Here is a 112500-nt window from a genome sequence, read left to right as displayed (position 1 = left end):
TCATAAGATATACTATATATAAAATTTTGTTAATCCATAAAATCTTTTTTACAAGCGATAACATACTTTAAAACAAACTTTGCTTTTTGCATTAATAGTGGAAACAATTTGTCAAAACTTTAACTTTAAATTAAGACCAGAGACCAGTTTTCACGAGACCAGTTAACAAGTAATAGCCGTATCAGGGGCTACTAACTTGCTAACTAGTCTCGTGCAAAAGGTTTAAAGTTTTATAAGCTGTTTTTATTATTATAATAAAAAGCATTATTGGTTTTAAAGTATGTAATTGTTTGTAATAAAGATTTCATGAATTAACGAAATTTCTTATATCGAATATTTAATTTTTGAAATTCATATGGATGTTTTTTTTTAGGGTTTTTTGAATAGCTAAAGAGATTTTGAAAAGAAATAAATAAAACCGTATTGATCTGTCAAAATGTAAATTAATTAAAATTTAAATTTTTGTAATTTTTAACAATCTTTAAAGCGCTAGAATACTCCGTTTCTAGGATGGGTTATCTCCAGGGTTGCCACCGTTGGTGATTTATCACCAAATTTGGTGATTTTTTCTCGTTTGGTGTTTTTTTGGTGATTTAGTTATTTTGCCTAAAATTTGGTGATTTTATCATAAGACTTGGTGATTTTACCATGTTTGCGCTCCATCTTTTGAATAAAGTCAGGTAAATTCTGATGAAAATGCTTTTCAACAGACTTGATATTCAGTGGATAGAAAATTTAACGCATATCAAAATAGCCGATCACGGGCGATGAATTTAACCCATGCCACCTATAATAATACACAAGAAAAAATGAGGAATATACAAAATATAATAAAACATAAAATATTTCGCAATCCTCAGTGCCTTCAAAAGGCCTAGACTTCAGATTGAAAATGCGAATTCTTATTCCAAAGCCTAAATCTGAAATACTTGTTGAGCGTAGAGTGGATGGTAAGTAGACTGAAGCTGTGGAGATTATAAAAATACCCTGCTGCTGAACAAAGAATTAGTCAGATTAAGAGAAAGGTATTAAAAAAACTAGTAAGGCATGCTATCCCGGTCTCGTGTATTGTTTCTACTGAAAGCACAAATTTGCATGAACAGCTTGGTGCGAATTCTGCAAGTGAGGCTGTTGAAGAAGTGACAGGGGTAGCTTATTCTGTTCAAGAAAAATCTGTAAAATCGAGTGTTCAGACCTTTGTGACGCAGATTTTTTTTGTTGTAAAGAGTTCTATATCTCCATCATTTTTTCTTAAGAGGACAGTCAAGAAACCCAGATTGTGATGTAGTTAAATCAGATACTCAATAAAATTCTTGACAAGAACGTGATTTCAACATTAATAGTGTTAATGATGCTAACTCTCTAGAAGAATCAGATGGATCGTTTAAGACTCCTCCAGGGAAGAAACTGCCACTGACTTGCAAAGCAAAGACATATGGATGAGGACATCAGTTGCAGTGAAAATAAAGTAAATAACATAGAGTAAATAACATAGTCAGAAAAAAAGACAAACCTCCTGTTCAGCCTATCGCCTCAGCAAGGAAAAATACAACCACAGCAATAAAAAAAAAATGTAATTTGAAAAGCATGTGAATACGAGATAGTTGCTGTATTGAAAGTGACCAAGATTTCAATCTTCATTGATGAATCGACAGACAGAACAACAACGAAATTTCTTGTAATAATTGTTGCCTATTATTCTCTGGAAGAGCAGAAACCACTCGAGCAGTTTTTTCAATGTTAGTTGTTTCTGATGCAACTGCTAAAGGGTTGAAGAACCTAATTGCAGATGAATTCATTAAAATAAGAAAAAAATACCACTGACAGACATGGTTGCCTTTGCTTCGAAAAATGCTAGTATTATGATAGGATCCAAATATGGCTTGGCAAAGTCTCTGAAGGATGACCTTCCATGGCTTGCAGCTGTCAGTTATATCTGTCATTCGTTTACCACACACGCAGCTCATCACACGCAGCTCAGTTGCTGCGTGTGATGTCTTAGACCCGTATGTTTTGCAGTTCAGTCATGAAATTTCTTAAATGTCTAGACTAAAAAAAAAATATAAATGTTTTTACTTTTATGCCAAATATTAAGATTTTGATTACTAAATATCATTATATGTATATTAAACTGACAATGCACATTCATTTGTATTTTTTTTCAGTAAAGTGCAAATTATGTTCTGGCCATAGGAAGGCATAGGGGTTTTGAGCCCAACTTATGTTAATTTCTGCTCGTTTTGAGTTTGGCTCGGTTATTTATTGTAATTTCTTTTCGTTTTGGGTTTCATGTATTTATCGATGCTGATTTGTGGTAGTTTCACTTTTGGTAGATTATTTGATTTTATTTTTGCTAATTTTTTGTTTAATGGAGTTCTTTACTTTTCTTTTGAAAACTTATTTTATGGAAAAAGTTTTTTTAATTAATTTCTGTTCGTTTTATATTAACATAGTCTTTTCAGGGAAAAAGAAAATAATACTTTAAATCTTTTCGTTTTTTTAAGAATTTATAGTTTGGCCTGCTATTTGTATGCTGGAGAAAATTTTCAGCAATTTTTAACAACATACACCCTTTTAAAAATCTGCATACAAATAGTAGTGTTTAATTTAGTTTCATACGTCCTCTAGCTGACCTGAAATGGAAAACTTGATACCATTCGCAAAAGAATCTGTTTACTTTCTTTGATAGCTTGGATAAACTTACGCTATTTTGATTTGGTTAAATATTAAGAGCAGAAGCAGCCCCAAAAGTTTGAACATAATACCCTTAGTCGTTCTTGGGATACTGCTGAGATGCCTTATTGGGAATTAGCATTAACACAGTGCATTTTGGTTTAATACTATGGCAACATTTAGTTTTTAAACATAAAGTCAAATGGGAGGTTGGGCGTGCGAGGGGGATTGGTTTCGCTCTAATCACTTTTGACTATTAAAAAGGGCATCAACCCCTTCTATTTTCAATCGAATGAGCCCTTTTAGAAGTTCCTACGACAACTCCTTTGAGACAAAGTGCCCTGGTCTAAACAACAACAACAACATCTTTACTATAAAAATGTCAAGCCTTCCAATTACTTTTGACTATTAATAAGGGCACTAGGCATTTCGATTCCAATCGAATGAGCCCTTTTTGAGTTTCTACGACAACACTTCCCACTAACACCTTATATGCCCACAGGGCATAAATTACAACTCTTACCCTAAGGGCTGTGAGGGTGGTAGTCATCCTCTAAGACCTAATTTCCAGAACTTTCAACTACGTTACTCAAAATGGCTATCTCAAAATTTTGATTGGATGTGTCTGGGAAAATGGTGGGCGTGAGAGGGGCGTTAGTCTTTCTTCAATCACTTTCAGCTATTAAAAAAGGCACTAGCCCTTTCAATTTCCAATCAAATGAGCCCTTTTGAAGTTTCTGCGACAACGTTTTCAATAAAAACCTTATATGCCCCCAGGGAATAACTTACAACCCTCGCCCTGAGGGCTGGGGGGGGGGGTTATCATCCTCCCAGACCTAATTTCCAGAACTTTCTACTACGTTGAACGAAATGGCTATCTGAAAATTTTGATTTGTTCAACACCAAGTGGAAAATGCTTTCACATATTGATGATGAAATCAGAACAAAACATCAAGCTAGATCCTGCGCGGTTTTGGTTCTTTTTAGGGGTGTGTAAGGAGAGTGGTAAAAATTCTTTGTTTTTGACGTTCCCCAGGTTTATGGAGGTATTGATGTCAGTGTCTCACTCCAGTGCCTCAGCAGAGATAAATATTTCTCTGCTCGTGCTCATTATGAGTCTCCTGCGAATCAGGTTGAACCCCATTGTCATTTAGTCTCTCATTCATGTGTATAGATTTGTCCCGGATGCATCCTGGGACATACCTAATGCACCTGTGCCAAAGAAAAAACAAATGGAAGAAAATGGAAGTTGAAAATGATTTCTAATCAAACACATTGAACTCAAAAATTTGCTTTTATAAGTAAACGAAGTCATTTTGCTGTCAGTTGGAAAATTGTATTATGCTGTTTTTCCTTCAAGGTCAAATGTTAGTATAAGTTTTTTCTTTAAATTTAAGAAGAAGCTGAGAAATTTTGTTCTACTTTCAAGTTGTTAAATTCGTGAAGAAATGGGAAAGATATAAACATAAGTTACGCCCTATTTTGCGTCCACATCGATTCTTCCATGTGTTCTTCCGTGAAAAAAAAGAAATGACATATGGGTTATGATCAATGAATTCTTCCTTTAGTTCCTAATTCATTAATTTGGTCTTTTTAATACAAAAAGACAGTAAAGATTTAAAGAGATATTGTGTAGACATTCATAATTGTATAATATTTTGCTATTTTAATATTCCTCTGTTTCAAAGCCGAAACAAATTTTCTGGCCAAAAAGAGATGATAAAATGTAGGAATAATAACTCTCCAAAGGTTTCACCTGAATGTTCACCAAATATTTTTTGTTCTGAGATTTTTGTTCCATTTCACTTTTAAGCAGTATTACAGCTAGTTGATAATTATTGGTAATATAACAAAAGGCTTGTATTTGTTACCTAATACTGTGTAGTATGTAAAAAAAATGCTAAAAATTTGGACCGTAATTAATGCCAAAAGCAAAACGTTTGTGAATTCAATTCATTTTTGGTGCTTTGGTACAAAATAGTCTTAAATCCATTGTAGGCAAGTACATTAAAAAAAACAACTAATTTTCTCTTTGTCTTTAGAGTCTAGGAATCTATAATATCTGGAAATAAACACACAAAAACTTCTTTTTGTTCTGAAGACTAGTAGTACGTATAAATTTGTCTAAATATGTAAAAATATATGCAAGCATAAATTCACATAAAAATATATATAAATATGCATTGGTATAATACAAAAATCCATAAGTATGAAAATTACTTAAAAGATATGACACTATTTGGCAAACTAAAATGCTTCACAGCCAATTTGCCTTTTGGTGATTTTTTTGGTGATTTATTCTGAGAGAAAATGGTGATTTTTTGTTACGTTCAGTGGCAATCTTGTAAAGGGTTCTTCTTCAGATCTAGAGGATTCGTCATTGCGTAACGTAGGCAACCGCAACTTTTCTATATCATAGCACTAAAGTTAACATCATTTTTTAATAAAACATCGAAAATGAGAAATTAATTAGATGTCGATTTTTCATTAAAAGAGGGTTATAGATGAATATTTCCTAATAGCTTCTTGTATAGTAGGGTTTTACTAGGGATAATGTCAACTTTAATTAACTAATAAAAATGAATAGACCTCAAAACCACGAAGAAAATATTGGTCATTTAAAGAAAATCTTAAGCTACGGCAATTGAATTAATTTTATTTCAGAGATTCTGCTGCCATCTCGCATTACCATAAATAAAAGAAAGGTCGGGTGACTTTTATGCACGAGACTCCCCTTGAATGTTTTACCTCTAATTAGGTTTGTCACCCTGATATTTACTTAATTAATGGCGTCATTTTGGCGGTGAATAAGAAGAGCTTTACCACCTCTGAAGATTTTGCCCGCTTTTCCTGAAATATTTCTTCTGCGTTTTTTTTAATTTGAGATGCCGGCACTCTCATCCTTTTCATCCCTAAGAGAAGGCTCTTTCCTTGAGCATAGCTTTGTCCCATGCTGCAACCAATTATCTGAAGGTGCTTCTTGATTCTGACTCACTTTGTTCTGACCCCTGGGGTTAATTTTACTCTGGCTTAAAGGTAAACCTTCTGCTTGAGCCTCATTTCTATTGGAATTCTCGTACAAATTGTGGCCTTTGGTACACTTAAATTTTATATTCAAGTTTGAGTTTCCACCGTTATTTTTCTTAGATTCATCAGAATTATTTTTTCGTGGGGTTTCATTTTGTTCTTCCTTGCTCATTTCGTTCTTGAGACGTTCTACGTCCGAAATCATATTGTTCACTTTTGCTGCTTGCGAATTACAAAGCATTGATAATGTCCTCAGAATGGTATCAATCCTAATTTCGAAATTCAGGTGACTTCCAGCAGTCTGTTTCAGGGTATTATCAATCTTTTTAGAAATAATCACCGTTTGCTCGGATTGAAACACGTTTTTTGTTGCTACACATTCTATTTGTTGCATCTTTTCTACTTCTTTTTCCAAGTTGTTTACGGTTGAAATCAGTTTACCAACTTGAATGTAAAAGCTGGATAAGATCCATTTAAATCACGTTTTCCAATTTGGCTTTGGTATCTTTTCAATTTTTCAGCAAGTGAGTTTGTCTGTTGTATAGAATCCATGATTTCCTTCCGTAATCTGAATCTTTTCACCACTTCTGAGGATATATAAAACATGTATAGCCTTCTGGCAATTGTGGCAATCTCTTTGTCCAGTTTTCCAAACGGATCAGTCTGTTTACTACCAGCCATGATGGACTTTTTGTCCACCTGACCTGAATTGTCATTTTTCAAGTCCACTTTTTTGGCATCAGATCCCAGTTTATAAATTCTAGTAGATTTAAAGATATTCACCTTCTTTACTACTGATCTTTTCTGTCCTGTAGGACAGCATACATTTTTTACCTTCTCCAAATTTTCAGCTGAACTTTAGCTGACATAATAGATTGTTTGCTTTTCAGTAACTTGATATAGATTAACTAATAAGAAAATCACTGGAAACAGTCACTTATATGCAAGAACTGACGTCATTTATGACCCGTGGTATGCAGCTAGGCTGACGTCATTCAACATCATTTTTCGTTTCATCGATCAGTTTAGAAAATTGATTTGCGATGACATCATGAAAAATGAATTTCCAAACGCCCTCGCCCATTTTTTTTTAATATATATTACACCCTTTAAATATGTTGAGCTAATACGTATCAATGCAATATCGTAAAGAAAAAACAAGCTCAAAAGAACTCAATACTTCATGTCACATCATCTCAACATAATATAAGGTCTCAGTATTTCAAGCTGCGACTATGATGTCCCAGGTGGCTCTGACAAATCTGCATTGGTATAAAGGCATTGGTATAATAATATCATGTACTTAAAGGATTGCTCAACGAATGCACAATGGCAAGTAATTGCTTAAAACATTATAACTAAGGCAACTTAAGAATGTGCTTAAATGATGTGCAGATGTTTATAAGATTATAATTACGCCTATTTATAAAGAACTAATCTTTCATTTCTAAAGAAGATAGAAAAACTTTCCTTGTGAGATTTAATAACAAAACAAAGAAACATGTACAATTTCAATTGACGTTTACATTTCAAGCCTAAAAAATAGCAAGCATAAAGTAGAAATGATTTTTGGAGGCTTAGAGGGGACTCAGAATGTAAAAATGTATTTTCCTTATAAAAATTCCTCATGAGGTTAAATATAAGTCAGCGTCAAACCATCCCTAGATGGATGTAGTTTCCTGCAGAGTACCCCATTTTTACATCTCCTTTTTGCCTGCACATTTTGTTGGAAGTATATTCATCAGACGTAATTTGATGATTGTGAAAAATTGTTAAAAACATTTTTCGAATTATCATAAAAAACGTATAGGATAATCCGGTGGCTACAAGTACCTGAAAACATAGTTTATATTTTACGGAAAATAAATATTTGCCGTTATAAGGAGCTCTCATTAGAGATATAAATTTCCTAAGAAAAATGCTTCTCTCTCTTAAGGTTGGAACTGCGGGCTAACAAAATTATCATAAATAACAAATAGGGTAATGCGGTTGCTACCAGCACTTAAAAATACTTTTTTTTTAATTTTTTTTATTGTACCAAAACTTTAAAGGTTGTAAAAACTCAGGAAGTATGTGCCGTTATAAAAAGCTGTTATTTGTAATTTAAAAAATATATAATTAATTAATTAAAAAAAAACTTTTTTACCACAAAATAAGTTTTTCAAAGAAAAGTAAAGAGCTCCATTGAACCAAAAATGAACAAAAATCAGGTCAAATAATCTTCCAAGTGTAAAACTACCTTAAATCAACATTAATAAGTAAATGAAACCCCAAAACGAACAGAATTACAACAAATACTGATTCCAACTCAAAACGAGCAGAAATTAACAAAGGTAGGATTAACAGCCCCCCCCCGTACCCTCTGAAGATCATAACATAATTTACACTTTACTGAAAACAAAATAAACTTTAAATATTTTCATTTTTCTAACTTTAATAAATCAAAAATTATTAAGACTTTAAGGAGTAAATATAATAAATAAAATAAAATAAATAAATATATTGGAAAAACCCGTCACAATTGAACAAAAGACGGATAAAAAACAAAAGAGAAGAAAACGCACATACAAAACACAACGAAACTTCTTGAAATGAAAATAATCACGAAGGAACTATAATACAACTATGTAAGAATGGCGGTCCACTGGTGGTTACTCGCTTCTACTCTATCATGGTACTTTTCAAGACACGCTTCCACCGCAGTAAGTGGGTCAGGTACTGAATACCGCCTCGTTAGGTAAGAATTACTTGTTCTTAATGGCATCTCAAGTAGGACCTTGAGGTACCTGAAGAATATTCTTCTTATAGTTACTTTATTCGAATTTGTAAGTAACTTCCAGAACGGCGAAACGTAAAGAACATGGGGTAAGGCAACAGCAACAAATATTTGTGCACGCAGCGACCTATTTAGATTACGCTTGGAGGAAACCGAAGCTCCATACGCTGACCTGATCTTCTTCTCGATGTGCTTTACAAGCAGTGCTCGTGTATGCTGAAGAGTTTCACCGATCGGCAGACCCAGGTATACAATTGACTTAGAGGGCATGACCACCTGTGACCCTAGTTGGATTTCGGGTTGATAGGCATTCCAGTTAAATAACAGTACTTCACATTTTGTCACATTAAAATTCAACCCGATTTCATCATACTCCATCTCCAAAATTTTAAAGTTAGATTCCAAAGAAGACAAAATTCTTGAAAAGTTTAGAAGGTCATCTACAAACCCAACTAGGGACACGTCAATGCCTTTAAAAATACAGCAAGGGGCCACTTTTGACTGGGCCGTCGATATGCTGTTGTTGAACAGATCAGGTGATGATACGGCTCCCTGTTTTATACCTTTCTTCACCACAGCAAACCTACGACTTAATTTACCTGACAGTTTAATACAGACCTTGAGCCTACTATACATGTCGTTCAAGGGTTTGACAATAGCACGGTCAACTCCGGACTTTCTCAGCTCAACCATATTCTGAGAATGTATACCCGAATCAAAAGCCCGCCGTACATCATATTCACCTATAGCTAGGCTTTCTTTCGAAATGTGGGCATCCAGTAGAACATTTGCAACTACATGCAAGGCATGGGCACATCCTAAGCCAGCTTGGAATCCAAACTGGTGGGGAGGCACTTTACAACTAGCTTTAATGTCCGAAATTATGAGCTTTTCAAATAGCTTACAAAACACAGATGATACAGTAATGGGTCTGTATGACGATGGTTCATGAGCAGGTTTACCCTTTTTCAAAACTGGAGTGATCACACCTAAACAGAAAATATCCGGTACAATACCATGTGTTAGTATAATTTGGTAAGCTATTGCTAAATGCTCCGATAGAACTGGACCACCATTCAGTAGGTGTAGAGCACAAATTTGGTCGGCACCGGCGGATAATTTCTTCTTTAATTTTTGACAAAGGTGGGTTATTTTCGCACTAGAAATCACGAGGTAATTATGCTCTTTCGTCATAAGCTGATCGAGCTCTTCGCTAAACTTTTTATTTTTCACTTCATCTGGTGGGGAGAATTCAGCAGCAAAATAATCTACCCATATTTCCTCATCTATATCACTAGCATTTTGTCCCGTACTTTCTACAGACCAAATTAGGGTTTTCAATGATTTTTGAAACTGTTTCCCGTTTGAGGCTACTACGATGTTTTCGTAGCTCTTTCGCGAACCGCCGTTTTGTATAAACCCGCAATTCATTGACTACCCCGCTTCTTGGCCGGTCGCACTCGTGCCAAACCCCCAGCCAGAACTTGGCAGCTGCTCTTGCCTTCACAAGCTCACTGTTAGAGGCCCATCCTGTCACTCGTGACCCACGTCGGACGCTACATAATGGTAAAGCAACCCTTTCAGCTACTCTCAAGGAGTGGCAAATTTCGTAGAAATACATGTTCAGTTGCAGGCGTATCTCGATTTCCGTTAGGCCACAATCCCACTGTAGGAGGTGGAAAGGCACTTTAATTTTCATCAAAATTTGTTCACAATTGAGCTGGAATTGCTCACGGACTACTTTTTTCCAATCACGTGCTGGCTCAGGCTTGGTTTTTGGAGCACGCTGGGGACTGACGGCTGGTATTGCAAAAGAGAGAGGTAAATGATCCGAATAGGCACCGTCAGATCCAACCGAGACTGTCTCTAGGTCCAGTTTGTAAGTTACTACATGATCAAGATTTGAGACGGTTTTTGCGGTACTGATATAGGAATAGCACTTATCCTTCTTAGCCACTTTAAATCCGCTTGGTAAGGCGTTCAGCAATAGTACAGCCCGAGGGCAGGAATGATCGTCGAGATTGCAGTTAAAGTCACCAAGAATTATAACAGGGCATGATTTCTGGACTAAACTGAGGAGGCACTTTCCGAGCTTCTGGCATGCTTTTGCAAACTTCTTTTCTGAAGCGATGTCATTATAATTGGTTGGTAAATAAACATTTACGAAAAACACGCCATGCATTTTGGCAGCTTGGAACCATTCATTCTGCTCAACACACACGGGGGGCCCCGAGTTAGAGCGCGTGATTATGGCTAGGCCACCAGAGGGACGACCCCGAGTCCCAGATCTTCGCGCAGGTTGAACGAGGTAATGCATATCCGAGGAAAACTTTAGAAGGTTTACACTATCATCGGTCAGAAAGTGTTCCTGTATGCAAATACAGTTATATTCTTTAGAAAGGTCAGTTAGAAGGGGGATTCTGTCCAACACTTTACCGTTCATATTCCAGCAGAATATTCGATTTTCCATTTACGTGCTAGTGTTAGGCTGGGCTTTGTTAAAGGGACAAGCAGCATGGTAGCAAGAGTGTCTACTAGAGCCACAGTTTAGGCATTTTTGCGGATTACTACATGGGTTGTCCTTACTAGAGCTGTGACCATCGCCACCGCAGCGCGAACACCTTTCTGGTTGCGAACAGTCAGCTGCTAAATGACCAACATCATGGCACTTGAAACACCTCCTCGGTAGAAAGCGGAACTCTTCAATCCTGAACAGTTCTAAACAAATCTTCAGCGGGTTCGCGATAGCGTTTTCAAGTGTTTGTCGACTTGCATAGAATAACTTGAGCGCTCTCGTAGATCTGCATTGCGCCACTTTGTCGCAACCAGCAATTTGACAGAGTTCACTCTCGCTAACTGATGAGGGTACTCTTTTCATGATACCGACAAACTGGGGAACTTTGACTTTAGGGGTTATGTTCTTCCTTTTCATTGCTTCTGCAAGTTGGGTAGCGGCATCTCGAGACTGGACAAGAATCTTCCATTCATCGTTGCTACGTTTCAGAGTAAGAGAATCGTAGCTTACGTCGCTAGGGCAAACCTTTGCAATGAAGTCTTTCCGGGATTGTGGGGACGTTAACTCAGGCGGCATATCGTTTGCTTTCACAACCACCGAGTAAAGTGGCTTTGATGGCGGATTCGCTGCTGGACGGGGAGTGGGTGAGCCCTGGGAAATAGCGTCGCTTATGGTAGTACATTGCTGCGATACCCCGGCGAGCTGCTGAGCACATTGTTCAGATGCAAGTTTGATCTTATCCGCGATAGCCCCTAATCCGGCATCAAACTTTCGACACATCTCGTTTACTTTTATTCTCACGCAGGCACTGACCTCATCAGGGCAGGTGGGCACTTCCTGCGGATCAAAAATTACGAAAGTAGACAAGGGCTTTTTCTCTTTAGCGCAAAGGGCTAGGATTTTCGCCATTTCCATCACGTTATCAGAATCGTTTGCCGTTTTCCGATAGACGTAATCATAACCAATCTAATTGGCAAGCGTTATAAGTTTCTCCTTCGCACTAAGAATTTCTGCATGATCAAAGAATTACACAGCTCGCATAACAATGCTTTAAATTTTGTTCCCCGCTTGCATGGATCGCGTGAGAAAATTCAGTACAGCATTGCGTACGAGAGTCCCCATTGCTTACGTCACAGCATTCAACGCAATTTTCGGATAGCGTACACAAGTATAAGGGAAGCGTCGGGACCTGCTCACCTATTCCCCGCAATTTAAGGGTAACTAAATACCAGCAGGTACGTACGGCTCTTGCGGCAGGCACCCGCCCCTCTTCTGCTTACAACTTGTGTACGTTTACCTATCGGGAATATTATTTCGCGGCTCGCTTTGCATGGAAAATTCTTCAAAAGAATTTGATTTTAGATACCAGATAATTCTTCAGACAACCAATCCTCAACTCGACTGCCGATGCAATTCAGCAAAGTAACCTTGACTAGACTGAAGCCTATGCTGAAATCATTTACTATCTAAATCTCTTGACAGAGGTCTTGTAAGTTTAGCCTAATTAGACAAACACATTTAAATCACACAATCTTCAATTCTCTGGTCTGTTGGTGGCTTTTTGACGAAATTTCACTGGACTTTGGATATGATAACCAAACTTTCCAAACATTTTCGGCTGCCGACTTTTTGGCTGATTTTTCAAATTCGCCCAAAAGAAATTATATTGGCAACTTCGGAGCGGCAACAGCGACAAAGAAAAGTCGAAATCAGGACACGTTGAAATCTCTAGGGAATTACACTTACATATCACCAACTAGAAACAAACCAAACACAATAAAAATCCAAGGTAAGTAAGTATAGTATAACCCTTTAGTGTCTATTAATAAGGAAAATAACACACTATGTATGGAAAAATGTCTTTGACTCTCTATTTGAGGCAATAATCCACAATTAGAAATTCATAATAACACATGGGTTTGTTGACATTGTATGATTGAAGCGGGTTGCAGCGGTAGCTAGCAACCTAGTAAGAGACGATCACCTCCAATGTCAAGAAATATAAAACCCCCCAACTCCTAAAAACAGAGTCAGATCAAAACAAAAAGTACACCATTAGAACCGCCTTGTCCGAATCCTCTATAAAGGAAACTTACCGCCCTTTGGATTGAATAACAAAGAAAATATATTGGCTTGAAAATAAAGAAAATTGACTTTAACCACGTTATTCTCCACAAACGGGATATTTTTTCTTTCCGCTTTTTCTTTCTGCTCAGCTAGCTGGGCACTGGAAAATCATAGAGAGCTGTATAATAGCTCATTTTAAAGGAAATTGCAACATCTAGTCACTTTTGTATTTAAAAATAAAATACTTTTTAAAGTAGAATCAATTTTGTCAAAAAAATTGCATTTTTGATGTATTTTCATACTGCAGTCTTTTCAAAGATATTTGAATTTTGAAGCAATAAAACAGTCCATGTAATGAACTCTATAGTAATAATAGCTACTTGTCTCAATAGTAACCGAAACTCCTGGAACCAAAATTTTCTTTTTTGGCTTAATCGCTAAAATTATTATGTAAACTGCAAAAATATTTATGATGCCTAATCAGTAATAGTAATTTTTTAATTTAAACAACAAAAATACATGAAAATTCTAAAATTAGTTTTGCTTTTTGTCTCCTGGAAGAAATTTTTTTTCATCTCAGTTCAAATTTATTATTGTATCCTGGAACCAAACTTTTTTTGGTTTGTAACTCGTAAAGTACATTCCATATTATTGTCTCATAATTGCAATTATTTTAGTTTTCAGTCCAGAATCACTAAACTTATTATGTAAACTGCAAAAATATTTATGGTGTCTAACCAATAATACTAATTTTGTAATTCAAACAAGATAAATACCTGAAAATTTTAAAATTTTATAATAAAGATCGAACTCTTCCCTATACTAAATTATATAGGCCACTTAACTATAGTATAGGTTAGTAAATCACTGAAATAACAAACCATTCCATACATTGGACTTAGTTAGCTACTTGATTGTTTGAGTTTCGTCTCTTACTTCTTAAAAGAAGAAAAAGCCGTAGGCTTTTTCCTGTTTGTATTTATAGTTAAAAAACGAACTCAAATCCAAAGAAACTGAACCCTGTGGGTCATTCATATTATCTTCATTATTTTAGCTAGAATGTAAATAAACAAGTTTCTTTTTTAAATTTTAAATTGAAAATACAATAAAGAACGATAAAAGACGATCATTGGAATAACAAACAATTGCATACATTGGAATTAGCTAGCTACTTGATTGCTTGAGACTCGTCTCTTACTATTTTTATAATAAAGAACGACCTCTTGCCTATACTAAATTTTATACGCCACTTAATTATAGTATAGGTTAGTAATTCAACAGATATCCGGGTTGCAGCGGTAGCTAGCAACCTAGTAAGAGACGATCACCTCCAATGTCAAGAAATATAAAACCCCCCAACTCCTAAAAAAAGAGTCAGATCAAAACAAAAAGTACACCATTAGAACCGCCTTGTCCGAATCCTCTATAAAGGAAACTTACCGCCCTTTGGCTTGAATAACAAAGAAAATATATTGGCTTGAAAATCAAGAAAATTGACTTTTACCACGTTATTCTCCACAAACGGGATATTTTTTTCTTTCCGCTTTTTCTTTCTGCTCAGCTAGCTGGGCACTGGAAAATCATAGTTATAATAAAGAACGACACCTTGCCCATGTTAACTGAAACATAAATAGGGATTATGTAATTTCCATCAGTATCATGGCTGTAGAGATGGCTAAAACCTAGTTACGATAAAAGACGATCATTGGAATAACAAACAATTGCATACAATGGAATTAGCTAGCTACTTGATTTTTTGAGACTCGTCTTTCCGGGTTGCAGTGGTAGCTAGCAACCTAGTAAGAGACGATCACGTCCAATGTTAAGAAATGTAAAAACCCATAGTTCCTAAGAGAGGAGTCAGATCAAAACAAAAAGTACACCATTAGAACCGCCTTGTCCGAAACCCCTGTATAGGAAACTTTCTGTCCCTTGGCTGGAACAGCAAGGGAAATATATTGGCTTGAAAATCAAGAAAAGTGGCAGCTACTACAACATTCTGCCTAAACGGGATATTTTTTTTCTTTTTTTCTCTTTTCTTTCTTTTCCACAGATAGCTTGGCACTGGAACATCGTAGAGGGTTGTTCAATAGCTCATTTTAAAGGAAATTATTTGGGTTAAAAATCTATAGTAACTAAAATAAATTATTTATAAAATTACATTAAAGAGCGAACTATAGTCTATAGTAACTGGAATCTGGGTTGCAGCGGTAGCTAGCAACCTAGTAAGAGTTACATTAAAAGACGATTATCCGGGTTGCAGCGGTAGCTAGCATTACATAAAGGCTCGATCATCGAATTTAAGCTGAAACCAAGTAAAGGACAATTATGCCTCCATATATTCACAGTGATGTATAAGATTTCCCATTACCTCTGTAAACTGTTCCACTGTTGCCGGTCCATACCTTGGAAGCTTTTCACTAAACATGCAACATTTCTTTTGGATATTACTATGAAGTTTTGCGAAAGCATCTCTAGTCCGGGTTGCAGCGGTAGCTAGCAACCTAGTAAGAGACGATCACGTCCAATGTTAAGAAATATAAAAACCCATAGCTCCTAAAAAACGAGTCAGATCAAAACAAAAAGCACACCATTGAACCGCCTTGTCCGAAACCCCTTTATAGGAAACTTTCTGTCCCTTGGTTTGAAGAGCAAGGGAAATATATTGGCTTGAAAATCAAGAAAATTGACTTTAACCACGTTATTCTCCCCAAATGGGATATTTTTTCTCTTTTCTTTGTATCCAGAGATAGCTTGGCACTGGAACATCGTAGAGAGCTGTTCAATGGCTTATTTTAAAGAAAATTAATTGGGTTACAAATCTTTTGTAACTCAAACAAATTATTTTTAAAACAGGATTACATAAAGGCTCGATCATCGAATTTAAGCTGAAACTAAGTAAAGGACAATTATGCCTCCATATATTCACAGTGATCCGGGTTGCAGCAGTAGCTAGCAACCTAGTAATAGACGATCAGTCCAATGCTAAGAAATATAAAAACCCAAATTACATAAAGGATCGATACTGTAAATGGTTTTTTTGTAAGTATCATCCGTATCATGGTTTTAATAATAGCTGAATTACAATTTAAAGAAATTGACCCCGGGGGGCCTTGAACCACCAACCTTTCGGTTAACGGCCGATCGTGATAGCCCCTTACACCACAACGTCATTTGGTAAAGTTGTAAAATTAACAATTTGATACATAGAGGTTCGATACATCTCATTATAATGGGAACTATGTAAGTTTAATCGGATATAGTATAATAAAGAACGACCTCTTGCCTATAGTAAATTTTATACGCCACTTAATTATAGTATAGATTAGTAATTCCACAGATAGCTTGGCACTGGAACATCATAGACAGTTGTTCAATGGCTCATTTTAAAGGAAATCAATGGGGTTAAAAAGGTTTTTGTAATTAAAAAAAAAAAATTAAATAGACTCCATTTTCTACGTTTACATTAAAAGACGATCATTGGAATAACAAACAATTGCATACATTGGAATTAGTTAGCAACTTGATTGTTTGAGGTTCGTCTCTTACTATTTCAAAGAAGAAAAAGCCGTAGGCTTTTTCCTGTTTGTAATCAGTTTATTATCCGGGTTGCAGTGGTATTTAATACGCCACTGAATTATAGTATAGGTTAGTAATTCCACAGATAGCTTGGCACTGGAACATCGTAGAGAGTTGTTCAATAGCTCATTTTAAAGGAAATTAATAGGTTAAAAATATTATATTAAAAGACGATCATTAGAAGAACAAACCATTACATACATTGGACTTAGTTAGCTCCCTTATTCTTTGAGAGTCGTCTCTTACTACTCCAAAGAAGAAAAAGCCGTAGGATTTTTCCTGCTTGTAATCAGGGTTTACATAATCTGGGTTGTCAATCCGGGTTACATTATTATAATTATAATAAAGAACGAACTCTATTATTATAATATACGTGAAGGATCGATACTATAAATATGATTTATTGATAGTTTTATAATAAAGAATTACATAAAGAATCGATACTGTAAATGGAATTTATAGATAAGGAAGAGTACAAGTTATAAATTAGCCTGCCGACGACAACTCGTAGGGAAGGATATGAGAGAAAGCTCTCATTTACTCTAAAAGAATTCATTATTGAAAATTGCAAGAAATTTTATTTATTTAACTAAGAAGATTTGCGATACCTTGGTTGTTGGTAAAAGATCCTTGGTTGTGCGTAAAACATCTTCAGTCCTCCACATAAGTCAAGTATCTTCTCAAATATTCTAGTATATTTAACCCATTAATGATTTCACCTAATTTTGCATTATCTACATTTTTCCAAATTACATCCTGGTAAATTGATTTAAGTGAGCTGTCAGAGTCTTTAGAGGTAAGTTTGCACACTGTCGGATACCATTTATCGATTGGTGTCAATTTTTTATAATCGTGTTTTGAAACCACGACTAACTTGAATATTTCCCTATATTTATCTTTGATATCTTTTGGCAATTCGGAATTGTAATCTGTTTTATTTTCCAAAAAAACATTCAGCTATGACTGAATAGGATAGGGAGTTATATCTGGGTGAAAATGTCCAAATTGGCATTCCTAGCAGCAACATTTAAGACAATTTGGTGCCACCAATATGTATCAATTGTTACAGTAAGGAACAAGCTTTCAGCCCATAGTAACTAAAATATCATAGGCAGCGCAATAGCGCTGCCTAAGTAAAGAATGATGTTGGCACAATGTGTTATTTATAAACTTGTTTTGGCCAGGGCACTTCGTATCAAAGAAGTTGTCGTAGAAACTTCAAAAAGGTCTCATTCGATTGGAAATTGGAATTAGTGCCCTTTTTGATAGTCGAAAGTGATTGGAAGGCAATTAATAACCCTTCAACGCCTACCAATTCCCCAAAAACAACCAATCAAAGTTTTGAGATAACAATCAAAGATATCATTACACATGTATTAAACTGTCAATCTACTTTCATATGTTTTTTCTTTCAGTTAAGTGCAAATTATGTTCTGGTCTTCAGAAGCCATTCGAGGTTGAAAGAAAATGTGGCCACTAAATTTTTTTTTAAATTTAGATTTAGAGACCCTCATACTAATTGAGTTCTATTGATTGATTAAATGGGTTTTTTCCAACCATATTGGGCTGTCATGAAATTTGGAAGTTCCAGTTTTTTTGCAAAATTCAGTATATCCTCTTTTCTCGTTCCTATTTATAGTTGGAAATTGAATCTTTGATACCCAAACTGACGTTGACATGTTTCATTTGTTTTACTGAAAAAAAACAACAAACAAACAAATGTGGATTGACAGGATAATATGCCTATACTGATATTTATTCCTTAAAGTCTTAATAATTTTTTATTTATTAAAGTAAAAAATTAAAAACATTTAAAATGTTTTTTTTTCAGTGAAGTGCAAATTATGTTCTTATCTTCAGAAGCCATGGGAGGCGTCAGCTCTACTCATGTTAACTTCTGCTCGTTTTGAGCAAAATAATTAATTTTATATATATATATATATATATATATATATATATATATATATATATATATATATATATATATATATATATATATATATATATATATATATATATATATATATATATATATATATATATATATATATATATATATATATATATATATATATATATATATATATATATATATATATATATATATATATATATATATATATATATATATATATATATATATATATATATATATATTTTTTTATATATATATATATATATATAGTTTTTTTGGTGTTTTTAAATTGATTATATAGAGATTGTAATTTTCTAGATCTCTAATGGGAGCTCTTGATTACGGCGCATATTTCTTGAGTTTTTTGCAAACCTAAAAGTTTTGAAAATAACACTATGTTTTCAGGTACTGGTAGCCCCCGCATTATCTTCTATGTTGTTTATGATAATTTAAAGATTTGTCTTAACAATTTTTCTCAACCATCAAATTGCGCTTGATGAATATACTTCCACCTAAAAGGTGTGGGAAAGGGGGGTGGGTAAAAATGCGATAGACTACAGAAAACATATTCATCCAGTATTGTGGTGAAGCCTTCTAATTAAGTCAATTTGGTGTTTAGTAAAAATATTAAGACGCATATACAAAAGTTTAGAAATACCAATTTTTATTAAGATAAGGAACATATCCTGGCAAGTTTCTGCTTAACAGGAAATTGAGAAATTACCACTTCCTAGCTAATTGCCTCGGTGGGGTCCAGGAAGGTGTGGTTGATAAAAATGTATAAAAGATGCATTTTCTGGGAAGGGGTAGACGGATACTAACTTTATGCCGGACTGACCTCTGGTCCGTTGATTTAGAAATACCTTGGAATATGGTCGGATTATTGTAAGTGTCTAAGTATTTTATTGTATTATACCTTATTGTAAATTTCTGATACTTGTTGTCTCCCTGGAACCACTAGTCCCAGAGGAATAATATATATATTATACTGATATATGTTAAATGAATAAAAGTATTGTATTATAGCCAACCTCTCTACAATCTACATTTAGTCTCTCGGATATACCCAGCTGGTACGCCTCATTAGTCAGCTCCTAGCCTAAGGCACGCTACCAAAGTTTAATTACCTTAGGGCCATAGTTTATCTCCCCTATATAGGGAGAATAAAGGCATCTACAACAACATCACTTAAATACCATAAAGATCACATTAGCACAACTGGTGGCCGTTGGAAAAACTGGGCCGAGAGAAAAAAAATAGTAGATTGAAATAAATGGCTTTACCAGATGGAATCTCAGATGTAGATAAGTTTATCGAAAAATTTAAAATTTTCGATGAACTAACTGTATCGTTTGACGATAAGGTCAAAGAGCAATGCGTTGCATCCAGATTAAAGGGAAGCGCCCTTAAACATTTTGAGGCAATTAAAGAAAAAGAGCCCAAGAAAATCAGTACTCTAATTGAATCTTTTAAAACAAGGTTCATACAGACAAGCAGCTTCGAGAGGCTAAGAACAGAGGTAGTGACATTCAATACCTTAACTAGTATCAGGGAATATGTCGACAAAATTTGTAGATCTGTATGCTTACAGTTAGGGAAAGGCGGAAATGACGAGACAGTACAGAAAGTACAATTACATACTTTTACGAAAGGGTTACCAAAAAAGCTATTAAGACTAATATTAAGACGGAAACCTGAAACAGGCTATAATCCTAGTAGAAAAAGAGGTAAAAATTGACGAGGCTATGAAAAAGTTTGATCAGATGTCAATAAATAACACAGGAGCCAAAGAAATTATAAAATATGAAAGGGGACAGAAGCGGGTGAACTTTGAAGAGCCAAATCGTGAACCAAAAAGGCGCGACGGAGGCCGAGGGTCACCGTTTAGGGAAGTAGCTGACAGATTCCAAGACCTTGAGAGATTAGCAGCTAATAACTATAGAAAATATGGGCACCCACCCCCACCAAAGTCAGATAGTTGGGGAACCAACAATGACAGATCAAGAATATTTAGAAATAACCAGGAAACCAATTAACAATTTAAGAGAAAGTTTAATTGCTATTATTGTAGCAAACCAAACCACTATGCGGCAGATTGCTGGCATAGAATACGCAAAGAAGGCCAGACGTAGAAAACTGGACACCAGTTCAGAACACAGGAGGGTAGAAATTTAGGAAGCCAGGGAACAAATAATACTTGGCAAATGCCTAATAATATTCCTGAATTTAGGCCTAGAAGGCAAATGGTTAACAATAACCAGGGTCAAAGTAGCAGCGCTGATGAAAACTGGATGACCCCAGAAAGTATCAGTCACATAGTGGGTATTCAAACAGAGAAACCAGGCTGTAAGTGGAGAGAGCTGAGTCATTACCTAAACCCCTTTATAGTTTAGAGTATTGTGATACAAATGCAAATAATAATAATCTACCGATTTTGCGTCATTTTAAAATTAAGTTTTTTGAAAATTTACCATCTTTACTTGATATAAGTGCATCTAAATAATTAATTCGAGAGGGAGTTTTTAAGAGGTTTCCTCCTAGTGTCAAAAATCGCTTAAGCAGATGCCAGAATTCCCTGACATCAGTAACAGGTCACAAGCTGACAATTTTGGAGGAATATCCATTCAAATTTAGCACAGGATGTAAAGAATTAACAGTAACGGTGATAATATGTAATCAGCTACCATTTCCTTGTGTTCTAGGAGTAGATGGTATAAGGAAATATGGGATCTTATGGGAACCCATAACTGATACAATAAACATAAGCCAGCCAAATTAAACTAATAGGCAAATTTGCGTAACAACAGATAAAGAAAGTGACGATTTGGATTATAACCTAAAAATAAACGGAAAAATCACAATAGAAGGGGGAAAAACAGCTCAAGTGCTAGCGACATTAAATACAGAAGAAGGAAAGGTTAAAACAATGGATGCCATGATAGGGGGATACACCCTCGAAGAATACCCAACTATTTTAGTAGAAAATCTAGTTATTAAAATTGAAAATGGTATCACATACTTAAAACTATCAAATCTAAGTAAAAACAAAGTAAAGCTGAACTAAATAGGGCTTGGGTCAGTGGAAAATATTTCAAATTTAGAAATAAAATCTCTAAACGGTCCAGAATTAAACGTAAATTTTGCTAGCCACGAACAAATGCCATCAAAACCGAAACCACAAGAAAAGTACGGAATGACAAAAACTGATTTTTGCAACAATTTGATTTAAAACATTAACGGAAAAACCCGGGTGGAAGATATTCTTTGGGATTTTCGATGGACATTTGCAAGACACAAAGCGGATTACGGAATAACTCACTTAATCACGCACAAAATATCAACACAGGGTCCTCCAATTAAAAAGTCACCGTATAAAGCACCTTATCATTTAAAACCATGGCTGGACGGCCAAATAAACGAAACGGAAGAACAGGGTATAATTAAAGAAAGGGTTAGGGGGGGGGTGTCATCCTCAAAGACCTAATTTCCAGAACTTTCTACTACATTGAACAAAATGGCTATTTAAAAATTTTGATTGGATGTGTTTGGGGGAATGGTGGACGTGAGAGGGGGGTTGGCTACCTTCCAATCACTTTCAACCATTAAAAAGCGCACTAGCCCTCTCAGTTTCCAATTGAATAACCCCTTTTGAAGTTTCTACTACAACACTATCTATAAAAACCTTATATGCCCCCAGGGCATAACTTACAACCTTTGCCATGGGGGCTGTGGGGGGTTCGTCATCCTCAAATACATAATTTCCAACACTTTCAACTACGTTGAAAAAAATGGCTATCTCTAAACTTTTATTAAATGTGTTTGGGGAAGTAGTGGGCGTGAGAGGGGGTTAATTACTCTTCAATCACTTTCGACTATTAACATAGCAACTAGCTCTTTCAGTTTCCAGTCAAATGAGCACTTTTCGAAAGGTCTACAACAATTTTCTATATAAAACTAGTATGACCCCACGGTATAATTTAAAATCCTTGCCCTGCGGGCTCTGAAGGGGTTATAATTCTAAAAGACCTAATTTCAATAACTTTCAACTACCTTGAACAAAACAAATATCTCAGAATTTTGATTGGATATTTTTGGGAAAATGTTGAGCGTGAGAGGGGTTAGTTGTCCTTCAATCACTTTCAACTATTAAAAAGGTTACTATCCTTTTCAATTTCCAGTCGAATGAACCCTTTGTGAAGCTTCTACAACATTACTTTCTATAAAAACCTTATATGCCCCAGGGTATAACTTACAACCCTTGCCCTGAGGGGTGTGGGGGGGGGGGGTCGGGAGGGGTTGTCATCCTTAAATACCTAATTTCCAAAACTTTCAACTACGTTAAAATGGCTATCTAAAAATTTTGATGGGATGTATTTGAGAAAAAGGTGGGTGTGAGAGGGGGGTTAGTTGCTCTCGAATCACTTCCGACTATTGAAAAAGGGCACAAGCCCTTTCAATTTCCAATCGAATGAGCCCTTTTTCAAGTTTGTACGACAAAAATTTCAATAAGAACCTTATAAGACCCCAGGGCATAACTTATATCCCTTGCCCTGAAGACTGGGGAGAGTGTCCTGCTCAAAGGTATAATTTCCTGAACTTTAAACTGCGTGGAACAAAATAGCTATCTCAGAATTTTGATTGGATGTGTTTGGGGAAATGGTGGACGTGAGAGGGGGGTTAGTTGATCTCCAATCACTTTCGACTATTAGAAAGGGCACTAGTCCTTTGAATTTCCAATCGAATGAGCCTTTTTTGTAGTTTCTACGACAACGCTTTCTATAAAAACCTTATATACCCCCAGGGCACATCTTACAACCCTTGCCTTGAGGCCTATGGGGAAGTGTCCTCCTCAAAAACATTGTTTCTATCTGGAAACTACTACGCTGAACAAAATGGCTATCTCCAAATTTTGATAGGATGTGTTTGGGGAAATGTGGGCTTGGAAGGGGTGTTAGCTGCCTTCCAATCTCTTTTAACTATTAAAAAGGGAACTAACAATTTCAAATTCCAATTGAAAGAGTCCTTTTTAAAGTTTCTACGACAACGCTTTCTATAAAACCCTTATATGCCCCAGGGCATAACTTACAACCCTAGCCCTGAGGGCTGTGGGGGGCTGTCATCCTCAAAGACCTAGTTTCCCGAACTTTCAACTACGTTGAACAAAATGGCTATCTCAAAATTTTGATTGGATATGTTTGGGGAAAAGGTAGGCGTGAGAGTGGTTTAGTTGCCCTCCAATCACTTTCGACTATTAAAAATGGCAATAGCCCTTTAAATTTCCAACCGAATGAGCCATTTTTGAAGTTTCTACGACAATGCTTTGTATAAAAACCTTATATGCCCCCAGGGCATAACTTACAACCCTTGCCCTGAGGGATGTGGGGGAGTGTCCTCCTCAAAAACATAATTTCTATCGGGAAATCATCTACACTGAACAAAATGGCTATCTCAAAATTTTGATTGAATGTGTTTGGGGAATTGGTGGTTGTGGATGAGCCCTTTTTTAAGTTTCTACGACAACACTTTCTATAAAAACCTTATATGCCCCCATAGCACAACTTACAACACTTGCCCTGAGGGCTGTGGAGGGTTGTCATCCTCAAAGATCTAATTTCCAGACCTTTAAATTACGTTGAAAAAAATGGCTCGCTCAAATTTTTGATTTGATGTGTTTTGGGAAAAGGTGGGCGTGAGAGGGGGTTAGTTGCCCTCAAATCACTGTTGACTATTAAAAAGGGCACTAGCCCTTTGAACTTCCAATTGAATGAGCCTTTTTTGAAGTTTCTACGACAACGCTTTCTATAAAAACCTTATATGCACCCAGGGTATATAAATTCCCCCAAGGTTGTAACTTACAACCCTTGCCCTGAGGGCTGTGGGGGAGTGTCCTCCTCAAAAATATAATTTCTTTCTGGAAATCAACTATGCTGAACAAAGTGGCTATCTCAAAAGTTTGATTGGATGTGTTTGGGGAAATAATGGGCGTGGAATGGGTGTTAGTTGCCTTCCAGTCAATTTCAACTATTAAAAAGGGCACTAGCCGTTTCAATTTCCAATCCAATGAGCCCTTTTTGAAGGTTCTATGACAACGCTTTCTATAAAACCTTATATACCCCCGGGCATAACTTACAACCCTTGCCCCGAGGGCTCTGGGGGGGAGGGGTTGTCATCCTAAAAGACCTAATTTACAGAACTTAGAACAACTTTGAACAAATGGTTATCTCAAAAACGGTTCTAGCCATTTCAATTTCCAATCGAATGATTCCTTTTTGAAGTTTCTACGATACGAAGTGCCCAGGTCTAAAGGAAAAAAAAAATAATACATTGTGCCAACATCGTTCTTATATGCCCCAGAGCATAACTTAAAACTCTTGCCCTGAGGGTTACAGGGGAGTGTCCTCCTCAAAAATGTATTTTCTATTTGGAAATCAACTATGCTGAACAGAATGGATATCTCAAAATTTGGATTGGATGTGTTTCGGGAAATGGTGGGCGTGGAGGGGGTGTTAATTGCCTTCCAATTACTTTCGACAATTCAAAAGAGCACAAGCCACTCCAATTTCCAGTTTAATGAGCCCTTTTCGAAGTTTCTACGACAACTTCTTTGATACGAAGTGCCCTGGTCTAAAGGAAAAAAATAATGAATAATACATTGTGCCAACATCGTTCTTTACTTAGGCAGCGCTATTGCGCTGCCTATGACTGTGCCAAAAATATTTTGCAGTGCAATGAAGATTTTGGTGAAAACAAAAGTTTATCTATCTATTTATACGCCCCCAAGGCATAACTTAAAACCCTTGTCCTGAGGGCTGTGGGGGGGTGGGTCTCATTCTCAAAGAAATAGTTTCCGGACCACTTAACTACGTTGAACAAAACAAGCATCTCAAAATTTGCATTATATGTGTTTGGGGAAACGGTGGACGTGGGAGGTGGGTTAGTTACCACCCGATTACTTTTGGCTATTAAAAAGGACACTATCCCTTTCAAAGTCCAATCGAATGAGCTCTTTTCGAAGTTTATAAGACAACAAATAAATTTATTAGGCCATCTCAAAATTTCTATCAGACACATTTTGGGAAAATATGAGATGTGTTTTTTTCTTTGGGGGGGGGGGGGGGGTAGGGGGGTATCCACCCTCTAATCATTCTGAATCTCAAAAAGGGCACTAAAACTTCTGATTAGCAATCCAACGAGCCCCCTCTGAAGTCTATACTATCATCCTTTCTATATATACCTTATATGCCCCCAAGGCACAACTTGCAACCCTTGCCCTGAGGTTGTTTTTTTTTTTTTGGGGGGGGGGGGGGGTGATCATATTCAAAGACATATTTTCTGGACCTTTCAATTACGTTGAAGAAAATGGCTATCTCAAAATTCGGATTGGATGTATTTGGAGAAATGGCGGGCTTGGGAGGGGGGCTAGTTGCCCTCGAAGCAATTTTGACTATTAAAAGGGCACTAGCCCTTTCAATTTCCAACCGAATGAGCTCTTTTCGAAGTTTCTAAGACAACAAATGGCCACTTCAAAATGTATATCAGATTTATTTGGGAAAATACTAGGTATGGGGGGGGGGTATTCACCCTCTGATTACTCTGAATCTTAAACAGGCTAACCCGGAACTCTAATTACCATTTCAATAAGCCCCCTCCGAAGTTTATACGAGCACCCTTTCTATATATATCTTATACGCCCCGAGGGAAAAACTTACAATCCTTGTCCTGAGGGCCGTGTGGGTTTGTCGTCCTCAAATACATAATTACCGAACCTTTCAACTACGTTAAACAAAATGGCTATCTCAAAATTTTGATTGGATGTGTTTCTGGAAGTTGTGGGCGTGGGAGGGGGGTTAGTTACCCTCCGATCACTTTCGACTATTAAAAAGGGCACTAGCGCCTTCAATATCCAATCGAATGAGTCATTTTCGAAGTTTCTATAACAACTCCTTCGATACCAAGTGTCCTGGTCTAAACAACTCACACCTTGTGCCCCCATCGCTTTTTACTTAGGCAGCGCTATTGCGCTGCCTACGATACTGGAATTATACCTATAAACCCAATTTATAATAACTTAATATCAAAATTTTCAAATAACATTTTTCCTCAGTTTAAATTACAACCATTTGACAATACTTTTAATGAAAATCGAGCCAGTAGGCAAGCTGAGCCAATCACTAAGCAGAGAAGTCTTGCCCAATCTAAGTGGCAATGGTATTCCATTTATTTTGGCTTGTTTTTATTGTTTTGTTTAATTCTGTGTTTCTTCTGCTCTGTTTGAATATACTTGAAGAGGTTAGATTTCCTTCTTTCTTTTTTTTCAACACTGACGACGCCTTGGCTGAGGTCCTTGCCGAAATATCTTCTTATTTTCGCTTCTTTTCATTCCACTGGCTGACCTTACCCTCGTTTTTCTTGGATATTTAATTTTATTATTCATTTGCTATTTTTCTTCTTTGTCATATAATGCATAGTCAGTGTTATCTTAGAGCGTATTTACGGTAACCTGGTATCTACAAGCTTAAGAACAGGTTTTGCCAGTTTTCCTTAAGCAGCGCTCACAAGCGTGTCTAGCTAGAATCCCATGTCTAGACACGTGTCTAGCCAGAACTCAATATCTAGGCAACGACCGTTCACAAGTAAAATTCGGTGCTTAGCTAAAACAACAAATTTAGTTTCAAATAGATTACTGCTGTCATTTCAAGCCAATCAAGAGAGCTTATGCGGGCAAAACTTTCAAAATTGTAATCCCTATTTTTTACTGTCACAAGATAATGGATGAGATAAGTGAAACAATTACCTTAATTTGCTTCACTATTATGCCTGGTGTTGCATATTTGCCTAAAATGAAATGAAAAATTAATGAGAAAACAAACATTAAATTTCAGTTTAAAATTGTAAGCATAAATGATGAAAAAGTGGAACCTGACACATTCTGATTGGCTGTAATCGAAAATCCTAGACATTGAGTTCCAGAGTCTAGAACTCAATGTCCAGCTAAGCGCCTTGTCTAGCGTGTCTAACTAAGCGCTGAATTGTAATTATGAACGGTCGTTGCCTTGACATTCAATTCTGGCTAGACACGTGTCTAGACATGGGATTCTAGCTAGACACGCTTGTGAACGCCACTTTAAGAATTTATAAGCTAGATAGTAATTCACACATGTATCATGTATTGGCTTTCCACAGCCAAAACCAGTGTTGCCACAGTCACAGGTTTCCTGTGACACTTCACAGTTTTTTTTTATGGTCACAGGTTCACAGGTTTTTGCCGCTGAATGGTAGAAAGTCACAGGTTTTTGTGCTAAAAGCTCCTAATATGACCTAATATTCTGCTAAAAGTTGAATTTTGTAGAGCTCACATTTTTAAATTATTTTTAGTGATTTTGAAACAACATCTATGCATCATAACTCTAAAGCTTAATAAAATTAATCACAAGTAACAGCCATGGCTATTTTGACACAACCATTTTGAATTGAATTGAAAAAGACAATATGTCGGAGTGAAAGTGCTTTTATATTGTTGAATTTTTTCCCTCTATAAACCAATTTCCAAAAATTATCTGTCTGTTATTAGATTGTAAAAAGTGTCTTTTAAGCTTCTTTTATAAGTCTTTTAAGCTGCTGCTTCAGCAGCATCTAAAACCTTTCCAGACTGGTTAGAGTCTTTTGTGCATGATACAAGACACTACATTGCCCACAGTCCAAAGAGGATTGGAGAATTTCATACCACCAGAAGTTCACTAAAATTGAAGTGAAACAGTTGCTATCGGTAGTTTCTACGAGATGGCTCAGCTTTGAAGCACCCATCAGATGGCTTTTAGAAACCTGGAATGCCTTGTTATTGTTTTACGGTGATCACGCGTTAGGTGAGGGCACTGCAGACGAGGGGAGCAAGGAGAAGGCACTCAAAATATACACTCTTTAAAGAATCCTGTCACGAAGACCTCTCTCTATTTTCTTGCCCCCGTTCTTGGGATTACCAACTCCCTAAACACTGACTTTCAGAGCAGTGACACAAGAATCCTTAGGCTGGTGAGCAGATTCATTACGACGTACGCAATATTACTCCAAATGTTCATAGGAAAATGCCTGATACTGGTAGCGAAATCACCTTTCGCCATAGATCTGGTTCCCGCGAACTATCTTGAACTGGATGACATGAAATTAGGCACCAATACCGAATGTTATCTGGAGGAACACGGATCAAGGATTGCTGAGGACTCACTAAAAGCCTTTAAGGTCAACTGTCTGAGGTTCCGCAAGCAGATGAGACAAAGAATAATCTGGGAAGATCGAATTTTGCCCGATCTTAACATTTTGGATCCTTGCGTTGCACTCGGATCTGAGGAGGTGTTCATTATTCGCATTCTCGTGCACTTTTCTACACTTCTGGGAAGCAATGCAGCGATTGTAGAACGCAAGAGAGAAAGCATTGACCGTCAGCTGCAAGAGCTCAGGTTGAGCCGAGCTGATCTTGGTCAAGATCTGGTCGACCAACCATCTGGTTTCTCGAAGAGTGTTTTGCGTCTAAAGAACGGTAATGGCGAAAAAAAGTTTGCTGGTCTGTCGACCTTTATGTTGCACCTCTGTTGCCATCCCCCGTACAAGCACTACTGCAAAGCGACAGTTCTCTTTCCTGTCGCATATGAAAACGCGACTGCGTAACAAGCTGAACACCCGGACAGTTAGTGCATTGATGATGACCAAACAGTTGGCTGGTAAAGCCGCTTCCTGGACTGTTCCAAGTGATCTACTGGATAAGGCTATCAAATGGAGAGAGGCAGTTTGTAATAAAGAAGATCCTCGTTGTGCTGAACCTGACAGCTCACACTCCGACACTGAATGGACTACTGACTTTGATGGGGTGAGTATTTCGTTGCTTCTATGTATTCCAGTTCCAATGCAAAGATTCAGCTCGTAAATTGTCCTCATAACAACGGTACTTCATCCTTTTTTCCTTTCGAAGAGAACAATTATCTGTTATCATTAAGTCGTAAAGACATGACAGATAATTGTTATTGATGGATGAAAACAAATCACTGCCTTATGTTACGGTAGACACTAGGCCTAAATTTTGGAACGAGCTTCAAGAATAGATTAAATAAAGATAATTTTGATCACAAGTGGGGTATGACAGATTCACTTTAAGGAGTTAAAGGATTCAAATAAGCTTATCCTTTAAAGCTCGAGAGGATTTCGAGTTGTTTTTTTTTCGACTCGATCTTATAAGGTGATAGAATTTTCAATATTACGAAAGAAAAAACTTAATTTTTCTTCAAGAAGAATCAGATTGTAAAGAGATTATTAAAAAATTATTAGATTATTAAGATTTCAGAAATTTTCCAGTTTATTTTCTAAAATTGGTATTTTTTTTACTGTTGAGAATTGTGAGTTTCTAGTTTTTAATGGTTCAACTTCCTCTAATGTTCCCTTAGTTCGTCGTGGTTTTTCTATACCCTCTGTTTCTGTTTTTCGATGGTTGGGTATCAACGTTACTAAATCAATTTCCAGCCTTCGCCAGTACACTGTTCGTGATGTTAAAAAGGAAATTCAAATTGGTTTTTCTAAGATTGCTGCCAATCGAGGGAAGTATAACAGACGAGAACTGGGTAGGCTATATTTTACTTTTTGTGATCATTCTATCCTTTTACTTTTTGGTCTTTCCCCTTTTAAAGAAGAAATACGTTAAACATATCCGGTCTTTTTATTTCAGATATTGTAAATTCTACTTTATCCCTCCCCCCCTTGGCATAGTAGTGGTAAAATAATTCGTAAGTTTGAAGTTCTCGATGTAACAGCAAAGTTGGCTGTGGTGCAAGGAAGGCTTTCGGATTCATCTTTTTGTCGTTTTTCGCCTCATCATCCTTTGGTCAGTCTGTCCGGTAAATTTCATTGTAGTATATTTTACTTCATTTTTTCTCTTTTTTTTCCTTGTCTTGCTCACAACTTTGTGTATGACATGGGTTATAAGTACATTATTATTATCAGGGAAATAACTGAGAAAAGCCAGGAAACTAGAACAGACCTAAAAAATGCAGCGTAAGTAGATTTAATTGTTTTGGTCCAGAATCATCATTGCCTAAGGACAAGATTTAGTTTTTCAAAATTCTCGCTTTAGAATTCGCAATAGGAATTAGAGAAAAATATCTCTTTACATTCGTACAGATTTCCCTTCAGCTTCTAAAGATTTCCTTTCAACCTTCAGGGAAAATTTTATACATCTGAACCTAGAATTAGGTAAATGTTGATAGTATCTGTCTCTGTTGCAGGGTTTAAGCTACAGGTGGAACTTATAATACCATGACTCAGATCAGTTGTGAGTTATCAACCAATATCATTATATCAACCATTCAAATCAACCAATTATGACTTGGATCAGTTGTGATTTATCAATCAATATTATTATATCAACCAACCAAATTTTTGTGTTTTTATGCCAATCTTGCTTGCCAAGACCTGAAGAACCGTAGTAGCGATAATTGTTTTTTTCTTCATTCGAAAAAGTCGCAGCATTTACTTGAGAATCATATGCAAGCGACCTAGTTTAAACCTTGTGTGCAAGACGGACATGGCTGGCTAATTTTCAGTACCTATTACCTTAAATTAGAAGCTGCCAGAAATTCAACTCGGATCATCAGAATTTTGCGTGGTTTCTAAGAAAACAGGTGAAGTGCTTTGAAAATATGATTTGTGAGAAAGTGAAGTTCATTCCCCTGTTTCCCTTTTGAAAACTGAAATATCCTCTATACCTAACCTCTACACCTCTATACCTAAGTTGTATAGAGGTGTATGTGGGTGAGCAAGTTTGATGTCTAGTGATTGCTTAGACCTCGGCAAAATTAAGGTGCGAATGCCCCTTTTCTTTTTTTATGATCTACCAACTTATTTTGCTTCTGCAAGAAGTATTGCTTTGTGTTAGATAAATACAATTCTTTAAAACAGATTTCTGGTCCGTCAGGTTTGGAAATGCTCAAAATTTAGGAACACTGCATGATTTTAACTTAAATTAAACAAAATGCAGGGAAGCTTTTTTCGCTAGATAATTCAGCCCTATAATTGCCTTAAGTAGCTCAGGGTATTTCTAAATGTTCAGAAAACGGCAAGATATAGTAGTTGTTAAACAATTTTAACAACTTGACCAACCAGTTGGCTGAGTGGTTAATGTGATCGACGTCTTTTGTTCTAGATTCTGGAATCTGGTGGAGGAATCTGTTAATGAAGTCTGAACTTTACATATTTGTTTTGCAACAAACTACATATTTTTATTTTACCTTCCATTATTTTGCGAACTTCTATCTAAGTAACGCACTTTGATATTTTATATACTTACATCATAAGTGGCGCTATGGGGCAAAACTTACATAATTTGAAATAAAATGCAGAAACCAAAAAATGGATAGTTCCTGCCTGGTCTTGGGAACAAATCTTAAGCCTTGGAGTGAGGATGTCTATCAGGTTTGACCATGGTCTGTAAAGAAAATTCTTTGTATCCGAACTTAAGGTGCCAATTCATGATGCGGAAAACCTTGCAGAAGGGATGAATCGTTCGTCCATATAGATTGAACAATTTTGTTTTCAAGTTTAAGACCATGTAGGTCATCTTAGGTCAAAATAGACATTGCGTTACAGCAACCGTTCGGACCTTGTCACACCCATAGATCTTTAATAGCTACCAAAGATCAGCGACTCGCATCTTTTTCGCATAACTAATGCAATTATCGAAGTGAAAATGAGTCTCGATGATTCGTCCTTTACTTTCCGACTAAAATAGGTGGCGGAAAAATTTCACTCTGTTGACATTCTCATGACGATATCTTTCTGTCATCTATTGAAATTGAAAAGCACTACATGTAATTTATATATAGCGTTCATGTCATAGCTGGGAATATCTGCAGAACTCATGTAGGGAACAGACCGCTAGGTAGCATGCCTCTCGATTTTCCATGACGTGTTTTGGGGGCAGAGGCAGATTTTCCCAGGGTTAAGTATCTTTGCTAGTAGCATTCTAGTGCTGCCACTTCAGAGTAACAAATGTAAACTGTAGTAAGAATGTAAGAATGCCTGAACATGCTGTAAAAGTGGTCACAGGTTTTTTGACGAATTTCACAGGTTTTTTGGCATTTTGTTCACAGGTTTTGAAAATTCGTCCGTCAAAACCGAGCACTTCTGGTATCCAAAACTTGTTTACAAAATTCTGTTCTTTGTATTTCTAACGTTCCAAATATTTAAAAGTAACTCACTATTTGGCAAATTCTTAGAAATTTTAAAAATGCAGATGCCAGAGAAAAGTAGGGATAATCATTTTTTAAAGTGCTAATTTGCAAACTTGCTGCATTATATCAATAAAACTAGCATTTAAAAAAGCCTATGAATTTTTGTTCCTTCAAAAGATTTTGATGACTTTATCTTGCGCTCTCTATCATTTATACTTTCCTTGGAAATAAATATAGGGTACTCTTTCTAATCCAGATAGAAAATATAGATGTGAATACAGTGAATAGCTTTTATTTTGCATTCTAGGCTAGGTCCTAATCAAAGTGAAAAATTGTATTTAGAGAGCCTATGGTGGTGAGTTTCTTTTTATATTTTTAGTTTATTGAATTTTAAAAGTGATTGGTGGTAATGCTTCTTAGAAATTATGTAATATGTTGGAAATAGCCTAAGCTGTTTGCTATTCTAGGCTATAAATCTTAAAGAATAAATTTAAATCCATAGGCTAATAAAAAATTTGGGTAAAATTCTGCTTCAGCTACTTTTGGCTATCTTGGAATAGGGTTAGGTTAGGAAAATGAAACTTTCAGGGATGGGTCTACAGGCTAAAGTATGTCCCGGGAAGGTATTTTGAAGTACCTACCTCTAATCCTTCTCCCTCTAAAGGGTCCTGAAATTTGCCTACATGACAGGTCTATACCCATTGAAATTTTGACAAAACAACATTTTACATCAATTTTCAGTTATCAGTTTCTTTTTCTCTGGCTTTAGCTCTGAAAATGCAATTTCAGTTATTTGAGCAGAATTTTAAGCCATATAAATAGTTTATTTCCAAAATTTAGGAAATGTATTTGCCTATCTTTAAAACTTTATAAATTGGGATTGAGCAAAGTTGTGAAGTTGAAAACAATTTTGTTGTACTTCATTTAAGCAGAAATCTACTCTGCAAGGTTTCACTTTTAAAACGCACATATTTTTAAAGGTCATCAAAGGTCAGGACCCTCTAGAGGGAGAAGGAGTGGAGGTACTTCAAAATATCTTCCTGGGACATACTTTAGCCTGTAGACCCATCCCTGAAAGTTTCATTTTCTTAACCTAACCCCTCTCCAAGATAGTCAAAAGTAGCTAAAGTAGAATTTTACCAAAATTTGGGATTTATTACATAGGGTAAAAGACCTCTTTTTGGGCCACCCCTTTTTACTACAACATGAAGCAACTAAAAGGATATATACATCAAAATAGGATAATTGGTAGGCTATTTCCAAAAAGAGGTCCCTTCAGGTAAGTCAATAAACTAATAGTTTCAAGTAGTTGATCTTAAATAATCTGAATAATAACCATATTGATGCATAGCTTAGACTTTTATCTATTCATTAATATACCCAATCCTTCTCAATTCCTCTTTCGTAACAAGATGTGAGGGTTTGTGTTTTACATAACTTTGCTCAATTAGATACTGGTTTTTTACCCTAGTCACAAGATTCCATAACTGACTATAATATACAATTGGATGTGAAAATTAAATTACCCTCAACTAGATCAAGTGTAATTAGTTAGGACCTTAATTTTGCACTTTGGAGCAAAATCAAGGTTCATACTGGGTCTTTAATGCTCCATGTTATAGAAGGTGAAATTCTGTCAATATGTTCAGGCCCAGTGACATAGGCTACTGTAAGAGAGGTTTGCAAAAAATGTAATTTAAACCACCATGGTATTTCAACCCACTTGGTAATGGTAACCACTAGATAGATATGACCTATGTTGACCATTCTCCAGTGGTTTAAAGCAGAGTCTGAGTTAGGTTTTTCTCAGGGGGGCAAATGTAAACTTTGCTGCCCTCTGCTGCACCACCATCACTGTAAATATCACAAAAAAACCTTGAAAACATTCTTTTAGCAGTATCTTTAGAAATGGATGCCAAAGTAGATAAAATTCCTGACACTATCCCACTCTCCTCAGTACAGATATTGGGGTGCCAAAGCTTGTTCACCCAGAAATACCTTTAGCAATGTCATTAGCTTCTTCTTAGAAAACTATAAGACAGAATGTGGAGTGTCATGTTGAGATATATACAGGGCTATAGAGGTGGTTATAAGGGGGTTACAAATTCCAACACCAACTTTGACTCCAAACATTTTCAATATATCAACTCTTAACTCCAACTCTATTCAGCAAAAATTTACTAAAACTCCAACTCGACAGCCCAGTTTTGAAGCTTCATTTATGTAGGCTTAGATTTTATAAGTTATAACCAACTTTGACCCCAGATAATTTCAGTATACCAGCTCCAATTCTATTCAGCAAAAATGTGCTAAAGCTCTAACTTCACAACTCTGGCTCCACAGCACTGAACATATATATATATATATATATATATATATATATATATATATATATATATATATATATATATATATATATATATATATATATATATATATATATATATATATATATATATATATATATATATATTCATCCTATTGCTAGCAAGTGCAATTTAAGGTAATATATATATATATATATATATATATATATATATATATATATATATATATATATATATATATATATATATATATATATATATATATATATATATATATATATATATATATATATGCAGGGGCATCCTGAGGCTCATTTTAATGGGAGGGGGGTGATCTTCGTAAATTTAACCAAATCGCTAGCTGATTTATGCTGAATTTTCTTCAGAAATCAAGAATTTTACTAAATTTCTGCCAAAATTTTCACCTTTGCTGAAAATTTTACCAAATGCCAATAAAGCTGGGGGTTCACATGCAGGGGTGTCCCGAGGGGGCAGGGAGGGGCCTGCTGCCCCTTCAATATTTTTGGCATTCAGTAAAGTTTTCCCTAAAGGCAAAAATTTTACCAATTGGTAAATTTTGGAAGAAAATTTGGCAAAATTGCCCAAAATTTAGCAAAATTTTTGACTTCTCCAGAAAATTTGGCATAAATTAGGTAGTGATTAAGTAAAATTTACAAAGATCATGCCCTCCCTCCCCCAATGAAATAAGTCTTGGGATGCCCCTGGTCACATGTATAAGGGTATTATTGATACAACAACAAAGCATGTTGATGTTTCTTTGCATGGTTATGTTCACCTCCAATATCTTTTCTAGTCTTAGCAGTCTTTTGCAGTATCTACCTCCATACCTTTCCCATTAGAGAGCTGTGACCTTCAATAAAGTGGGACATAGTTTGTGGTATAAATGTGAAATTTTCAGAAATAAATCTATAGCACAAATGAGGTCCAAGGGGAAGTGTTTTGGGTGCCATACCTTTGTTAAATCATAGTTTATGAAGTTTAATGAATTCAGAAAATCATTGGAATTGTGCTTTAGAAACCTAATGTCAAAGGAAAGTAGACCCAACCAAAAACAAGGAAAAATATATTTTTTTCCTGAAACTTAGTATGGCTAAGAGACCTATCTTCTTTCTTGTTTTATAAATCTCAAAAAAAAGAAAAGAGAAAGGTGCATCATTAAGGAGAAGGATTATTAAGAAAGGAGAAGGAGCACAAGATAGAAAATATCTTCCTGGGGTATATCTTAGGCTCTATGTTCATTCATGAAAGTTCATTTTTCTAATGTAATTATGTTCCATGGTAGCTAAAACCCCTAATGAGGCCCAAAGAATGTGTCTTGGGCTGTATACATTTGCTAAATTCTGGTTTATGATGTTTTGAAGAATCAGTAAAAAGATGTGTTAAGTTTGAAAAAAAAATTGTTATATGGCTTAAAATCCTGCTTAAATCATCAGGATTGCATTTTCAAAATCTAGAGTCAAAGAGCAGAAAATTCAAACCAAAAGATGGAATCAATTTTTTTTGCCCAATTTTATGCATGTCTTATGTTTAATCTTAAATTAAATAATGAATGCCTGCAGACAGAATATAGGGAATGAGTACAGAGATAGAGAACGAAATAGGTAATAGGAAGCAATTAGGAAAGGGTTCAGACAAGAGCTTGGAAATACCTTTACTTAAGATCTGGACCAATTTTGAAAGGTTCATTTACCCTGCTTAAGTACTATCAGAGATAGCAGAAGCACATCAGCTAAAATTTAACTTTAAAATTTTAATTTAAATTTTAACTAACCCATCTCCACATCTAACTCACTCCAGGGTTTTGATTTTTCACAAACTGGATGAATTGCTCATGCTAGGTTAATAAAATTTGCAAATGGATCTACAGCCCAAATAAGGATGTGGAAAGATATTCTAACACCTCACACCCATGCTGCTTTCCTACTCATAATGTATGAAAGACTTTATAAGTAGTCAAGTATGGTCAGTTACAGAAAGTTAGACCCCTGAAGTCATGATTTTTTTAAAGGAATGCTGAAACTGTTATTCCCCTAGAAAGAGAGAGGGGATCCTTTTTTACAATCTAGGGGTATTCCTTGTAGCTATTTACTTGTGTGTGGAAATTAGTCTTAAGGGTTTGACAGTATGGTAAAATTTACCATACCTTATGTATGGTAAAATTTGTTGACTTCTTGTTGACTGCTTAAGTAAAGAAGGATTATCAGTTTCAAAAGTTACTTCTTATCTCATCACCTTTCCTTAGGTTTCAATTTCAAGATGGTTGGCTCAGAATATGAAACTATGAGGTCACTAATGAGTCTCCTTGAGCAAACACCCACAGAAGATTTAAAGGCTTTGGTAAATAATGAGCAACAACTGGCAGATATGGTCACAGATTTCAAAAAGGGAAATGGTGGACCTTATGGGGTAGGATCCTCTTTTTGTTTCTTTTTCAAACATGTTTTACTCATTAATCTATTCTCAATCATTACTTTCACCAAATGTCTTAAATTTGTTGAACAGTACGGTACACATATATTAAAATGACTGAATTTATTTATTACTTCTTATTTTAATTTGCAGCTTAGAGCTATTCATGATTTTTCATCCTTGTGAAGACTTTCAATCCTGTGAAGATGATCTTTGATAAGTTTACAGTTTGCTATTTTTCATTCAAGATTCAATTGCCTCCAATTTGTTAAGGAATTCCCAATGCAATTATGCTTTGTCAACTTTATGCTTGAAGCTGCATGTTGATAAAGCCAGAGTTCTATCCTCTGAGAGTGATTCCATAGATATAGTGATTCCATATGCTATTTTCTGGTTCTCTTGTGGCATAGTGCTGCTTCTTTGAATATCCTCTAGTAATGCAGTGTGTAAAGGGGGGGGGGGAGACCAGGCAGGGTGTTTGTTTGCTTAACCTTGTAGGTTAAAACTATATCTCTGCATTTTCTTTTGTAGGTAAGTATAATGAGCTAAGATGGCAAAGATAATCTTTATAAGGCATTTCTTATAATAAAGTGGCCATCTTTGCTGTTCTGCATTGTACCTTTCTTGGGAGTTTTACAATATCCTTTCTGGAAATGTATATACAAAGAACACTCTAACTGCATATTGGGGATACACCAGACTTTTGGCCATCCATCTGGGCCCAAACAAAATAGGTTGTCCCTGAATAGGGCGGGAAGATACCATAAGGAAGAATTTGAAGGGAATTATAACTTTATGAGAGGGGGGAAATGTGGAGCTTTTAACAGATTGGGATGGAGGAGAAGCACATGCAGCTGTGTTGGCCTCAGGCGGCTTGGTGGTGCAGTGAGTTGCTAGTAGTATAGTTGTACTGTATTAGTAGTTAGTAGAGCTTTGTGAATACTCTAGGACATAATTTTGAAATCATTTTCTGGATGATGCTAAGGTTTAAATGCAGAGGATAGTATAGTTTTGGTCCTCAACTCCAAGATGTCTTTCTTGCATAATTGTTGAAAGAAGCTTACCTTGCAGCTAATATTTCTAGTGTTGAGAGCATTTTTCAAAGTGGATGACATGGTATTTTCCTTGATTGACAGCAAAGAGCTATGGATCAGCCCAACTTCCAAAACTGTCTTGGTCATTCTATATGAATTGCAGATCAAGGGTTGTTTCAGGCTTACCCACTAGTTTTGTATTATCTGCATAAAGATTGATAAACTTTAGTTAAATGTTTGTTTCATCATTAATAAATGGGTTTGAGGGGACTTGACCTATAGATTGACAACATCCCTATATTTCCATGAGGGACAAGATGACCATGCATAAAGTGAAGTTGGAAATACTGTCCTTGTAAAAATTGCCACAAACTGTTTGAAAACAACAGCTGACAAGTTGGTCCCTGTCTCATAGGCAATCATAGGCGATCAAGAACTCATTGTGAATCCTGTGAAAGGCTTTTGAGAGGTATAAAAGAATAGAGCCATTCTTTTACTCATCTTTGTGCTAAGGTCTTATATCTAATGACAAAGAATGCTTAAAAGTGAAATCTTAGCACTAAGATCTTACATCTTATATCATTCTTTTGCAAACGTCTTTCATCATTCTGCTCTGATCAGCAGTCTAAGAAAAATGATGAGTATATCATCAATGTTCTCTCATCATTGTTCTATATGACAGAAAGATGGCGTCTTTCACACTTTTTGCTAACATCAGTGAGCGGTAAGATCTTAGAACAAAGATGAGTTAAAAGAATGGAAATCTTTGAAGAAAGATGTGAGATCTTAGATACCTGGATGTGTGAGAGAAAGAATAAATCATCCTCGAGAGGTTGATTTGAGGCCCAATAAAGCTTTTAAAAGCAAGTATGAAGTAGTTGGTTGAAATCAGCCCCCTAGAGCCCAGGATGTCTATGCTTATGTATTATGTATGTAGGAATCTGAATTTTCAAAGAACAACCAGCCAAATATAACCAGCCAAGTTGGTTTTGTTTATCATATGACAAAAGAAAGTGTTTGATCATAAGAGGAATGTTTCATACTTTTATGCATGAAAACCTTACTTTTGTTGGCAGTTTTTCATTTCGTGGAGCAATATAATAAATAAAAATGTAGAAAAATAAATATGAAAAAAAAACTATAAAAAATAAACAAAAACATAAAAATGAAAAATAGAAATAAAAAAAAATCGATATATATGTGTAGGCTATATATGAAAATATGTATATATAATAAATAAAAATATAGGAGTTATGCATGTGACATTTGATGAAAATTGGATAGACAAACAAGTTTTCCTAAAATACAGTAAGTAGTAGCGTGACAGCTTAAAGCAAAGGGAGCTTACCCTGCACATGAGGTTGGAGGGGGGGGGGGGCTGCTCCTGAACCTTCTGCATTCAGGCAAATATTTTTCTAGTGCTTTCCTGGAAAAGTGTTGTGATGCAACCAAAAATAAATCCAGTTGTTAGCTACAAGCTTTCTATTTAGCTATTGTCTGTCAAAACATGTGAACCGAAAATTTTATGACTGAAAGCAAACAGAATAGCATTAGCCTTTCATTATAGAGGTATGGTAAAATTAAAAAATTTGTATCCTAGCAACCTTGAACCGTGATTTTGTCAGTTGATAAACTTGTTGATACAATTAACAAAAGACAAAACAACAAGGAGTTACTTAAAGACAATGTTTATTTTCTTTATGTTTATTGTCAATATTTATTTTTGTTTATTGTATATTTCGGCTATGTATCTAAGACCCGTCAGCAGCAAAGCAAATAGATAAATGTGAAATTAGGCCTACAATAATACATGACAGTTAAAACCATAAGTGAAATCAAAATAGTCCTAACATCATTACTTCAATGAATTTCAGCAAGGACTTTCATACCAAGAGTTACTACGAAATTAAAAACAAAGTTTGTTCACAAAATAACATGTATGTAGTTTTTACAAGTAATTTAAAAATCGTGATTTAAAAAGACCTTAGTTACTCGCGAAAGAGGGATGTATCAAATACCATGTGACTGCGGCAATTATTTTGTTCATAGAACCCACCAAAATTTGCAAAAAACGCCTACAGCAGCATAAGGATAGAATAATACAGGCTCCAAGTCCTAATATTGTTTATTGTTCTTTTGATTTGGCTCTGAGCAGCCATATTTTCGAAAACCCTAGCTTTTCAATACTTTTTGAAGATACCACTCTCCTTAGTAATGATTTGGGTATTAAAAAAAATGTTCAAGTGGCAGTAGCGATTTAAATTAATTTATAATTGTTCTTTGAACAATGAAAGATACTTTATTAAAAAACCAACTTTATATATATATATATATATATATATATATATATATATATATATATATATATATATATATATATATATATATATATATATATATATATATATATATATATATATATATATATATATATATATATATATATATATATATATATATATATATATATATATATATATATATATATATATATATATATATGTATATATATATATATATTGTCGGTGCATCATATTTTTGTCAGGTACATCAACATAAAACATTATAAAAAAATTGTTGCTCTTTGTCAGGTACATCATAAAAACAAACAAAGATGGTCCCGACTGGCCTGTCATTTAAAAACGCTAATAAACAAACTGACACATTATAGGACAAGAGTGCATTTTTCATTTATTTAGGATTTCAACAAACGCCGGCAAAAAGCTCTTTCTGTTACACTCAATTCTTGCATTGATAGGATTTATAGGACCGGAATTTCTTTTTGTGCTTTTAATCAAGGTAAACAGGGCTTTGGTGGGTAATAAGGGAATGAGAGTAGATATTAACAACTTGGGTTAGTGCGTAGATTTTTCCCGAAATTAGTGCAAAGAGTAACACGTCGGACTGTCAAGGTTGGGGGGGGGGGGTGGAATTCCTTGTGGAGGAAAATGTAAGGCACTTTGCCCTGACCGTAAATAATTCTCAGGGCTCTCTTCTGGATAATTTCCAAAATGCCATATCGGGCAAGCATACTCGAGCAGTGGATGGACAAAAGATATGTAAAGGCGGAGAATATGCGCTTTTAGGTATGAAAATTTAGCAAATAGTTTAAGGAGACACGGAGATGCACTAGCGTATTTAATCATAGAACAAACGTGGGCCTTCCATTTCAAATCGCTCGGCAGTGTAAACCCCTAAGAGTTTAGTTTTGTTGTAATTATTTTATTAGGTATTTGAGTTGTAAACGATGGCTTTGATCTAAGAAAACTGAGGGTCATAACATTATATTTTTGAGAATTCACTTTCATTTTTGACTGGGCTGCTTTACTTACAACGTCTTCGAGGATTTCCATTGCTCTGCTCTGAACATTTTTTCTGCAGCTTTTGAGCAATGACATGTCATCCACAAACTTCCCTCGATTGGCTGATTCATTAGCAAGATTGTTGATCATGACCAAAATAGTAAAGGACCTAAAACTCTGCCCTGTGGAACTCTGCTAAAAACAGAGAGTGAATCAGAATACACATTTTAATACTTAACAACTTGACTTCTATTTGACAGAAAATATACTAGAAACTGAATATACTAGTCAATATCAGAGGCAACGCTGTTACGTTGCCTATAGTAAAGGCCATACGGTTCCGATGTTTTATTATTTATTTATTTATTATTATTATTTTCCCAGAGGCACTTCATATGGAAGGAGTCGTCGTAGAAACGTCGAAGTCGTCAAAGGGGGCTCATTCGATGGGAAATCGAGAGTTCTAGTGCCCTTCTTAATAGTCAAAAATAATTGGAGGGCAACTAGCTCCCTCCACGTCCATCATTCCCCTAAACACATCCAATAAAAATTTTGAGATAGCTATTTTGTTCAGCGTAGTTGATTTCCAGGTAGAAAATATATTTTTGAGGAGGACACTCCCCCACAACCCTCGGTTCAAGCGTTGTATTTAATACCCTAGGAGCGTTTAAAATTATTTATGAGGTTGTTGCCGTAGAAACTGCAGAGCAGGCTTAATCGATTGAATATTCAAAGGGCTAGGACTCTTTTAGAAGGTTGTAATTGATTGGTGGGCACTTAGCCCCGCCCCATCTCCCCTCATTCAGCCAAACACATCCAATCGAAATTTTAAGATAGCCATTTTGTTCAGCATATTTGATTTCCAAATAGAAAATATTTTTTGAGGAGGACCCTCCCCCAAAACCCTTAGGGCAAGGGTTTTAAGTTATGCCCTGGGGGCATATAAGGTTTTAATAGAAGGCGTTGTCGTAGAAACTTCAAAAAAGGCTCATTCGATTGGAAATTCAAAGGGCTAGTGCCCTTCTAATAGTCGAAAGTGATTGGAGGGCAAATTGCCCCCTCCCTTCCCCCTCGCCCATCCTTCCCCCAAACACATCCAATCAAAATTTTGAGATAGCCATTTTGTTCAGCGTAGTTGATTTTCAGATAGAAAATACGTTTTTGAGGAGGACACTCCCCCACAACCCTCAAGGCAAGGGTTTTAAGTTATACCCTGGGGACATATAAGGTTTTTGTAAAAGGTGGTGTGGTAGAAACTTCAAAAAAGCCTCATTAGATTGGAAATTCAAAGGGCTAGTCCTCTTTTTAATAGTAGAAAGTGATTTGAGGGCAACTAACCCCCCTCTCACGCCCACCTTTCCCCCAAACACATTCAATAAAAATTTTGAGATAGCCCTTTTATTAAACGTAGTTTTAAGTTCTGGAAATTAGGTCTTTGAGGATGACAACTCCCCCACAGTCCACAGGGCAAGGGTTGTAATTTAAGGATTCTCTGAATCTTTCATATTATTTCTTATGGAAGGGAAGTTCGTATAAACTTTAGAGAGGGCTCATTTGATTGGAAATTGAAAGTTCTTGTTCAATTTTTAAGAGTCAAAATAGATTGGAGGGCGACTAGCCCCCCCCCCACTTCCACGCCTTAAATGCATAAGGTACAAATTTTGTGATATACATTTTGTTAAAAAATGTCAAAGTTCTGATAACAAAAAACTCCAGTGTCGACAAATCTCCCTAGGGCCCGGGGGTAGGCGTTGTAATTTATGCCCTGGGGGCATATAAACAATCAAACAATCATTAAATAAACAATCAATGCAAACAAACATACAGTAGATATTAATGTAAATTAATAAATAAATTTAGTGCTGATATTAATGTAAATTAATATATAAATTTCTGCTGGGTGGAAATTAACGCGGGGGAATTATCACCAGGAAAAGAAAATGTTCTTTGAGGGGGGGGGGGGGAATTTCCCAGGGATGGGTTTTCCAAATGTGAATGATACAGGGAACGGACGACTAAACCCATTCGATTATATTATAAATTTTACATCTGAAAGTAACGGAAATAAAGTATCAACGGAAAGGTCAGAGATAGCACTTCCGGTTCCTTTAGACGAATTTATTCATGTCTTTTGAAAAAAGGCATTTTCAAAAGACAGATTATTTTCATTTGTATTACTTTCTCTCTGGCTGCTCAATTACGCATGTGAAGGGGGAGACTACCCCCACCACTGTCTACGCTAAGGTTTCAGTTTTTATCTCAAGGCTTAAAAATGAACGCAATGCGATAAAAGTATAACTCAAAATGACGTATATAGAATAATATATGTACATAACACGGAACAATTAATCAGAACTGTATATTATGAGTGAGGCTCACCCAAATGATGGCCCAGGGGGCTCATCATTCCACAATCTATGAAATCAATCCTGCAATAACTGAAAATGTAAAGTATTTTTGAGTATTTTAACGTCTTCCACAACTCAAACGGTCCAACATTCTACAGCCCAATGAGTCTGTCTAATCTCCTAAATCGGGAACGGAGGAGATAAGTGAAGTTCCGCCCCGTATTGGATGAGTCTCCAACCTCACCCTCCCCCTCTCCTATTGTCTACGTTAAAGTTTTCTTCTTTGTGCCATGTACGCCACCCCCACCCCAAAGACTTTAATAAGGTAAAGTTTTTTATTGGAAGAACACATAGTAAATCTATTATAATTATCCAATTATAAGGTTAAAATACATACTCTGTGATAGATGCAAAATTGCTTTGGCACACAAAATGCTATTAAGGTCAATTCCAAGCAGTCGTGATCCCTTTGTGTCAGCAAGTGAAATGGTCAAAACACCCTTATTGGAGCTATTTTTTCAATCCATTCATTGTTGTCAATCGCTGTCCACAAGTTATGCAAGCTGTCTATTGTTCATATATAAGGTTTTTATCAAAGAGGTAATCGTATAGACTTTTAAAAAAGCCTCATTCGATTTAAATTGAAAGTTCTAGATCCGTTTTTTAAAGTCAAGAATAATCGGACAGTAAGCAACCCCCCCCCCCCATGCCATAAAAACTTGAAACTTTTTGCAATCAAAAACGAACAAAAATTAATTAAAAAAAGCTTTCCGAAAAATAAGTTTTTCAAAGAAAAGTAAAGGTCATTTTAAACTTAAGCTCAGGAGATACAAATACCTGTTAAAATTCAAACTCAAAACGACCAGAAATTACTATTAAAGAATAAATGAAACCCAAAAGGAACAGAAATTAAATAAACAATCATTGCAAAAAGCATACAACAAGTAATAATATAAAAGAATAAATAGATCTTAAAGCGAGTAATGCTTATATTGAATATGAAAACCAAGCTTAAAACGAAAAAAAAATATTTTGCTATTAAAATATAAATGAAACTTAAAACGAACAGAAATTAAATAAACTATCAATGCGAACACACAAACAATATATATTAATGTAAATGAATTAATAAATCTTAAAACGAGTGAAACTTAAATTGAATATGCAAATCAAGTTTGAATCGAATAAAAATAACTACAAACAAGAGTTTGGGTATCGCCTCACTGCAGAAGCCTAAAACCTGCTGCGTCATTGGCGCTTTATTGAAAACGAATTATATTACAAACGTTTTCTTTTGTACTTAATATTGAAAATAAATATTAAAATTACAGTAAAATTTTGAACTGACGAGCTTTCAGCAATTAATCTCATTATACATCAAATATTCAGTTTAATTTATTAGTTCTTTCCAAGATTGGTCAAGACAAATATAGCTTCACTACAAACAAAATTTGGATACTGCCCCCTTCTTTAACTTTAAAAAGCTAAGCCTTTTGCGTCATTGGCGCTTCACTGAAAAAAAATTACTCATATATTACAAATTTATTCTTTTCCAGTTCTTACAGCATGGAAAATGAAAATAAAAATTACAGTGAAAAAAAATCTTGAACTGATGGGTCTTTCAACAATTAATATCATTATATATCTAATATTCAATTTGATTTTGTTTATACTTTCCAAGACTGTTCAAGACTCATATAGTTTTCAGTAAGGCGCCAATGACGCAGTTATTTTTATTCGATTCAAACTTGATTTGCATATTCAATTTAAGTTTCACTCGTTTTAAGATTTATTTATTCATTTACATTAATATATATTGTATGTTTGTTCACAATGATTGTTTATTCAATTTATGTTCGTTTGAAGTTTCATTTATACTTCAATAGCAAAATATTTTTTTTCGTTTTAAGCTTGATTTCCATATTCAATCCAAGCATTACTTGCTTTAAGATCTATTTATTCATTTATATTATTACTTGTTGTATGTTTTTTGCTATGATTGTTTATTTAATTTCTGTTCGTTTTGGGTTTAATTTATTCTTTAATAGTAATTTCTGGTCGTTTTGAGTTTGAATTTTAACAGGTATTTGTATCTCCTGAGCTTAAGTTTAAAATGGCCTTTACTTTTCTTTGGAAAACTTATTTTTCGGAAAGTTTTTTTTTAATTAATACAATAATACTGACTATAAAATGAGGTACTTAAAAATTCGTTCAGCAATTTTTCAACTAAAACATTGTGACGAACAAGATCAAAAGCCTTTTGGAGGTCAATTAAAAGGAGATTGAGCCAGATACCTGGCTCGTCAAGTAGTTTATATATAGTATCTACGAGACTTACCCGGTAATGTGTCGTTGATAAACCTTTCATGTCTCTGAATTGCTGTCCATCAATATATCCTGGTCTGGTGCTAGGGAGCAGGAAATATTACTTGAGAGAGCAGGTAGGGCTTGTACAATAGCGGCAAGATGAATATTTAGTGAATTAGCTGTAGTTTCAGGGGACGTCAAGATTAAAATCAGTATTTTAATTGTTTTACCACTGATTTTTATGATTGTATTATATCACTGCTTCGGTTGTGCTTTAAAGAGTTCACTTACTCTTTTTGCCTTCCCAATGCCAGAACATAATTTGCACTTTAGTGAAAAAATACAAATGAATGTGCTGTAGATATACTGATATTTAGTAATCAAAATGTTAATATTATTTGATTTATTAAAGTTATAAAAGTAAAAACATTTATAATTTTTCAGTAAAGTGCAAATTATATTTTGGCTTTGGGAAGACACAGTGGTTTTGAGCCCTACTCATGGTAATTTCTGCTCCTTTTGAGTTTAACTCGGTTAGTTATTGTAATTTCTGTTCGTTTTTGGTTTCATTTATTTATCGATGCTGATTTGTGGTAGTTTCACGCTTGGTAGATTATTTGATTTTATTTTTGCTCATTTTTGGTTTAGTAAAAACATTTATAATTTTTCAGTAAAGTGCAAATTATGTTCTGGCCTTGGGAAGGCATAGGGGTTTTGAGCCCAACTTATGTTGATTTCTGCTCGTTTTGAGTTTGACTCGGTTAGTAATTGTAATTTCCCTTCGCTTTTGGTTTCATTTATTTATCGATGCTGTTTTCTGGTAGTTTCCCGCATGGTAAATTATTTGATTTTGATTTGGCTCATGTTTGGTTTAGTGGAGTTCTTTACTTTTCTTTGAAAGGCTTATTTTGTGGAAAAAGTTTTTTAAATTAATTTCTGTTCGTTTTATATTGACAGCCTTTTCAGGGAAAAAGAAAATAGTTCTTTAAATCTTTTCGTTTTTTTTAAGACTTTATAGTTTGGCCTGCTATTTGTATGCTGGAGAAAAATTCTCAGCAACTTTTAACAACATACACCCTTTTAAGAACCTGGACACAAATAGTAGTGTTTAATTTAGGTTCTATACCTTCTCTAGTTGACCTAGTTGATCTAGTTGAAATAGGAAACTTGATACCATTCGCAAAAGGAATTTGTTTACTTTCTTTGATGACTGGGATACACTTACGCTATTTGGATTTGGTTAAATTATAAGAGCAGAAGTAGCCCCGGAAGTTAGAACATAATACCCTCAGTCGTTCTTAGGATACTGCTGAGATGCCTTATTGGGAATTAGCCTTAACACAGTACATTTTGGTTTAATCTTAAGGCAACATTTAGTTTTTAAACATAATGGGCAAATGAGAGGGTGGACGTGGGAGGGGACTAGTTTCCCTCCAATCAATTTCGACTATTAAAAAGGGCATGAGCCCTTTCTATTTTAAATCGAATGAGCCCTTTTCGAAGTTCCTACGACAGCTCCTTCGATACGAAGTGCCCTCGTCTAAAAAATAAAATAATAATACATTGTGCTCACATCGATCTGTACTATAAAAATGTCAAGCCTTCCAGTCATTTTTGACCATTAAAAAGGGCACTAGCCCTTTCAATATTCAATCGAATGAACCCTTTTTGAGTATCTAAGACAACTCTTTCTATAAAAACCTTATATGCCTCAAGGGTATAAATTACAACCCTTGCACTGAGGGCTGTGAGGGGGTTGTCATCCTCAAAGACCTAATTTCCAGAACTCGACTACGTTAAACAAAACGACTATCTTAAAATTTTGATTGGATGTGTTTGGGGAAATGGTGGGCGTGAGAGGAGTGTTAGTTGCTCTTCAATCGCTTTCAACTCTTAAAAAAACGCACTAGCCCTTTCAATTTCCAATCGAATGAGCTCTTTTGAAGTTTCTACGACAACGCTTTCAATAAAAACCTTATATGCCCCCAGGGCACAACTTACAACCTTTGCTCTGAGGGCTGGGGGGGGGGGGCGTCATCGTCAAAGACCTAATTTTCCAGAACTATCAACTACGTTGAAGAAAATTGCTAGCTTAAAATTTTGATTGGATTTGTTTGGGGAAAAGGTGGGCGTGAGAGGGGGGCTAGTTGCCCTCCAATCACATTTAAAAAGGGCACAAGCCACTCCAATTTCCAATCGAATGAGCCCCTTTCGAAGTTCTACGAAAACTCCTCCGAAAAGAAATGCCTGGGTCTAAAAAAAAACAAAAAAAAAACTAATAATAGTACATTGTACCCACATCGATCTTTACTATAAAAATGTCAAGCCTTTCAATCACTTTTGACTATTAAAAAGGGCATTAGCCATTTCGATTTTCAATCGAATGAACCCTTTTCGAAGAGCCCTTTTGAGTTTCTACGACAAAGCTTTTTATAAACACCTTATATGCCCCCAGGGCATATAACCCTTATCCTGAGGGCTTTGGGGGGTTTGTCACCCTCAAAGACCTGATTTCCAGAACTTTCAAATACATTAAACGAAATGGCTATCTCAAAATTTTGATTGGGTGTGTTTGGGGAAATGGTGGGCGTGAGAGGGGAGTTAGTTGCTCTCCAATCGCTTTCAACTATTAAAAAAGGCACTAGCCCTTTCAATTTCCAATCGAATGAGCCCTTTTGAAGTTTCTACAACAACACTTTCAGTAAAAACCTTATATGCCCCCAGGGCATAACTTACAACCCTTGCCCTGAGGGCTTGGGGGGTAGGGTTGTGTTCCTCAAAGACCTAATTATCAGAACTTTCAACTACGTTGAAGAAAATTGCTATCTCAAAATTTTGATTGGCTGTGTTTGGGGAAATGGTGGGCATGAGAGGGGGGTTAGTTGCCCTCCGATCACTTCCAAATATTAAAAGGGCACTAGCCCTTTCTATTTCCAATCGAATGAGCCCTTTGTAAATGTTTCTGCGACAACGCTTTCTGTAAAAACCTTATATGCCCCCAGGGCATAACTTAGAACCCTTGCCCTGAGGGCTTGGGGTGGGGCTTGTCATCCTCAAAGACCTAATTTCCAGAACTTTCAAATACGTTGAAGAAAATTGCTATCTCGAGATTTTGATTGAATGTGCTTGGGGAAAGGGTGGGCGTGAGAGGGGGTTAGTTGCCGTCCAATCACTTCCGACTATTAAAAAGGGCACAAGCCACTCCTATTTCTAATTGAATGAGCCCTTTTCAAAGTTTCTACGACAACTCATTCGATACGAAGTGCCCTGGTCTAAAAAAAAAATACATTGTGCCAACATCGTTCTTTACTTACGCAGCGCGATTGTGCTGCCTATGACACTGGGCTGAAGCTTTCTGAATCTGCCTTTTGTTAGAGATCTTCTTGGTAGGTTAGTTTCTTCAGTTTTTCCTTGGCGAAACAGTATTGATTCTTGTCGGATTAAACTTTTTAATGTGTCATTTATATACGGCCTATTATTAGAACATCTTTTCTTTTTTTTCTGTGGAAAATGGAGTAAATAATTGTTGATAAGCTTTTCATTGATAAAGTTTGGCTTTCTTTTTTGATTTGTCGGCGGGGAGTACATCTTTCCATTGCTCTTCTGAAAGCTATGTTCCAAAGTTGAGCAGGTCACTATCAGTAATTGGTCGATATTTAAACTCATCCAATTTATACTTGCGGATATGATCTTGTGTCGGATTTAGCCAAATCGTAAAATGGTAATTGCCACCAAGTGGGGGAGGGATTTGGGTCTTTGACATAATTCATACATGTTTGTGCAAATAACGTCAAGACAAGTAGCCTACCACCTTTGTTGTTGGAATATTAATAATTTGTTTTAAATTAGCTTCCCGTCAAAGATGACTCGTGTTTAGTTCATTTCTGTCACCAGTTCGTAGGATCCCAGCATTACTACTGCTTCGACTATTAACAACTCACCGCAGCACCAAGCCGACCGAGGCCAACACAGCTATGCACGCTCCTCCTCCATCCCAATCTATTCAAAGCCTCCCTTTTTACACCCCCCCACGAAGTTCCCATTTCCTTCAAATCTTTCTTTATGACGTCCTCCAACCCCAGACGAGGACGACCTGCTTTCCGTTTAGCCCTAGACGGTTGGCCGAAAAGAACAATGTTCGGCAATATGTCATCCTTCATCCGCACAACTTGCCCTAGCCACCTCAACCTTTCTTTCATTATAGCCCTAGAGAGCGGTATTGACCCACATTTTTCATAAAGCATATTGTTTGAAATGCGGTCAGTCAGCCGGGTACCCAGAACAATCCTTAAGCAATTCCTCTGGAAAACATCTAGCAAATCTTCATCTGCTTTTCGGAGCGTCCATGCTTCATAGCCATTTTTGACCGCTGTCATTACGGTAGCTTCCAAAAATCTGATCTTGGTTAGCAGACATATCTTCCTATTTTTCCAAACTTTTTTTTAACTGTGAAAAAACACCATGAGCCTTGGCTATTCAACTTTTTATATCTTCACTACTCCCACCGTCTCTACTAATAACACTATCAAGGTAAGTGAAGCTGCCCACCTAATCAATATTTTCGTTACCCATCGTCACCTTTTCATCTTCATTTATTCCTAGCCTTAGTGACTTAGTTTTATTAACATTAATTTTTAAACCAATTCTAGCACCCTGAACTCGCAAAACCTCTAAAACTTAATTCTTTTTGCTCACACTTTCATCTAGGATGCTTAAATCATCAGCATAATCTAAGTCCAGGAGAAATTTTCCTCCCCATTTGATTCCGTGATCTCCCTTTGCCTTTCCTGTGCTCCTTAAAACAAAATCCATCAAAATAATCCATATAAAGGGGGATAGAACACAACCCTGCTTAACTCCTGATTTTTTACAAAACCAGCTGCTAACCTCATTTCCTACCTTAACCGCAGCAGTGTTATTCTCGTACACAGCACTAATCACTTTAATGTATTTGTCTGGTATACCATGCAAAAATAAAACCTTTACTAAAGCCATTCTATCAACAGAATCGAACGCTTGCTCATAATCTATAAAACTGGGGACCAAAGGTGTTTGAAAACTCAGGCACTTCTCGATTATTAGCCTAAGAGTGAAAAATTGGTTGACACATCCTCTACCTTTTCTAAAACCACCCTGTTCTTCTCTTAAAACTTTGTCTACGGCATCTCTCAGTCTAAAAAGTATTATATTACTAAGTAATTTACTACCTACAGAGACCAGACTAATGCCTCGATAATTACCACACTCATTCTTTCCACCTTTCTTATAAAGTGGCTTAATTAAGGTTTTTCTAAAATCATTAGGCACTTTCCCTTTTTCAAAGATCTTATTCATAATCTTCAGTAGCTTATTTCTAACCTCAGAGCCACCATATTTAAGAAACTAATGTACCACCCTATCAGCACCTGGAGCCTTATTATCAGCACTTGGAGGAGCCCAGTATTAGGATGTTTAGATATAATAAAGATATCCAAGAATGATATTAGTCAATGGGCATGGTAGAACTTTCTGTATAACTTTAATCCAAATTATTTCGTCATACTCATTTATTCCTAGAACTTTTATTCCCTTGGCGACAAAGTATCACAACAAAAAATCATTACCCCTCCAACCTTTTTACCTAGGTAACGATCATGTGGGTGAAGTTTAACAAACTGATTAAAATAAGCCATCTTCAGAGTGTCCAGGTTTTGGTATTGAACCTTGGTTAAACAAATTAAATCTGATGCTATGTTATTCACAGTAATTTCAAGCTCAACAAGTTGTCCAAAATTAAGGCTTTCTGCTTTACGTAATAACAAATGAGTACTAAAGAGTCTTTAAATAGAGATTTAGGAGAATACTCGCTTACCGCGTTATGCACAAGTTTAGTTAAAAATGATTAAACACATTACATCGCAAAACCAATAGTTAACTCCAATGAATTTGTATCAAAAATAGCTTTTGGGCTAGCTGCCAAAAAAGCTAGAATTTCATTAAAAATATGTTCTTGATTTTTTTTTCTCTATAAATGAATTGCCTTGTTTCTTGTTTGAGTTCTTTTTCAGTCCTGGCTGAACTTCCTTCAAGTAATGATGTTAGGAATGTTTTAATTTTCATATTATTTGTTATAAGTCTAATTTTGTATTTATTTTTCTGCTTTGCTGATGAAGGCTGTTAGATGTAGAGTAGAAGTGTTCATTTAGTAAAAAAAAACCTGCCTTAAAGTAATTCCTTGTTATTTTACATTTTGTTATTTCTATTACGGAAAGGCTTCATTGTTAGTGTGGCTTCATTGAAGTATGTATTGTAGTATGTTTTGTATGTATTGTAGTATGTTCATTGTAGTCTTCATCGTTATTTCAACTTGTTGATCTCTAGTTATGCTGCTATTATGACTTATTATTGACAATTACTGTTATATCTGTCTCCTTTCCAGATTCTCGAATCTGAAAGACAGTTGCTAGTTGCTAGTAATATGTCATTAGGGGAGGAAAATTTGAAGAAGCAGCCGCGACTAACCGATGCTAGGAGGAGATTGGAGGACTCGTACCAGACCGCTAACCAGCTTTTCAAAAGGGTCAAGGAACTTGAAGCCATGTTAGGTAAGCCTTCCAAATATTCTGTGAACAAAATGTGTGTCCTTTCCGGTTTTTTATGATTTCGTATTCAAAATATTATCTAATCAAAAATGTATCAACCAAATTTGTTGTAATTAGTGAGATATCTTTATGTGGCAACATGGGTAAAATAGAACATAAAATCGCTATCAGATTGCTAGTGTTCGTGTCTTTTTTTTTATTTTTTTTTTTACTATGAGACTTCAATGGTTTAACATCTTATTATAAAGCATCATGTAAATGATGAAAATAAAGTTGAAATTGAACGGGGAATAGAAGAAGCCAAATAATTAGAGGATACATTGCCTCTCACAGGAAACGGTTTTAATGCTGAAGGAAGAGATCAGAGTAGATATCTAAAGTTTTCCAGACACTAGAGATGGTCCCAAAGAGGTAACAGAAGCTGATTAGAAAAATAAAAACTGAAGGTTATTTTGACACAATGTTCCTCGGCTCAAATGAATATAAAAATCTCTTGGGCGAATCAAAAGTTCACAACAAATAATTACCTTGTACAAATAAAATCGTGTGAATTTTTGGTCCCTAATTTTTGATGTGATTTTATGAAAATAGTGTAAAAATACCGATAACAAGAATAATTAGGGTGAAATTTTATAACTTTGACAATATGTTTGTTGGTATTGTTAGTATTGGCTGTAATTTAAAGTATTATTTCTCAAGTCAAAAGAAGTAAATGAATATAAATATTTTTGAATACATTTTTTCCAACTTTAATAATAGTGAAAATATTCTGTATAACCTACATACCGACTACATTTTTAAGATTTATTATAGCATTGCTTTTCTATAATTTTTTTTAAAACCTAATATCAGCAATTACTAATAGTGAGGTCCAAATTTTACAATATAACTGATAAGGCACGTTTTTGAACGTTGAATCGTTGACTAATTTAAAATTTGTCTAAAATTCTGGAATTAGTTGCTTTAATCCACTATCTAGGTCTTGCCGTTCAAAGATAAACGTTCCATTTACATTCTGTGGAATTTTATCATAGACTAAATTCATTTGACAGAAGGCCTTATGTTTCAGTTTTATTCCGGTATAACCTTTTAGTTTATTTGTTTTGATAGCTAGACATTTAATTGAATTTACGTTGACTATGTGGAATTGAGGAAAGTTTGAACTTTGTCCTGTTTAATTTCCAAAGCTGGGTCACCTTTCCTATTTATTATACCGTATTATTTTTAGTATAGTGTATTAATCCATTTTCCGTTAATTCATCGCATGAATTTTGTTCTGGAATAGCAATAGTTTTTTACTTTAGATTAATGATCATGGTTGTAACGTCAGATGCAACATAGTAAAGAGCAAAGTTTAGCTAATAGTAGACAAAAAACGCTCTAAAAAAATCATTTTAGGAAGAAACGCTTTTTACATCTTATTCAGGAATGGTAACTGTTATTTCGGCTAATCGTATTGTCAAACTCTACTGCAAAAAACAAACTATAGGAATTTTGAAAAATAGCCTTAAACCCCTCACAGAAAAGAATATTGCCCCTTTAGAATCACCATAAGTGAAAACTCCACATAAGAGAATTACAGTCCCCCATCGCCAGCAACAAGGAATATCTCTTTTTTCCATGGGAAGAAGTAATTTCTCGTTTTTCTTCGCCGCTAGTGGGTACCAATCATTCCTAGAATAACCAAAATCATTATAATTGTCATTGTCAATAAATTTGTTCATTGATTTTGGCAAACTCGTTATTTGCGCTCACTTGAGATTTTAAAATTAATATTTTCTATTTAAACACTGTTGCTTGGTGATATTTAATTTCCCTAAAGTAAAATCAGTCTTTCAAATAGCGCTCACCAAGAAACGAGCAAAAAAAAAAAAATATCAAAAACTGCTACAAGTTTATATCAATTCTGAACAATATACTGATAGTTTCCAAAATAAATTTAGTTATCGCCATCTAACATTTAAGATTTTTACAGCAGATGCCGTTTGGAAACTTTGCCCTTTGTTCCCGAGAAGAAATCGACTAATTTTTGGAAGTAATCTTGCGTTTGTTAGAGATTATACAAAATTATTTTCGATGTTTTGTCAGTAGAAAAGGTTTCGGATTAGCCGAAAGTGATCGCATGATATCACTTTCAACCAATCAGAAACTTTTTCCGCTGTCCAATCTACGAAACTGATTTCAATAAGCCTTACATTTAGCTGTTAAAGAAAAACTTAAAAAAAAAAACAAATAAAGAAACTGTCCAAAAAAAGCGCATAGCTTGCCCATAGTAGGTTGAGAATGAACAGTGAAATGAAAGTCTTTTGATCTAATTGTAGGGATAGGGAGCCTTCTGTAGGGTCATCATGTTTATGGACAGTGTGGTGTCGTCAGCCAAAGAGGGGATGAGTGGACCAATTGTGAACAATGATGTAAAGTAAGATGATTTGGTGGAATAAAATGGAACTTACTAAATATATTCTATATGATATTGAACATGAAATAACACTAGTTTAATAAACCACATATCCTTTGCAAAGAAATCTGCTTTATTTATAATTTTTTACTGATGTTGACGTAAACGAGTTTCTTTTCCAGATTGACCAATTTTTCCAAAAAATGACAAAAAGTTTCCAATTTTTTTTTTTAATGTAGCATTTGAAACTGGCTATACTAAAAAAAAAATTTAGAGAATGAAAAAGGATGCACTTCAATAGAGAATCCCTTTAGATCAACTTAGCTAATAGTTTCTCTAATAGGCTGATAACAAGTCTAGCTAATAGTAATCGAAAATAAGGGTTCTAAAAAATCAAATGAGGAAGAAATGCTATTTGAATCTTATCCAGGAATAGTTACTGTTGTTTCGGCAAATCTTATTGCCGAATTCTACTGGAAAATATAAATCTGTAGGAATTTTGAAAAATAGCCTTAAAGCCCTCGTAGGTGGTGTTGGAGTAAAAGGAACATAGTATCTTTAGAATCGCCATAGGTGAAAACTCCACATAAGAGATTTACAATCCCCATCGTGAGCAACAAGGAAAATCTCTTTTTCACATGGGGAGCAGTAATTTTTCGTTTTTCTTTTATTTCTTTGCCGCTAGTGGGTATCAATCATTCATAGAATAATCAAAATCATCATAATTGTCTTTGTCAATAAATTTGTGAATTGATTTTGGCAAACTCGTTATTTGCGCTCACTTGGGATTTTGAAATTCCCTAAAGTGAAGTCAGTGTTTCAAATAACACTCATAAAGAAAAAAAGCTAAAAAAAAATATCAAAAACTGCTACAAGTTTATCAATTCTGAACAATATATTGTTAGTTTCCAAAATAAATTTAGTTCTCGCCACCTAACGTTTAAAGGTTTTGTCCACAGCAGATGCCGTTTTGAAATTTCGCCCTTTGTTCGCGGGAAGAAATAGACTAATTTCTGGAAGTAATCTCACGTTCGACAGAGCTGTAGCACATTATTTTCGATGTTTTATCAGATCAAAAGGTCTCGGATTAGCCAAAAGTGAAACCTTGCGCCGTTAACCTACCATGGAATTTTGAAAAATAGCCTTAAAGCCCTCGTAGGTGGTGTTGGAGTAAAAGGAACATCGCACCTTTAGAATCGCCATAGGTGAAAACTCCACATAAGAGATTTACAATCCCCATCGTGAGCAACAAGGAAAATCTCTTTTTTACATGGAAAGCAGTAATTTCTCGGTTTTCAATAATCAAAATCATCATAATTGTCATTGTCAATAAATTTGTTAATTGATTTTGGCAAACTCGTTATTTGCACTCACTTGGGATTTTGAAATAAGTTGCTTCTATTTAAACACTGTTGCTTGGTGATATTTCAATTCCCTAAAGTCAAATCAGTGTTTCAAATAGCGCTCATAAAGAAAAAAGCTAAAAAATTGCTACAAGTTTATATCAATTCTGAACAGTATATTGATAATTTCCATAATAAATTTAGTTATCGCCACCTAACGTTTAAAGGTTTTTTTCCACAGCCGATGCCGTTTGGAAATTTCGCCCTTTGTTCCCGAGAAGAAATAGACTAATTTCTGGAAGTAATCTTGCGTTTTATAGAGCTGTAGCACATTATTTTCGATGTTTTGTCAGTTGCAAAGGTCTCGGATTAGCTGAAAGTGAAACCTTTTGCCGTTAACTTCCTTTAGCCGTTAAAGAAAAACTTAAATAAAAGAATTAAATAAAGAAACCAGCTAAAAAAAGAGTGCATAGTTTGCCTTAGTAGGTTGAGAATGAACAGTGAAATGAAAGTAATTTCGTTTGAATATAGGGATAGGAACCTTCTGCAGGGTCATTGTGTTTATTAACAATGTGGTGTCGTCAGTTTGGTGTCGGTCAGCGTGATGTAAAGTAAGATGATTTGGTGGCACAAAATGGATTTTACTAAATATATTTTAAATGAAGTTGTGACATGAGACAACAATTGTTTAATAAAACATTAAAGATGTAGCATTTGAAACTGACCATAGTGAAATCTTTTTGTAGAGAATGAAAAAGGAGGCACGTCAATAGAGAATGCTTTGGATCAACTTCGGATTGCTGCTCAAATGGCTGAGGAGGAGTCAGAGGTCTGTACGCTTTCTTGGCGAACTTTTTTTTTTCTTTTCATGCCGTTCAGCAGATTCGTATAAATAGGTGAAAACTCAACTCAAGTAAAGCGTACTCACACCAAGAAAGTGGAGTGTAATATGCTAAGTCATTATGATAAAAATAGGACCTATAAACATCTTCAGTGCGAGAAGAAGTCTGAAGTCTACTGAAAAAAAAGGAATAAAATTCGAAGGTAAACAAAAAAAAAAAAATTAATATGAAATAAAATAAAATGAGAAAAAATGAAAAAAAGGAGAACACACTTAGGAGAATATTTTCAAATTCCAATTGCGTAGGAAGTCTTTAAAATGTATTTGAAGCTTCTAATCTTGTATTTATCCTTGATTTACTTGATCGATTTTAAACTCCTTTTTTTTGTTACAATAAAATATGCTTAGACTGGGCCATCTTGTTTTTTTGTTTTTTTTTTAATCTACAGCTATTTTAATCCCTTTTTATTCTGGTTTTTTTTATTTCTGTTTGCTGTTCTTACACACCTTTTCTGTTTTTTCCTGTTTCTGACAAGTTTTTATCATTTTATGTTTGCTGTATATTTTTTTTTCAAATCTTGGACTGAAGATGGCTTAATGGGAGTTTTTGCCAGGCTATATCCATTTTTTCTAGTTTGCCTGCTGTCAGAAAACAAAAGACTGTCTTCTTCCTTTTTTGTTTGATTATTTACCCTTACTTCATTTCGTGTGTATCTTCTGTTCTACTTCAACTCGTCTTTCATTCTAGTTTAATATGTTTTTGATAGAATGTTTTAAACATATTTTAGAGATATAAAAATACTTTTCTAAATATTTTAAATAAAATATCATTTCTAGTTTTCCTTTCTTTACCTTAGTTTTTCATTGCTGTACTGCTTTTCACTGCCTTATTACTATACTTTGCTTTTACTTTTGCTTTACACTGGTCTTAAGATATAGAATTACTTCTGGCACAAGAAATTTTAGTATTATTTTGTATATTTGTGTCCATTTTTCTTTACTTAATGTGTTTTCAACGTACAAACCTAACCCAAACTAAATTATAATCAACGAAAAATTGATTTAAACCAGACCTTCCTAAACTATGGTTCCCCAAATGGGGTCGCGTAGCAAAATCATAGGGCCGCAAGAGATTTTGAAGTCAAATATTTAAATATTAAAATTAAATATTTATAACATACTACAGGAAAGGCCATATATTGTAAAGTTGATGAATTTTTAAAGACTGAAGGTCTAGAATGGAAAAATTGCTGTGGAATATGCACAGATGGTGCAATCACAGATGGTGCAAGAGCCATGACGGGCAAAAACATTGGTTTTAAATCATTTTTTCAAGCTACTCATTATGGCCATATAGCTTTTACTCACTGCCTTATTCACCAGGACGCCCTTGCAGCAAAAAAATCAGCACCATAATTGAACGATGTGCTTCAGAATGCTGTTAAGATTATAGATTTTATTAAGAGCCATGTCCTCAACAGTCACTTATTTTCAAATCTTTGTTATGATATAGATTCTATCTTTACAGCTTTATTCTTAAATGAAAAAGTAAGGTGGTAGTCAATAGTCAATAGTTAAAAAAGATTATTATTATTAAAAGACATAACTGAAATATTCTTAACCGAACGAAAATGTGAAGCTGCTGCTTTTCTTCAAAACGACTTATGGCTATCCAAGCTGTTATTTGTTGGATATCTTTGCGAAATTAAACGATCTCAACTTGTCTCTTCAGGAAAAAAATTACGATATATTTACTTCTAATGATAAAATTTAAAGTTTTATTAAAAAGATTAAAATTTGGAAAGATAGGATAGAAAAAAATCCGTCGAAATATTTTCCAGTGTCGACAATTTTATAATCGAGAGAAAGCATTGTAAAATTTTTGATGCAAAAATTATTGTAAGTCACTTAAAAGCGCTAGAAACCTAGTTCCGTAAATATTTCATATTAAATATTGATTTCAAAAAGGTAGCTTGGATTCAAAATCCGTTTTGTATTGATTTAACTGAGGTTGATCACATCCCACTTAAAGCTCAAGAGGAATTTGCTGAGCTTTCAAATGATTGAAACTTAAAACTACAGTTTCCAAAAAAGCCCTTGTCTGAATTCTGGATCAGAGCTACAACTGAATTCCCCACAATCGCAGATATGACATTATATGTTCTTCTGCCATTCAACAGCACATATTTATATGAATTTTATTTCTGAGCTTTAATACATATCAAACCCCAATATCTTTCATCAGTAGGAAATCTTGAAGAGGTCTTACGTCCAACAGTGTCAAACATTCACCAAGATTGAATTTGTTATGCAGTAAAAAACAGGCACATCCATCTCACTAAATTTTTTCCTTTCATTTTAATTTAATATTTACCACCCAACGACTGCGTTCGAATATATTCGATTGAACTAAGATGGTCAGAATTTTTTTTTATTTATGTTATTGTAAAAAATGTAATTTTTAAGAAAAATAGGGCATATAATTTTTGTAAATATATAAAAAAGACAACTTTTCAACTTTTGTGGAATTTTTTTATTTTAGATTTTTGTATGTTTTAAACGAATTCTAAAACTATATATTTTCATGTGTACATGTATATTGTTATCTAATAAATGAATCATCAAATAATATTTATTTTGTCTTTCAATTATATTTATATGGGGTCTCCAGGAAACTTGCAATCATAAATGGGGTCGTGAATTTAAAAAGTTTAAGAAGCCCTGATTTAAACCAAAAGAATCTCTACTTTCCCTAAAATTCCGGACTGGATTCAGACAAACATAGTTTTAATACAAAACGAAACTTAGATAAGCTAAAATTAACTCATTTAGCCTTTATTTAGTCCTGTTGATAGGGGATTGACGTGTTTTCCCAGGAAATTTCACTCTGTGGGAATCCCCCCCCCCCGAGAAATTTACCCCTTAAAAATTGTCCCAAAAGTAATATTGAGCAGTCAAAGGGAAATTGACACGAATAACGCAGATGAAGAAAATAGTAAAATTGTACACCAGCTATTGTGAAGAAGGGGCGGTATGTCATCGGTTTGGTAGAGGGGGCTCCAGATGGCTAAAAGCCCATTTCAAAATTGTTTAAATATCCGCTAACCTTCGGATAAATATAGGAAGGCGTATGGGGAGAAGGGGGGATGGTGTAGAGAATAATTTCTCATCTCCCTTCATTTCGACTAAGTCTGAATAAGGGTGCTGCGAGGGGATACCTCTATTCTTATTGCAGAAAGATGTTTCTTACATCTATTTTAAAGCTTCATTTTTCTAAGTTAATTCACTTCATATTCCAAAAAATTAAATACAATTATGTGTAAGTGCGTATAAGCTATTATGAAGGAGGGGCGGTGGGTCATTTTGTAGGCAGGGGGAGGCGATAGATGCTTCAGAGATTGCATTTTCGTGCCAAAACATCCTAACTCCTATTGAGCTTTTAGATAAATATAGAATAAGTTTTAGGTGAGCCATAGAAATTGATATCTAACCGGTCTTAGTTTCCGGAATCATTATTTTCTACACTTTTGTTATCCCCGCCCCAGAAACTTTGGCCTGTGACTCCTATGGTCGGTACTAGACCCAGTGGACAAGAAGTAATCACTCGCACTTCTTAGTCCCAGTTTGTTATCTCTGTGTACTTTCATCATGGGGCAGCCCTTCTGCAGTAGCGTCTAATTTCATATATTCAAATTATTTTCTTTGCTTTTTGTCTTACCCTCTTATGATGACTCAACCTGTCATAACACGAAAGAAGATTAAGATTAAAATGCAATATAAGTACTATAGGATATTATACACCATATATTCTGCCTATATTTTAGAATATAGGGGCAATATTCCAAAGTTTCCTCTTTTCTTCGTTATTTTTATTTGTCATACTTTTTCTATGGCTGCTCAATTTTATATGCAGAGGTAATTTTCGAGGGGGAGTAGACCTAGTACCATAATCCACTCTTTTATTATGTCGACGCCATTCGATTTTTCCCCTTTAAAGGGGAAAAAATTCCTGACTCAAATAAAGTGCCAATATTCCTCTCTTATCTATTTCTCAGTGTCCTGCTCTGAATCTGTTCTGCCTTACTCTTTAACGTATATATCATTGTACCCCTCAATGGATTTCATTCCTTCATTTGTTCCATTTGAAATCCTTAAAGTATCAAGGACATATAAATCAATACAAATATCAAGACAACACAAAGCAAGCGTTTTACAAAATACAATGAAAATAAAGACTTCAAATAAATTTATAAACAAATTAAATAAATAAATTTACAAATAAATTAACTAAATACAAAATAAATACACTTATGACCGCTATTAATAAATAGTGGAATGGGAACATTTTTTAAAGTACCTAGGGCATTAAAGTAAACTGTGTCACCTTGGACCTATCTCAGGTCTATTCATGCCTGAAAACCGCCATTTTATTCTGGTGTTTCAAACACAGAGCTTTGAGCTTTCAGGGAAGTATCATATTTTCGTCAGTGTTGCAACTTTGTGCCTTGAAAATAAATAAGCCAGACGAATCGGTTGAATTTGACAGCACGTTGAAATAGATTAAATATCTGCTGATTCCCAACTACAGTTATACCTTCATATGAAAGCTATACCTTATTAAGCTGTTTGGTACCATTCCATCATTTTTTGCTTCTTTTTAGTCATGTTTTTTAGATGAGTGCCTGCTACTGCCAAAAACTGCATTACTACGTATGGGGTTCTCTTTCATTGAAATTTGAACGATTGATTTTTCCATTTTTTTTAAAAAGATATATATGGTTGTATAAGTTTCCTCATAAACAGTTTGAATAATAATATTCTACTTTCTTTGTCCTCAGCTCTTTAAGCTGAAGATTTTCAGTTTAAATATTTTTTGTATTTTTTTTTATTTTTGTTATTTTTTTTAAGTAGCCTTAAGTAATCATTCTAAAAAAAATATACGTTAAATATCTAGGACTTATTTAGTTCAAGAGGAATATTATTATTCTTCTTGAAATAGGATATTTTTTATAGATGTTTTTTTTTAATTCCTGTCGGGTGACATGCATAAACAAGAAAAGTCCTGTTACCCTCCCTCCCACCTACAATAAAAACTTCTCCTAAAAGTTTCAACTCGATCTCTCCGCTGGGGGATAAAACAGCAGAGACTTACTAAAACTACGTTTAAAATTCGTCTTCATTTTGATAAAAATTCTTATTCGGTAATGTAAAAGGCAACTTAGATCTAGGTAACCTTTGTATGGTCTCACACGATTGCTTTCAGAGCTGAAGATTAGTAATTGGCTGCAAGATACCGAGCTAACCAATCAAACAGGCGGAATTGTTAACTTCTTATCTTAAAAATAATAAATTTTATTTTAAAACAATGTTAAGTTTTTAAGTAAAAGTTAGCATTTACAAATGTGCCTTCCAGACACAGTACAAAACTGGTTTAAGTCTGGTTTGAGCCGCTTGAGCTCATTCCTTTAATTCCCCAAAAATGGGGATGAAAAACAATCTTGCTAGTTTTGGCTGTAACGTAACCATCATCTGGTCGGAAGAAAAATTCGATCAAATAAAAAATTATAGGGCAATTGGCTAAAAATCCGTTCATTGGCCAGATTGGCCAAAGCAAGTTTCGCTTTATTGTCATTTCTATGAGTGAGAAAATGTTTATCCTTAAGCTATAATAGCATCTATCCCATATTGTACCAATCCCGGAGTTAAAGTCCTCTCAATAAGAAAATTCTATAACAACGTGGGATCCTGTCTATTTGTTCCTGTAAATGATCGCAAAATTCACATGCGTCACTATTCTATCCGCCAATCAGCACTACAGAGGCACATACCACTATAACCCAGTAAATAAGTTTGTTCACCAATAAATACAAATTTTAAATACAATACTCTTATTACCCCTCGAAAGGCCCTCGATACTCTTATTACCCCTCGAAACCAAAACATTACATCTTTTTTGTCATGAAGCACACAACGTAAATTTTATTATGAATTCCTTCCTAACGTAACACAAGACTTAAAGGCTCCCTTCATCATCAGTCCTTTTCCGTGCATGCATATCCCAATCTTCCTACCTGAATAGATATATATATATATATATATAATATCGCATGATTTCATGATTCTTTAACCTGTGAAATGGGTTTCCAACGTTAATGCGTTAGCTGGCTTTCTATGTCAACGTTCCTTGCTACAATTTTTACATTAGTAAAAGGATCAAAATTACTAGGGCCCTCAATTGAGGCAATGGGCTACACCAGCGTTGGGCAGGGACCAATATCTCCTTCAAGCCAACACTGAATGTATAAGCAGGCTTGCACTTTATTGCACAACAAATATATTTATTTTTGTTTGTAATTGTGGTATTCAAAGAAGTATTTTTTGTTTCTTAAAAAATCTCTGAAAGAAAACGAAAACTACGTATGAAAATTCAAAAGACTCTAACCAATTCAACTGTGGAAGCAATGGTGTGATGTTCCACAGCGATTGCCTGAAGCCAAGTGAGCATCTGGTTACTTTGAGAATCGTTGGTGCCTTTTAACGAAAATTTAGGAGAAGAGGAGATTTTTTTTTTTTTTAAATATAAGGAGAATGGGCAATTTTTTAATTTTATGTGAAAATAATAATAACAGTCATTTTTTAATTAAAATGCAAAATAAAAAAATATATTTACTTTTTTGGAATATCGGGGGACGAGAAAAGAAATTTAGGGGCACATGCTCCCCCCCCAAATTGACTTCCCTGCGGAGAAAATACTAATCAAAGACATTATACTAATCAAAACATACTAATTAAACTAATCAAATAAATTCAAAGGTTAATGCTTAAATGAGCAAAAAAAAGCTTTTCTTTTCTAAGTTTCTGTGTTATGATAAGTATAGTTTCATTAATTTATTAATAATTCAAAAGCTAATTAATGTAGGGAGTCGCCGACAAATTTGTCAGTGGTCACTTGGGCAGTGAGGAGTTTTTAGCAACTTTTGAAGGAATGAGAAAGTTAGCCGCTTTACGACGGACGAAAGCGGAAAAAATGGAAGAAATAATACAGGTTCGTGCAACATTTTTATTTTTTTGACAGAGTTTTCCGACATCAACATAGCTTACAATAACCTCCATATCTCGCAGAATTGTGATGAGGCTGATGAAGAATAATGGGAAATTGTTAACTTATTGAAGTCGGGATATTGCGTGGTACGCTTTTTTTTAATGTTATCATTTTAGTGACGTTTATTTTTTTCGTTCACTATTCTGATGTCGCAAACTCTATTCATATTGTAAATTTTGCTTTTTAGAAATGATTATGAGGTTTATTTAAACACTATACAAAATCATCGCTGCAGCATCAGATGTAAGCTAGTAAAGAATGAACTCTAGCCCAGAGGAATTCCATATTTCAAAATACGTTAGAAAAAAAGGTCAAACGAGGTAGAGTGAATCCGCTGAAGCTGATTCAGGAATGATAATTGTTATTTGGGTAGTATTATAATAATTAAAGCCGAGAAGAAGGGTTTTTTAGTAACTCAAAAGGGCTAGACGTGTTGTGTAAATGGAATTATCAGTAATGGATCCAAATTATATCACGATAAGGTTTTCAAAATCCCCGCCTCGACCCTCCAACCTTCCAGGCCACTTTGTTTTCATGACATTCCCTTGTATAAGGGGATGAGATCTTCAGAAATATCCCTACAGCCCAAATTAAGGACAGAGTTTTAGGATTCAACTACCAATTCAAATTAATTTTTGAAAGCCTGAAATGACCTGACCTTATCAGGGTTGCATCGGTAGCGGCAACCTAGTAAGAGACTATGAAATAGGTTGAAACCTTGGAAAATAGGTTGTTTCTTTGAAATAAGTTCCAATTTGCTTAAATTCAAACCATAGTATGCCGTATTAAAGAAGCTGAATATATATATATATATATATATATATATATATATATATATATATATATATATATATATATATATATATATATATATATATATATATATATATATATATATATATATATATATATATATATATATATATATATATATATATATATATATATATATATATATATATGCATAGAGAGAGAGAGGCAGGACATTTATCTGATGCTTAGAGCCAGGGTCCCAGCATTAATTTTGTTTTTTTATTTATTTTTTGTATCTAATCTTGGCCAAGTGGATTTTTTTGCGACTGATATAACATCATATAACTCATTAAACTTTATATATTTAACATTTAACATTCTACACTGCACTTAAGTCTACCCCTTGTGTCGATTCTCTGTGGTTAGGACTGTGAAGTAATATGCCCATATTTTAATGTAACGCCAAAAGCGCCCATATTTAAATGCCTAGTTGCCTCCCTTTCCCCTGAAAGAAATTTCGCTATATTCGTTGGAAAAATAATAGTTTTCTGAATAGTTTTTTTTTTAAACTCTACTGTTGAAAATCATGTGTACTTTTTTTTTCTCTTTCTCTTTAAATCTCCCTATTGCCTTTTATAATTACACTAGTTTATTTACTACTTCAACATCAAAATATGAATTACCTTGGACAACCATAGGTAATTCAAAGTCTTTCATTTAGTTGAAAGACTTTGGTTTTTCATGTATTATATATATATATATATATATATATATATATATATATATATATATATATATATATATATATATATATATATATATATATATATTTTTTGTCAAAAAAAAAAAAAAAAAAAATGCAACAACCATTGTCTTGAAACGAGTAAATAGGTGTCTTTGTGTTCACAAAATTTTATTCACAAAAAGGTCAAGAGAGAAAAAAAGCAAATTAGTTTTATTTTTGTAATGTATACCACCTATAACTCTAAAAAAGCGATGGCATGATTTAAGACTATGGTAAAGGCTATGGGATATCCATGCTTTTCAGATTGTGAAAGGTATATTGTCAAATTTCTGAAATGCTGAGGAGTTTTCCAAGGATGTTAGTATTACAAAGTAAATTACTTGTATGTATATATTAAAAAATTAATTATTTCTAATGTTTGTCGCTATTTTTAGCAAAGACGACGAGAATCGCATTTTCTACCGTCAAGACCAGCTCCTCTTCCCCCAGCGAACCGACAAACACCTTATCCGCTAGTAAGCCCCTCGTATCCAATGGCGGGGGCTCCGTACCCTACTGGTGGCTACTATCCATACCCGGGTATACAGTACCCATAATCAGTATACGAGGTATTAACTGTTACGCGAATTTTTTTAAACTTTTTTAATCAAAAGAGTAGTTTTTAGTATCGTATGCTTCCACCAAAATTTTGATGTAGAATATTTTTTGTCTATTATTGAATAAACTTGTAACCATTATATATATAAATGCATATTTACTGTGTTGTGGGCATTGTTGTCTTTGCCTCGATAGAAAAGTCAGTACAAAAGTCATCCATACATTTCTGGACTATATAATCACAAGCCTTCACTTGCACGTTTTTAATACGAACCAAATAAACACAAATGATCAAACGAAATGATTACAACAACAATCACAAACCAGAATAAATGTAAACTGTATCAAACTAGAAAGACAGACTAAAGTGACGTTCTCATGTTGTTAGTCTTACGCCTAAAGGTCGTAGTATCCTGTCGTATTCCTGATATTAATGTTTCTTAGTAACGACAACCCTGTAAAGGAGCGATTTTTTCACAAAAAAAATGATTTTCCATCATGGGTGAGGCAGCCAGTGCTTGTGGATATATGTGATATTTAGATGCAGTAGCAAGAGAACCTCTCGGAATTAATTTTCTAAATGCTTTTTTGTAACCTGCTGAAATGTCTTTCTCTGTTAGTAAATCCAGCGATCTCACATATTCAATTTCTGAATGCTATACTATATCGTCGCTTGTAATAGAGCCGTAAGGCTTCAATGTTTTCTTATTTTTTTCCCAGAGCCACTTCTTTTGGAAGTAGTGGTCGTACAAACTTCATTCTATTGCAAATTGTAAATGTTATGTTGGAGATTTGGGTAATATTTTATTTTTAACTTGATTTTATTGCTCAGTTTTGTTTGGTTTTAAGAAAATGTTTAGGTCTTGTGGCAAATATAGTCTAGGCTACACACAAGAAAATGTCAAAGAAAGTGCCTTAAGAATGCAGTTAATGTTGTCCCCCTGCCCTGAGGTAGGCCATTTTGGGCAGCATGTCACCACTTTAACATACAAGTTATAATGTCCTTTTTAAAATTCAAAAGTAATCGAAGGGTAACAACTCTGGTCCCACGCCCATTCTAGCTGCCCCCCTCAAAAATACAATTAAAATTTTGAGATAGGCATTTTGCTCTAAACAGTCTAGAGGTCAAATAACTGTACTTTCAGGGATGGCATGGTCCCCAATAAGAAATAAATTACAACTTAAGAAATAAAAATAAAATTGGATTTAACTCCGTGATTCCCAACGTGGGGCACGCGCCCTACCGGTGGAGCATGGGAATATTTTGGTGGGTAATGGGCAGGACCTGCATTCTTTGGCTAACTATACCAAAGCAAAGACTGAATCTTTGCGCAGTTTCATATTCAGACAATTTCAGGCAAATTGCTTATTGGTAATAGCAATCTATGTTTCCCCATGACAAACGAGCCGTTTCCGGTTTTACTGGCATTCATCTAAGCAGCAGGCATGTAATATTCTTAGACATTCGTAATATCTTCAGTTACGAGCAAACACGTTTTGCACCAAGATATTGAGATACTAATATTTTTATTTGTCGAATCCTCACTTGATGATGCTGGGAAAGCAAACAGACCCTTTTGCAGTATTATTCGATTTTTCTTTTAGTCATACATTATAGAAGGACAAAGAAAGAAGTCAAGTTAAGAAGCGATATAATTGTATAGAAATATAAAACATAAGCATTATTATGCAAAATATAGGTAAACATTATAAAAATTTTTTTCAAACAAGGCATTATAAAATACGCAATGCATTATTATTTGGGTGACAGTAAGCTTGTGTCCTTGCGGTACCAAACACTATACCAACAAAATTATTACTGCATAAAACGCAGGAAATGTTTTTCTTCACATTTGCCTTATAATAGATTTTTGAATCTCTTCCAGTTTAACCAATTAGTACCCCACCCCCCGCTAATAATTGCATATAATCCAAGGTCATAAGCAAAAATATGCTGTTTGTGTATGTTTGAATAGTACTTAGTTCAAAATTATAGTTGAATAGTATTTAACTCATAAAATGAATAGTACAAGTACAAAATTTCGTCAATATTCGGAGAAATATGTAAAATTTGGATTCATATTCGCTACGCATGAGGAACAGTCAACTTTCTGCCTCTTATGGCAACAATGCCTTTCCAACGATTTAATGAAACTAGGTCGTCTTGAGTTGTATTTGAAACATACTGCGTATGTAAATTAAGATTTAAAGTTTTTAAATAATAAATTTACAAAAAGATCAGCAATACAGTTTCTGTTTAATACACAAACGGTTAGCCTCAATCGTATCTTGTTGCTAGTTATGAAATATCTCTAATCATTAACAACTGTGGAAAAGATCATACTGTAGGAGAAATTTAATAAAACTATAAATATCAGCATTTCTTAAAACATTCCTGGAAAACGATGACAACGCTGTTAAAGTCTTGCCATCCACTAACACTACTTTTAGTAGAAGAACAGATGAAATAAATAGTATTGGGTTTGGGTTTGAGTATATTCAAACCCAATTTGTTGAAAAGTTGAAATCCAGAAATTTCTCACTACAAACGGATGAATCAACTCTCAGAGACAGTTAGGTTGTACTGCTACTATATGAATGATATACTGATAAAGGCGAGTTTGCTGAAGAAATGGTATGCTGCAAATCATTAAAAGCCACCACTTCCATCGCTGATTCATACGGTAAGCTAAATAATTACTTATAAAATAATTACTATACCACTTCCGTGGCGTCAATAATATAATAATAGAAAACATAACATCTTGTGCTGCAGATGGCGCTCCTGTTTTGATGGGCAAAAAGGCTGCTTAAAATTGACGACAGACGAGAATCCAGAAATGATACTAGAGGACTGTGTTATTCATAGAGAGAACTTGGAGGACAAAAACATTACTCTTTTACTTGATGAGGTACTATTTGAGGTACTTTTACTTAATGAGGTACTCCGTTATAAAATCTGTCAGTTATATCAAAGCTAATTCAAAATGTGAACATCTCTTCAGTCTTCAATTTTTTAAATTTGAAAATGTCAATTTTTTTAAATTTGAAAAATTCTCTACGTGAGAATTTTTCTTCACACTGAGGTAAGGCGACTTTCAAAGGGGAATTGCTTAAAAAGATTCATGGATTTGTTTAATGTTCTTAGTGACTTTTTAAGTGACAAGCCTTAAATGAAGCCTCTGAAAACTTGATGATAAACCATTTTTGAGCTATTTAACAGAAATTTTTGGAAAATTAAATCCGTTGAATAAACAACTTGAAGGATTAAAAAAAACTCTCGTGGATATAAAGACGAGGATCTTTGTCTTCGTTAAATTTATTGAGGCATGTCAATATTTCTCACAAAATTTTTGATCAGCTTAATTGGCAAAGAAATGCAAGGCGACTGCTGTTATTTAACTTGTCATTATGGATCATTAAAAATAATGGCTTCTGATTTTAAGGAGCGATTTTTTGACAAAAGAAGATTTTCCATCATGGGTGAGGCAGCCAGTGCTTGTGGATATATGTGATATTTAGAGCAAGAGGAACTCTCGCAAATGCAAATTGGAGAGTCCATTAATATTCCATTCAGTATCAAAGGAATGATGGCATGGCTTTGTAACGAGACAGAAACTAAATTCCCACATTCAACTAAGTCTGCAAGATGATTGTTGTTACCTATCCCATTTTTATATTTAGCTGAATGTGGCTTTATTGATGTCAATGATTTGTTATCGAAGAAGCGAAATCGACTTGTTATCACTAGACGAAAAGAGTTGAGACTTAAGCTGACTAAAGTGAGTCTGATATAAAATCTCTGTCGCAGACATGACGCGTCAGGATCATTTCTGTATTTCAGTTCTCTATTATATATTTGGAAACATAATTATTTAGTTATTATCCATTTTTCATGTTCCTCTTTCATGGATGACTTATTCTTTGGAAGCTTATTTAGATGACAAGTTAATGGCCTTTTAAGTTTTCTTCTGATGAATACAAGTAAAATCATGAATAGAAAATAAAAAATCACCAGAGGGGCAGCAGGATTTTACAAATGTTGGATTAGGATCCGAAATTGGAGGGAACCACTGTCCTAACTATTTAGCTAAACACCGGAAAGGTCAGTAAATAAGTAAGTATGACGGGACTAGACCCTTAAGGTACAAACCGGCGGTGCTGATTTCCGTTTCATGGCCCTTCAGCCAGGAAGTGTAATGCGGGCCAGCGATCATGTGCTGTCGCAGACCCTTCCTGCTTACCTTCCTCAGATTTCTTCTGGTACCTATTTGGAGCTGGGTCGACTCTGGCTGATCTTACAGAGTCATACCACTGACCTCCGTCTCAAACCAAGTAACTGGCCACATCAGAGATCGAACCCATGCCCCCTGGATAAAGTCTCATCCAAGCGCGGCAAGCACTTCGCTAACCGGAAACGTACTCACTATATAAACCAATAATAAACTTTCTACAATCAAGAACAAGCCAAATTTGGTTGAATGTTTTTCTTCGAAAAAGGAATTTTTCAAAGAAAAGTAGAGGCATATTGAAACTTAAGACGACCATAAATTAAGTTCTATTGTAATTAAAACTTAAAACAGTCACAAATTATTCCCGTAGCGACATGGAACACAACTTTTCTTATCGTCAAATTCATCGAAAGCCAATAACATGCATACCCAATACCAGAAGACGCCAACTCCTCATCAACGACTATGCTGTAGCGTTGGCTATAGAAAAGGACATAAGGCTTGTATGTTTTATCATTTATTTATTGTTGTTGTTTCCCCAGAGGTACTTTAGGAAGTTGTCGTATAAACTTTGGAGGGGGCTCATTTGATTGGAGATCGGAATTTCTAGTGTACTTTTTAAGAGTCAAAGGTGATCGGGAGGCAACTAGCCCCCCACTCCCAACGCCCTCTTTTCCCCAAATGCACCTGATCAAAACTTTAGATAGTCATTTTGCCTCAAAATAGTCTAAAGATCAGATAACAAAAACTCCTGGATCGACATTACCCCCAGAGCCTGGGGGCAAGGGTTATAAGTTATACTCCGGGGCCTTATAAGGTAAAATTTTGAGATAGGGATTTTTTCAAAACAATCTAAGTATCATATAACAATGCCTCTGGGGTTGACAAAGCCACCCAGAGCCAGGGCAGCAAGGGTTATAAGTTATGCCCCAAGGGCATATATGGTTTTTTATGGAAGACTTGGTGATAAAAACTGAAGTTGACTCACTTGATTGGAAAATGAGAATTACTACCTCTTTTTAAGAGTCAAAAGTGGTCGGAATGAGACTATCCCCCATGCCCTATTCTCCAAATACCTCCGATCGAAATTTTGTGATAGCCATTTTTTTCAAAATAGTTCAAGCTTCATACAACAAGGCCTCCGGGGTTGACACAGCCGTCCAGAGCCTGGGAGTAAGGATTGTAAGCTATGCGGGAGTATATCCCCTAATGCATCCAATCAAAATTTTGAGATAGCCATTTTGTTAAAAAGAGTCCAAAGAACATGTAACAATGCTTCCATGGTTGACTCAACCCCAAGAGCCCTTGAGTAAGGGTTTTAAGTGATGTCCCGGGGACATGTAAGGTTCTTATGAAAGGGATGGTCGTATGAACTTTGAAGGAGGCTCACTTGACTGGAAATGGAAAATTCTAATTTTATTTTTAAGAGTCAAAAGTGGTTGGAGGGCAACTACCCAATCCACGCCCTTTTCCTAAAATGTATACGATCGAAATTTTGAGATAGCCGTATCGTTGTAAACACCCTAGAGATTAAATGCAACACGGCCTCCAGGTTTCACACAACTGCCCAGATCGCAGGTGTAAGGATTGTAAGTTATGCCTCGGGGACATATAAGGTTTTTATGGAAGGGATGGTCGTATGAACTTTGAAGGAGGCTCACTTGAGAGGAAATGGAAAATTCTAATTCCATTTTTAAGAGTCAAAAGTGGTCGGACAGCAACTATCCCCCCAAACCCTCGTCCTAAAATGCATACGATCGAAATTTTTAAATAGCCATTTTGTTCAAAATAGTCCAAAGATTATATAACGTTACCTCCGTGGTTCACACAGCCCCCCCCCAGACCCCGGGGGTAAGGATTCTAAGTCATGCCCCGGGGACATAAGGTTTTTATGGAAGTGGTGGACGTATAAACTTCAGAGGAGGCTCATTTGATTTGAAATTGAAAGTTCTAATTCACTTTTTAAGAGTCAAAACTGATCAGAGGGCCACAATCCCTCCCCGCCCTGTTTTCCCTCAATGCATCTGATTGATTTTGAGATAGTAATTTTATTTAAAACAGTCCAAGTATAAAATAGCAATACCTCCGAGGTTGAAACAGCCCCCCCCAGAGCCCGGGGCAAGGGTTGTTATTTATGTCCCGGGGGTTTATGAGGTTTTGATAGAAGGGGTGATCGTATAAACTGCGCAGGAAGCTCATTCGATTGGAAATTGAACTGGAAAGTTCTTGTTCCCTGTTTAAGAGTCGAAAGTAATTGGAGGGCAAGTAAGCTATTTATTTCAAAATAGTCCTAAGATCAAATAAATATGCCTCCGGGGTTGGAAAAAAAACAGCCCCCAGGGCAAGGGCTGTAATTTATGCAAGCTTTCTATTGTTAAAATATAAGGTTATTACGGAAGGAGCAGTCGTATAGACTTTGGGGAAGGTTCATTCGATTTTAAACCGAAAGTTCTAAATCCGTTTTTAAGAGTCAAAAGTGATCATGGGGCAACCACCCCTCATACTCTTTTTTTCCCAAAATAGTTTCGATCGAAATTGTGAGATTGCCATTTTGTTTAGAATAGTCCAAATGTCAAATAACTTTGGTTCCGGGTTTGATACCCTCCTCAGCCCTCGGGGCGAGGGCTGAAACTTATGCAAGTTGCCTATTGTAAACATATAAGATTTTTGTGGAAAGGGGGGTTGTATCAACTTTGGAGTGGGCTCACTCGATTTAAAATCGGAAGTCCTAGTTTCTTTTTTAAGAGTCTAAAGTGATCCCTGGGCCAACAGCACCCCCCCCCCCACCCTCGTTCCTCAAGCATATCCGGTCAAAATTTTTAGAAAGCCATTTTCTTCTAAATAGTCCAAAAGCCAAATAACTATGCTTACGGGGTTGAGCCCCCGGGAAAAGGGTTATTATTTATGCAAGTTGCTTATTCTTACTTTAATACTTTTGTTTACAGATTTACTGGGTGAGGGCTGTTAGTGATGCAACTTGTTTATTGTTACTTTAATGCGTAGTTTACTTTGTTTGCGTTGATAGTCACTCCAGTTACAGTCCAGTCACTTGTATCTCTTAAAAAGGCACTAGAACTTTAAATTTCTAATCACTTGAGCTCCTCGTAAAGGTTTTACGACAACTCCCTCTATGCTAAATATCTTTCATTTGCCCAAGGAATCATAGCTGTAAGTATACTATTAATCAGCGAAATAAAAATATTTTATCATTATTTGGGCTCTCTAATAGCCACCTCCAAAATAAGAAGGATTCTTTTCAAAACAAAGTTTTCAGACAAGTAGTAGTTTTCCAGAATTCTAGAGATATAGGGAATATGTGGGGATAATGGTGATGCATAGAAAATGACGAGAGGAATGATCTATTGACCAAAGGCGATATGTGCATGTTCCTTTTACTTAGTAATATTATTACTACTACTACTTCTATTGTGACCACTGCTAAAGCTGGAGATTTTAATGTAAAATTCCAGGAAGTGTCGTGGCAGAAGCTGAACTAAATCACACATACTATATGCAGACAGATTGTCAAAAGGGCGCCAAAATTCATCTCAGTCCCTACTATCTCATTTAGTCGGTTCTTTAGGAGGATATACTACTATGACTGATACCCTGCAGTTTTTAGTTGTAGAATAAGGAACTATCATTAAATTATTAATACCTTCCCAATTTAAATGAGACTTAGCTGATTTCTCATTTTTAATGAGCCCTTTTCCGTGCTTATTTACCGTATCCTTTCTGCCTGAGTAAGCATGTTCTACATAAACTAATTTTATATTTTCTATCCCTGGAATGTGAGTGCCCAAAAGCTCAAGAAACTTAGTTTTCAGTAAAGCGCCAGTTTTTTAGGATTCTAGAGATATAGGGAATATCATGAGGACTCAATTTAAAATTTGAAAACCTTACTTAGTTTTAAAAGAGTTATAGAGCTTCTTCTAGGGCACTAATGCAACAATGAAACATATTATTTATTAATCTCAAAGTTGCTTATCAGAAGATATTATAAAATAAAACTTTTAAATTCTTTTCTACAAATGTCACCCCCCCCCCCAAAAAAAAAGTGCGTGATTTTATAATAATCCTGTACTAAAATTCTAAACATTAGACAGCCTTTAAGCCATTATTTAAGAAGCTATTTTTTATTTTTACGGAGGTTTATCCGAGATTTTATCTTCACGCAGAGGCTGTCAAAATGAACTTGCAGTGACAGATAATTAGAACAGAATTCATTCGAGGAATAATTTAAACAACCACTTCCTTTTTTTAGCAACAGAAGAGATTACACACGAGAAAACACCAAAATCTGCTGAATTGATGTTTTTCACCATTATTAATATCGATAAATACCCATTTAACTTCGTAAAACAGAACCAAGATTTGTTTTTCCAAATTCCAACTTTTTTGTTTTTGTTTGTTAGAAAAAACGATAAAACTAATATAATTTAAAAAATAAAAAAACGAAGGTGATTTACTTCTAGTTGTATGAAGCAAAAGCAAAAAGACAAAGCAGATATTGCAGATTTGGGGGGGGGGATAAATGATTTTATATTAATGACCTTTTCGAAGAATTGGGATTAAAGAAAGTTTGTTATTTGATATTTTAAAGTGGCCACCGTAAGCGGCGACTTTTTTTTAGCGGGAGGACGTCCTCTGCGGGAGAGCATTTTTAAATGTGGTTTAGAGGTAGTACTTCAATAATGTGAAGACCACTCTTTGGCTGCTATTTTTAAAGTAAATTAAAGTGTAGGTGACATTTAGTTTTTAGTAAATGTTTAAATATTTTTATTAGTATTATTGGTGCCACTAAGAGGAGAGGAGGTGGGATTAAATTAAAAATTAAAAAAAGGTATTCGAAAGAAAGATGTTCCATTGAATTATACATCCACAAGCTTATTGACAAGTCTTATAGCGTAGTGAACCAAAATAGATAATTTTGTTGTGCTAGTGAAACTTGTGAACCGAATATCACCCCCTGTATTTGATTATTCAAATCGGTGTGTTCGGTTTTTTTTTCACATCCAATCCTTAATAATTTAATTTTCTATTTAGAATTAAATTTTATTCTATTTAATATTCAGTATCGCCTGATTTGGAAGTGTCCAAAGGAAAATGTGACCCAAACTTGATATCTAATCTTTTTGCTTTAGGAACAATAAAATCTGGAAATTGGTGGTTACGAGATATTTCCCGCCCGTCATAAATTAGCTTCTTAAAGGTGCCAAATTTAAAGCTAACAAAATCTTTGTTAGAATGACAAAAGTGATACTCAAACAAAGAGCATTATCTATCAAGTTTACAGGTTAGAAAAGTTAGGAGCACAACTTGCATCTGTTTCCAAGTATCGATTTAAAGTATAAAAACAAATTAAAGAAGAGAACATAAGATTTTTATTCAAATACAATTGTATAAAATACAAATACAATTTTATAGTTAAACTCACTCCGCGCGGCTATAAAAAGTCAACGGAAAAACCGATGAAAACAAAAAAAAAACATGTAGCTCATATTTAATAAAAACGTTGTTTTTTTGCGCATTATCACTTTTTTGAAATGTGCTACCAGGACGTTTTCCACTTAGCTGAAATTCAACTGGCATCAAGTTCAGAGACATCAAGGCAGGAGGACCAGAGACTGCAGACCCTGAAACTACAAGGAGAATTATTAATTGAAATTGAAGATTTCGTATTTGCCATTCGAAACCCCATTAGGCGAGAACTAAGTTCTGATTTCAAAGGCTAGTATATGATATGTTTTTTTCTGTCTGAGTCCTACACTAAAATCTAAAAAATAAATTTCTACATAGTTTTATTCACAAATTTCTCTTTTTCAATTTGTTTCCAGGGTTTCTTCCAATTTAACTGCATACCAGTTCTCCAAGCCAAATGAAAACTTTGCTGATGGATAGAGTTGGCATTAGTTTTTAGCATTATTTCTATTCATCGGTATTTATAACGATCAAAAGAAAGACAAGAAATAAGTAAATCAACAACCTTGTTAAAACAGCTCGGGGGTTATAACTGCCCTCATGAAAGGGTAGGAGTTAGGGAGAAGTGGAATGTTTATGGGGTTCCAACACAGCTCAACCTTAGGAGCCCCTGGGAATCAATCAATATATATTCTCTGAATGTAATGAAGGTAGAACTTATTTTTATTTCAATGTATAGCTCAGAAGAAGGAATTGACTAAATAGGGTTAAGCCATTGTACAGGGTGAAAATCAGATGGCAATAAAAACCACACTATTCGAGACCCCCATTCAATGCTCTTTCTAAATGCGATATTCACTGTCATTATAATTCTATTCCAGCGCCCTCCCACTAATGGAACCAGACATACTCTAAACTATATAGAAAAGATAGCGGATTTTGTTGTTTTTGGTATCTTGAATTTAAAACCAACTTAATTAAAGAAGAATTTTCTGAATTTAATAGAAGAAGAATTTTGCTATTTAGCTCAGAAGATATTTGCCCCCATTCAATGCTCTCTCCAAATGCAATAATCCCTGCCATTGTAATGCTACACCAGCCCCCCGCCCCCCCAATGGGCCAGAATAAACCCTAAGTTATATAGAAAATATTTTTTTTTCTTCATCTGGGATTTTAAAAGTGAAATAAAAGTCGATAAAAGTAAAAACAGTATGTTTATTAATCTGAAAAAGCCGAATTTCATGGTACTGATGGTTTGGATTTGAGACTTTGGGTCAAATCTGTAATGTTGGTTGTTCCGGCATTATCTGCTTGGTATTAATGGTCCAAAACAGCGAAACTAACGTGGTCTGTTTTTTTTTAATGATCGTGGTAACGGCGGACCTTCTGGAATCACTAGTGTGAACCAACCTGTTATTACTCTGACGGGATTTAAAATAAATCTTAAAAACCTAAAAAATAAAATCTTAAATCATAAAAAACAAATGAGTTGATACTTTATAAAATTCGAATAAGAAAGCATGTGTCGAATGATACCCAAAAAATTATCTAAATTAAAATAGGCCCTCTCCTGTCCTTGCTGCCTAAAGAGGGCCTATTTCAGCTTAGTGTTTTGATTTTGAGGTTCTTTTTGTTTTTATTTCGTCCTTAGGAATTTTATCTGTATTTTATTCCTCTTTATTTACTTTTTGCACTGAGGACAGTTGAGGAAGGTCTCGACCAAAATATTTGCATTCTTTGTGGGCTTATTGCTCTTTAAAATTAAAATTGAAACAATTAAATTGGTATTGAAATATTTTCATTAAATTTGAAATAAAATTAAATTGAAATTGATTGTTCAATTTAATTGAAATTTCGATTTCAATGAAATTTCAATTGAGATTGAAATCTAATTGAACTTGAAATAATTCTAATTGAAATAATTATTAATTTGAAATTGAAATAATTGTATACGCCACTGAGCTGTAAGTCAACCCACAAAATATATTCTAGTTGTAATTTCCAAGGAGTGTTCGAAACTCAAATATTTGTCAGAAAACAGCTTTATACTACTTTATACTATTGTAAAAGTTTAAACAATAAAGATCTTGGATTCAATGTCACTAGAGAGTTCTTTTTGACTGCTTAAAATAATTCAATAAAACTTGTCGAAATCAGACTTCATTAAACCTGACTTTCAAAATCTGATTTCGTCAGGAAAATGCTAAAACTTCTAACCCCGGAAGGCAAGCTTTTCAAATCTTTCCGTTATTTTGCCCAAAATAATCAGAGAATAACTTTAATCTATATCTGATTATAAATCAAAATGCAACAAAGTAGTTTCTTAGCATAATTGAATTTTAAAAATGTCTTCGCAAAAAGTAGTTTTCTTATGAAAAGTGAAGAGTAATCTTAAAGCCTAAAACGCGCCGCAATTAAGTCCTACAATAACTTAAGCAGGAAACAGACAGAAATTAGTTTCAATGAATAGCCAAAACTAAGAAACCAAAAGAAATTAAAATGAATAATCACTCGAAATATTAAGATAGAACATTACTCCTATTGATAAATAGACGATTTCTAACAGAAATAAAAATTCTAATAAACAATACAGCCATATTCATCTTAAAAAGCATAAAAAATATTTTCAACGAAATAGATGGTGGAAACTGGAGTCCAAATCAGATTTAACGATGATTCATTATTTTGCACGAAAGACAGAATTGAGAAAAGTAGAGATGAAAAGAAAAGGGTAGAAAAGAGGCAACATTTGGACATTCAGCCTGCAGTGGCGAAAAATAAAATGTTGGATGGGCTGTGCCTTGAAAACATAAATAATAAGGGGGAAAAAGAGGTCAAAGACCCATGGGGAATAAAACAAGATGGTTACAAAATAGAGATGAATGACCTACAACAGGTTGGGGGAAAGTTGGGAGATATGGAATGTCGAGTCGGATTGGAAAGATTTGGGAAGGAATCTGATATTGGTCTGATCAACTCAAAAGAGGGTTTGTTCCTTTATGAGGGGGAGGAATCCCTTGGGGAAGATCCCCTTCGGGAAGTCGCGAGAGATAGCCCTTTCCCTCAACGCACAACTGGCGGGCAAGTTGTGATCCCTTTACCGGGATTTTGCCTTTCTGATCTGGAGTCCTTGGGGGATACTCTCTCCCAGTCACTTCATACTTCACCCAAACCTTTGTCCAGTAACCCTATTCATAGTTATTATTCTTCATGGGAACCGACAATTGTTTCCGGCAAATTGTATTCAGTGGGAGATGTACCCAAATTTCATTTTCAATTAGCATCAATGTATATTCTTCAGATAATTATCCCAGGGGAGGGAACCCAGAAAAAAGGCGATTCATGGTTCGCCAAAAATTTTACTTCATTTCCAGTACCCCTATCGTTGTCACAGGCCTTTGTATTTTCGGCCTTAGATTATTTGAAATTATGCCAAGGGGCAGTTTACTTTTTGATTGAGATGTGGGGTTGTTTCCACAGATGGAAATTAAGAGGCTAGTGCAGCCAATTTTTCACGATGGCTGGCATCATCACAAGTGCCAGAAACTGATTCTCTGCTCCTCTCAAATGTAAATTCGTGAGAGCAATAAAATTTTTGTTTTTGATTGTGCTGTGCACAATGAATTTCTACGAATCTTGGGGACGTCAACTTTGAAAACCAAATGCGGATGTTAGACGATCTAGACCATGGTGGTCCTACAGTAGAAGACTTGTCGAGGACGACCGATCCAGAGCCAAGCGGAGGAAGCACAGGCATTGGTAGAAGAGAAGATAAACAAGTGTAGTGATTTTAAGTTTGGTGATATTTATGTTACCTGGTGGTCTCACCTCTAGGGTGAGAGTCAAAAATCTCTTCAAAACTTGAATTATACCCTTTAATCTGCTATGCATAGCCTCTATGTAATTTACATGGGATAAATAATTTATACTTTTCATTATATTCATCTACAATTGAACAATTCTTACATTGAGTCCAACTGCCAAGAGTGTGCTTGCATAGTGGACATGTATAGAACCTTTTTTTTGGTTTCCAATGTCACTTGACTCTATCACAGCTAACACAAAACTGATCGTCCCTGCCAATGGATAAATTCAGGGAGGAGGACTGGGAGAGGAGTTACTCTTTAACGTAACCTCTTTTGAATGGTGGGGGGAGCCATCTACATTGAATCCATTGGCAATGTTTTCAAAAGTGTATCCACGATATTATTCTGCTTTGTTCCAATGAATATATCAATAAATTGAGTATAAGCATTTGAGTCACATCTTAAAAGTTTCATACAATAGTACAATGGGGGAGAATTAGTTTTCATTATATTGTCAAGCGTTCCCTGCGAGAATATTTTGCGTTGAAGAGATAACTCGAGAAAGTCATCATCCAAACTTAAATGTTTTTCCACAAACACTAGATTAGATCTAATCCTCTCTTTCTCAAATTTATTCATTTTTCAATCCTTTCACTCTAACAGCTGACTCTATACTGACCTTGATTCGTTAGCCTTAGCATTCTAACCTAACCCGAAAAGAAAGGGAACACTTTCGATTTCGAAACAATTTTATTGAATAATTACAACAACAATAATACTATGTATGTACAATTAGCGATACAGTTTATTGTCTTCGATATGTTTCACTAATGCACTTAAAGCACATTGAAGTCTATTCACATGCGCTATATTAACTTTTGCAGTAAAGTATATTTGATCCTTCCTTGTAAACTTCCTGAAGGACATTATATGAATTGCATATACTTCATCTCATTACAGACAAAGTCGGGATTCTCTCGTGATTTCCACTGCAATGTTTGGTGCTCTTGTGCCATCGTCATCAACCCCCCTATCAACTTCTCAGAGGGTAAACAGTCCACTCGTCATCATCATCAACACAAATATATATCCAAATGAGTAAAGTCAAACTGTTCTTCTTCTCACTCCTTTGAATTCAATTCACAGACTAATAGAAAAAACTATAGCAAAAATCCTTTCCTTATATTCTCTGCAATCCTCCGCCGCTAATATGTAACCAGCCTTCTGATTGGCTTAGAAGGAGACACGTGATTTGTTTCCCGTTATCGGATCAATAAAATTCGCAATCGATTACGCAATCAATTTCTCAGAAATTCACTTCCCCTTCGATTACGCAATCAATTTATCAGAAATTCACTTCCACTTCGATTACGCAATCAATTTCTCAGAAAACCATTTCCCCTAGGGAGTTTATGCCCATATCTGGTGTCCCGTCACGAGCTCATGAGGTTAGGATAGGTTACGCAATCAATTTCTCGGAAACGTGTTCTCCCTGGGGATTCCATGCCCATATATGGACCCCCGTCGGACTGACAGCACAGGTGTTCTCCCTAGGGACTCTATGCCCATATATGGTGTACTCGTGGGACCTTCTGATAGGTATCTACTAATATCCCGACTTCAATAAGTTAACAATTCCCCATTATTCTTCATCAGCATCATCAAAATTCTTTGAGATACGGAGGTTATTGTAAGCTATGTTGATGTCAGAAAACTCTAATGTCAAAAAAATTAAAATGTTACACGAACCTGTATTATTCCTTCCATTTTTTCCGCTTTCGTCCGTCAGAAAACGGCTAACTTTCTCATTCCTTCAAAAGTTGCTAAAAACTCCTCAATGCCCAAGTGACCACTGACAAATTTGTCGGCAACTCCCTAAATTAATTAGCTTTTGAATTATTAATAAATTAATGAAACTAGACTTATCATAACACAGAAACTTAGAAAAGAAAAGCTTTTTTTTTGCTCATTTAAGCATTAACCTTTGAATGTCTTTGATTAGTTTAATTAGTATGTTTTGATTAGTATAATGTCTTTGATTAGTATTTTCTCCGCAGGGAAGTCAATTTGGGGGGGGGGGCAGCATGTGCCCCGCAATTTCTTTGCTCTTCCCCCTAGATTCCAAAAAAATAAATATATGTTTTTCGTCGGCATTTTCATTAAAAAATGCCTTTGATTAGTATTTTCACTGAAAATGACAAAATTGCCCATTCTCCTTAGATTAAAAAAAAAAAAAAATATCCTCTTCTCCTAAATTTTCGTGAAAAGGCACCAATGATTCTCAAAGTAACCAGATGCTCACTTGGCTTCAGGCAATCGCTGTGCAGCGTCACACCATTGCTTCCACAGTTGAATTAGTTAGAGTCTTTTGAATTTTCATACGTAGTTTTGGTTTTCTTTCAGAGATTTTTAAAGAAACAAATACTTCTTTGAATACCATATATATATATATATATATATATATATATATATATATATATATATATATATATATATATATATATATATATATATATATATATATATATATATATATATATATATATATATATATATATATATATATATATATATATATATATATATATATATATATATATATATATATATATATATATATATATATATATATATATATATATATATATATATATATATATATATATATATATATATATATATATATATATATATATATATATATATATATATATATATATATATATATATATGTATAGAGAGAGAGAGAGAGAGAGGCAGGACATTTATCTGATGCTTAGAGCCAGGGTCCCAGCATTAATTTTGTTTGATTATTTATTTTTTGTATCTAATCTTGGCCAAGTGGATTTTTTTGCGACTGATATAACATCATATAACTCATTAAACTTTATATATTTAACATTTAACATTCTACACTGCACTTAAGTCTACCCCTTGTGTCGATTCTCTGTGGTTAGGACTGGCGCCAAAAGCGCCCATATTTGAATGCCTAGTTGCCTCCCTTTCCCCTGAAAGAAATTTCGCTATATTCGTTTGAAAAATAATAGTTTTCTGAATAGTTTTTTTTTTAAATTCTACTGTTGAAAATTGTGTGTACTTTTTTTTTCTCTTTCTCTTTAAATCTACCTATTGCCTTTTATAATTACACTAGCTTATTTACTACTTCAACATCAAAATATGAATTACCTAGGACAACCATAGGTAATTCAAAGTCTTCATGTATTATATATATATATATATATATATAATATATATATATATATATATATATATATATATATATATATATATATATATATATATATATATATATATATATATATATATATATATATATATATATATATATATATATATATATATATATATATATATATATATATATATATATATATATATATATATATATATATATATATATATATATATATATATATTTGTCAAAAAAAAAAAAAAAAAAAAACACAACAACCAATGTCTTGAAACAAGTAAATAGGTGTCTTTGTGTTCACAAAATTTTATTCAAAAAAAATTAATTATTTGAAAAATTAATTAAAAAAATTAATTATTTTTAATGTTTGTCGCTATTTTTAGCAAAGACGAGAATCGCATTTTCTACCGTCAAGACCAGCTCCTCTTCCCCCAGCGAACTGACAAACATCTTATCGGCTAGTAAGCCCCTCGTATCCAATGGCGGGGGCTCCGTACCCTACTGGTGGCTACTATCCATACCCGGGTATGCAGTACCCGCAATCAGTATACGAGGTATTAACTGTTACGCGAATTTTTTTAAACTTTTTTAATCAAAAGAGTAGTTTTCGTATCGTATGCTTCTACCAAAATTTTGACATAGAACAATTTTTTTGTTTATTATTGAATAAACTTGTAACCATTATATATATAAATGGATATTTCAATACGAACATGTTTTTAACACGAACCAAACAAACAAAAATGATCAAACGAAATGATTACAACAACAATCACAAACCAGAATAAATGTAAACTGTATCAAACTAGAAAGACAGACTAAAGTGACGTTCTCATGTTGTTAGTCTTACGCCTAAAGGTCGTAGTATCCTGTCGTATTCCTGATATTAATGTTTCTTAGTAACGACAACCCTGTAAAGGAGCGATTTTTTGGAAAATTAATCTTTGGAAAATAAATCCGTTGAATAAGCAATTTGAAGGATTAAATAAAACTAGTTGATATAAAGACGAGGATCTTTGGCTTCGTTAAATTTATTGAGGCATGTCAAAAATTATTTCTCACAAAATTTTTGACCAGCTCAATAGGCTAAGAAATGCAAGGCGACTGCTGTTATTTAACTTGTCATTATGGATCATTAAAAATAATGGCTTCTGATTTTAAGGAGCGTAATTTTTGACAAAAAAAAAATATTTTCCATCATGGGTGAGGCAGCCAGTGCTTGTGGATATATGTGATATTCAGAGCAAGAGGAACTCTCGCAAATGCAAATTGGAGAGTCCATTAATATTTCATTCAGTATAAAAGGAATGGTGGCGTGGCTTTTTGACGAGACAGAAACTAAATACCCACATTCAACTAAGTGTGCAAGATAATTGTTGTTACCAATCCCATCTTTATATTTAGCTGAATGTGGCTTTAGTGATGTCAATGATTTGTTATCGAAGAAGCGAAATCGACTTGTTATCACTAAACGAAAAGAGTTGAGACAAATTGGAGTCTTTTGCTGACTAAAGTGAGTCTGATATAAAATCTCTGTCGCAGACATGACGCGTCAGGATCATTTCTGTATTTCAGTTCTCTATTATATATTTGGAAACATAATTATTTAGTTATTATCCATTTTTCATGTTCCTCTTTCATGGATGACTTATTCTTTGGAAGCTTATTTAGATGACAAGTTAATGGCCTTTTAAGTTTTCTTCTGGTGAATACAAGTAAAATCGTGAATAGAAAATAAAAAATCACCAGAGGAGCAGCAGGATTTTACAAATGTTGGATTAGGATCCGAAATTGGAGGGAACCACTGTCCGAACTGTTTAGCTAAACACCTGAAACACCGGAAAGGTCAGTAAATAAGTAAGTATGACGGGACTAGACCCTTAAGGTACAAACCGGCGGTGCTGATTTCCGTTTCGTGGCCCTTCAGCCAGGAAGTGTATTGGGGGCCAGCGATCATTGCTGTCGCGCACCCTTCCCGCTTACCTTCCTCACATTTCTCCATGTACCCATCTAGAGCTGGGTCGACTCTGACTGAGCTTACAGAGTCACGCCACTGACCCCTGTCCCAAACCAAATAACTGGACACACCAGGGGTCAAGTCCATGCCCCTTGGACAAAGAATTTTCAACCCAGCGCGCCAACCACTTCGCTAACAAGAAAAGTACCCATTATATATACCAATAATAAAATTTCTACAATCAAGAACAAGCCAAAATTGGTTGAACGTTTTTTTTCGAAAAATTAATTTTTCAAAGAAAAGTAAAGAGACATATTGAAACTTAAGACGACCATAAATTAAGTTCTACTGTAATTAAAACTTAAAACAACCACAAATTATTCCTTACGCCTCATCCTTGAAGATGACCATCCTCTAACAATCTATTTTGACTTGCACGTCTCTCTCCGTAGCGACATGGAACTCAAACTGTTCTTATCTTCAAATTCATCGAAAGCCAATAACGGGCATATCCAATACCAGAAGATGCCAACTCCTCATCAGCGACTACGCTGTTGCGTTGCCTATGGAAAAGGACATAAGGCTTCAATGTTTTATCATTTATTTATTATTATTTTTGCCCCAGAGGCCAGGGGCGCCGTTAGGGGGGTGGCAAAGGGGGACAGTTGCCCCCCCCCCCCGATAATGTAAAGACAAAAATTGTTTTACATCCAATGCCCTTTGACTATCTGGATATGGACCCCTCTTGCCCCCCCCCATAAAAATGCTGGAGATTCACCCCTGCCAGAGGCACTTTATATGAAAGGGGTTGTCGTATAAACTTCGGACGGGGCTTATTTGATTGGATATCAGAATTTCTAGTATACTTTTTAAGAGTCAAAAGTGATCGGGGGCAATTAGCCCTCCCCCTCCCAACGCCCTCTTTTCCCCAAGTGCATCTGATCAAAATTTGAGATGCTATTTTGTTCAAAATAGTCTTAAGATCAGATAACAAAAACCCCAGGCTCGACATTCCCCCAGAGCCTGGATGTTATAAGTTATACTCTGTAGCCTTATAAGGTAAAATTTTGAGATAGGCATTTTTTTAAAACAATCTATGTATGACATAACAATGCCCGTGAGTAAGGTGAGTAAGGGTTTTAAGTTATGTCCCAGGGACATATAAGGTTTTTATAGAAGGGATGGTCGTTTGAACTTTGAAGGCGGCTTACTTGACTGGAAATGGAAAATTCTAATTTTATTTTTAAGAGTCAAAAGTGGTTGGAGGGCAACTACCCAACGCCTTTTTCCTAAAATGTATACGATCGAAATTTTGAGATAGCCATTTTGTTCAAAAGACTCCAAAGATCATATAACAATTCCTCCTGGGTTGACACAGCCCCCCAGATCGCAGGGGTAAGGATTGTAAGTTATGCCTCGGGGACATATAAGGTTCTTATGGAACGGATGGTCGTATGAACTTTGAAGGAGACTCACTTGATTAGAAATGGAAAATTCTAATTCCATTTTTAAGACTCAATAGTGGTCGGAGGGCCACTATCCCCCCGCGCCCTCTTCCTAAAATGCATACGATCGAAATTTTGAGATAGCCGATTTGTTCAAAATGGTTCAAAGATCATATAACACTGTCTCCGGGGTTGACACAGCCCCCCAGATCCTGGGGGTGAGGATTTTAAGTTATGCCCCGGGGACATATAAGGTTTTTATGGAAGGAGTGGTCAAGTAAACTTCAGAGAAGGCTCGTTTGATTTGAAATTGAAAGTTCTAAGTCACTTTTTAACAGTCAAAACTGATCGAAGGGCAACAATCCCCCCACGCCCTGTTTTCCCTCAATGCATCCGATTGATTTTGAGACAGCCATTTTATGTAAAATAGTCCAATTATCAGATAACAATACCTCCGAGGTTGAAACATCTCCCCAGAGCCCGGGGCAAGGGCTGTTATTTATGTCCCGGGGGTTTATGAGGTTTTGATAGAAGGGGTGATCGTATAAACTGCGCAGGAAGCTCATTCGATTGGAAATTGAACTGGAAAGTTCTTGTTCCCTGTTTAAGAGTCGAAAGTAATTGGAGGGCAAGTAAACTATTTATTTCAAAATAGTCCTAAGGTCAAATATATATGCCTCCGGGGTTGACAAAAAATCCAGCCCCCAGGGCAAGGGCTGTAATTTATACAAGCTGTCTATTGTTAACATGTAAGGTTATTATGGAAGGAGTAGTCGTATAGACTTTAGGGAAGGTTCATTCGATATGTCAAATAACTTTGGTTCTGAGTTTGATACCCTCCCCAGCCCTCGGGACGAGGGCTGTAACTTATGCAAGTTGCCTTTTGTAATCATATAAGGTTAATGTGGAAAGAGTGGTAGCATCAACTTTAGAGTAGGCTCACTCGATTGAAAATTGGAAGTCCTAGTTTCTTTTTTAAGAGTAAAAAGTGATGAAAGGGCAAACAGCCCCCCCTCCCCTCTTTCCTCAAACGTATCCGGTCAAAATTTTTAGAAAGCCATTTCTTCTTCTAAATAGTCCAAAAGCCAAATAACTATGCTTACGGGGTTGAGCCCCCAGCCCCCGGGAAAATGGCTATTAGTTATGCAACTTGTTTATTGTTACTTTAATACTTAGTTTGCTCTGATACTTTGTTTGCTTTGATAGTCACTCTAGTTACACTCCAGTCACTTGTATCTCTTAAAAAGGCACTAGAACTTTAAATTTTTAGTCACATGAGCTCCTCGTAAAGTTTTTACGACAACTCCCTTCATACTAAATATCTTTCATTTGCCCAAGGAATCATAGCTGCAAGTATACAATTAATCAGCGAAATAAAATATTTTAGCATTGTTTTGGGTCTCTAATAGCCTTCTCCTTCCAAAATAAGACGGATTCTGTTCAAAACAAGTTTTCAGACAAGTGGTAATTTTCCAGAATTCTAGAGATATGGGGAATATGAGGGGATAATAGTAATGCATAGAAAATGACGAGAGGAATGACCTATTGACCAAAGGCGATATGTGCATGTTCTTTTTACTTAGTAATAGTATTACTACTACTACTTCTATTGTGACCACTGCTAAAGCTGAAGATTTTGATGTAAAATTCCAGGAAGTGTCGTGGCAGAAGCCGAATTTGAAGTGTCTTGATTTGGAAGTGTCCAAATGAAAATGTGACTCAAACTTGATATCTAATCTTTTTGTTTTAGGAACAATATAAGCTGGAAATTGGCGGTTACAAGATATTTCCCACCCATCATAAATTAGCTTCTTAAAGATGCCAAATTTAAAGCTAACAAAATCTTTGTTAGAATGACAAAAGTGCTACTCAAACAAAGAGCATTATCTATCAAGTTTATAGGTTAGAAAGTTTGGATCACGACTTGCATCTGTTTCCAAGTATCGATTTAAAGTTGCATCTGTTTCCAAGTATCGAAAAACAAATTAAAGAAGAGAACATAAGATTTTTATTCAAATTCAAAAACTCACTCCGCGCGGCTATAAAGTCTAACGCAAAAACCGGTAAAAACAGAAAAAAAAGAATATAGCTCATATTGAATTAAATCGTTGTCTTTTTGGCGTATGATCACTTTCTGAAAATGTACTACCAGGACGTTTTCCACTTTGCTGAAATTCGACTGGCATCAAGTTCAGAGACATCAAGGCAGGAGGACCAGAGACTGCAGACCCTGAAACTACAAGGAGAATTATTAATTGAAATTGAAGACTTCGTATTTGCCATTCGAAACCCCATTAGAAAAGAACTAAGTTCTGATTTCAACGGCTTTTTTTGCTTTGTTTGGAATTTTAAAAGTAAAATAAAAGTCGGTAAAAGTAAAAAGAGTATGTTTTTTAATCTCCAAACGCCGAATTTCATGGTACTGGTGGTTTGGATTTGAGACTTTGGGTCAAATCTGTAATTTTGGTTATGCCGGCATTATTTGCTTGGTACCAATGGTCCAAAACAGCGAAACTAACGTGGTCTGTTTTTGCGGTTGTCAACATAGCATAGACGCAATGTCTAGGAACAGAAGAAGGTATCAAGTTTTATTTTTCACGGAAGGTTGGAGGGGTATAAAACTAAACCAAAACGTACTATATGACTGTAAAAAAACAACAACATAATTTCAATATCCCAGTAACAGCTAAGAACGTTACGATGGAATTTTCAAAGTGTGTTATTGGAAATGTTGAACTAGATCAAAAGACTTGTTGTCCATCAAAGTTTGTTATGTGGGCACAATTACTATATCGTTAGAACGAATAAAGGTATTTGAAGCTCTTAGGGCATGTTTAGGAGAACGTTTAATTACATATGAATATTAAAAGGGCGTATCTGCAATACCTCTGGAGTGACTAAAGGCATTAAGGTGAAAGTTTTAAAGGATGTTAGGGTGTATGTTGAACAAGATCGAAGCACACTATAATATTTACGGATACAATTTTGTATGGCTCCCCTGGAAATACTGGGGGGGGTAAAAAGGGAAAATCATATTTTATAGTAGGGCGAGCAAAGGAATTTTAAAACATTAAATGAGTGGAAGGGTGTGTCAAAGTAATTTTGAAGCTTAAGGAGGGAGATAGATGTATTACAGCTGTGATAATTAAAAGTACGGCGTATGTCATTTTGGTCTAAAATGAGTTATGTATGTGTCATGGCTAAACTAAACATGAGGAATCGAATGGTGCAGCCAGAACTGTCATATATTGTACCATTACGAAGAAAAAAAAAAAAGACACAAGCCTATAAATGGTGTACGTCTCAATTTTTATCAGGTCTTGTTGCCATTTAAAATGACAGAAGAGGATTATCTTATGGACTTAAAACATGAGGATCTGGCATTTGTCTCCTTTTTTGTCAAGGAAAAGGAGACATACGCCATAAAATCTAATAATTTTGAATTTACTTGGTTACCTGAATTTAATTTATACCACTGACAAGAGTATAAAAAGTTGGTTTAGAATATGTTCTCTTTATCCCCATTTGCCTCATACTTCAGAGCGACTACAGCCGACAAACTTTTCTATATTTTTGCTCTCCTGAAAAGTTACAAAAATGGCATATGTCGTACTTTAAATCATCACAGCCGATTAGCTTTATGTATGACATCTTTAACATGAACACCTTACTTTTATTTAGAATAAATTGACGCCAAGTGATTTAAGGGAGGAGGCGGAAATTTCAGGAGGGATAGATATAATTTACTCGAAGCATACTTTAGCCTCCATCAACAAAGTGGAACTTAGAAAATATTAGGAGTTCTGCGATCCAAAAATGTTTGAAGTCAATACTGCCATACATAAGATCCAAAACGATGGATGTCAAGTTTCGTTATACTTGAACATAATTTTATCATTTTTTTTTTTAGCAATGAAGCACTGGCAATTACGGACACTGCTATACAAAAAAAAAATAGTTTAAATAGTGACACAAAAGAACACCTTGAGATCTCTCCCCAACATTATAGTCAATTATTTCCGGATATGCGTGGATTTTTTTTTGTGATTTACTCAAAACAGAAAAAACAAAAATACTAACGTAAGCCTCCAACCACAAATCAAATTTTTGTAAATATTAGCAATTTAATGATCCAAAAATGCGTTGGAAGTCAATGTCGCCAGAAATAAGATCCAAAACGGTGGATGTCGAGTTTCCGTTTACTTGAACATAATTTTATCCATTTTTTGGCAATGAGCGCTGGCAATTACGGAGACTGCTATACAAAATACTTGCAAATTAAGTAACGAAACAAAAGAACGCATTGAGATCTCAGCCACGGTCAATTCTTTCCCTATAGGCATGGATTTTGTTTTGTGATTTACTTTAAACAGAAAAAATAAAAATGCCGACTTAAGCCTACAACAACAAATTAAATTTTTGTAAATATTAGTAATTTTGTAATCCAAAAATATGTTGGACGTCAATGGAGCCACACATAAGATCCAAGACGTTGAATGTCGGGTTTCGGTATGCTTGATCATTAGTGTATCAATTTTGTTTAGCAATGAGACATTGGCAATTATGGACGCTTTTATAAAAAATATTCAAGTTTGCCACTCCTACCTTTTTCAAAGCCTCTTGGTTCCTCGCGAGGTCTTGGTTCCCAGCCTGGTCTTTCCCTGTCTCCAACTTCTCACGCTTCTCTCTTGTTCTCCTCAGAACGTGAACTGCCGTAACCCGACTGACGCCCTGAGCCTTCATCACCACGACCCCTGAAAACAAGAGGATAAGGAAGGATGGTAAATTAGATATTAGCAATAATCAAGTTCAAGTTCCCTTTATTTACACAAAAGAGCAATAACAAAGAAAATATCTCAAAGGGCTCAATGGCCCATTATTTGGGTAATCAGCACCGAAATATGAAAACAGTCCTGTCACTAGAGGAAGTTTAGAAGGTAATGTAAGGGCGCTTCCATAAATAAAAAACTTCCAGAGCATTTCCTGGCTTAATGGCCAAATTAACCCCCCTTTTTTAAAAATAGAATAATAATAGATTTCAGAACAGTACATTTTAATTATATTTAAACTAATGAATTTAATTTAATATAACATTTATAACTAATACCAAAATTATATGAAGCAATAATCATGATCATACATCCATGGTGAAAAATACCCGAATCACAAAATGATAATTGCCAAGCCAGGACTGGTAGTCAAACGTGGTAAAAACCTAATTGAAAACCATCGTAAGTTTTCTATTTTCCCCTGCCAAAATTTTCCAATTCAGACCCTGACCACCTACGACAAAATATCTGGAGATCCCTAAAGAGATCTTGCAGACCTACGAGAGTTCCCTAAATGGAACTACCGGACTTACACAGACAGAAAGATAGAGCACAAGTTTCGTACCATCCTTTCCAAAAATTCTGAATGAAATTAGTTATCTAGCTTACGAGCAAATTTGCAAACGCTTTTCTTTTTCTTGGTTAGCATATATATTATTATTCAATTTTTTTTCGATTTTTTGAAAGGTTTTAATATTAATTATTCCCCATATCTGTCATTGATCAACTGACTTCCTTCATCAATTTTTACTAGAATACCAAGGACAGTGAAACCAGTTTGAATTGAATAAGCTAAAGAAACATATATATAAAATTAAATAAAAATAAGTTAAAATAAAAATAGTTACTAGATAAAAAAATAAAAAAAGTTACCAAATAAAAATGTGTATATGTTTCTTTAGTTAAATAAAAAAAGAGAGTTAACTAAATAAAAGTTTACTAAATAAAAATATGTATACGTTTCTTTAGTTTAATTATAGTTTTATATTATTGACCTTTTTTTTACCAAGGTCTCTTTTGAAATTTTTATTTATAGCCATAAAAGAACACTTCTTGCAACATTACTTCTAAAAAAAAAAAAAAAAAAATTCACAAAAAGAAAATTCTGGAAAAAACTTAAATAATAAAAAAAAGGTCACCCTTTTTTTCTTAGTTATTAAATTTTTAAAAAAATTTACAATAATTAGAGTTTATTACGGTCTTTATCCAATTTTAGACTTCTTATAAAAATTAATAAGTGTTTGACAGTGAAAAGGTTAGCTTTTTTTTCTTATATCAATCGCAATTTTTAGTGAATATTCTTTAGACCTCAAAAAATTAAGATCCAATTAAATAATATATCAGAAAACTATCTCAGACACTAACATCTCAGAAAACGTAAAAAATCAAAGTAAATTGAGATTTTACTGAGTTTTCTTCAGCTTTCACCATTGGTGTTTGAAAATGATAAAAAATTACCAACTTAAAAAAAATGTCCATACTTAAAACTTCTCTCTTAGAAAAAAACTGGAAATAAATGAACTTACATGTCACGGTCTCTATCACCTCCGATTGTTCGGTCTGGCTCATACTTCTCACGATCCCTTCTTTCTGATTCACGCCTTCCACGATCCCTTCTTTCTGGTTCACGCATACCACGGTCTCTGGAATCTAGATTTCTTCTGTCCGGTTCGGGCCGATCAAATTCACGGTCTCTTGAATCTAGGTATCTTCTTTCCAGTTCACGCCGATCAAATTCACGGTTTTTGCGTCCAAAGTCTCTAGACTCATAACCACGACCTTCTTGAAGACGATCTCCAAAACGGCCACCGCGATCTCGCGGTGGCCGTTTTGGAGATCGCGATCACGCGGTGGCCGTGATCATAAGATCACGTTCTGTAAAGGTATCCGGTCGACGTTCGCGATTTCCGTAATGGTTGACAGGACGCTCGCGGTCTTCTCTACGTCTATCCGAGCGCCAAAACGAGAAGACCGAGCGCTCCGATAGAGGTAGCGAAGACCGCAATACTTCCCAGTAACAAATTAGCCAATTGCAGAAGAAACCAGAAACAGTTGCAATACAATTATCGCTGTTGCTCTCTATCATTAAGATGCTTAAACAGATTAAAATAATCCATGATAAAAACTTTACAACCAAATCTCTTGGCCTACCTCAAGTAGGCGCAAAAAGAACAGTGACGCGCTTTTATGAATGGAATTACAGATGACCAAATTTCAGATGTAAAATGAACATCGGAACTATACTCATTAAACAATAATATATGCTCTTCAAATAATAACGCAAAATGTATAGATATAGTATGCAACCCATGCATAGCTTGCCAGTCAAGGTTATTGAATAAACGTATTGAAATAAAAAATATAAAACTTTCTAAGCATTATGTCTATTCACTTGTATACTATACCGAAAAGATTAAAAACATAAGTTAGGAATAATATTTTATCCATTTTATTTTTTATATTGTTTAATTTTGATTGTCTTTATGCTCTTTTCTTTTGTTTCTCGTTTTAGTTTTAAGTTGCAATGTAATTTTTATTTTCCAGAATGTGTGATGCGGCTCGAGCTCTTGAAGTAGGTGGCGGTGAGCAATTTGAAATAGTTCATGCATATCCTGAGCCCAGTGAACTGGGTGCTGTTGCAGTAGATATGATAAACGAAGAAAATGTACCGCTGGAGGATTCAGAAGGTAAATTTAAGCTACAATTCTTCCTCTTTTTGTCTTGAGTAAATCTTACTTTTGTGTGTTCACCATGTTTCTTCGTCATAAAAAGGAGACATCAGATATCTTAAAAAGTAATAAGTAGAAAAATTGAATCACTAATGCCCATTGAGGTCAATCTTCCAACTTCTCCATGGCCATTTTTTAAGACACCTGGCGAATTGCAATACTGCCAATGTTTGGAGAAGTGTTTTCCAAAGTGTCAGATCCAAGATTATGATGAGAGTAGAAAGATTAGATGAGGTATATATATATATATATATATATATATATTATATATATTATATATAATATATATATATATATATATTATATATATATATATATATATATATATAAAATATATTTATTTTTAAGTCCTTTTCAATGGGTAACAGGTTTTGCGTTAGTTTCTTCAATAATTACAAAACCTTAAGAAAAATAAAAATTAAATTTTCTTACAAGCTTTATTCATGGTTAACAGCTCAACCATGGTTGAGCTGTTAAATTATTGTAGTCTACAATAAAAACTATATAACTATAATAACAACTTTAAATTATTGTAGTCTTTATTTTAAGTCTTTAAAAATAAAGCAAAATTTATTAGCCTAATTTCACGTATAAATCAAAGTGACACGCATAGATTCAATCAATCTTCAAAATGCTTTTGTTTTCAATTAGATCCATAACCATAACCCTGTCTATATACCCACTAAGATGCAAACTTATCCTTAGATCTACCTGCAACCTAGTAAAAATCGAATTACGGAAGAACGGAAGGACGCCCCATAATAACCAAAATTTAGAAAAGTGTTTTAAAGATCTGGCTGGTGAGAAAAATTGCCAGTCGTAGGTTTTTCAAGAATGGTAACTATTATCACGTATTTCTTGTAACTCTGAACTTTTATTAACTTGACGTCCATTGATTTGGGTAATCACATCTTCTTTTTGTAGTAATTTTGCACAAGGACCATTGCTTTGAACATTATCAATATAGACACCACTAATTATTTCTAGGCCCAAGTTTTTGGCCAATCCAGCATTGACATTGTAACAATGTAACTTTTAAGAAGTTTGTAAAAAAAAATATATTTATTTTTAAGTCATTTTCAATGGGTAACAGGTTTTGCGTTAGTTTCTTCAATAATTACAAAACCTTAAGAAAAATAAAAATTAAATTTTCTTACAAGCTTTATTTGCTGATATTTCTGGGAGCACTCTCCTCGTTTGGACCTGACTTGCTGCTACCTCTGGGACAAGTTAGATGCGGCGCCAATGAGTGTCTTCTGCAAATCCATTCTCTCGTTTCTTTCTTGAAACTTTTTTTCAGTCCATTCTATCGTTTTTCAAGGCAAGAAGACAAATACGTAGGCACACAGCGTGTTCTGATCGTCTGAATAGGCAAAAAGCCCAAGAAAGAATATTTGAAAAACAACTATATTAGATGCCTCAAGCTTACCTGAACTGGTTCTCCCGAAGCAGATGCGGAATCAATGCCTCCTGCTGATCCAGTTAATTGAAGCCGCAATCATTTTGTCCTTACTTACTTACTTAATCCACCTGCCGGGGTGGTCTTGAGGGCGTCGTCAGGATTTGTTAGATATCAACCAAACTCAGTCAGTGGTTACTTTCGATGTATTATTTCTATCTTCTATTTGACTTCCACAAGGGAGGAGGAAGGACGACCTCCGAAGGCTAAATCTAACTCCTTGCTTCACTTTAGAACCAACTAATTATTCTGTGAGCGATTCTCAAGATAGGTTGCAATCCACATAAAATCAAGATGTCTTACACATCTTGTGTTCACACATCTCGGTTAATGCTAATGAAATAAAACAAAATATGATGAAAATATAATAGCTTAGAAATAAATTTGGGCTATATATTTGTAGATTAGTGGGATGGGGGTAAAGCATAGCATATATTAAATACGTAACCTAACTTAACCTAGGTACCTTTTTTACCCCTAAACCCCAAAAAACTAAAGTATAAATAATGTTTTCGCAGGGAGAAACCCCTGTTTCTCTTTAAAGAAGCGGCTTTACTAGTTTTTCGCGTCACAATTGCGATCCAATTCTCGCGTGTTGTCTAGCTAATAGAACAGTACCTTCGCTCCAAACAGGTCAAGTTCTGTCTAAAGTTATACAAAATGGATCTTTAGTTATGTATTGCAGTTAATATTGTTCAAATGATTCATTTGACCAATTCGTTTGAGATCAATTATCATTCGTTTGAGAAGTCAACGGTGCATAGCTGCTTACTCCAGTTAATTTTATTACTGGAAATACATTTGAGCAGGAAATACATTACTGGAAATACATTACTGGAAATACATAATTGAAATATGAATTTTTTATCAGTGTACCTTCATGAGAAAATGCAAAAGTGTCCAACTTCTGGCTGTAGCGGGAAAGGTCATGTCGATAGGCGACGTTCATCCCACCGTTCCTTGGCTGGCTGTCCGATTGCATTTCAACAGCTAGAGGAGACAGGTAAACTTTGTTTTTTCCCAATATGGAAAACATTTATACTAGAACTAAGGTTTTTACTTACTCAGTAACTTTTAGGATTGTTCTCGGTTCCAAAAGGATGACATATTTTGATGGAAATGGGGTGTAAGAAGGCCTGAAAATGGTCCAAAGATTTTATGTCCTTGGTTGGTATTAAACTTTTAGCAGAAGGTTCAAGGGTCGAGAGGAATTTAATAAGAAATTTAGGTCTTAATATAAATTTCTATTTTTTGAAAAAAACTTTTTATAATGTTCTTTTCAATTATTTTAATTATTCGATATATTTACGTTACTTATTAATTTTATTAATATTTTTTAATATTATCTTTGTATGATTAAATAATAAAAATTTTAATTTTAACTTTTTTTAAAAATTTTTATTTAAAGTATATATATAATAATTAATTTTAAATTATAATTGAAAAAAAAAGAATACAGAAAAAAAATTAAAAAAAGAAAAAAATATAAATAAAAATAAAAAAAAATGTATCTTAATCTTTGAAAACAAATAAAATCAAACTATTTCAACATACATGGTTTTTAGTAAAGTGTAAAAGACACATAAACTATTTTGAAAGTTTGAGGTGGATGTTGGGTCTACTTGGGACCAAAGGAAAGAGACCAGACTTGCATATGGTAGCTCTTATTTGCAAATCTTGATTAGCCTTGTGATATTATTTTGCTGCAGCGTAGCTTTTGGTGTTGTGTCATATAAGAACACACTACTTAGAACTGAAGGCGTTTTCAGTAAAGCACACATCATGCTCATGCCTGTACAGAGTTTAAGGGAAATCCTACTAGCATGTGTCCTTTTTCTTTTCGTCCTAAGTTTGGCTGTAATGTTTATTAGAATTTTTACTTGTGTTAGAAATCGTCTATTTATCAATAGGAGTAATGTTCTATCTTAATATTTCGAGTGATTATTCATTTTAATTTCTTTTCGTTTTTTAGTTTTGGCTATTCATTGAAACTAATTTCTGTCTGTTTCGTGCTTAAGTTATTGTAGGACTTAATTGCGGCGCGTTTTAGGCTTTAAGATTACTCTTTAAGATAGGCTTTAAGATTGGCAAAAAATTTTCACAATAAATTTGTATACTGTTAAATTTTGAAATGCATCGAATTTTGTCTATTTAACACGGATGCTGATCTGAGCTATACTATTCGTCAAAATTAGTTAAATTTCTGCCTAGAAATACGAAATGGACCATTTAGTTATCAAATAAAATTCCCTACACAAACTTGCAGCTACGACCACTTGCAATAGCAACTCCACCTAATTGTGACTACGACTGTGACAACTTGGTACTGTGAATGTGACTACAGGCAGAATTGACTACAATAACTACTTGCATCTGCATCAACTTATCAATGCGACTGCTCCTACTTGCGACATAAGCCAAAAGACTTCCATAAGTCAATAGACTTCTTTTGACTCATGAAGAAATTTGAGTAAGTTAGCTGAGTTCCCTATCATAAAGAATACGTATAACGATTCAGAATGTATAACAAATGACATCGGTTAAAAGTGAAACTGGTATGTAAGTACTGATGTCCTGTAGTGTCTATGTTTCTTTGCTTTCTTTTTTTCAGAATAGACTAGATTTGCTATTATTGAATGTGTGTTTTTATTTAAATTAGTTTAAAAAAAACTCCACAAAAGAAGTCTTAAAGAAAAGTAAAGAGGTATATTAAACCAAAGTTAAGCAGAAATAAAGTTAACTAATTTTCCAATCGTGAAACTCCAGTAAGCCTTCCTCCAGTTCCATGCAATGTTCCCTGGTAAGATTCCCGATAGAATGTCCCTATGTGCGAAGAAACTCACGTATCTGATCACCGATGCGCTGCATCCGTACTGTATGCAAATGATTGGCAAGGACATTCAGTCATATTTTGTACTAGAATATGACGAGACAACCAACAACGCTGGTATGGAAGAGTTATAGATACGTGTTCGATATTGATCCTCATACGGAAACGAAATCCAGAGCAGACATTTATGCACAAGTTTTATAGGCCACGCGACAAGTGATGACCTGTATAGGAAGATTATGTCTGCCATTCAGCAGAATCAGCTGCCACTTGAAAAACTGATCACGCTTAGAGGTGATGGACCAAACGGCAACAAAAGCGTTTGGAAGAGGTTCAATGCCGACCAAAAGAAAGTGACGGAAAGAAGTGACATCCATATAATCCACAACGCTTTCTTGAACGGTCTTCAGGTGTTCGGAGAAGAAAGTTCCAACTTTATTATTCTTGTGCATTCATTTTTTGACGGGTGTCCTGCACGTTGTGAAGACTTTCGAAAGTGCCAAAAGAAAATGGGGTTGCCAGAGAATGCTTTCATGAAGCATGTCCCAAGCCGCTGGCTGACGATTCGATGTGCCTAGCTAGAACTATGCAGCAGTGGCCGGCAATCTTAGAGTACTTCCTGAACTTCATGCCGAGAGAGAAAAAACTGAAGAATCTTCTGTCCACTCCCAAATTTCTGAAGATTGTGGCTTATATCAAAAGTACGACGATGAAGGCCCAACTCGAGTTTGTTCTAGCCTCAGCAGAACTGGTCATGGGTTTCACCCAACTGTTCCAGAAAGAAGAACCTCTCATTCATGTTCTGCACTCAAAGATCAAAAGACTAGTTGTGACACTTTGCGGACGGGTCTTTACTCCAGATTTCGTGACCGAGACTGAAAATTTCTCACCAGAAATGTTGAACCTGGCTGAAAATTTTTCAGAAAAGCCCATAGTTTCAGAAAATGTGGAACGAGCTTTTGGTGAGAAAGCAACAGTGAAAGACAAGTCCATTTTCTATGTCAATGTGCGGGTTTTCACCATATTTTGAACAAATTTCCTCTGGATAAGGATGGTCTTTAGAGGCTTTACGCTATTTGAGTCCGATCAACATGAAGGATTCAAGAAGCATTGCAGACACAGCGGTTGTGGTACGCGAGATTGCGATTGGAAAAAGCTCAGACGTCGCCCAGGCTGAGTGGCTGCTTTTGCAAACGGAAACTGGACCCCTTGAGGACATCACTCGAATCGATCATTTCTGGAGACATTCTTTTGATCTGGTGAATGATAGCGTGACAACAAGTACCTGGAACTTACCAAGCGTGTGGAAAACCAGAATTGTTTGTTATTACAAAAGAGCTGTTGAATCTTGCACGGTCTTGGTATCAACAATATCTGGATGAAAAGAAAAAAGAAGAGCCATCCAAGAAGGAGAAAGCAGCTTTCGAAGAGGACAACAAGAGGAAATTGCTGGAGGCTCATGACAAAAAGACAGAAATAGAAGACCTGAAAAGCAAAAGGAAAAAACTTAGAGCATCAGATCAAGAAAAGAGAACAGTAGCAGATACTCTACTACAGGAAGTGACCGAGAGAATGAAGAATCCTGCTGAGTCCAAGAGTTCCATAGACATTGCCCTAGCTTTTTCTTTGCTCGAAGGAGCTGTGAAGTCCAGAACAAGTGAAAGAGAGCAGATGGTGGAATCTGCGAGAATCTAGCAGTCTCTTGCAAAGAGAAAAATTTACCTCATATCGAAATTGATACCCAAGAAGCAGGAAGAGTTATTCCAAATATTTTACCAGTCAATCATTGGCATAGTATGAGTATATTATTTTTTACTGTTTTTTACTATTTGTACAGTTTTTATTTGAAAAAAAAAATTAAAAAAAATGTAGAAACTCGGGAAATGACAAATTTATTTGACCAGGCATCCCACGACATCTACGACAGATCTGATCTTGAGGACTTCCGAGTCCTATATTTGGCCTATATTTGGGCCCGGGAAATCTTGTAAAAATATGACAGAGCCTAGAATTTGAAACGAACCGACTTGTCGGAACCCTGATATATATATATATATATATGCATTTTCTTCAGTTATATTTTTATTAATAAAATTAAATTTTTTTGTTTGTAAACTTAAACTATATATTTTTTTTTTGTAAAAAATCTTTTCTCGTATTGGTGAAAAATGAAATTTTTACAAAAAAAAACCCAAGGTTCTTGTTAATATAAATTTAACGAAAAAAAAAAGAATATATATAGCTAAATAGGCCAGGACAGGGAAATAAGGTAGAAATACCCCTCGTTCTCTTCGAAAATGGCACAAAAAAAATGAACGCGTATTTATGTATCTATTTACATTACTCCCATAAGTTTTGTTACTTTTTAGGTGATAGAGCTTCTAAGCCCCCTGATGAAGCAAGTTCGTCGAGGGAAGGTATAGGTGGCGCTGATGAAGTCTCATTTTGGCGCTCGGATAGAGTTAGGGAAGACCGCAAGCGTCCCGTCAACAATATAGGAAATCGCGAACGTCGACCGGATACCTTTACAGAACGTGATCGTTATGGAGATCGCGGTGGCCGTTTTGGAGATCGTCTTCAAGAAGGTCGGGGCTATGAGTCTAGAGACTTTGGACGCAAAAACCGTGAATTTGATCGGCGTGAACCGGAAAGAAGATACCTAGATTCAAGAGACCGTGAATTTGATCGGCGCGAACGAGAAAGAAGAAATCTAGATTACAGAGACCGTGGTCTTCGTGAACCAGAACGAAGGGATCGGGGAAGGCGTGAGTCAGAAAGAAGAGATCGCGAGAAGTATGAGCCACACAGAAGAATCAGATGTGATGGAGATGTGACATGTAAGTTAAGAGAGAATTTTTAATTATGGAAATTTTTTTTAAGTTGGTAAATTTTTATCATTTTCAAACACCAATGGTGAAAGCTGAAGAAAACTCAGTAAAATATCCATTTAATTTGATTTTTTACGTTTTATGAGATGTTAGTGTCTGAGACAGTTTTCTGATATATTATTTAATTGGATCTTAATTTTTTGAGGTCTAAAGAATATTCACTAAAAATTGCGATTGATATAAGAAAAAAAAAGATAACCTTTTCACTGTCAAACACTTATTAATTTTTATAAGAAGTCTAAAATTGGATAAAGACCGTAATAAAATCTAATTTGTGTAAATTTTTTTACAAATTGAATAAGGAAGAAAAAAAGGGTGACCTCTTTTTTTATTATTTCAGTTTTTTAAAGAATTTTCTTTTGCTGAAGTCTTTTTTTTTCATTTTTTTAAAATGGAAATTATTAAATTTTATGGCGTATGTCTCCTTTTTCATTGACAAAAAAGGAGACAAATGCCATATCCTCATTTTATAACTCCATAAGATAATCTTCTTCTGTCATTCTTAATTGCAACAATACCTGATAAAAATAGAGACGTACACCATTTTTAGGCTTGTGTCTTTTTTTTTCTTCGTAATGGTAAAATATATGACAGTTCTGACTGCACCATTTGATTCCTCGTGTTTAGTTTAGCCATGCAAATACATAACTCATTTTCGAATTTCCCCTTTTCATTTTTTACAAATTTCCTCTGTATAAGGATGGTCTTTAGAGGCTTTACGCTATTTGAGTCCGATCAACATGAAGGATTCAAGAAGTATTGCAGACACAGCGGCTGTGGTACGCGAGATTGCTACTGGAAACAGCTCAGACGTCGCCCAGGCTGAGTGACTGCTTTTGCAAACGGAAACTGGACCCCTTGAGGACATCACTCGAATCGATCATTTCTGGAGCCATTCTTTTGGTCTGGTGAATGAGCGCGGGACAGCAAGTACCTGGAACTTAACAAGCTTCTGGAAAACCAGAACTGTTTATTATTACAAAAGAGCTGTTGAATTTTGCACGGTCTTGGTGTCAACAATATCTGGATGAAAAGATAAAAGGAGAGCCATCTAAGAAGGAGAAAGCAGCTTTCGAAGAGGACAACAAGAGGAAATTGCTGGAGGCTCATGACAAAAAGACAGAAATAGAAGACCTGAAAAGCAAAAGGAAAAAACTTAGAGCATCAGATCAAGAAAAGAGAACAGTAGCAGATACTCTACTTCAGGAAGTGACCGACAGAATGAAGAAGGCTGCCGAGTCCAAGAGTTTCATAGACATTGCCCTAGCTGTTTCTTTGCTCGAAGGAGCTGTGAAGTCCAGAACAAGTGAAAGAGAGCAGATGATGGAATCTGCGAGAATCTAGCAGTCTCTTGCAAAGAGAAAAATTTACCTCATATTGAAATTGATACCCGAGAAGCAGGAAGAGTGATTCCAAATCTTTGACCGGTCAATCATTGGCATAGTATGATTTTATTATTTTTTACTTTTTTTTAATATTTTTACAGTTTTTATTTGAAAAAAAAAATATAAAAAAATTTATAAAATCTGGAAATGACAAATTTATGTGACCAGGCATCCCACGACATCTACTACAGATCTGATCTTGAGGACTTCCGAGTCCTATATTTGGGCCCGGGAAATCTTGTAAAAATAGGACAGAGCCTAGAATTTGAAACGAACCGACTTGTCGGAACCCTGATATATATATATATGCATTTTCTTCAGTTCTATTTTTATTAATAAACTTAAATTTTTTTATTAGTAAACTTAAACTATATTTTTTTTTTTTGTAAAATATCTTGTTTCGTATTGGTTAAAAATTAAATTTTTAAAAAAAAAATCCCAAGGTTCTTGATAATAGAAATGTAAATAAAAAAAAAAGAATATATATAGCTAAAGAGGCCAGGACAGGGAAATAAGGTAGAAATACCCCTCGTTCTCTTCGAAAATGGCACAAAAAAAAATGAACGCGTATTTATGTATCTATTTACATTACTCCCATAAGTTTTGTTACTTTTTAGGTGATAGAGCTTCTAAGCCCCCTACAAATCGTTCATATAAAGTTTCGGCACGAGAAGAAGTCAAGCCCCGTGATGAAGCACGTTCGTCGAGGGAAGGTATAGGTGGCGCTGATGAAGTCTCATTTTGGCGCTCGGATAGAGTTAGGGAAGACCGCAAGCGTCTTCGCTTGCGGTCTTACTAAAGCTGTAAAACTGTTACTAAAGTTACTAAAACTGTATAACTGCGAATGGAGTTTTTTTTCATTAAAAACCACTTTCTCAATTCCTGCTTAACCAGTTCAAAACATCAGATTGTGTTTTCACTGTCTTTAGTACCACAAGAGCCATCTTTTATTTCTCACTGAGTACTAGCAATCTGATAATACAAAGAAAAACGATACACCTATTGAGAAGTTAAATAGGCGGAAGCCACAAATAACAATTTTGAAATAAGGTACCGTAATTCCGTCCCACGTTTGTTGGTTAACTTCAGTCTGTAGATTGCATGATAAAGTGACACAATTATTTTTTTGACTGGATGACTGGTTCGAACATGAAGAGGTTTTGAGTAAGAATCTAACTGGGCTATGAAACGGGATTTCAATTGTTGGAGTTGATACTAATTTTATTTATAAATAAAAAATAAGAGACTGATGTTTTCGTGTTGTTATATAATTTAGTATACTAGTATATTTATATCTTTTTAAAAAAATTTCTGGTGATTATATGAAAAAAATTAGGTATTTGTGCATTATATGGCACTTATAAAAAGTCAATTTTTTTTAATTAAATAAAATAAGATAGTATTAATTTATAAGATTTTATAAAAAAATTTTGGATTTAAATTTGCAAATTATGGGGTGGGTTAAAGCATAGTATATATGCTTTGGTTAGGTAACCTCCCCTAGGTAACTCCCCCCCCCCCCAAAAAAAAACCGATTAAATCAATTAAACGCAAATAATAACCCTCGTTGCATTGCATTCTTATACATTGTTTTCGTTCATTTAAACCGTCGGGGGGGATTTTAAGTACTGGTGTCCGTTTACATATATATAAAATTGACCATATAACGCACCAGTACCAAAAATTCTAGCTAAATCTCCAGATTGCTGAGAACTAACACTAGAAAGCAGGGTTATATTTTGAGACTATATTTTAGGAGGCTAGTATGTGTGATAAAGTGAAGCAGTGCTTTATACTTCAATGTGATTGAGCAGATACTGATTTACAGCCAAAGGAGATGTAAGAGACTGAGGTTTTGGGGTTGGAATATAATTCAGTAGCCGTTTTGCACTGGAATCTGCTGAGTAGACCCCGAAGCCGTGCCGATAATTTGGCGGTGCGCCGCAGAGCTTGCACCAGCGCGCTGACGCCGCCGCTGATTCTATCGGTGGCGGCGTCACTAATACGCCGCTGTTTTTTTTTCTGTCTGTTTGTCTCTGTTTTTTTCTTATCGATATCGGCCTTCGGGCTTCAACCGTCATCCCGGCTAATCTGTTTCTTAAAGATCAATACTGTCATCTTGGGCTTGCCATGTATATCGGTTCGTAGGAAGAAGAAGAAGAAATTTTTCTTGAAACAAAAATTCTACCTTCCACTTTAAAATTCTATTCATTTTTCTTTCTGATTTTTAGGATGAAAAGAGGTAAAAGAGCATTAGGCAATTCAGGATGCTATCATACTCAGCACAATCAGGCTGCCTAAGTAAAGAACAATGTTGGCACAATGTTTTTTTCATACCAGGGCAATTCGTATCGAAGGAGTTGTCGTAGAAACTTCGAAAAGGGCTCATTCGATTGGAAATTGGAATAGCTAGTGCCCTTTTTATTAGTCAAAAGTGATTGGAAGGCAGCTAACACCCCTTCCATGCCCACCATTTCCCCACACACATCCAATCAGAATTTTAAGATAGCTATTTTGTTCAGAGTAGCTGATTTCCCTAGAGAAAATATGTTTTTGAGGAGGTTACTCCCCCACAACCCTTAGGGCAAGGGTTTTAAGTTATGTCCTGGGGGTATGTAAGAACGATGTTGGCACAATGTATTATTTATTATTTTTTTTTCCTTTAGACTAGGATACTTCTTATCAAAACACATCCACTCAAAATTTTGATATATTAATTTTATTCAATGTATTTAATATGTCTGGAATTTAGTTATTCAAGGCTTAAATCCACCCCCCCCCCGTCCCCCGTGCACGTGGTGTAAGTTTTCATTCAAGTTCAGCCTATATATTTATTATATTAGATTACTGAAAATATTGTTATATTTTCTTTGGGCTATTGGCTACAAAATGGCTGTCTTAAATTTCCATCGAATATGTTTGGGGAAAAGAGGATATCAGGGAGGGGGGGGGCTATTGTATCTCCATAACGCGGGACCCTGAAAATGGAAATATAAGTATGCATGTCAAAACAAATGATCCTTATCTAAATTTCACAAGACCACTTCTTCATAAGAACCTTACTTCCCCCCGGGGCAGAACTTAAAATCCTTATCCCCATACTTTGGGGGTTTGTGTCAACCCCAAAGTTCGTGTTATGAGATCTTTGGACTGTTTTTGAGCAAATGGCTACCTTAAAATTTCTATCGGATGCATTTGGGGAAAATATGACGTGGGGAGTATAGCTACCGACCACCCTTTCTGAACTTCTAAACTGCGTCAAACAAAATAACTCGCTCGAAATTCTGACTGGGAGTTTTTGGGGGAAGGCGGGCCGTGTAAGGGGGGGGTTACCCTCCAATCACTTTCGACTATTAAAGAAGGCACTAGCCCTTTCAATTACCAACCAACTGAGCCCTTTTCGAATTTTCTACGACAACAAAAGGCTATCTAAAAATTTAACATGCGTTTCTGGAAATTACGACATGTGTATGTGGGGGGGGGGGGGTTGGGTCGTTGCCTTATGATAACGTTTACTATTAAAAATCGCAAAAAAATTTCTACAAAATGATTTAAAATTTTGAACGAGATCATATTTATTTATACCCTATGCAGCACTATGCATGGCTTGCCATGCTATGTGATGCTAAATGAACGTAACTTGAATGCAGTTATTTGAAGAAAAGGGGTGGTATTGTAGGTTGGCTTCAGGTAGAATAGAATATAAAATAATTCTTTATTTTTAAAACTTTTCACAAGTGATATATCTCCGAATATAAGTTCGTGTAAAAAAAAATAAAGTAAACAACAACCATCACAAGAACTTCAATGAAATTAGGTTCAGGGACAACAAAACATTAAGAAATATAAACAGACAAAATATAAACAAATAGAAATTAAACAAAGAATAAAATATTAAAGTTAATAGAATAATGTCATATCAAACAGTTCATAAATTAAAGGTAAAAATTTATTCATAAAACGGCATACAATAAACTAGGTAAATAAAAAAAAGCAAAAGCAACACGCATGTCAAAATAGTTAAAAAAAGGATTCAGTAAGAGGTCTGGGAGGTGTTGAGGATTTTACTGAAGATTGGTATAAAGCTATCTAAATATATTTTTGTTTTATTTTTTAAATGTTCTAGAAGGGGGATGGTATTTTGTGACTCTATTGGGAGAGGATTATGTTCAGTATTATTGGAATGCAGAAAAATGTCTTCAGTTCGGAGGTGAGTTCTCGCTTTATAACAAAAATGTAGTCACAGATAATGTCGTCTATTTTTCAGGGTTTGGATTTTAAACTTTTGTAAGAAGTAGGAGTAAGGCAACTTCCCTTCCCGTGCAATTTTTTTTAAAGTCCTTTTCTGTACGTCGAAGTTTCTACGACAACTACTTCGACACAAAGTGCCCTGGTATGGAAACAAAAAAAAACATATAAATAAATAAAACATTGGGCCAATATCGTTCTTTACTTAGGCAGCGCTATTGCGCTGCCTATGGTTGGTGGCCCTGGAGACGTCAAATGGGGATTATATGATTTAACATTGGGTGTTCTAGTGCCCTTTTAAAGAGTCAAAGTGAAGTGAGAGCGAACAGCCTCCCCTCCACGTTCAGCATGGGCCTTAACACCTCCAATCAAAGTTTGGAGGACACACTCGGATTCATCGGTGTTGAAGGTTTTGGAATCTATATCTGTGAGGAAGACAACCCGCTCCTACAGTGTTTAGAGAAAGGATTGCAAGTTATGCCCTTGGGGCACATAAGGTTCTTATAAAAGGGATGGTCGTATATGCTTTGGAGTGGAGTCATTGGATTGGTAATCATAAGTTTTAGTGCCCTTTTTAAGAGTCAAAGCGATCAGAGCGGAGTTCCCTCCCTCCCAAACACACACACACACACACACAAACAAATAAAAAAACACATGCAAAAACAAACAACCAACCACACACACTCACACACACACACAAAGACACACAAAAACAAACAAAAAAAAAAACAAACACACCCAGCACCACACAACCAACACACCCAAAAAACACAAAACTACACACCAAAGACACACAAAAAACAACCACCGCACACACACACAAAAAAAAAAAAAAAAACACACACACACAAACACGTCTGGTTGGGTCGGAACAAACCCAAGAGATTAAGGGCAAGGGTTGTAAGTTATCACTTGGGGGTATTCAAGGTTTTTATAGAAAATATCATATAACAAGGTTTTTGAGGTTGATACAAACCACCAGAGCCTGAGAGCGAGGGTTTTAAGTAATGCCCCTTAGAGCATTTAAGGGTCTTATAGAAGAGATGGCTGTATAAGCTTTAGAGGTAGCTCATTTGGTTGAATTTGGAAGTTCTAGTTCCCTTAAAAGAGTCAATAGTGATGAAGTTCAAGTAGCACCCCACCCACCTACCCCCTATTTTCCCCAAATGCATCTTATTTAAATTGTGCGAGTACAATTTTTATTAAAATATTCCAAAAAACTTATAACACTGCTTCCATGGTTGGCACCTCCTAATATCCCTAGGACAAGGGATTTAAGTTAGTCCCCGGGTGCAAGTAAGGTTTGTATAAACTGTGTGGTCTTATTAAATTCAGGTGGTTCTCATTGGATTTTAAATCAGAATTTATTGCGTCCTTTTTAATATTCAAAGTGATTTTAGAGAAACCACAACCCACCTCCACGCACATCAGTTCAAATAACATAGATACAAAAAAAGTTTTGAGACTTCAGTTGTTTAGGCATTGTTGAATGGTTCAGTAATTATAAGTAGCAATGGTTTTAGTAGCAGTAGTAGCTGTATGAAAATAACACCTTTTTTCAACATCCTCTTCAACACACGAGGAAATTTTTAAATTAATACAATCAACCGGTCCTGACGCATTAGTGATACTTCGTCTTGACAATATATATGCGCAGAGTGTTTTTTGATTTATTTCAATACAGGTACATTATTGCCCAAAATTTTTGCCTTAATACCTTTAGGCTTATTAGTTGTATTAGTAGCACCAGTAAATATAGTAGGTGCAGTAAGAATACAGTTAAAAGTTGTAGTTTTAGCTTTAGTAGCAGTGGTAATAGTAATAATAGCAGTAGCTTTAGGAGTAGAAGCGTTAGTTTTATGATGCAAGTATTGTCTTTTGGTTAGTTCAACATCCCCCACAACAAGCATTGTAAGTTTTATTTTAACAAACGAAACTGCTCCTAAAATATTGCTGATATGGCCTTTTGACAACCTGCAAACGCATGGCAGGTTGCCATCCGTACAACAGAATTATTCCCTGAAAATTTCACCTTTAAACCTTCATAGGTTTCTGATTTTGAGCTAGCCAGAAGACACTGTGTGTATTCATTTAATGCTGCTTCTCCGATTACTCCAATCCGGACAAAACTAATGGTATTAAGTTGAAACTTTTAAGGAACGTTTAGGAGGAGTTTCAATTAAACGAAAAACCTATATGCATGCAGGTGATACAAGGGATATAATCACATAGGCAGCGATGCTCCATCATAGCTAATAAGTCCATTGATATTTTAAAGGAGCTAATTTGATTGAAAATTAAAAGTACTAGTGCCATCTTAAGAATCAAAAAATTATTGGAGGGCAATCGGCCCTCCAATCATTTGGAGTTATATGGTCTAGTATCTATATCTCTAGTGTTATTGGGTAGGTCAACTCCCCACAGTTATGTAATTTGCCCATTATGCTTAAAAAATAAATGTTGCTTTATATTAAATAAAAAAAACACTGTTTGTATGCTGGTTGCTAATAAGACATCTCAGCAATATAACAAGAACAACTGAGGGTATTAAGTTCGAATTTTTGGGGCTAATTCTATTACTACTTCTGCGCTTAAAATTTTACTAAATCAAAAGAGTTTAATTGTATCCGGGCTTTGAAAGAGCATAGATATAATTTTTGGGAATCGTATTAAATTTTATTTATCAAGTCAACTAGAGGATGTTTATGACTAAATTAAACACTGCTATTTCTGTCATGATTTTCAAAAGAGTTTATGTTGTTAAAAATTGCTGAAAAGGTTCTACAGCATATAAAAAAGAGACCAAACTATAAATTCTTAAAGGAAAACCGGAAAGAACCAAATTTCTATTTTATTTTTCACTGAAAAAGATTATGTAAATATAAAATGACCAGAAATTAATTTAGTTTTTTCGAACAAAATAAGTTTTTCAAAAAAAGTAAAGAACTCCATTAAACCAAAAATGAACATAATTAGAATCAAATAATCTACCAATCTTACAGTTGCCACAAATCAGTATCAATAAATAAATGAAACCCAGAACGAACAGAAATTAAAATAAATAACAGTCAAACACAAATCGAGCAGATATTAATATGAGTAGGGTTCAAAACCCTTATGCTTTCTAAAAGCCAGAATATAATTTGTACTTTACTGAAAAGATTCTTTCAAATATTTTCACTTTTATAACTTTAAGGAATCAAAAATTAATTAAGTGTTTAATTAATAAATATCAGCATATGTATATGAAACTGACAGTGCACATTCATTTGAATTTCTATCAGATATATTTCAGAAAAATACGAGGTGTAAGGGGCTATCAACCATCAGATCGCTCTGAATCCTCAAAAGGGCTCTCCAACTTCAGATTACAAATCCAATGAGCCCCCCCTCCGAAGTTTTTCTCTCCTCCGTTCTCTAAATACCTTTTATGCCTCCAGGGCATAACTTACAATCCTTGCCCTGAGGGCTATATGTGAGGGGGTGGGGGTTGTCATCCTCGAAGATAGAATTTCCGAACCTTTCAATGACGTGACACAACAGGGCTGTCTCAAAAGTTTGATTGGGTGTGTTTGCGGAAAGTGTGAGTGTGGGCTGAGGCATGTTGCCCTCAAGTCCATTTTGACTAGTCACTAGGCAATTGACATTTAATGTGAAAAACTAATAAGCTGCTCTTGAAGTTAAAACGACAAAAAATTGCAATATAAAAATTTCTAGCATCTGCAGGCCGAGATAATCCGAGCGGGGGGGGGGGGGGTTTCCACCCACCGATCACTCTGAATCTTAAAAAGAGCTTTATACAATATATTTACCACTACAAATTGCCCCAATCAATGTTATAAGATCACCATTGATAAATTTACCTTTTCTGACCGATGTGAATAAATTAAAACCCTTCCCCTCCGTAAGGCGGGGGGGGAGGGAAGTGTTATCATCATCCTCATAAATATGATTTGCAGAACCTTCAATTACGTTTAACAAAATGGCTAAAAAAGTAAAAACAAAGTAATAACATTTTAAATGTATTTTGTTTTCAATAAAATGCAAATTATGTTCTGGTTTTGATAAATTATGGGGGTTATAAAAGCCATAATTTCCAGAACTTTCAACTACGCTGAACAAAAAGGCTATCTCAAAATTTTGATAAGATGTGTCTGGGAAATGGTGGGCGTGGGAAGGGGTTTGTTGCCCTCCGTTCACTTTCGAATATTAAAAAGGGCACTAGTTATTTCAATTACCAATTGAATGAATTGTTTTCAACTTTTCTATGACAACAAATTGCCATCTCCAAATTTTTATCAGATTTAATTCTTAAAAATACAAATCGTGTGAAGGTCTTTACCTTCTGACCACTCTGAATCTTAAGAAGGGCACTAGAAGAGCTGATTATCAATACAATGAGCCTGCTCCGAAGTTTATACGCTCATCATTTCAATATATTATTTAAAAAAATTTTTACACAAAATAATTTTTTTAAAGAAAAGTAAAGAACTCCATTAATCAAAAAATGAGCAAAAATAAAATCCAAAAATCTACCAAGCGTGAAACTACCACAAATCAGCATCGATAAATAAATGAAACCCAGAACGTACAGAAATTACGATAAATAAACGATTTAAACTCAAAACGAGCAGAAATTAACATAAATTGGGCGTAAAACCCCTATGCCTTCCCATTGCCAGAACATAATTTGCACTTTACTGAAAAAAAATATAAATTTTTTTGCTTTTATAACTTTCATAAGTAAAAAAATATTAACATTTTGATTATTAAATATCAGTATATGTATATTAAACTGACAATGCACATTCATTTGTATTTTTTCAGTAAAGTGCAAATTTTGTTCTGGCCTTGGAAAGTTGTCGGGAGTGTTTTCCTAAAAAATATATTTTATATCGTTAAATCAACTACGCCGACCAAAATGGCTGTCTCAAAATCGTGAGGGGATGGGGGTGGTGGACTGCGGGGCTTGGGGGGGCTAGGTTCCATCCAAAAACTTTCGACTATTAAAAAGGAAACTATAACACTAAATGTCCCATCGAATTAGACCAATGCGACTTTTCTAAGACAACACAGTCAAATTGAAGTGACCAGCTCTAAGGGAAAAAAATAATAACTATTCAATTGTGCCAACATCGATCGTATCTGCCCTCAGTTCATAACTAAAGACACTTGCCCCGAGGTTTGTTG

General features: G+C 35.0%; 2 protein-coding genes, 2 long non-coding RNA genes and 1 pseudogene across 4 annotated transcripts; 2 read left to right on the top strand and 3 right to left on the bottom strand.

Annotated features, from left to right (window-relative positions):
- Positions 1–33021: 33021 nt before the first annotated feature.
- Positions 33022–67091, top strand: LOC148942284 (vacuolar protein sorting-associated protein 37B-like). Its single transcript, XM_089102981.1, has 6 exons — positions 33022–33117; positions 37353–37516; positions 52929–53094; positions 57579–57661; positions 64593–64718; positions 66708–67091. Exons 2-6 carry the CDS (start codon positions 37367–37369, stop codon positions 66867–66869), a joined length of 687 nt encoding a protein of 228 aa, XP_088959107.1. The 5' UTR covers positions 33022–33117; positions 37353–37366; the 3' UTR covers positions 66870–67091.
- On the bottom strand, positions 39051–52609 carry LOC148942285 (uncharacterized; annotated as a pseudogene).
- Positions 67092–76460: 9369 nt separating the features above from the next.
- On the bottom strand, positions 76461–86062 carry LOC148942283 (uncharacterized). The gene is made up of 3 exons (XR_016143183.1): positions 85886–86062; positions 82079–82204; positions 76461–76744 (listed from the first exon to the last, which is right to left on the bottom strand). It is a non-coding gene; the product is annotated as an uncharacterized LOC148942283 (long non-coding RNA).
- Positions 86063–88928: 2866 nt separating this feature from the next.
- On the bottom strand, positions 88929–93583 carry LOC148942282 (uncharacterized). Its single transcript, XR_016143129.1, has 3 exons — positions 93298–93583; positions 91548–91696; positions 88929–89178 (listed from the first exon to the last, which is right to left on the bottom strand). It is a non-coding gene; the product is annotated as an uncharacterized LOC148942282 (long non-coding RNA).
- A 733-nt stretch (positions 93584–94316) lies between these two features.
- LOC148942281 (uncharacterized) lies at positions 94317–103861 on the top strand. Its single transcript, XM_089103279.1, has 2 exons — positions 94317–94458; positions 103680–103861. Exons 1-2 carry the CDS (start codon positions 94317–94319, stop codon positions 103859–103861), a joined length of 324 nt encoding a protein of 107 aa, XP_088959405.1.
- Positions 103862–112500: the final 8639 nt, after the last annotated feature.

Source organism: Artemia sp. Qi Xiang Cuo, chromosome 17 (assembly GCF_049724085.1).
Source record: "Artemia sp. Qi Xiang Cuo chromosome 17, ASM4972408v1, whole genome shotgun sequence".
NCBI classification, from domain to species: Eukaryota; Metazoa; Arthropoda; class Branchiopoda; order Anostraca; family Artemiidae; genus Artemia; species Artemia sp. Qi Xiang Cuo.
The sequence above is the reverse complement of the archived record's forward strand: the minus strand, read 5'-3'. Positions and strand labels throughout refer to the sequence as shown.

What these genes read in the sequence shown, in the direction of transcription:
- LOC148942281 (XM_089103279.1), top strand. Translation starts at nt 94,317, where the DNA reads ATGTGTGATGCGGCTCGAGCTCTTGAAGTAGGTGGCGGTGAGCAATTT. An exon ending in ACCGCTGGAGGATTCAGAAG is followed by an intron (nt 94,459 to 103,679) that starts GTAAATTTAAGC and finishes GTTACTTTTTAG; the next exon opens with GTGATAGAGCTTCTAAGCCC.
- LOC148942284 (XM_089102981.1), top strand. Translation starts at nt 37,367, where the DNA reads ATGGTTGGCTCAGAATATGAAACTATGAGGTCACTAATGAGTCTCCTT. An exon ending in GAAATGGTGGACCTTATGGG is followed by an intron (nt 37,517 to 52,928) that starts GTAGGATCCTCT and finishes TCTCCTTTCCAG; the next exon opens with ATTCTCGAATCTGAAAGACA. An exon ending in AAATGGAAGAAATAATACAG is followed by an intron (nt 64,719 to 66,707) that starts GTTCGTGCAACA and finishes CGCTATTTTTAG; the next exon opens with CAAAGACGACGAGAATCGCA.